At 36.4% G+C, this 133280-nt stretch overlaps 3 protein-coding genes across 10 annotated transcripts; all 3 read left to right on the plus strand.

Moving 5' to 3' along the window:
* Positions 1–6212: 6212 nt before the first annotated feature.
* On the plus strand, positions 6213–40782 carry atp6v0a1a (ATPase H+ transporting V0 subunit a1a). Of its 2 annotated transcripts, XM_067381806.1 has the most exons (22): positions 6213–6345; positions 9583–9739; positions 14151–14229; positions 14394–14491; positions 14935–15063; positions 17353–17435; positions 19855–19981; positions 20123–20205; positions 20932–21025; positions 26638–26850; positions 30094–30244; positions 30374–30513; positions 31676–31839; positions 32082–32172; positions 32270–32388; positions 32467–32683; positions 32781–32888; positions 33627–33734; positions 35937–35954; positions 36379–36496; positions 36838–37009; positions 39518–40782. In XM_067381806.1, exons 2-22 carry the CDS (start codon positions 9623–9625, stop codon positions 39609–39611), a joined length of 2523 nt encoding a protein of 840 aa, XP_067237907.1. In that variant the 5' UTR covers positions 6213–6345; positions 9583–9622; the 3' UTR covers positions 39612–40782. The 2 variants fall into 2 exon arrangements, with proteins under 2 accessions (XP_067237907.1, XP_067237909.1); XM_067381808.1 differs by lacking the exon at positions 35937–35954 and having other exon boundaries at positions 39518–40774.
* Positions 40783–41434: 652 nt separating this feature from the next.
* On the plus strand, positions 41435–62882 carry cavin1a (caveolae associated protein 1a). The gene is made up of 2 exons (XM_067381809.1): positions 41435–42475; positions 60436–62882. Exons 1-2 carry the CDS (start codon positions 41882–41884, stop codon positions 61180–61182), a joined length of 1341 nt encoding a protein of 446 aa, XP_067237910.1. The 5' UTR covers positions 41435–41881; the 3' UTR covers positions 61183–62882.
* An 8174-nt stretch (positions 62883–71056) lies between these two features.
* Positions 71057–107235, plus strand: stat3 (signal transducer and activator of transcription 3 (acute-phase response factor)). 7 transcript variants are annotated; one of them, XM_067381811.1, is made up of 24 exons: positions 71057–71272; positions 87973–88106; positions 92750–92993; positions 93313–93405; positions 94469–94550; positions 94660–94760; positions 94865–95016; positions 95096–95254; positions 95339–95431; positions 95512–95571; positions 95667–95696; positions 96015–96108; positions 97245–97292; positions 97398–97481; positions 98111–98209; positions 98304–98439; positions 99233–99285; positions 99405–99499; positions 99600–99739; positions 99865–100083; positions 100631–100673; positions 101568–101627; positions 104353–104453; positions 104818–107233. In XM_067381811.1, the coding sequence occupies exons 2-24, from the start codon at positions 87979–87981 to the stop codon at positions 104922–104924; spliced, it is 2421 nt and encodes an 806-aa protein (XP_067237912.1). In that variant the 5' UTR covers positions 71057–71272; positions 87973–87978; the 3' UTR covers positions 104925–107233. The 7 variants fall into 7 exon arrangements, with proteins under 7 accessions (XP_067237912.1, XP_067237913.1, XP_067237911.1 ...); XM_067381812.1 differs by lacking the exon at positions 71057–71272 and adding an exon at positions 84705–84799; XM_067381810.1 differs by lacking the exon at positions 71057–71272 and adding an exon at positions 86791–86863.
* Positions 107236–133280: the final 26045 nt, after the last annotated feature.

Genomic DNA, 133280 nt, shown 5'->3' on the forward strand with positions numbered 1-133280 from the left:
GTGCATGTGCCATCACGAGCCTCTAGAGGGAGCGTTTTCTCACAGAGGCATATGGGCATGCGCACTCTCTGCACTCGAAATAAAAAAAAGGAGCAGTCAGTTTATGAAATAGATTTAGAAAGCATTTAACAAAAGATTGGCATGGTAATAAATAATAATACTTTATAACTGTTCACGCTTTAACTCAAACACATAAGACTCACAAAGAAGGGTGTCAAGTGCTCCAGCATACTTTGTTTAAGGGATAGTTCACCAAAAATAACAATTCTGTCATTATTTAATCACCCTCAGGTTGTTCCAAACCTGTATAAATTTCTTTGTTCTGTTGAACGTAATGGAAGATATTTTGAAGAATGTGGGAAACTGAACAGTTCTGGGAATCCATTGACTTCCATTGTATTTTTTTTCCTACTATGGAAGTCAATGGTGCCCCAAAGCAGCCTGGTTACAAACGTTCTTCAAACTATCTTCCTTTGTGTTCAACAGAACAAAGAAATGTATACAGGTTTGGAAAAACCTGAGGGTGAGTAAATGACGACAGAATTTTCATTTTTGGGTGAACTATCCCTTTAAGAATGTACAGAAAATAAATAGTCTTGTTTACCTACATAATAAGGCCATTATATGCCATAAAAACAATACCTGCATGTTCAAACACATCAATATGTAGGCTAAAACAATAAGAATACCCACACATGCTGCAGATCTACAAACACTTAATAGAAGAGTAATTTCCACATAGCTCTTCCATATAAGCCCTCAAAGCCGGCAAACAGGAAAGTAATCCATATAGGTGAATGCCATTTTTTTTTATCTGCAACTTATTCATAGCCTGCCCTGAACTAACACATTTAGGCCTCAAGTGACTGTTGAGGAGGACCATGGCTACTATGAAATTATCTGTAGTGATATACTTGTAAGATGCCCTTTCATCATTTATCATTCAACTTTCTTTTTTTTTTCTGCTGATTGTGCTTGTTGCTCTTTTCTAAGCAGTTACAATTAATGAGGGTTTGGAAATTCAAAAAGGATACAAAAGCACCATTTAAGTATCCTAAAAAGAGTCCATACTACTTGTAAGCTGTATATTTATGTATATATGTGCTTTGGAAGAGAAAGAGACTGACATATAACCCTGATATAAACCAGAAACTGTTGAGACAGTGAGTTCTTGAATCATATTGGTTTTGTGAACCAGATAAACATATATACAGTATAATATAATATAATATAATATAATATAATATAATATTAAAAGAAGTTTAAAGAATGGATGGATATTACATTTTTTCTCCTTTTGTTCTATAAGCAAGAAAGAATATTGTATACAGTGAGGAAAATAAGTATTTGAACACCCTGCTATTTTGCAAGTTCTCCCACTTAGAAATCATGGAGGGGTCTGAAATTGTCATCGTAGGTGCATGTCCACTGTGAGAGACATAATCTAAAGAAAAAAATCCAGAAATCACAATGTATGATTTTTTAACTATTTATTTGTATGATACAGCTGCAAATAAGTATTTGAACACCTGAGAAAATCAATGTTAATATTTGGTACAGTAGCCTTTGTTTGCAATTACAGAGGTCAAACGTTTCCTGTAGTTTTTCACCAGGTTTGCACACACTGCAGGAGGGATTTTGGCCCACTCCTCCACACAGATCTTCTCTAGATCAGTCAGATTTCTGGCTTGTCGCTGAGAAACACAGAGTTTGAGCTCCCTCCAAAGATTCTCTATTGGGTTTAGGTCTGGAGACTGGCTAGGCCATGCCAGAACCTTGATATGCTTCTTACAGAGCCACTCCTTGGTTATCCTGGCTGTGTGCTTCGGGTCATTGTCATGTTGGAAGACCCAGCCTCGACCCATCTTCAATGCTCTAACTGAGGGAAGGAGGTTGTTCCCCAAAATCTCGCAATACATGGCCCCGGTCATCCTCTCCTTAATACAGTGCAGTCGCCCTGTCCCATGTGCAGAAAAACACCCCCAAAGCATGATGCTACCACCCCCATGCTTCACAGTAGGGATGGTGTTCTTGGGATGGTACTCATCATTCTTCTTCCTCCAAACACGTTTAGTGGAATTATGACCAAAAAGTTCTATTTTGGTCTCATCTGACCACATGACTTTCTCCCATGACTCCTCTGGATCATCCAAATGGTCATTGGCAAACTTAAGACGGGCCTGGACATGTGCTGGTTTAAGCAGGGGAACCTTCCGTGCCATGCATGATTTCAAACCATGACGTCTTAGTGTATTACCAACAGTAACCTTGGAAACGGTGGTCCCAGCTCTTTTCAGGTCATTGACCAGCTCCTCCCGTGTAGTTCTGGGCTGATTTCTCACCTTTCTTAGGATCATTGAGACCCCACGAGGTGAGATCTTACGTGGAGCCCCAGTCCGAGGGAGATTGACAGTCATGTTTAGCTTCTTCCATTTTCTAATGATTGCTCCAACAGTGGACCTTTTTTCACCAAGCTGCTTGGCAATTTCCCCGTAGCCCTTTCCAGCCTTGTGGAGGTGTACAATTTTGTCTCTAGTGTCTTTGGACAGCTCTTTGGTCTTGGCCATGTTAGTAGTTGGATTCTAACTGATTGTATGGGGTGGACAGGTGTCTTTATGCAGCTAACGACCTCAAACAGGTGCATCTAATTTAGGATAATAAATGGAGTGGAGGTGGACATTTTAAAGGCAGACTAACAGGTCTTTGAGGGTCGGGGGCCGTATTCACAAAACATTTTATCTTACCACTAAGAGTTCTCCTAAATAGCAGTAAAAGTTCTTAGCTAAGAGTTTTCTCTTAAAACCTATTCACAAAGCTGCTGAGACCAACTTTTACTAAGGAATCAACTGAAGTCTTAAGCTAAGAGTAAGGGCGGGGTTGACCTCGTTGCTATGGAGTATACACACAGTGATTGGCTGATGGGGAGGAGTCAGTGATTTAATCATAGAAATATTGTAAAATGAAGTGTCATATTCCTATATTAAAATAAAGGTTTTAAAATACAAATGTTGCACTATTCAAATAAATATGTTTTAATAAAAATGTATATATTCCAAAATATACATATATTACTCTATTCAATCATTTGTAAGTGTGAACTCATGAAAACCATTGCCCCAGGTAATCAGACAATATTTATTTATTTGTTAAAGATTTATTTTTGGCGTCTCATCATAGATTCAAATCTATAAATCAAAATATATTGCATTTATAAAGAAAAGGTTGAGCACCCAAGGCTCTATCGCTATTGCCTCAATGGTGTTCACTGTTCAGTGTTTTTCGGTGGATTAGGACTGTTTGTGATTTGGTCTTAGTGACTTAGGAGTCCTCTTGACTACTCCTAACATTTCACAGATTTAGGAGCTAGTTTTAGTGCTAAAATGCTTTGTGAAATTCTCTTAGAGCAAAAATTTAGGACTCCTAAAATTAGGACTGACACGCCCATTATTTTTAAGAGTTTCTCCTAAATTGGTAAGTTAGGAGCTACTTTTAGCCTTAAGATGTTTTGTGAATACGGCCCCAGAATTCTAGCTGATAGACAGGTGTTCAAATACTTATTTGCAGCTGTATCATACAAATAAATAGTTAAAAAATCATACATTGTGATTTCTGGATTTTTTTTTTTTAGATTATGTCTCTCACAGTGGACATGCACCTACGATGACAATTTCAGACCCCTCCATGATTTCTAAGTGTGAGAACTTGCAAAATAGCAGGGTGTTCAAATACTTATTTTCCTCACTGTAGGTTTGAAATGACATGAGAGTGAGTAAATTATGAAAGAATTTTATTTATTTACTGTTCTGGGCGAGTTACTCCTTTAATGATATGTCCAGGAAGAACAAGCCTTATTTATTTTCATTTAATATAATTTTTATTGTGAATTTGGCTAAATTGGGCCCCTTTTTCAAATTGAGATTTTATCACATTGAGTTAACCTTCTTTTAAATCTAAAACTTGCCTTAATAGCTTCCATAACCCATTTTTGCCTCAGGCCATATTATCGGGTTAAATGATTTGAACTCTCTGATTTGTGATTTGTTAGCTCACAGCACTTTGGAGTAGTCCCGTCAACCTTGTGACTCTAAATTTTCACACTGGTGCTAGTTTACCCATCCTCCTCTGTGTAGTTCTTCTCTCATTAAAGAGGCAGTGATAGATTCTACAGACAGTGACCTCTTGACATTAGAGCTCTCAAGATCAAGCCACTGTTTGAGAATCTCTGCTGTTGAAAAATTAATATTGGTCACTTTTAAATTAAAAAGGTAAAAAGGCTTCTATTTTGAAACTTCAACAGTTTTCTGGGTTTGTGAGGATATAAAGAATTCTATTCTATTCTATTCTATTCTATTCTATTCTATTCTATTCTATTCTATTCTATTCTATTCTATTCATTTGCTCAGTCATCAATGTAAAGGATTAGTTCACTTTAAAATTAAAATTTCCTGATAATTTACTCACCCCCATGTCATCCAAGATGTTCTTGTCTTTCTTTCTTCAGTCGAAAAGAAATGAAGGTTTTTGAGGAAAACATTCCAGGATTATTCTCCTTATAGTGGACTTCAATGGAGCCCAAACGGTTGAAGGTCAAAATTACAGTTTCAGTGCAGCTTCAAATCATTCTACACAATCCCAGACGAGAAATAAGGGTCTTATCTAGAGAAACTATCACCCGTTTACTATTTTTTTTTTAATTTTATACATTTTAACCATAAATGCTCATCTTGAACTAGCTCTCTTCTTCTTCTCCATTTGAATTCCAGCAGTGTAGACACTACTAAGTGTATTACTGCCCTCCACATGTCAAAGTTTGAACTAATTGTAATATACTTGCACTAGAATATTGTATATGACAATTTAGTTCAAACTTTGACCTGTGGAGGGCAGTAATACACTTAGTAGTGTCTACACTGCTGGAATTCAAATGGAGAAGAATAAGAGAGCTAGTTCAAGATGAGCATTTATGGTTAAAATGCATATCATTTTTTTTTTTTTTTTTTTTTGAAAATTAGTGATTGTTTCTCTTCCTCGTCTGGGATCGCATAGAACACTTTGAAGCTGCGCTGAAACTGTAATTTTGACCTTCGACCGTTTGGAGGCCATTGAAGTCCACTATATAGAGAATAATCCTGGAATGTTTTCATCAAAACCCTTAATTTCTTTTCGACTGAAGAAAGAAGGACATGAACATCTTGGATGACATGGGGGTGAGTAAATTATCAGAAAATTTTTATTTGAAAGTGAACTAATCCTTTAAGTCCTGGAATCATAAGCACACCATGTTGGTTTGTTTGGCCAGAGGAGTACTGGTCCTACATTTACACCACATTTAGTCATTTAGCAGATGCAGATGCAAATGAGAATAGTAGAAGCAATCAAATCAACAGTATGTAAGTGCTGTGTCAAGTCTAATCTTTTTCCATCTATTTGTGTATTAAAAAAAAAAAAATCCTTGCTACGAGCACTTTACTGATTTAAAGTGCTCCTAGCAAGGATTTTTTTTTTTTTTTTAAATACACAAATAGATGGAAAAAGAATAGAAATCGAAGAAAAGAAAGATAAATAAAAAATAAGTGCTACTATTACTGGGTCAAGTGTTGACGAAAAAGATATAGCAGTTTTTTGAAAATGACTAAGAACTGGTTTCTCCCACATTTTTTTCTTCTCCATCAGTTACCAATGGAGTTTGGGTATCTTGCCGCACTTGCTTGTTTGGGGACACATAATATTCAGCAATATTATTGATTTGACTGTATACAGACACTAATGGATGAGAAGTGAACTGAGCTAGACGATGACAACACTATTTTCCTCAGATCTGCTTTATTTAGTGACTAGTCCTGGAGGTTCAAAGGCCCAGAATATGGTCAATGATACTGAGACAGACACGGGAAGTGGTTTTACCTAGGTAACCACTGTCATACAAAAAGCAAACCACAGATACCAAAAGTGGAGTGAGGAACAGTAAAAATAGTGAGAGAAAAGACAACGATGAAAGTATAAAAAATGTTTAACCTTTGAGAAAGTCTTCACTGTAGCACTAAAATGAACAAAGGGATAATATATATAATTTACAATTCAACAGTGTTGCTGGGAAAGCTAATAATTATCGACATAAGAAGAAATATGCCAAGTAAAGCACTAGTTGACAAACAGACACCCTCCCATTTTCACCTTCACTGTTCTCGGAACCACCCTTCTCCTCTGTCCAGGTAACCTCGATCACGTGACCAGGACTGGGCTGTTCGTGACGTCATGTTCGCTGTGCCTCGTTCTGGTCAGCTGATGCTTACGACGCAGAGGATTCAGAGACTGCAGCACTTCAATTTCAATCGTTTAAACGCAGTAAGTTACATTGTTCTTACTAAAATAACTTTAAACTCATTTAGTAAGTATTTTGAAACGCCCAGTGACTTGTATTTAGGACAGAATAGCGTGTTTTCTTTCAGGTTTTTGTGATGCGTTGTTGAGTGTTTAAGTTCTCTGAGGTAACAACCTGTCGAGGAGGATCATTAGCATTAGCGCTTTAACTCTTTAATATCGCCGCTTAGGTTTTTTAATGTGTAATTTGGAACTTATTGGAGACCCCTGGCATCTTTCACAGCATAATACAGAAGTGAATAAAGTGCAACTTTGCCCCACTACTTGTTGACGCATAAGCTTGGGTTGACAGCTACACTAATGTCCTCTGTCAGGCTAGTTTATAAGCCGGTGTCTGTGTTTACCCCTTCTTACAGTTCAACGATAAAGAAGAAACGTTTCTGCATTGTGGAAGTCACTTCCGCTGGGTATTTTGTGTTGTACAAGTCTAAAAACAAGGGTAACATTACAGAGAAATCTGATAGCTTACCTTTTAGCAAAGCAGCTAATATACAGCTAATATAATCTCTATTTATAAATTTCATCATCTCTGTATGACATTCTGTTGTGTAGGGAAAACGGTAAAACCAATGTGAAAATAAATAAATAAATAAGTTTAAACATAATAAATAGCCAATATTAAGGTGAGACACCCCAGGTGAATAGGGTAAAAAAAAAAAAATTAACTTATAGATATTACCATACTACCACAGCTAATTGATTACATTAATAAAATTGCAAACATTTTTTGTATTACAAGTTTTCTAAAATGTAATGTTTAAATATGCAAATGACGTGTTATCTTATTAAATATGCGCTAATTTGCATACATTTATAGAACAAAAATCTGAATATCGGTCAGGTTCACAGTTCTCGTTTAATTTTTTTGACATATTAAATAAAAGGCTTTTACAGAGGAAATCTCTTTTTATCACTCCATAAATCAGAAAATACTATCAACAGCCAGAAAAAAAAATATTTTCACCATTATTTTAGGAATAAAATGTATAAAATCAGGCAAATTATATATCAACAAATCCCTCTGTAAAAACCTTCAGAATATAGATAGGAATAAAACTGTAAAGTTTGGTGTATGTAAGTTCTGCTGAAGTGGAGATTTCTGATTCAGAGCAGGAGAAAAAAACTAATTTTGAGAAAACGGCCTTTAAAGATATTTACTGTAATTGAAATCTATAGATGCAAATAGATGAAGTGCTATAAAATATACACTTAAAAGTGTATTTTGGATCTTTTCTTTCCACCAGTCTGAAAAAAAAAAAAAAACACTTTATGAAAAGCCAAAAAGTGCAAAATCTTAAAATTGACAGGTGCCTGAAAAAAACAGTGTTTTTGCCTGTAGTGTCCCCCCTTAAAAAAACAACAACAAAACATTGTATTTAAAATATATATAATACATCAAACAGAAAAAAAAAACGTTATATGTAACATAATAGACTTTTTAAGTCTTTGGGTGGGGGTTTCTTCATCGAGGATGATCATATTTGGGGGTCAGAGGCATCTCAAATATTAAACCCCTGTTGTTTGGTACAGTATATTGTGATGATATGAATCAACATTCAACTGAATTGAGCTGAATAATGATGCTATTATCTTTCCTGTTTATTACAGTGAAGCTTCTTTGAAACTGTATAAAGAGCTTTAAAAGTAAAGCTGACTTGACTTAAGTTGGACAACACTATACCTTCAACAGTGTTCATGGTTTGTGAGGCCATATTGACTTCTATTCTATTGCTCTGGCAGCTTTGATTCAGTCAGTCAGAGAGCAGTACAAGTTACTTAAATGAAACCTGATTAGACGCCCTCCCGCAGGTGTTCACATTATTAATATGCAGGCTCAATGTAGGATCTGTTTTTTAAAAGTCTGCTTTGGTCCACTGCACTGATACCTGATGATGCTGGTGCAGCTGTATGTCGTTGTACAGGAGAATGGAAAAAAAGAGAAGGATACACAGAGACAGCTGAAAGAGTATCTGCATCTCGATAATTCACCAAAGTGCTGCATTATTCAGCACGTGTGGAATTACCCATGAAACCAAGACTGCTTATGTACCATTTGGAGCACTTAAAAGCTGTAAAATGGACCTAACAACAGCATTACGTGGCTTTTTGTGCTCTATCGATTTTATTTGTACCTTAACATGCCACAAAATGCCTCTGTATTGGTAATGTTTAGTACAGAGAGTCACATGGCGCAGCTTAATCCTTAATCCGCTCCCTGTGAGTGGAGTCCATCGTACAATCGTTCTTAATGAATCTTTTACACAACGTGAGGGACTGCTTTGAAGAATGTGCTACAATTCACTCCATTGAGTGGGTCAGATGCATTGCCCTGAGAAGATAAGGATCTGCCCTAGGAGAGCACATTCCATGCAGTTGTAGCAGAAGGTCCAGTAAAGTAAAGTAAAGTTCATCAGGTTAGTCAGTGTAATCGCTGAATGCTCCTGTGTTTTCCCTCATTCCTCTGAGATCGCATGTGCTTATTCCCACAGCTGTTTCGAGCATCACATGCCACAAGAATGGTGCAGTATAACATTCCTCGGGTGTCCTCTAGGCATAAGATTGTGGAAGCTTTTTACTGGATTGTTTTATTGTTTCTGAGCAATCATTAGTTCAAGATGGTTTCTTGCATAGATGGAAATGGATGAAGCATTTGGTGTTATGAAATGAGGCAGAAGTTTTGCCTTTAAAGTATTTGGCACAATGAACAAAAATTGTGCTCATTGTGCCACATTCTGTTTTGATGCATAATGACGATGTATTATATTGATCTAATTTTTAATTAGTTTTTCAGTTGAAAGAACAGTTCTGTCCAATGACCATTGAATATCAAGGCCTTGAAAACAACATTCACATGATTAGGACTTTGTAAACCATCTGCCATATCCAATGAGGTTTAGCTCACAGTGACAGAGCATTTAGCTGTGGCAGCATCATCATCTCACAAGTCTGGAAGCGTCACAAAAGTTGCACAAAATGAGTAAAGACATTAAAATTGTTTGTGTTCAGTGGGCCAACTAAGATTAAACATGCTGATGTGCTGTTTTAAGGGCTTCCTTCCTCTTGGTCAAAGATTCTGCATTTGCACTGCGAATGTGGCTTTAGCTGTCAAATAGAAATATTCGCCATTCGTTTACATAAAACCTCTTTTCCTTTTTGTCTTTATATTATTATAATTGGTCATTTTTTCTCCTTCTCCCCTAGACATTCTCCCCTTAGTGCATTGAGTAGAGAGCAGTGCATTATGGGGGAGTTGTTCCGCAGTGAGGAGATGACCCTGGCCCAGCTCTTCCTTCAGTCTGAGTCCGCCTACTGCTGTGTCAGTGAGCTCGGGGAGATCGGCATGGTGCAGTTCAGAGACGTAAGTGCAGACCATTACATATTGATGTCCACTGGATAATTGTTCCTGGAACATTGCTGATTCATTGTCAAACAACAAAAGTGGGAAACGCTTCATTCATAGTAACATTGACATCATTGTCAGCAAATGTCAGCATTGTGTAACATGCCATTCAGTGGCTCAATGCTTCCAGGATGCCTGAACTAAGAAAAAGTTAGTTCAAATAATTTTTTTTTTCTGATTAGGTAATAATAACATAATGTTGTTCCCGACCACAATACAAATTACATTCAAAACAGTTCAATGAACAACTTAAACAGTAAAGATTTTATTGTACAAAAAAACGCAAACAAATTATAGGCTACTAGATGTTTTACACAAACTAAACCACTGATATTGGTTTATCGAGACAGAAGGTTAGCACTATTTTGCTGTTTTTAGTTGAAGTGAGCACGTGTCAAAACAGCGGTGCGGATCACACCGCAAGCACTCAGGATCATTTGTGGTAATGATATTTCGGCGCTATATCCTCTAGTAGTTTTATCTGAAGCCAAACGTGCTTCATTCAAGCCCTTTCGGCTCCATGTGCGTTCTCTCTTTCTCCTGACGCGCACCACATTAATAGTGCATGTCCACTGGCATGGAGCAGAGCGAGTGTTTTTAATTCATTTCAATGGAAGTTGAGCTTAATGCTCAAATACGACTGTGAAGCCCCCTTTGTCATTGTCCATTGCAATGTTTCAATGTAGACATTATCTGATACCAATTTGGTAGACATCGCCCAACCCTAGTAGTTATGGGAACTCAATTATAGGAACTAGCCACTATAGTGGTCCTCAGAGAACTACATTTTTTCTTAGGGCAATTTTCCTGGTTGCAATCATACCGCCAGTAGTTACGCAAGCCGGCCGACAACTTCGTCAGGATGAAGAACTCCATGATTAGAGCTGTGTTTTTGTTGTGTGTCATGGGTTTCATGATAACTAAGATGGAATTTAGATGTATGAGTTATGTGATTGAAAGAGCAAAAAGAAGGGCTAAGAGACAACAACTTCTACGACAACTTGCTGTGCTACATATCGAGCCTGAGAAAAGAAGGCAATGCCGCAGACAGAGGGGACGGGTAAATGTTATCTATTGCTGTTTTTCCATGTTCATGGAGTAAGTATATGTAAACTGTGTTTACACTGCTTTTTAATAATGGCAGGTGTCTGTGTTTCATATGGCTTACTTTCAGCCAATCAGCATACACTTACGTCACTGGTAGTTCCTATTGTGCTGAAGTAGGAGCTACTTCAGTCCCCCAAAAGGCGTTCCTATGACTAAAAGAGTTCCCAGCTCCTTTAAAGTTATAGGAACTATGAAAACGTTCCTCTGGTGCGAAAGCCCCTTTTATCTCCAATTGGGGAACTACGTTTTGTCAACTAATTGTTAGTTAAATAGGTATAGTCTAGTTAAGTCAGAATATTTCTTTACAGACTTTAAATGTTAGATTACTGCAATTGTAATTAATGAAGCTACTAAAGTTACTCGCTTGCATTGTTATCTTCATTAATAATAATGGGCACGATTAAATATTACTGAATGTTCTGCTGATAAAACAAGCATCTAAACTATGATATGCTTTCATCGCCTTTGTGTAGACAAGCTCAGTGTCCACAAGACAATGCTACCCATCTGCATTAGTGACACATGGTAAACATTGTCCTTTGAGAAAAGTTTTTGTTTTATTCAAAGATCCGGTTTTTGCGTTGTATTTGTTCTGTTTTAGCTAGACTCAACGAATTTGCATTGCTCATTTTGTTTAACAATTCTGGTTTATAAAAATGCTACTACCAGAAATGCTTCAGGACCAGACATGCATAGTGGCCTTTTAATTCCTTCCTTATTGTTAATGTCCCTGCAGCGCTGCAGACAGTGGGTGATTCTTATTTCTTATCTGTGCATCCTAGTTTCCTTTCCCTTACTTCCTTTCCTAGCGCTCGAGCATCACTTAAGTGTCATCATTGCACTTAACGGATCTGCCCTTATGTTGTTGAAGTTTGGTTATTTAAGAAATTCATAATAAGTAATAAAAGATGCCCAGTTGAAATATGTGAGATGTGTGGTTTATTTAAACTGCAAAGGTAAAGTCTACTTGGAGTAATGGATAATTTATTTAGACAATTATAAATTACAATTATTTATAGATGTGAAGAGGGAGGAGATTTTATGTGTGCATCAGTTTTTTTGACAAAAAAGACTTCTGTATAGGATACACCTGTGCATCCTCACTCATAGCTCCTCAGGAAGCTTCCGCACTCATCATTCCTCGCCTCCTCTTTCCTCGCCTCCTCTTGGCACAACTAGAGAATTGAGATGTCCTTCAACTTCACTTTGATCAGTTTCCAGGTCACAGGCTAGAGGACGGAGTGAGGAAATGTGGAGACATCATTATGAGTATTGGGAAGTTGAGGTTTTGGTATTGAAACCGTCATCAGCCAACGACATTCTGTTCTTGCATGGATGTTAAAAAAAGATTTCATTTTGCAGTATAACTAGTATGCCAACAGTTTTTGTTTATTCATATTTTTGGCTTATAGTTTTGAGTGACAGATGTCATATTTAATTTAGCCTGTTTTCTCTGTGACATTTTTTACTGTGTTGACAGACAGTATCCTGATAAGATAAATAACAAATACAATTCTTGAATAGGCATCATTTTATATTTGTTATCAGCAATCATTCTCTCTTTTTCTTTAGGGTAAATTTAAATGTGAGATTCTGGAAATGAGATCTAAATGTTGTGGGATTGGTTGATTTGGAAAGAAAATCATTCTAAGCGCAATATAGCAGGTGAACACAGAGTAAATTTTAAGCAGGAGCAGGTGTGTGTGGAATAGAACCTAGCAGGAGCGGGACAAAAAAAAAAAAGAGTCCCACGCAGACCTCTACTGAGAAGAACTCAGTGTGATTAGTAATTTTGAGCATTGCTTTACACTGCGAACTTGATTTTACTTAAATTGAACTATAAAAAAATTGCAGTAGAGTGTAGTGGTTCAACGGATCACAAAACTCACGGTTCGGATCATATTATGGTTTTTGAGTCACAGATCGGATCATTTTTCAGATCAGCAAGAAAAAAATATTAAATAATTAGGGGGAGGGTGTCAGTAAAAAATAAGAACAAATTCACTAATTACAAGCATGGATAATAATACAACGTAACATGTAAGGTCTTACTGTAGTGTTCAGGTACTAAAATGTAATAACTAGGTCAAAATGTAAAATAACATGATAGTGTATAAATTAAATATAGATTAATCTTTGTTAAAGCTGCTGTCCGCGATTTTTGGCCCTCTAGCGGTTAATAAACAGAACTGCACGCGTCTTGCGGAGGAACATTCTAGCCGGAGCTACTTTTCTCCATGTATGTCTATGGCGAGTCACGCAGTTACTGTGATACTCTGCGGCAAGTCCTACCAGTCCGGTCTGAAATAGTCAGAATATAAACAATTATTATAAGTGTACCATAATGATTTAGGATAAGACAAAAACACGGTTTGGAAAATGGATTCATGTTGTATATTCTCAGTACAAAATTTTTGTAAATTTTTAACACAAAGTTGCGGACTGCAGCTTTAAATATGTGTTTTGTTGTTTGATTAGCACTAATGATATAGACAGCAGCAGGTATTTATTTACTGCTGTCACTTTAAAAGAATACACTAATCCATGATACACATCAGATTTTCTCAACTGTTTACGTTCACTTAAGACACAGTCGACTGCGTTTTCTAGAATACTTGCTGAGATGGGTATTTTGATGATGTTGTGCGTATGTGTCCTTTCAAGTGCAAGGAGATGCGAAAGAAAAATCAATTTGTTGTTTGAAACCCGCCCCTCTGTGTGCGCGCGCGCTTTGGGTGTGTGTGGCTGTTCGCACAGATAACAGCGTGCAAGTACTTAATTGGTGAGACAAAACACGTGCAAATGATAACCTTTCATTCTCTGATGGTTAAACTTTGCATTTAATCCACAAATCACATGCGTGCCACCCTGGGGGGCTTTTTCCGTATGGATCATGGATCAACTACGATCTGTTAAACCCCTGGTAGAGGGTGAGACTAAGACCAAATGTAAATTGAATTGGGGAAGATTTAAATGGCAAACAGATACACAGATGTTATGACATAATCTAGGAAGTGATTGTGAAACAATGCTCATAGTGGCCTAAGAGTTCTTACTCATCCTTGAACCCTCGTCTAGTTATTTACAGTCAACACCATTGTCTTCATTTCATGTGGATTCATTTTTCCAATGTGAATAAGACTTCTTTGCCGTTTTTCCCTACACTCCTAACTGTGAACATGGCTTCCTTTATTGTTGTCTTTGAGAGAATGATAGTTGTGCATTAATAGGTCAATTACTTTTTCTCCCTTTTGAATTGCAGTTGAACCCAGATGTGAACGTTTTCCAGAGGAAGTTTGTGAATGAAGTCCGTCGCTGTGAGGAGATGGACCGCAAACTAAGTAAGTTATAGAGTCAGCATTGCTGACATAGTGGGCTAGAAATCATTGCTGACACAGCATCATGTGTTCTGATTAAATTCAGTGGAAAGAAGTTCAACATATTTTTTTTCTGGATCTGTTTTCTGTGCTGTGTCTCAGTTCTTTTCTTTTCTTTTCTTTTCAAGGATTTGTTGAGAAGGAAATCAAAAAGGCTAACATAACTGTGGTAGACACAGGGGAGAACCCAGAGGTCCCTTTTCCACGAGACATGATTGACTTGGAGGTACAAAAACCTCATGCACAACTCAAAATAGAAGAAGAAATAAGCAGAACCCATAATTAAAATTGCTCTGTTCCAAAACATAGCGAGCTACTTACAGAGGCAATGTTTTAAGGGGTGATTTGAAGGTTGTTTCAAATATTACATTTTAAAGTATATTACAATAGAACACAGTTACATTGTAATAATATTTCACTATATTTTGTACTGCAATTTAGATCAAATGAATGTAGCCTTGGCGAGGATAAGATAAAAAAGATTAAAAGTATGTGTACATTTACATGTGTGTGTATGTGTGTATATAATATACATTTTGATTATTTTGCCTCTATTTGTGCTTATTAAATTATTTGGTTTTGGAACAGTAGAGCTAATATGTGTGAATTTGACAGCTGTAAACAGTTTTGAGTGCAGCAAATAACATGTGTCCTTTTGACCTTTTGTAGGCCACTTTTGAAAAGCTGGAGAATGAGCTGAAGGAGATCAACACCAACCAAGAAGCCCTGAAGAAGAACTTCCTGGAGCTAACTGAGCTCAAGCACATCCTCAGACGAACACAGCAGTTCTTTGATGAGGTCTGCAATATCTCATCTCTTACAAAACATTTTGCCTGTAGAGTTTCCTGTGGTCTCAGAGGCATTTTACACGGTATGTGTCAGGCGGGGATCTTTGCTTGTGATCTTGCAGTCTCTCTTGTGCAGAGGCGTTTTCCACACACTCGAGAGGTGGTGTGAAACATGTCAGTGCAACCACAATTTCTGTTACTGCTTCAGCTCAAGCAAAACTATGCTGCAACTCAGTGTGGCGATTACTGTAATATTGTTTTCTGTGTTTCATGCAAGTAATGGCTAATAAAGCTATAAAATGCTGTCATAAACTTATCCGGTTGGTATTTGACCAAATGAAAGCTAAATACTACTTAATTAGTGATGAATAAAATCACCTCTGATGTGTCAATGGCATGCTACAGCTGTGAAGAGATGGCATTGCTAGCAGTTGGTTATAAGAAACTTTTTATGCTCAAGCTTGCAGTGGTGTTGTTGTCCTTGACAACTTTTGTCCTTGACCACTTCTTTGCCATTTAAAATTAACTGGGAACTTACTGTTCCCCTTTACCGTGTAAAATGGCCTTTACTCAGAAATGGTTGTATTTAAATACCAAACATGATCTGAATAATCAACACCATTCAGTAGTCAAATAAAGAAGCACAATTATACAAACAGAGGAACCAAAACATGTTTTTCCCTATGTCTGTGATCATGTTCACACTGACAAAGGCAGATGCATGTCTGACAGATTGAAAGGCCATTCTCTGAATTCCTGGCCACATCTCAGCCGCTGATGATGATGTCAAACTGCCCTTCCCAAGACCAGTTCTGCAAGGTGTTCGACTCCCTATTCACAAGTTTCTTGAAAATGTAAAAAAACAGCCTTTTGTGCCCATGATAAATAGCTCCTACCAGGGTGTTTCTTTTCTACCTTTCAGATATCTTTGATCATGCATTTCTGTGCTTCCTGAACACTGATCTGAACTTTAACATGTTATTGTGATAAATTTCTTTTACAAGTTGTAAAAGATCATTTGAGAGCACGTAGTTAAGTTGTCTTTTAATCATTCACTTTACTCTTACACAAACTTGGGTTCTCAGACTGGTGGTGGGTGGTGTGAGGATGGTGTGGCTAAGTGGTTAAACAAAAATAAATAAAAAATTCAAACCCTATAAGGACTAGTTCATGTGCTACCATCCCTGTGCCCTTGAGTTAGGCATGCCAAATCTAGTCATTGTATGTCACTTTGGATAAAAGATGTTGGCTGAATGAGTATTATTAAATAATAAGATTGGCTCTGAAATCTTTTTTTTTTTATTATTCCATTGAAAAATTAAGATGACATAAGGCCACAGAAATTTATTCTTTACAATATAAAAAAGTACTTTGCCTGTTAATGTAATTGCAGCATCTAACAATATTAAAGAGTTAGTTCACCCCAAAAAATATGAAATTTCTCTCATTAAGTACTCACCCTTATGTCATTCCAAACCCGTACGACCTTTGTTCATCTTCACAAATTATTGAAAACATTTTTGATGAAATCCGAGAGGTTTCTGAAGCACCCATCATTGCACCTTTCAAGGCCCAGAAAGGTAGTAAAGACATTGTGAAAACAGTCCACGCGACTACAGTGGTTGAATACATTATACACACAGTGCACAGCGTTTATGTGTTCTATGTCAGAATGCCGGCTCAGTATTGGTCGATGCTGTTCACATGAGCAGCACGACACATGCGTGTGATGCTGACGCAGGAGTCTGCCAATAATGAGCCGCCGTTTTGACATAGAACCCGGAAGCCTGCACTGCGTTCACTATGTCAACATCGTAGGAGACTGACATGGAAGAGAAGAAATTGTTTGTTGTTTTGTTTTTCTTTTTTTGCACACAAAAAGTATTCTCGTCACTTCATAACATTAAGGTTGAATCACTGTAGTTACGTTGACTATTTTAACAATGTCTTTACAAACCTTTTTGGACCTTGAATGTGGTAATTACATTGCTTTTTATGGGAAAAAACTCAGATTTCACCAAAAATATCTTAATTTGTGTTCTGAAGATAAATGAAGGTCTTACAGGTTGGGAACGACATGAGGGTGAGCAATTGATAATTTCATTTTTGGGTGAACTAACCCTTTAAGTTAACCACAACAGCTTGATACATCATAAATCGACCTTTGTATGAAAAGGGCCCTTAATTGGAAAACAATTTCCTGAAACAACACTAGAATGATAATTCTAGTGTTAATAAGAACATTTTTACAGGAAGAGATGAATAAATTAATAAATTGTTCTCTTTCTCTATTTGTTAGATGGAAGATCCTTCACTTTTGGAAGAGTCGTCAACTCTACTGGAGCCGAACGAGGTTGGACGCCCCGCTCCTCTGAGGCTTGGGTGAGTATGTCATTGGGTTTTGATCTGTGTCTAATTGAGCTATGTTAAATGAACAGCAGAAACATGGATGTTTGTTGTTCAAGATATTACAGTGATACTTAATATCTTATACTTAAGATACTTAAAGATGAGTTCACTGTAACTGCTTGAACTTTAGAAATTGTTTATATATGTGTGCATATGATTGGATGAAACATAAACGTTAATGGGGATTGCATAGTTTGTGATTTTTTTTTTTTCTTTCTGATTTGCCTACATAGTTTGTCTTTGCCATAGCTAATGAAGTCTTTTGAACGGCTTTACGTTTAAGGGTGTTTGGTAGGGCTGCACGATATATCGCATGAGATTCTCACGCGCATTTCGTCAGTAAAGTAACCGTTAAATCTCCATCACCTGCTTTCAAATGGAGCGGCATTTAATAGACAGAGCCGTAGTTCACTGAAAAGCCACGCAATATCGCGTTCATTATTGAAGGTGATTCATCTGCGATATGAACGCGATATTGCGTGGCTTTTCAGTGAACTACGGCTCTGTCTATTAAATGCCGCTCCATTTGAAAGCAGGTGATGGCGATTTAGCGGTAATCACGGAACCGGCTTTACTGACGAAATGCGCGTGACAATCTCATGCGATATATCGTGCAGCCCTAGTGTTTGGATAGTAAATGCATCAAATGTTTCAGTGGTAGTCATATGGTTGTATGGTTCTGGATTGAGCTGTAAAAATCATAGTACAATAGGGGAGGTTGCTTTTTTTAATGGGTTTATGCTAGTGAGATTGAAGTAATAAAGAGAGATTTAACACACATTCTTATGTAACTGCTGCCAGTGTCAGCGGGTTTGTCATTGATCTGTGATCATTGATGCTGGTATGTCTTTAATGCGTAACATGAAACATATTTGTTCCATTCAGAGCACTGAGTGAAAGGAAAGCACCACGAGGAGAGTTTAGAGTCACCATGAAGCGCAAGTTGCGATAGTCTTTTTTCCCCCATTATGATTGTATATCCAAGTGTAATGGCTTCTTGACAGCAAGAAATAATGTAGGTTGGGACTTGATTTTGTCCATGGGGAATTGATTGGATCGTTGTGGTTTGCTGTTGCTGTGATCTCAAGTGAGTAGAGGTGTGAATTTTCACTTGCCTCAAGATTGAATTTGATTTCTATTCAGAATTATAAAATGATCAAACGAATTATAAAACGATTCAATTATAGAATGATTCTCACTGCATCACAATGCATCTTTTCCCCCAGTTCTTTTATTTCTAATAATTACTATATTATTAATCACAATATAGTTCGAAGTCCTGAAGTATGGTTATGGTGTCCTGTCAAGAAGCTGCTATCATACCTCAGTCACACTTTAGCTGTTACTTTTGTTGTCTTTTGAGCATAGGATCTTCTATTTGCGCAGCATATACCTGACACGACTTCCAAGTTGCTCTTTGTAGAAATTAAGTTTTATTTACGACCGGGAGATCACTGGTTAAAACAAAACAAGTGAGTTTCAATGAATAGAAAGATACATTTAAGTCTTACAGTTGAGTAAAAATCAAGGTCGTCTTCACTGTGATTTGTTCTGGTGATTGGTTTGTAATAATTTAAGCTAATCATATAACTGGATTTTGACCTGAACATCCTTAGTCTGCACTTTCTGTACATTTAATATTGACATAAAATATTTCTGTCACAGAAATAATACTCAAATTGAATAATCAAATGTAAAAATAATCACTGCATAGTCTTTAGTGTTTTAATTACAAATAAATTGATTATAATTAAATCTACAAAATTTATTTGTCAAGAGTAGTGAGTGCCTCTTTTGTTTTGTTGATTGATTAACATTAATGATAGACAGCAACAGGTTTATTATATTAAGACCTAATACATGGATCTAATATAATGTTACACATCAGATTTTACCCAACTGTTTACATTCAATTAAGACATAACCGACTGTGTTTACGTGATTGCATACCAAGTCAGATATTTTGAAATACTTCTGTGTATATCTGACCATTCTAACGCAATGCCCCACTAAGGAGAACTAAATTGCATGCAGTTTGAGAGTCTGCTGTCTGTGGACACACTTCAGGTGTGTGTGACAGTGCGAGTAACACATTAAGAGATTTTTGCACTTAACTCTGTTTAAGTTTACATTTAATCTCTAGCTAAGATTTCATTCTAGGTTTAAAGTTACAGTATTATTAAATAAAACTTGATTTAATCCAGATTTAAGATTAATCATTATTGGTACAACCAATAATTTCATATCAACAAATTTGCAAAATAAGGATTAATATTAAAACCTTTTAAAGTACAGCAAAGTTTTTTTTATTTTTTTATTTCATTTTCATTATCCAGATGTCTGCTGTTGGAGGATACTGATATAATTCACTCACCTTTGACACTGTTTGTAGGTTTGTTGCTGGGGTGATAGGCAGAGAGAGGATTCCCACCTTTGAGAGGATGCTGTGGAGAGTTTGCCGTGGAAACGTCTTTCTGCGGCAGGCAGACATTGAGGAGCCACTTGAGGACCCCGCCACAGTAAGTTTGCCCTTGTGAGGGAGAAAAATAAATAGCTTTTAGGTAACTTTGCAAGCTAAAAATTTCATATAATCATTATGGATTATTAGTTAAGTAAACATATTTAATGGGAACTTCATCTTTTTTCCCCTTTTTTTTCAGGGAGACCATGTGCACAAGTCAGTTTTCATCATTTTCTTCCAGGGAGACCAGCTGAAGAACAGAGTCAAAAAGATTTGCGAAGGGTACGAGAGCATCACTGCCAATAAGAAGTTACAATACAGAGTGACCAAAATTAAAAAAAGTATTTACATGAGATTTTGAGGTTGTTCTTCATTTTTGCAGACTTGTTCCATACTCTACTCTTCAAAAGTTTGGGGTTGATGAAGGTTTTTTTTTTTTTTTTTGGAAAGTAGTCTCTTATTCTCACCAAGGCTGCATTTATTTAATTAAAAATACAGTAAAACAGTAATATTGTGAAATGTTATTACAATTTAAAATACAAGTTTTCTATTTTATTATATTTTAAAATGTAATTTAATCTTCTGATGGCAATGTTGAATTTTCAGCATCATTACTCCAGTCTTCAGTGTCACATGATCTTTTAAAAATCATTTTAATATGCTGATTTGATGCTCAAGAAACATTTATTATTATCTTATTCAGGGTTCTTTGATTTATTAGAAAGTTCAAAAGAACAACATATATTTAAAATAGAATTCTTTTGTAACATTATTTTTTATTGTACCTTTTGATAAAAAAAAAAAAAAATCTTAACTCCAAACTTTTAAATGGTATATGTACCTGACTAGTCATATAATCAAAATATTCCATGTTCATATATATTGCCTTATGTGTTACTTACTTGTATTATCTGTAGTCTTCACAATCACAATTAAGATCTAAAGCAGTCTTTTATTATGTGTAATAAATATAAATAAATTACTATAAATATAATATATTTATTTTAGGTTTCGGGCATCTCTATATCCCTGTCCTGAGACCCCACAAGAAAGGAAAGAAATGGCAGCTGGAGTCAACTCTCGAATTGATGATCTCCAGATGGTAAGACATGAGGACAGACAGACACACACACACATTCTCTAAAATAAAATAAGTGGATGTAGACAGTTATTTTTTTTTTCTAAAATTCATCTTTTTCTTGTATGAGGTGAAAGCTTGTTCAGGGTTCAGTCTTGATCCAGAGATTAATCTGGATTCCAGACCTGGTCTAGTGCTGTTAGGATTGTTGTCTCTGTTGCTTTGTTCACTCTGTCCACATTCTTATTTAGTTTTCAAGTCCTGCAGGACTGACTGTTTGCACTGTCGTTTTGCAAACGATGAAATTGGATCTGCTCGTTCAGGCAGTATTGTCAATACCTGGTGTATCTGTGTTGGTTGCTATGGTAATGATATAAGCACTAGCACAATGGCAATACCACTTATTTTCATTAGCAAAATCTATGACAAAAAATGTTCATCAATTAAGACAAGATGATAATGAGGCCATTAAATGATAACTGTGACTATATCAATATGTAATATTGTTGATAAAAAAGATGAGACTAAAATGTAGTTAAAAGAACAAAAACTTTTTTTTTTGTTGAAAAAAGAGGAGATAAAACATTTCGGACTGCTGTACAAGACTCTATTAGGCGAGCGTTCATGTTTGTGGTTGCCAGATATCAAGAGCTCAAATCCCCCAATCAGAGCTTTTCTGGTAAACGGATACGTGCCTGGCTTTAAGCAATCGGGCCACCATTCGCACGTGCTCTCTGCGGAGGAGCCATGATCCGAAAACACTGACATACAGTACTATACAAGTAAGCCAGAGTTCAGCGATCTTCATGTGAGATATTCTGCTTTAATTAAAGTGTTATTCAGTCAGTCTGTGATGAGTCTAGATGAGGTAAAATAAAGCATACATATGAATTGATATTCTGTTGATTTGTGTTTATTGGTGAAACTAATGAAATGTAAAAATAAATTTCCCAAATGATAACAATGTAATTAAAATTGAGCAAAATAATAATTTTTATAATTTTAGCTATTGTACAGTATGACAAAAATGTGTAAGTTTCCATACTATCTCTTATCTTTTTTGTGTTGAGTGGTATGGGAATGAACAGTTGCTAACCAGATCTTGGGCCTGATTAAAACGCATGGTTTTATGATTGTAGTGACATCAATAAATGTGTTATGTAATTAAGTAAAGCTTTATTTATATAGCACCTTTTAAAAAAGTGTTTACAAAGTACTTTACAGAATAGAAATACAAAAAGAAAACAAAACATACATACTCATATAGAAATAAGATAATACAGTGAATAGAATTAAGATAATAAAATTAAGTACAGACCAGATAATAGAAATAAGATAATAAAATACAACAAAATGAGTCAAGGAAAGGCCCTTGTGTTTTGAGATACTTTTCAAAAGTGCACAGTGAGTCGATGGCTTATACGTTGTCAGGAAGAGAGTTCCAAAGCTTGGGACTGAAATAACTAATGGCTGACTCACCAATTTTTAACTGTGTCTTAGACACAACCAACAAATTACTATTTGATGTTTAGAGTGAGGAGCTTTACAAATCAATTGTTTGATTGTACAAATCGATTGTTTTGAATCAGTGGTTCAGAGCGTGAAAGTCATGTGTTTTCAGTAAACGAGGCTACGTTACATCATAAGTGTTTTGAAACTTCAATGGTTCACCACTGGGGGGCGTGACTTTGGCAGTTTGATTCACGCTCCGAACCACTGATTCGAAAAAAGATTCGTAAAGCTTCGAAGCTTCATGAAGCAGTGTTTTGAAATCACTCATCATATTAGATATTGTTGAATAAAGTCGTTATTTTGTTTTTTTTGGTGCACAAAAAGTATTCTTTTCGCTTCATAACATTAAGGTTGAACCACTGTAGCCACATGAACTGTTTTAAATATGTTTTTAGTAGCTTTCTACGCAACATCAGTTACACTTTCTTCCTAAGTTGTATACGGAAGGCGGTCTGACAGAACCGAGATATTTTACTCTATAACTTGCATATACCTTTATAACTTATAGCTTCTATTTATTAATATAACTCTGATTGTGTTCATCAGAAAGAAGAAAGTCATATACACCTAGGATGGCTTGGGGTTATTTTCATTTTAAAGTGAAATAATCCTTTTAAGTCAGGGATTATAAAATGAGTGAGGAAAACATAGCGTAGCTGTTTAAAGAGGGATTCAAACATGTTTCCAGAGCCAATAAACTTATGAATGCATGTTAGTATTTAAGTGATATGATATGACTGAATATGATTTGACAGTACATCAGTTGATGTAATTTGCTTCATAAACTGCAGCTGAGTGTCATAATTGGATTACATGAGATGAGAGTGTGATCAGAAACCTAGTGATGTACTGGCACAGATTAGATTAGAGAAGGGCAGATTTTATTACAAGTAAAATAAATAATTAAACACTAAATTACAAGGAAATGTCAATATTTTATTTTTTATTACAAATTTCACCAAAATACAGCAGAATTCTACATTTATGCATTTGGCTGTGCTTTTATACATAGCAACTTAAATTATTGCGTTCTAGTTTTGTTCCCATGTCAATGACGTTATTTTGCAGTTTTTTTCCTTGTATATAAGTAACGGTTAGCGCAGATCACTTGAAAAGACAGCATGATTTTTGTTTTGGAGGCACAAAAATGTTAAGCATCCTAGATAAATTTTCCACAAGGGTCTTTAAAAGCGAGTCATTATGTTTTCAACTGTGCACATCAGCAAGAAACACATTATCTATTTGACAATTCAGTTTATGCTGTGTATTTTAATTAATGCATATTTATTTTAATTTTTTACTTGCTGGTTTGATCATTCTTTTTGCCTTCCCTAATATGCTATGGTGCCCCCTGGAGGTCTGTGTATAACTTTGAATAACATCTGAATTAGACTTTCAGTCTCAAAACTCTGCACAACTGTGTTTGTCTTTTTCTTTAATTTCCTCTTTTTTTTTTTTTTTATTCTCTATCCTGAGCTGAGATTAAATTAAGAGATTTACATAAATTCACAGATTAATTTGACTGAATTATCCACTGGCTGCATCAGCACACACTCTGTCGATCCATACGGCAGAGGGAATCTCCCTCAGTGAGTCATTAGGGGCTACTACTAGGTTTAATGGGGGACTGCTGGATGGTGTTACAGCTCTGGGTCTTTGAGGGAATCTCTCAAACCTCTGCCTTATTTGGGAAGGAAAACTTTGGGTGAGTGTGTCCTCGCACATTTACATAGTACCCATACCTTCCCTCCCACACAGATGCCCACACAGTTTGGACCTTCAGCACATGGCAGGGCAGTTTATCACCACCACTTGCTTCTCACGTTAGATTTTTTTTTCAGTATCTGCACAGAGGCACGTACGAGTTTGTAGCGTCATGTCATTTTTTAACACTCACTAAAAGCGATATACTACATTAAACAAAAAAATCTGAGTGCACTCAGTGGATTGTACTGTTGTTTAACAAAATACCGATTGTTTGGCATCTAACCTGATAGACAGCTATGTGAAGAAAGATTTTGGGTTAATCTTTAGGCTGAGCTACCCCTAAAACATGACAACATAGAAATCGATCAACAGAAATCTGATTTGACAATCAAATTGTCATCACATCACAACCGTTAAGGTGCCTTTCACAGCGGCTGTCTCATAGTGAGCGTTCCTGTCTATGCATACCCACATACTAAGGAAGTTTGTTCTTCATTTTCGCCACACTTATTTGCTGATTCGCTCTCATCCCACACCCTCTGAAAACCCACATATCCGTTTGCACTCTGAGTGTTCAAAAGAAATGAAGGAACACGTCCAAGCACAAGAGTGCTGACAGGGCTGGGACGGTGCGCACACTCGAGTTCCATGTCACTGACTCACTTCGAGCTATTAGCGGGCCTGTTTGTCCCTTAGGTGAGAGAGAAATGCTCACTATGCTTGTGTGTGTCTTTCTGTCAGGCATGAATGTTTAATGTCCCTGTGCTCTTCTCCCAGTTTTAGAGAGAATTGGGTATCCTTTAGTCTGATGCACATGTCTTGTTTGTGTTACTGTTTGAGCAAGACAGAAGGTCTTCTCGGCACATTATTGAGGATTACATAAATCCCACAGTGAGCGAGTTTGTCTTATTTGTCAGTGTGGGTGAGTCTCCGTATGTTTCCAGCGTGGGCGAGCATGTGGGTTATTCTAGTGTGGGCGAGTGTGTCTGATTTCAGAGTGGGTGACTGTGTATGTCCCACCCATGTGAGTGAGAATGCACATTTGGACGTTAATGTTGCCACTCTATCTGTCTAACATGCTGACCACATACTGGCGCACTTCCATGGCCACTCCTGAATGATTGAGAAATTCTGTTTACCTAAATAGAAGATACATCTAGGCTATGTTCAGACGACCAGTGTTTGGGATTCATAAACATCTTTACCAGCAGGTGTGTCTGTTCATACAACAACAAACAGCAAACAACAAACATAATGGCCGATGAAGAACTTTTCTCTTTAAGTAAGACACTTGAATTTAGTGAAGTATTCTTGGATCCTGCTAAAAGACAATACTTTTTTGACAACAATGAGGCTTTGGGGATGATAGATGTTGAATCTCGTATGGAAAAATTACAGCAATTAAGGAGTGCCTAAAACAGTATACAATACTGTTGCACTGTTTGAAAAATGCAATTTTAATGTGCGGATATTATTTTTCTTTTTTCATTTATTATTATGGACCTGAGCCCAATTGGGGTTTTGGATGTGCACACCTTTTCTTTTTCTTTTTTATACTTTGCACTTTAAAATAAATGTCTAAATGTCTGTTCAATAGTTTCTGTGTAACAGAAGGCACACTTTATTAATTGTGGTGCTTCTAATTAAGTGATAAAAAGCTGTTGCAAATGCTTTTTACGAAATACACGCTGATGTTTGCACCAATACAAGTGCAACACTTCACATTTTAGTAACAAATTAAATGTACTACCTTTTTTTCAGCATCTCACAATATTTGGTCAAGTGAGTTCCTGAACATGATGAATGATGGGACATGCTTAGCTTAAAATACTGCTCCAAAGTTGTATTAGAGATTGTGTGGATTTAGTGAGCATCGATGGCACTGAGCTCTAGCATTTTGAGACCTGGGTCCTGTGGTTATTTGGGACAGTCCCGGAATCATTACTGAACTGACTGCCTCACTGAACCCTGAATAATTTTCTCGTTATGTCTGATTCAAACTGAATGGAGAACAGTTACCGTGTGTACTTTGTCTGACTTAATATATATTCACAACCTATATATTCACAGAATTTATATTCACAAATTATTATTTATTTATTTTTTACAGGCAAGCTATTCAAACATTTATAGGATACTAAACATTGCTGTCTTGCAATCTCTCTTAAATACATCATAGTGTTTCCAGTAGGATTTTTTCAGACTTTGAGTGTTGGACCTCTGTCCCTCTAGGGTGGTCCGGGGGATTTAATTAATGGGATGCACTGCATCAGATGTCTGAAAGAGATTCAGGTTTCAACCACTGCTCTTTCAGCTCTAATTGTGATCAAATCCAGTGATCTCACATTGGACAGAGGTCCAGTGATCTCACATTTCCTGTTTTGACCCCTGCTCTTCCTCTGTGCTTTGTGTTCCAGGTGCTGAATCAGACAGAGGATCACAGGCAGCGTGTTTTACAGGCGGCTGCCAAAACTGTGCGAGTGTGGTTCATCAAGGTCCGGAAGATGAAAGCCATTTATCACACTCTGAACCTCTGCAACATCGATGTCACTCAGAAGTGTCTGATTGCTGAGATCTGGTGCCCTGTGTCAGATCTAGACTCCATTCAGTTTGCGCTCCGTCGGGGCACGGTGAGGACACACACTCACACATTGTTTGAAGTTTTTAGAAACATCCTGAGATCTTTAGCCAGAGGAGGTTGGCATCTTATTCTTCAGGCTGTTACCCTGTATAACTGAATCTAGCAAATCAAATCGCAACGTAACTTTCCCTCAATATAATTACATTTACTCTGTAATGAGCACATCACTGATTCAGGGGCCTGATAAATGAATTGAATTCCCTTTACAGTAAGACATTTAGTATAATTTTAGTATGATATCTGATCTCAAATCAGCATCATAATTGTTACAATTGACCTGTGTCATTGTTGTTTGAACTCTATACTATAATTATATATTATATACTATGAGGGCTCTGTAAGTAATATGAAAGACACATTTAGGCTAATTTGAGGAATAATATACAGTAGGCTTATTACTGTTGTAGTTTATGGATTTTTTTATAGACCCCATGATATGGCTTGATGGGTTATTGTTGACACATATCCTGTGAACATTGTCTTGGGACATATTGAAGCGATAGGCCCTTTTTTATTTAACAGTAGCCAGCAGCTCTCTGAGCCACCCTTTCACAGGAAGGAAATACTTAAAACATTACCAGATTCAGTATAGATTTTACTAGTATCAGCACAATAATCTGTTTCTAGCTTTTCTTTAAGCATATTATCGTATCAGCAAACTTCAATATCGATTTACCTTGAATGTATGTATTGATATATTAATATATAAACTAATTTCGATACTAATTTACCCTGTTTTGCACTTGTTATTAAGTAAAATAATCTGAGATACATGATTTATTTTGAGATTGTATGGGTTTGTTCTGTATGGGCAATGGGCATACAGTATTAATTTTATTTGTGCAGGTCTTAAAGTCTTATATTTGATTTTAAAAACTCTGCAGATACCCTGATGTACAGTAAGATGTATTAGACTGGAGCTGTATTTAGTACATTTAATATTGGTATGTTAAGATCACATATATTATCATCACACACGTGTTGTCTCTAAGGAGTAACATATTTGTTCTTGTCATCACATTCAATGACTCACACATTGTAAACATGACTTTAGCTTCTATTATCCCTGAACACAGACACATGCACACAGGGGACTGAGAGTTAGGACGGAATGCTCAGATGCTTTTACATTGAGTCATGAGACCCCTCAGATCAAAGTTTGAATTTTCCTGTGGTCAAGAGGAGCTGAAACCTGATCCTCCTCTTACAGTGCCACAAATGGACTCTGTCCATCACTTCTGCTCTGCTCTGGTGTAAAAATGGATAAAATGATGGATGCAAAAGAAAGAGATTGTTTATATATATATATATATATATATATATATATATATATATATATATATATATATATATATATATATATATATATATATATATATATATATATATATATATATAAGCACAATATGTAAGAACAGCGTTATATATTTTGTTGACTTGTTTACTTACATTATCCCAGATGTTTCCAAGAATGTTTAAATCCAGAGAAATAAGCAATTTTAACCGTGTCTGTGTGTCACCTATTAATAACATCATACCCGCGTTACCCTTGAAACACCAGAGACACTTTAATATATAATATGTTTTAATAGATGAGGGAACAACTGTTTGGATACATTTATAGACTGAAATCTAATCATTGTTATATACAGTAGCTCAACACATTTAGTCTTATTGTGTGAATAATATTGATCTAGCTTACTGCAATGTGCAACAAGTGTCTCATAGCAGCCACCTAGCGAACGCACAGAGTAACGTTATAACATCATTTTCAACACACTCAAATGTATCTAATATGATAAACAGCGCTGCGTTACCCCACATGCAGAAGCGGCGACTGTGGAATAATAAAAGGTTTGCTGCTCTCAAGATGTGTCGCTCCAGTGGCCTCATTCAGCTCCGACATCAGACTCTACTTGATACCACAGTAACATTAATAATCTCATCTATGAACATGATATCTGCCCGAGTCCCATCAGATTCTTCTCTACCGGCTGTGAGGTGAAGACGACATCTCCCTTGATTCCGCGCTCATTCTCGGCATCATCAAGCTACAACGTTTTTTTTTTTTTAATAAGCGACCTCCAGCGGTAAAAAATGACATTGTGCCTTTAATTGGAAAATACATCTTTTTCCTTAAGTTTAAATATGCGTTTAAAAAACTGTTTATATCATACATACAGTGCTTTCATTTCATATTTATTGAGTCAGAATGATTTTGTGTCAGCACTGTCGGAATATGAAATCTGAACTTCCACTAAACCTACATGAACCAAACTTGCTAATGATTTATGCTGATTTATTAAACAGTTTGTTTAAACAGGCAAAAAGCACTCGAATATGCATGGTACACATGACCTACAGTGAATTGGTTGGTCTCAGGATGATATAGTTTGTGTGCTGAACATCCCTAGAGTGATTGATTCTAGATTTTCATAGCTTACTCACAGCTGAAGGTGTGTGCAAGTTAAGGATGCCTCTGTGAGGTCGGGATTCTCACGCCTTACAGAAGGACTGTGAGGGCGGAGCGGGTGTAATGTCTGTAATCCCTGCAGTGAGAGGTTGTAGTGTAAGGGTCAGAGGTCATTGGAATGTTTACCTCGTAATAGTCACATCGTAAGAAGATTAACTGCTCATGCAAATTCACCTTCTGTTCTTCTGTGTCTGCCTCTGTCTTTTATGGGGTTAAAATAGGTTATACATAGTGGCAGCAACCTACAGATGGTTTCTTACAGCCAACAGAGGACCAATTTGTAAATCCATGCAAACCATTGTTTTGTAGCAAAAATGTAGCTGCCATCTGAACCTAAACTAGAAGTGTAATAGTGTTAAGTCCATGTTGGCAGTGTGTTGAAATGTGAGGGATTGTGCATGCGTGCTAGTTCAAAGCCTGTCCTTACACATGACATTCTTTCTCATGCCTTATTTAACTAGCAGCTATTAATATCAGCTGTCTTACACATTGCCTCCACACACACTTACATGCTGTAGACTTCACCTAATACTCAAGTTCAGTGCACGATATGCAGAATATTTTAAGCAAACGAGTGACACTGTTTCCACAGATAAATTTTAAATTTACATAAATACGATGTAGAGTTGCAAAGATGAGTGAAACATTTAAAAATGTGGTCATGCATACAACTTTACTCCACTGTTTACTGGGAAGCAAACTGGAGCATTTATTTTCATGCATGGCTGTTTGTGTTCAATTCCGCTCCATTTCATGCAGGAGAAAAGTGGATCCACTGTTCCCTCCATCCTGAACAGAATGCAGACCAAACAGACCCCACCCACCTACAACAAAACCAATAAGTTCACATCTGGCTTTCAGAACATCGTTGATGCCTACGGTATCGGCAACTACCGGGAGATCAACCCAGGTAACCCTGAACTCTAACCTTTAGTCACAGAATCCTCCACAGTGAATAAAATGTGCTTCAGATCAGCCTACAGATTTTCTGTAGGTCTCACAACATTGTTTACATCCATGTTTGTGCTCATGTGCTCAGCTCCATACACCATCATCACCTTCCCCTTCCTGTTTGCGGTCATGTTTGGCGATCTGGGTCACGGTGTACTCATGACATGTGCTGCACTTTATCTGGTACTGCGAGAGAGCCGATTAATTGCCCAGAAAAATGACAATGAGGTATCCATCCACCCATCCATCTATGCACCCGTCTCATTATTATTGTTTGTCCTTATTCAAATCAGATATTTTTCATGTCATATAGCCTTTATGTATATATAGATCCTGAATATAGAAAACATTGATCAAAATCGTGGTTAACTAGTGATTTTGTTAATTTAGCATGAAAATTAAAGCTTCGACTTGAAGAATAAAACAGACAGCTCTCATTATGGGTTATTTCACTGGCAAAGCTAAAGGTGAAAATTATTATAATGGGTTAGTGAGAAGATTGTTTCATTAATTACCCTCATGTCGTTCCACACCCGTAAGTCCTTCGTTCATCTTTGGAACACAAATTAAGATTTTTTGATGAAATCGAAGATGTTTTTGATCCCCCATAGAAAGCAACATAATTACTGTCATTCAAGGTTCAGAAAGGTAGTAAAGTCATTGTTAAAATAGTTCATGTAACTACAGTGATTCAATCTAAGCGATGAGAATGCTTTTTGAACAAACCATAAATAACGACAAAAGAGTTGCACTGTGTACAACATCAACTGCCTAGGAGAATGACAGAGAAGAGAAGAAATTGTTGAATAAAGTCATTATTTTTGTTTTGTTTTTGTGCACAAAAAGTATTCTTGTCGATTCATAGCATTAAGGTTTATTTTAATGATGTCTTTACTACCTTTCTGCACCTTGAATTACGTTGCTTTCTATGGGGGATCAGAAATATCTTAATTTATGTTCCGAAGATGAACAAAGGACAAACGGGTTTGGAACAACATGAGGGTGAGTAATTAATGACAGAATTGTATTTTTTGTGTGAACTAACCCTTTAAGTTAAAGGATGTTACGAGATTATTTTCTTATTTAATGAATAAAAAACATAGTCTGATAATTTACAGTTTAGGCCTAAATTGTGGCTATTAAATGGCTATAATTATTCAATTATAATATATATTTATAAATATAATTTAATTATTAATTTTATATATTATTAAATAATATAATACAGGTATCTCTATTCATATCAGCCATACTGGCCTTGATAGTACTTGGTAAATAATATGCCATTTTATATAACAAACATTATTTAAAATCTAGTTTCTTTTTGTTGATTATACATCCATTTGACAATTTGGACCATCACAAATCACAGTGTTCTTTCTCTCTCTAGATGTTTAGCATGATATTTGCTGGCCGTTACATTATTCTCCTGATGGGGATATTTTCAGTGTACACTGGGATTATCTACAACGACTGTTTCTCCAAATCTCTCAATGTCTTTGGCTCAGGCTGGAGTGTCAGACCCATGTTTGGACCAAAAGGAGACAACTGGACGTGAGTTGTTCATTCCATCCTTTGATTTACATAGAGTCAAACTTATCTCACTCAGCTGTTTTTTTTTTTTTTTGTTGTTTTTGTTTTGAGGCCATCAAAAACCTTATGTTTGTTTTAGTTCTCATAATCAGCCACTTGTTTGAGTGGGGAAGGGATCAGATTTGTCATTCAGATCAGATCTTCTTGCATAGCTATTCATTTATGACTATTTTTAACATGGAATTTTCCATCAACTCAATCAGGTTTGAGACACTGAAAGATAACCGGATATTACAGCTGAACCCTGCTGTGCCAAACGTGTTTATTGGGCCCTATCCAATTGGCATCGATCCAGTAAGCACCTAGTATCTAGCACCTAGTATAACTCTTCTGTAGCAAAGATAGTCTAAATTCAGTCCTTTAATATGTATTTTACTTTCTCCTCTCACAGATCTGGAACATTGCCACCAACAAGCTGACGTTTCTAAATTCCTTCAAGATGAAGATGTCAATAATTCTGGGAGTCATCCACATGACGTTTGGAGTGATTCTCAGTCTTTTCAATCACCTGTATGCACTTGTCCATTATTACTCTCAATAGATCTGTATTCATAATTTATGCTAATTTAAGTCTGTCTATGTGTGAAGGTACTTCAACAAACCTCTTAACATCTTCCTGGGTTTTATCCCTGAGATCGTCTTCATGATCAGTCTGTTTGGCTACCTGGTTCTGCTCATTTTTTACAAGTGGTTGGCATATGATGCCGCAACCTCAAAAGATGCCCCCAGTCTTCTAATAGCTTTTATCAACATGTGTCTCTTCAGCTACAACGATCCCACTAACAAACCATTATACACGGGACAGGTACACATACCGAGAGTTTGATTTCAGCAGTATATATGGCAAGTGAGACAACATGACATTTAAAACTGATGTTTTGTCTCTTTTTCTGTCTCTGTAGATGGTGGTTCAGTGTCTGCTAGTTGTTATAGCAATCTGCTGTGTACCATGTATGCTTATAGTAAAGACCCTAGTAATGCGCAGGCAATACCTCTGGAGAAAACACCTGGTAAGGACCTGTTTGAGACATACACACCACATTCAGGATTATTACATGCCCGTTTATGTGTTTTTATTTTGTAATTTCCGTATCCAGAATGAGACATATGTGGGATGTGGAGTGTTTAGATTCTAAACATGAAATATCATTGCTCCATCTCTAGGGAAGTTCTTCAAAATAATGTCCACACAGATGTTTCGTAAGCTTCATAAGTGTGATTTCCAGGCCTAAAACAATTTACTCCTGTGATGGCAAAGCTGAATTTTCAGCATCATTACTTCATTCTAATATGATGATTTCATGCTCAAGAAACATTTATTCTTATCAATACTGAAAACAGTTGTGCTGCTTAATATTTTTTTGTGGAAGATGTGATGCAGGTTTTTTTTTTTTTAGAATTATTTGATGAATATAAAGTTCAAAAGAACATTTATTTGAAATAGACATTTTTGTAAAGTGTCTTTACTGTGACTTTAGATCAATCATAGCTCAATAAAGTTTTTTTTTTCTGTAGTGTAATTTTTTTAAATTATGCTCAGTTCTAAAGTATTTCTTCAGCTAAAATGTCTCTTTGAGTGCGATCTCTATAAAATCTATCATAAACTACTGAATAACTCATGTAAATGTAATGAGAAAATCATGGAAATTCCTTGGTCAGCTAGCGTGGGAACCCTGATAACCTGAAAACCGATATGCTAGATTAATATATAATGGCTCAGCTATGACCTAGTGTGACTTTTGCCACAGGGAACGCAAAACTTTGGGGGAATCCGTGTGGGTAACGGCCCCACAGAGGATGAAGCTGAGATCATCCAACATGACCAGCTTTCCCAAAACTTAGAAGATGAGCCTGAGGTAAGGGAAAGATTCTCTTTTTTTATCTGTTTGTCTCTCACTCTCTTAACTAGGCTATAGAATAAAATAGAATTAATACTTTTGTCTTACTAATTAAATAGATTACCCATGCTTGTTTCCTTTTTGTTTTACCAAGATGCTTTGATGTAGCATTAGTTTGTGAAGTCTTAACAATAGTCTTTCTATAGCCAAAGAATGACATCTGTTCTGCCGACCCAAGAGCATATTTATGTGGGTAATGGTTTGGGTCTGGTTTTTCTGTTCTACACTCCATGTCTTTTGATCTTGAGAATAGCCTAACATTTTATTATGACAGTAATTAAAGTGAACTTCATTATAGTCTATGTGTAACTTGTTACCCACACGGTGACATGCTACACCAGGGTACCAAAAACTGTTGCAGTTGGCAGTGGGGTCAGCAGCCTGCAGTGGGCATTCCATTCTGTGACTCACTGGATCTGTGCTCTGCATACCAGTGCTGGTCTAAACTGGGTCAGCCCCTTTTAAAAGCACTATCTCTCCCCCCAACCACTTTATCCCAGGGCAACCAGTCTCAAAACACTAAACAAACTCCCACCCAACTAATTGGGCTTCTCTTCTCTGGAAATAAAATTGGATGCAGATAATAAACCATTTATACTGTTACCTGCTATATTTTAAAGGGTTAGTTCACCCAAAAATAATCACTCACCCTCATGTTGTTGCACACCCGTAAAACCTTCGTTCATCTTCGGAACACAAATTAAGATATTTTTGATGAAATCCAAGGTTTTTTAATCCCCCATAAAAAGCAAAGTAATTATTGTCATTCAAAGGTGCCAGAAAGCCATTTAAAGACATAATTAAAATAGCCAACATGACTGCCGTAGTTCAACCTTAATGTTATGAAGCAACGAGAGTGCGCAAAAAAAACAAAAATAATGACTTTATTTAACAATTTCTTCTCTTCCCTGTCAGTCTCATACGCAGTTGACTCAGTGAACGCAGTTCAGCGCCTCCAGGTTCTACGTCAGAATGGCGGCTCTGTTCATGTGAGAACCACAACACGTGTGTGATGCTGATACACGAGCCGGCCAATACTGAGCCGGGGCTCGGACATAAACATGGAAGCACTGCGTACGAGTCTGACAGGGCAGGGAAGAAATTGTTGAATAAAGTCATTATTTTTGTTTGTTTTTTGTGCACAAAAATTATTCTCGTCACTTCACAACATTAAGGTTGAACCACTGCAGTCACGTCGACTGCTTTAACTGCCTTTTATACCTTTCTGGACGTTGCTTTCTATGGGAAATAAAAAAACTTGGATTTCATCAAAAATATCTTAATTTGCGTTCCAAAGATGAACAAAGGTCTTACAGGTTTGGAACGACACAAGGGGGTGAGTAATTAATGACAGAAATTTCATTTTTGGGTGAACTAACTCTTTAAGGTTTGAGATGCAGTCATTTCAGTACATTAGTGCCAAATAATCTTCCTCTTTCTGCTCTAAACAGGCCTGTCAGTAAAACGCAGTCAGCCATTAATTCAATTTACTGGAACCTGAAGTCAGATCTCCAGGATTGTTTATCTCTCTCTCATTTTGGCGTATACAGTGACCCTACATAAGTATTTGGTTACTGAAGCCGTGCTTAAAAATATATGAATTTACAAAAACCAAGTGGTATCTGCAAACAAATGACGCTAGACCTTTTCTCGTAAATAGCTTAAATTTCTCAGCTATTTTGCAATTACTCACGGTATCAATATGATTTTAGTGGATGTATGAATTCAGTCCCCCTCTAATTCACAAAGGTGTCCTAGCAGTGGTTGTTCATCACATTATGTGCCAGTTTTGACAAACAAAAAATGTCCAGAAAAAAAAAAAACATCAACTTTTTTAAAACTCTATTTTATAATTCCAACTCTAACAGATCTTTTTCTGATATGTTATACTTGAAATGTGTTTCTTTAAAATAAATGCCATTTGTTTTGTTATTTCGAGGATTCATGCATTTGTAGGTGTGGCTTAAGTGTCTGAATACTTTTTGGGGCCACTGTAATTTGCTGTGACTGACAGTAAATGTGTTGGTCATTAGATCTTTGCGTTTTCTGTGAACTTAACAGTTTTTCCCTTCACTGTCTCTTCATCAGATTCTAACTCTGTCATTAACCCTATTTTAACCCTTTGTGTCTGTCTGTGCATGTCTCTGATTACATTTCAAGCAGTCAGAGGAAGAAGTGGTAAGAGCAGACAGCCTTCTCGACTCTGTGTAGATGTTTTCTATCATTTTTTACATTTGTGTGTGTGTGCGTGTGTATGTGCGCCATCACCCGTATAATCCTCTTGCTCTTCGGCTTGTGTGTATTCCTGCAGGCTTCAGTGTTGGTGGTCTCCTATAGTTGTTGTTTAGTTCTTTTCCAGTATTTTTTTTTTTTTTTTAGACATCCATTTTTCTTATTTTTAGCCGCCACCATTTCATGGGAACGATCTAGTGAGCCGATTCTGATTTATATCACACCAAATGATGCTGATTATCTAAAAGGCCTGTGATTCTGTTCTTATGCCCGTGAGATTCAGGGCTGCTAATCATGCTGTGATTGAGCTGAGTGTGGGATTTGATTCATGCATTTATCAGTCTGAACAGCTCTTTCTCTCTTTCTTTAGTTTAATTTTGCAGATGAAGCAGTGCATCAGGCCATTCACACAATAGAATACTGCTTAGGCTGCATCTCAAACACTGCCTCTTATCTACGACTTTGGGCGTTGAGTCTGGCCCATGCCCGTAAGTAATGCGCACACACATGCACACTTGCACATTTATTGTATCGAATACAAACCTGAAAACTGGTCATATCTGGGCCTGGGAAATAAATGGAAATAAATTTCTGCAGTTAATATAAGATTTTTTGGTTATGCTCAGCTCTACTTTATAGACTTTGGTAATGTAAGCCCCTGTAAAAGAAGTAAAATCCTTCCTCCAATCATGAATTCATTCATAAAATTCCATTCCAACAAGTAATCCATGAATGGGAACCCTGTACAAATATAATGACATGCTTTTCGTCTCAATATAAGTAATTGTTTACAAGGTGTTTCTTAAAATGTCTCTTTTTTTTCTTACAGAGCTCTCTGAGGTCTTGTGGTCAATGGTGATGCACATGGGCCTTGCTTCTAGGAATTTTGGTGGATTCTTTGCTCTGTCAATTATCTTTGCCTTCTTTGCTACACTGACAGTATTTATTCTGTTGATCATGGAAGGACTGTCTGCCTTCCTTCATGCTCTTAGATTGCACTGGTAAGTACACACACACACTATGCTTGCCTTTATAAATTGCAGTTAAACAGTTTAACCCTCTGGAGTCTGAGGCTGATTTGGGGCCTGGAGAAGTTTTGACATGCTCTGACATTTGTGCTTTTTTCAGTTGTTCATAAACATATAAATAACAAAAGTGCCATTACACTATATTCAGCACAAAATAGGGTACCATAATATGTGAGGAACATGTATGTACATGTTTGCGTTTTTGAAAGAATAGCGTTTATGCGTGGTTATTGAAAAAACAAAAAGCTTAAGTTACTGAAATAAGGCCAAAAAAATAATATTAAATCTGTGTACACAAGACTTCTGGGTATTGGAGATTATTGACTAGAGTTTTTTCTTCAAAATGATGTAAAAATTATCCTTCCTACTCCTTCATATAAAACAATAGAGAGATTTAAATTTTCTAAAACATCTTTGGTCAAGAAACACAGTATGTGTGGAGGCGTGAATAATCATGAATAATGGATGATTCTCACCTGAGAAGACAAAAGAATCGCATAAAGAGCTCTAATGAGCTGCATAATTAATGAGGCCTTTCAGTCAGGTAGGCTGTGAAAAAACCCTCTGTTGATCGTGTCTCAAATCTCATCATGGTGTAAATCAAACATACAGAAAAAACAGCAATACTGTGAAATATTATTACAATTTAAAATAATGGAATTCTATTATATTCTTTAAAATATAATGTATTTCTGTGATGCAAAGTGTCTGAACAATTATGTTACCTCTGTGGCATTTCATATAGGCTTTTAGCTTAAAAGCATGCACATTTGGAGAAATATTGATGGAATCTCATATGTTTGTTAATTTTCTATACAGAAGAGTATATTTATTCAGGATTTATTGTCATTACTGTGAGCGCTGGATAATGTGTTTTCAATTCATACTTGCAGCCGGAGGGCGCTCTGTACAACTTTAGTCCACAAATGCCTGAGCACTAAAGAAGAATAGGCAATCCAGGAACTAACCTAACTAACAGAGGACAGAGATTGTTAACTATGGCTATTCAAAACACTTTTCAAGACAATAAATACACGATTGAGACGATGAATGCATGCATTGCCTCAGAATTTGCCTCTGAATAGCGCTCCCTCCATGGGCGTGGCCGCATTAGCGGATAATGAGCTGAATCACGGATTTCTGACATGGCTCTCTTTTCATACAGATTACATTAACACAGAATGTTTGTTTTCGATTTGATTTACACGATTTAAAACCTGACATTTCAATGTTTTTTTAGACATAAGTCTAATTTCTTTGCAATTAGTATTCGCTAAGTTACAGTTCATTTTCTGAGAACTATCAGATTGGACTTTGTTCAGAGGGAGACGAGAGATCACGCATCATGTTAGTTTTCTTTATTTTACAAAAAGCACAACATTTTGTTTTTACTCTGAGTGTACACAAAAGAAGATATTCCACAGATTAAAATGGTGTATAACTCTTAATTGTATGTGCAACATTAACGGAGTATTTTGAGTCTCTTTCACACTGGTAAGAAAAAAAAGCGCAGTGGTATCGCCGGCGATACCTCAGACCTCAGAGTGTTAAAGAGCTGATTGCCCCTTATCAATGGCTACATACAGTCTGCAGAAAAAAAAAAATAGATTCTTTTAAGTTATAAAGCAGCAGTTTGTAACTTTTGGAGTTCTAGTGGTTAATAAACAAAACAGCATGCGTCTTGCGGAAGGACATTATAGCCAGAGCTACTTCTCTCCGTTTATGTCTATGGCCCTGTCCCAAATGGTACACTTCATGTGCACTTTCTGTCTTGTGGACTTACAATGGCCGCTGCGTGCGCGTGTCCATTAAGACCATGAGACCGTAGGGTGTCCCATTCATCATTTTAGCTTTCAGAAGGGTGTTCGTGAACACCGCCTTTAAGTCCGCAATGCGCCCTTGATGCACATTTCTGCTGAGCCCACAAGTCTGCGAGCTACACAGAGAACATCTACCTGGCAGTCAAAGCGGCATTATGCCACAAAAGTGCAGACGGAAGATCGTGAGGGTTTTGGGTGCCATTTGGGACAGGGCCTATGACAAGTCACACAGGCACTGGCCTACTCTGCAGCGTTACGACGCAAGCCAGTCTAAAAGAGTCCGAATATAAATACATATTATAGGTGCACCGTAGTGATTCAGGATACGGTTTGGAAAATGGATTCATGATGTACTCACTCAGTATTTAAATTTTTTAAATTCTGAACACAAAAAAGTTATGCACCTTTAATCTTATTCTGTACACACAAATTGTAGTTATTTGCATGTGTGGGAATGGCATTCTACAATCAAATTCACTCCCTGACAAGTTGCCAAACAAAAAGTCCATGTTTTAAAACCAAACTGAATAAGTACTCTCTTTTGGACAGTGACAGCTCAATTTAAATATGGTGCTAGAGATAACCACCATTTAATTTTGTTTTATTTCCTTTACTTCAGAACAGCAAATCACTGACTTTGTTTCCTACTTCATTTATGCAGGGTGGAGTTTCAGAATAAATTCTACACTGGACAAGGCTTCAAGTTCATGCCTTTCACTTTTGACGGCATTCTGGAGGGCAAGTCTGAAGACTAAACCGCACCCACATTCTCTCCTTTCCCAACTGCCACACCTCTAAACTACAGGAGCCAATCAGATTACGTGTGAGATTTTATGATTTGTGTGAACACTGTGACTTTGTAAGGCTCTAAATTTCTCAGGTGTTCTACATCAGGACATTAATGGAATAATTTCAAGAAAGTAAACTAAAAGTAATTAGTATAAGCTGAGCTGAAAATAATCTGAGCTAGAACTGCATAACATATTCGCAATGTTTCATAACTCTTACTTGATATGTAATAATACAAACTTAAGTGGTGTTACCATACAGCACACAGGAGAATGAACAGCTTGTTTTTTTGTCATAAAAGCCTCATAAATTTGTACATACTCTTTAATAAAGGCACAATATCTTTACGGATTCCCATACCATTATAGTACAGGTGGAGATTTTGTCTATTTCTGATATTTTTTCCCAGTATCTTAAATTATTAGAGTTTGTTTTTTATGTATCTTTTATCCTTTTGTTGAACACCTTTATAAAATAGTTCTCATGCAAAGGGACCTCATTTCAAATGCAGCAAAGCAAGCTTCATTTTATGCCATTTTACAAGCTTCTGTCATGCAGATGATGATTTCCTCATCAAGCATATCAGAATAATAGTTGCAGATAATCCTCCTGATTTAATGTAGATCTTTTCATTCCTTTGCAAACACAAGTAAAGAGTAGTTATATTTTAGTTGGCCTTGAACTGTTTCTGTTTTCTTTTTGTTTTTTGCTGTTGTCTTTGGACAATTAAAGGCAAATACACATCTAAGCTATGTTAACCTTATGAATCTATTTGCTGCAGTGCCCAGTTCCAGGTTTTTTTGATTGTTGTTTATAAGTGAATTTACAACATGCATATGCAATGGCTCTTGAAGAAAACGTGTTTGCTTGCTACAGTAGATGTCAGATGCAGTAATTTTAGTCTTGGAGGAATTAACTATACCAAGTAAAAGCAGCCAGTGAAGCTGAGTGATTGTGTCTGTTTAGTTTGTTAATAAAGAAGGACTGGATATGAGCTCATAATTTTGTTTTTCCTTATTTGTATGTGATGATAAATGTTGATAAATCATGTCTAAAAGTATAGTAAAATAAATATAATGATCTTTCTTAATATATGGCATGATTATATAACACCTAAAATATTAATTTTTAAAAATTGCTCATTGCTGCGCTCTGATATTTGACCAGTGTTGTTTTGTCTGTTTTGTTTTTTTCTCTGCAAACAAAAATACTTAAAAAAAAATAAAACCTACAGTATCAAGCTTTATGTGTGAGTGGAGCAACAGCAGTTTCCCCTCTCCCTTCTTAAATCATTCTGTAATCACTCCCACTTACTACAGAGGGAAATCCCATTCCAGGTGATGCTGGAGTGAAAAGCAAACGTCAAACTTTAAAAAAAAAAAAAAACAGCCTGTCGCTCCAGTCAAAATCACACAGCTCTGCTTCTGCTCCACAGAGCGAAACAAACAAAAACGTCTCACTGCTGTTGGACTAAATATCAACACTCTTGGGACACAAAGTTTAAAACGTAGTTGTTCTACAAGTACAAGTATGTCCTATCTACCTCATTTATTGTAATTCCTATGGTGTTTCTAATAACACGTGTCTTTGATCGTAAATTTCAGGATCAGGTTTACGCTTTAATGACTCATAAATCGATTTGAGCTGTTTGTCTCATACCCTTGCGTAAGTGAGTGAGTCGGTGGGTGGGTATGTGTCTGTGTGTTCCTTGCCAGGCTCAAGGGAGGGTGGAGACTCCCCTTAAAGGGTCAGCATGGGTGTGACCTTACAGTAAGTGATCTTGGTAGGGGGCTGGACTGAAGAGGGAAAGGGAAGACCTGACGGGCGGGCTTCACAGGGAGCTGTGGTCACACACACCTTGGAGAGAGAGTCTTCTTCCACCGACTGGCTGACGTCCCAGAGTAGACTTGAGGGGAAAGAGGCAGGGAGGAAAAGTTTGAGGAAATAAAGCAAACCTAGAGAGTAGTACGTAGTGGTAGTAGGTAGTACAGGTGTAAGACTTGTCAAAAGACTGGTTCAAGTAGTCAAGGAAAGTTGCCGAAGGTTGTCGCCTGCAAGTTGGAGTCATTACGCTCTGATCGTTGGGTGTCTACTGTCATTCAAGTCTTTTTATAGTGCTTTATTTTTACCCTAGGACTGCATTCTTGCAGACCGGGCCACGTGTGTGCGTGCTTCTGCTCTCTGTCTGCAAGTAAGCCTGTGTGTGTATTCATCAGAGTGTACTTGAAACCAAGCCATGGCCGACACAGACTTCAAACTGGAGCGCGCCGTCTTTGCCGAAGTCTCTGATGATGACGACGAGGAGGTCGCCTTGGTGCCGTCTTCCACCAAACCTGCCATGACAACCAAGGTGTTCAAATCAAGACGAGGCGATGATGATGATGATGATGATGATGATGATGATGATGATGATGATGGCGACCCATCGAAGGAGGTGGACCTGGTGTTGGGGCCAGGACTCGATGGAGGTGGCAGTAGTGACCCTGGGAGGTCTGAGGCCCAGGCTACCGGCATGAAGGTCCTGGCACTCCTAGACAAAATCATAGGTGTGGTGGACCAGATCCAACACACTCAAACAGGTCTCGAGGCTAAGCAGGAGACCATGGAGAAGAACATGAGCAGCATCCAGACGGAGCTGGCTAAGCTGGCGAAGAGTCACGTTGGAACGGCTGGGACAGTCAACAAGCTCCTGGACAAAGTTCGGAAGGTGAACGTCAATGTGAAGAGTGTGCGCACGGACCTGGAGAAGCAAGCAGGACAGATAAAAAAACTAGAGAACAATGAACATGAGCTCCTCAAAAGGAAGAACTTCAAAGTGCTCATCTTCCAGGTGAGTAATGAGTGCATGACAGAGCGTACGATTGCAAAGTCTTTGATATCCAGACATGGCATTCCATCTCCTTTGTTGTCCTAACTAATAGCTACTAATTAGTCTTTTAGCACATAATTCCTTCCAAAATGACTTAAAGGAAACCTTTGAGCAACCTGGAGTAATTTACTTGCTCAACTGCATGAATCACTTCTTGCAGGGTTTGAACTTTAAGTATTTTTGTTACCATTCTCAACTCTAACCAAGGAACTACACCACCTTCTGATTTTGGAACTGGAACTAATTCTGGTTGGTTATGCATGCTTGATCTGTGGTCTTTTCCTTACCATTCTAGTATAGGTAATCCAGTTTTTTGTTTTGTTTTAGAACAGCTGTGGAAAACTGCAAGCTGTATGTGGCCAGATCGGATTTTTTTTTTTAATTTTCATTGTTTGACTGCAGTCATTTTTGCTAGCATTTGCACTTTGTTTTGTCATAGTAAAAAAAAACAAATGGCAGTGCCCAAGACCACCATATGTTCCTTAATCTATATCTTGACTTTAAATTGTTACCTTTGAGTTAGCTTTTTATAATACAACTAAACAGTGAAATTTGCTGTTTTAGCATGTTCATATTGTTTTACTAGGGTCTGCTGCATGAGCATGTATTTGCAATCCTCCTTCCCAGGTCTCTTTTGGAGTACACATGGATTCCTCTGCAGGGCTTGGCCTTGAATTCCCCACTCAGTATCATAAAGTGTCAGTTCACTCCTATGTGAACCTTCAAAGGTTCCTGACTCACCTCACAGCAACCTCTGAACAATAACAAATAACTGTTTTTATTTTAATATTTATTAAAATGTAATTTATTCCTGTGATGCAAAGCTGAATTTTCAGCATCATTACTCCAGTCCTCAGTAACATGATCCTTCAGAAATCATTCTAATATAATGATTTGCTGCTCAAGAAACATTTCTTTCATTTATTTGAAATATTTTTTTGTAACTGTAAAAGTTTTGATTAATTTAATGCAGCATTCATTTCTTCTTGAGTCTTACTGACCCCAAATTTTTGATGTTTATAATAATTAGTGTGTTTATTCACAAATATGATGCTTAAAATAGACAGCAATGCTTTCCAAATGATGCACTGGACTCTTTCACAGATGTCTTAGCAACGTACATGTGCCTTCTGGGAAATGAGGTAATTGTACACTGCCTGCACAAAGAGAAGGCCTATACTTTTTACTTAATGTGTCTCTCTCTCTCTGTGGTGTGTGAGATGGTTGGCTTTGGCAGATAGTTGGCAGGTGTTTGAGGGTATAGAATGAAGACATTAAGATGTCTTCTGCATAATTACTGTGTACCCGTCAATAGAATTATAATCCTCCTGTGATTTTAAAATGGATTAGTTGATTTCTGCAGATTCAAGTATGCTTTCAAATCTGGAGATTCAAGTATTATCATACATCCCAGTCACTATATGGTTTATTGGTCTGCTCACACTATTTATCATAACTGAACTTAATGTACTTCAATAGAATATGAAGGAGTTTTACATGAACATCTCTAAGTTTAGTTTAGTCAGGATGGGAATAGGAAGAACTGTTTCGCATCATGTTTTAGCTACTGATTCACTAAAGGAATTATACAAATCAGGTATCTGCACAATTTTCATTTTTTTTATTGGAAAGTTGTAAATAACAAAAATATAATTATGCATGTTTTTGTTTTTGCATTAGGGTTTTGTACATTTAATTTACAATGACAGGAGGTGTGTTTAAGCTGAAAAGAATGGCCATGTCATAATTTAAATTATGGAACTGCTATTTTGTGACATCTAGGCAAGGTTTCACAGACAGGGCTTAGATTAAAGGGTTAGTTCACCCAAAAATGAAAATTCTGTCATTAATTACTCACCCTCATGTCGTTCCACACCCGTAAGACCTTCATTAATCTCTGGAACGCAAATTAAGATATTTTAGTTGAAATCCGATGGCTCCGTGAGGCCTGCATAGGGAGCAATGACATTTCCTCTCTCAAGATCCATTAATGTACTAAAAACATATTTAAATCAGTTCATGTGAGTACAGTGGTTCATTATTAATATTATAAAGCGACGAGAATATTTTTGGTGCGCCAAAAAAACAAAATAACTTATTTAGTGATGGCCGATTTCAAAACACTGCTTCAGGAAGCATCAGAGCATAATGAATCAGTGTGTCGAATCAGCGTTTCAAATCAGCGGTTTGGAGCGCCAAAGTCACGTGATATCAGCAGTTTGACACACAATCCGAATCATGATTCGACATTATGATTGGACACACTGATTCATTATGCTCAGAATCTTCCTGAAGTATTCCTAAAAATATTCTTGTCGCTTTATAAATAAAAACGTTTGGATTTATGACTAGTGGACTAGTGCATTTCTATAATTTTATTATAGTTCAAATCATCCTGCGGGCCGGATTGGACACCTTTGTGGGCCGTATGTTTGACACCCCTGCTTTAAAGCCTGCCTTGTCTATGAAACCGGAGGATAGTGTTTGGTTAAACTAAATTGTGGAACTAAGGTTCTTGAAGTAATTAGTAAATAAGGTTAGCAAATGTTTATGTGCTGAAATATTTTGTGCAAATGTCCCAAAGCTGCAAACAGTATTTAGTTACCTTGAAAATAACACCAGACGCTTCATAGAGACACTTTCTTTAGTGTTTTACTAAAGTGCTGGATCAGTGTGTAGGGTGTAGCATGTTGCTGCTTTGTGGATCGCAGGTGTGAAGAGAGTCAAGTGAGCTTGTTGGAGTCGTATTAAGTGTGTTTAGAGCGTGCTGGATCGCAGTATGGACGAGGCTCACTCTGAGACCCCCACCCCCCTTGAAACTTTCCCTTACATTCTAATTATAGTGCAGAATGCGGTAATGTCTGCAAGGATACCATAATGACACTACCGTCAGTCGAGAGAGAAAGAGAATCTTTCAGTTTTAGAAGTTCCGCTGGACATTTGCAACTAGCTTTGTCAGAGATCCGACGAGAAGTCATTTGTTAATGTAGAAAAAATATATTCTAAGTAAAATAGATTTAAAAAACATTTAATATATTATGTTTTACAGCATTAAAGGTGCAGTATGTAATAATTATGTTCGCTAGAGGTCGCTAGAGGCCTATTCGAAACAAAGGCGTAGTTTGATAACGGCAAGTTTGAGCGCGGAATCTTGGAACATGTGGTCTCCATCTCAACGGACGGTGCAAAAGAATAGGGATAGGACTCTGGAAGAAATCATGTTCATGGATGCGATTATTAACATTAGTGTAGTATGACGCAGAGCAGGAGCGAGTGTTGTGGGAGCTGAACGAGGCCGCTGGAGCGATTGTGCAACACACGCCTCACGAGCAGAGGACTTTTATTAGCCTATGCCACAGTCGGCGGCGTTGCTTATGCTTTTCACAACCGACTCCTCACACATTCCGTTTTGAGCTTGTCCACTTTTGACCACTTCTAAAGGTAGTCGAAAATGCATTCGACTAGACAGTCATGTGGTTGAATGTGTTCAAATAGCCGCAAAAGTCTGCCTACTCAACGTCTACCAACCTAACGCATAGACATTATGGGAAGTGGGCTAGCCAGATGGGATTTAAACTTTGTCGGCTGAAGACCCAAGTTTGGTTTGAAGACAAAAAGAACGGACCAAGCACAATGTTCTCGAATCTCACCATTACTGATTTCTAACACACACTCATCGCATTCAGCATGGTCTTGTGACTGTCATGGCAGAAACGAAAGCTGCTGCTTTCCATGGTCAAAGATCACGTGATCCCAGATCAAAAGATCTGAGAAAAAATCATTTATCCGCCCATAGACCCTTCCCTCGAAGAAATCGGGACAGAAGTGGTTGAAAATGGACAAAAGAGATGGATTAAAATACCAAGTGTAAACGAGTATGTGTCTCCCTCACCCACCAAAACGCATCCTAATACCAGGTAAAACAGGCAATAGTCACGGGCAATCCACACACAATGGAAAAGAAACCATGACGACAGAAAGCGGAATCCTTTTTGTTTTCTTTATTTTACAAAAGCACAATGTTTTGTTTTTATTGTAGGCGTACACAAATAAAAATAGACCTACATCGAATGATGTCTTACTCTTATCTGTATAACCCATAAATTTAGCATTTTAAGTTGTTTGTGCTGTTATAATGAGATAAAATCATTTTGCTGTGTGTCGTGAAAGTCTCACTATTACTTAGTTCTGGCATGAATCTCTAGATGGCGCAGACTGATAGGTTCTTAACTCATTTGATAGCGGTCAAATCATTATCTTCCTTGCACAGCTGATTGGTTGCTGTTGCATGAGCTGTGGCTCAACATTCAGACAAATACTGGTAGTGTTGCAGTGTGCAGCCACTTTAAGTTACCTCCACCTTCCCCAGCTCCACCTGTATAGATCTGCTACGGAGGTTCATTCATGTATGTTTCATGTGCTGCAGCAGCATGTAATAAATATAATTTTGTTTAATGACTCTTTGAAATCCACAGAAGTCATTTTGTGCCCGTAAATATGTTATTATGCCTTTCAGTCAGTGATCTGACCTTATTGCATTTAAACAGAAGCGTCTCATGTTAATGTAACATGCCGGATGAGGTTCAGTGTGTTCCAGCACTTTGCTGTTGTTTACTCTACACCAGCGTTACTGCATTTAGCCTCACTAACGAGTCATTTCCTTCCAGCGCTGCTCTGAGAGGCTGGAGGGGGAAAACATTGGTGATGTAAATGGTCTTTAATGTTTTTAATGCAGATGGAACTGAAAGATGGAAGATGACAAGAGTGAATGAGGTCATTTATTGGTATATTTGCAAAGTGTTCTGTTGGCTTGTGCACCTATTTCCCTATTTCCATTTCTCCAGGCAGATGATAATGAGGATCATTATGGTCTGTTAGGGATAATCAGAGATTTACCAGAGGGATCGCATACATAGAACACTTTCTGTGTTTCTTTCCAAACTCAGAAATATACATTAGCTGAAAAACATATGCACTGCAGATGTATTCATTTGTATATAGAGTAAATGTAAATATGCAAATATTGTAATTGAATGCAGGCATGCATGATTAGATATGAATATTTGTTTACCAGTAGGCAAATGTGCCCTTGTAAACAGTGGGGTCCAAATGTCTGAAACCACATGTGAAACTGAAAATGCGTGTGTTGTATTTTCCTAAATGAATATCAACAATTAAAATTTTATTATCAGTATAACAACTGACATTGAATTTGTAAATCCAATAGAATTTAGTATGCACTGAAACTGCATGAACTCCACAAGTGTTAAACCTGATGATCATTAATGTAACATTTATTTAATTTTTAATTTATGTATCAATATTTACACTTATTTAATTTATATTATTAATATCATGGATTTTATAAATATATTATTAGTTTTACTACAATTACATTATTTCTAGGGTTAAAAATGATTTTCACTGTGATAACAGACTTTTAAATGCACATTTCACACATTTCAAATTAATACTTAAAATTAATAATTGAGGAAATGTTGGTTTCTTACTGTCGCTAGATTGACCAATGCTGCATAGTAAAATGCAACGGCTATTTTCAAATTGGTTTGAATAATGTGTTGTGCGTAACTTACGCTGTTATTTTCATTAACATGCAGTGACAATGGCGGATGTACAAAGTTCAATATTATGTTTTTTTTTTTATATAAAATTAATACTTTGGATACATTGAATTAATCAAACATGGCAGTAAAGATTTAATATAATCTTACTAAATGTTTCTGGTTCATATAAATGCTGTTGTTTTGAGCCATCAAAGAGTCATGAAAACAATTATTGCAGTTTCCACAAAGATATTAAGCAGCACAACTGTTTTCAATATTGATAATGATAAGAAATGTTTTTAGAATGATTTCTGAAGGATCATGTGACACTGAAGACTGGAATAATGATGTAATTTCACAACATTACTGTTTTGACTATATTTTTTTTATAAAAAAATGCAGCCTTTGGTAAAACTTTCAAAAACATTAAAAATCCAAGATGTCTTCAAACCAATACGCCCATATAGGTAATTTGTCACTTCCCTGAAATATGACCCATAGAAGCGTTTACTAAAGTTGCGCCCCTATCGACAACAGGACACTTTCATTTTAATGCATTATATCCATTTATCTGCATCATATTTCAGGTTTCGTGTAGCTCAATTGGTAGATCATTACAATATACAACAATATGCAATCATGCGATCGTGGGTTCAATCCCAGGAAACTCATAAAGTGTATATGCACTATAAATCACTGAGGGTAGGTTAAGGGTTGGGGTAGGTGTAGTCGTTAATAAAAAAAAAAAAAAAAGAAGAGTTTTGCTAAATGGACATAGGACAAATGGTGGGTAAGTGACCGTGTAAAAAGTCCACACATTACATTTAAATGAACACGCATTTCGATTGGTAACAACGGTCATACATCATTTCATGGCGACAGATCTAACCCTACATTGTCATTATTTTTACGCCAGATAGAGGGCGCATGACTTTAATCAAAGACTATAGAATAACACAAGACGTGTCACTCGTATTGTTTTGAATGGGAGAAAGTGTAACGCACAATATGGCGGAATAAGTCCCGCCTTCAAAATAAGAGCCAATCGCAGACTGGTAAAGTCATCACGTCACTGCAGCGGCCGTTAGAATCACCGGTTTCAATAGAAACACTCAGAAATGAGGCACAAGAGATTCGCATTTAGGTCTGTGCATGCGCATTAGCTTGATCCAGCCTGAAAAATATATATATATATATATAATTTTTTTTTTGTCATGATTCGAGCGTTTGGGAAAAAAAAAATTATGAGACAGTTGTTGTCAGATTTCATTGGTGATTTCAAATATGAAATTTAATCGAAAGCTTGGCAAACAGCTTTAGAGAATTTGATGTTTCCCCATTCAAAGAGATAGGAGCTGCATGGATGCCCAGGATGCCCGAGAGGCGTTTCAAAGATGGCCGCGAGTGAAATGACTTGTCTTAAAGGGACTTTGCTTTAATACGTGAATATAAGTCGTAATAAGGTGCTTGAAAAAACAACCTTTAGGGTCGTTTTTTGGAGGATAGTCTACTGACCCCAAACTTTTGAACAGTGTGTGTGTGTGTGTTTAATTGCTCATGAAGTCTCAGTTTCAGTCTTCTCTGATGGAATGTCCACTCAAGCTGCAGGTTACACTACTGGCATTTATCAGATATCTAATCACAGACCCCCGAGGTCTACATAAATTACCCCTGTAAAATTGGACTCCTGTAGGTGACAGGCCAGTGTGTGTGTGTGTGTGTGGTTCAGGTATACCAGACTTTATGGGGACAAAATGTCCACACAAAGATGACAATATCCGAATCCTTGTAATTGTGGGGTCATTTTTGGTCCCTCAAGTCAAATTTATTTATATAGCGCTTTTACAATTGGTAATTGTTTCAAAGCAGCTTTACATATTAGAAGCACAGAAAAAAGGGAAGTGGTTAAAAATAAACTGTACAAACAAGCGTGGTAATATGTAACATATACAAGATGGTGCTACATTAAGCCAATGTCGGCTGACTTCCAGGGGTGGAAAAAACCCCCTAGGAGAAAAACCCAGCGTGCTAGCACTGGGAAAAAAGTCCTAGGAGGGAAAAAACCCCTTGGAAGATATTTATAATATATGTAAATGTATATGGAGATCAAAATCTGAATTATACATTTTTATTATAGAGATTAAAAATAGATTATATATAAATATATGTAAGCGGATACGGGGATTAAAAATCTGAATTATAGATGCAGCCAGAATTGGATCTTTAGGCCCATTGTCTCCTGGGCTACGTTGTAGTCAGGTCCAGACACAGGTTCTCCATCTGATCTGGATACGATCATTGAAAAATGTTAATGTATTGATAATGTGTTATGTGTATGCAAGAGCAAAGAGATGTGTTTTTAGTCTAGATTTAAACTGACAGAGTGTGTCTGCTTCCCGAACAATGCTAGGAAGATTGTTCCAGAGTTTAGGTGCTAAATAGGAAAAGGATCTGCCGCCTTCAGTTGATTTTGATATTCTGGGTATTATCAACTGGCCTAAATTCTGAGATCGCAATAAACGTGAAGGACTATAATGCATTAAGAGCTCACTTAGGTACTGGGGAGCTAAACCATTTAGAGCTTTATAAGTAAGTAGCAAGATTTTAAAATCTATACGATGTTTAATAGGGAGCCAATGTAATGTTGACAGAACTGGGCTAATATGGTCATACTTTCTGGTTCTAGTAAGAACTCTAGCTGCCGCATTTTGAACCAACTGTAGTTTGTTTAAAAGCCGAGCAGAACAACCACCCAGTAGAGCGTTACAATAATCTAGTCTTGAGGTCATGAATGCATGAACCAACTGTTCCGCATTTGTCATTGAGAGCATATGTCGTAATTTAGATATATTTTTTAGATGGAAGAAGGCGGTTTTACAGATACTAGAAACATGACTTTCAAATGAAAGATTGGTATCAAAGAGCACACCCAGGTTTCTAACTGAGGTCGAAGGTTTAATGGAGCACCCGTCAAGTGTTAGAGAGTATTCAAGGTTTTTTCGTGAGGAAGTTTTTGGTCCAAAGATTAGGATATCAGTTTTTTCTGAATTTAATAATAAGAAATTTCTTGTCATCCAGTTTTTAATGTCAGCTATGCATTCTGTTAGTTTTGTGAATTTGTAGCTTTCGTCAGGGCGCAAGGAAATATAGAGCTGAGTATCGTCAGCGTAGCAGTGAAAACTAACACCATGCTTCCTAATTATCTCTCCTAAGGGCAGCATGTACAGAGTGAAAAGCAACGGTCCTAATACTGAGCCTTGTAGTACCCCATATTTAACCTGTGATCGATACGACATCTCTTCATTAACTACCACAGACTGATAACGGTCAGATAAGTATGATTTGAACCATGCCAAAGCAATTCCACTAATGCCAATATAGTTTTCAAGTCTTTTTAAAAGAATGTTATGATCGATAGTGTCAAAAGCAGCACTGAGATCTAATAACACTAATAGAGAAATACAGCCACGATCGGATGATAGGAGTAGATCGTTTGTAACTCTAACGAGAGCAGTCTCAGTACTATGGTATGGTCTAAATCCTGACTGGAAATCCTCACAGATTCCATTTCTTTCTAAAAAGGAGCACAGTTGTGTTGAAATTGCCTTTTCTAGTATCTTTGACAGAAAAGGTAGATTCGAGATTGGCCTGTAATTTACTAAATCTCTCGGATCTAGTTGAGGTTTTTTAATAAGAGGTTTGATAATAGCCTGCTTAAAGGTTTTTGGCACGTGTCCTAGTGTTAAAGATGAATTAATTATATCAAGAAGTGGACCTACGACCTCTGGAAGCATTTCTTTCAGTAGTTTAGTCGGCATTGGGTCTAACATACATGTCGTTGATTTTGATGATTTGATACGTTTAGATAATTCTTCCTCTCCTATAGCGGCGAATGATTCTAGTTTTACCTCAGGGACACTACAGTGCACTGTCTGAAGCGAAACTGTAGACGGTTGCATGTTTATAATTTTCTCTCTAATATTATCAATCTTGCAAGTAAAGAAGTTCATAAAGTCATTACTGCTGTGCTCTATGGAAACGTCAGCAGTTGAATCTCTGTTTCTAGTTAATTTAGCCACTGTGTCAAATAAATACCTAGGATTATGTTTGTTTTCTATTAAGAGATTTGAAAAATAAGTAGATCTAGCATTTAGCATCTAGGTCCCTGTGAGGAAAACATCTGTACAGTTTTTTTTTTCACACATTAATATTTCCTGTGGTATAAAATTGACAAAAAAGTGGGCATTTTAATTGATTTATTCAAAATTTACATTATTCTAAGAAATTTTGGAAGTCAGTACCAGAATATTTGAAATTACAGACAACTCCATGAAGTTGTTTTTAGTTTATTGGGTGAAAATACGTCCACTGACCTCTTGGTCATCTCAGTAGCAGTAGCTCATGTTAAGCCATTTTCATTGCATTAAAATGTTATTTCCTGTTGCAGCTGTGCACCTGTGGTGAACATGCATGTCAAAACGTACTATTTTTGGGACACACATCATCTGAATGCCATTAGCTTCCTTGTGCACACAGACAGGGATATTGTAACAGTGTGTTATTTCTTAAGCTCATTTCCACACCATTACATTTTCTTTTTTTTTTTTTTTAAATTTAGCCTAATCTTAATTTAGACATACTAATACGTCATAATTATGACATAAAAAATTCAAAATGATGACTTTCCATATGTCATAATTTAGAATTTGTATGTAATAGTTATGATTTTTAAGCCAGAATTTAGCTTTTTATGTCATAATAATTGATTTACAAAAGCATGATTTTATATGGTAGGCTTGCATGCATTTCTATTGTAGTCTGGTAAGAAAATGCTAAGTGCTAAGAGGTGTTGTTGGAGGTGTTGGTTGGGTAGTGGTTTGCTAGGCAGAAGATGATCAGGTGTGGCTGTGACTTATAGGGGTTTGCTGGTCTCTGCTCTATTTTTGTGCTGAATTCAGGGTATCATATGTACCCAGACAGCAGTGTGTGTTCAGTGTGAGCGCGTGTGTGTAGGCAGACTGCGTATTGCGTGTTAGTCCAGGCCAGAATGTGATGTTTGATGAATGGGCTGAGGATAAATGAGGCATGAGTTTCCACCCGTGTGTGTGTGTGTGTGTGTGTGTGTGTGTGTGTGTGTGTGTGTGTGTGTGTGTGTGTGTGTGTGTGTGTGTGTGTGTGTGTGTGTGTGTGTGTGCGTGTGTGTGCGTGTGTGTGTGTGCGTGTGTGTGTGTTTGTGTTTGTTAAGTGTCAGAAGAGGTGGAAACTGGTCACTTTTATTTTTTTAACATGTTAGATAATATGTCAAATATGACATAAGGGAAATGACACATGCATGTGTGTCACATCGATAGTGTATTACAGGTGTTTTCTCCCAGGTTCTGGAATTACTACATACTTCCATATCACTTGCATGGGCCAGGCTGCAGATGAGTATTGAGCAACACTTGATACGGTTGCACCAGAGCCACAGCAATGCAAATCTAAAATCTGAAGATAAGTTTCACCTTCAGTTATAATAAATCTGGATTAGGAATCATTCTACCCCAATTATAATGAATGGTGTCCATTTCAGTTCAACTTCTCTCACTCCCTAAGATACAGTTCAATTTCAACTCTTGCATAAACAAAAGCATGTTTGGCTTGTTAAGAGCATCATGGTGGCAGTGTAAATGTTTTTTTTGGAGCAGTGTAAAAGTCTTCACTGTCACTGTTGATCATATTTAATGTGTGTGTGGGCATATATGTATTATGATATGTACAAACAGGCTGGTAAAGGAAGTTATTGGGTGAAAAGCCTTTACCCCTTTGGCATTATGAAGCTGTCAGATGCAGAAGCATGCAAACAGCGTCTGGCTCCTGTTTCAATCGCAGTAGTTTAATTTAGCCTTGAGCCAATGAGAGACAGAACCCACAGTGTGTTGCAGTGCCTGATGGATTCATTTGATGCTGTCTTGGCCCCTAAAGTGCAGGTGGTGTCCTGACTGACATAACGCAGATCTTGTCTCTTATGCAAGAGAGAGATTGTGTTTTTTTAATGCCTGTCATGATGAAACCCATACTAAACTCATGATTAAAGTTGTTTCACGCTCTCAGTAGGAGTTCTCCTGTACAGCTGCTGTTCTGAATCCAACAGAACTCAACAGCTGCTCAGTGTCTCAACCTTAACATGCCTTTCAACATCACACACACACACACACACACAGCTGTCACAACCCATCATCGGCTGATTTTGTTTTGCTGGATATGTCATGCAAACTACTGCACCAACTGTTTTTGCTGTTGTCTTGGTAACGGTTGTCATGGTGCATTGGTCCACAGATAGCTGGTAATCTGTGTAATTGTTTGCCTCTTTTAGGGGGTTAGGATAGGGATCCTTCTATATATACAGAGTGGGCTGACGGTCTTTTTAGCACAGAGCTTTTGAGCAGGAGTTTCAGGGTATTATACAGCAGCAGACACACTGGCAGCAGTCTTAATGTGCTGTTTATGGTTGCTTTATTTGTACTGCACATAATTGCAACGTTGGGCCAATTGTCCAATGTTTAATCTGGATCAGAATGATCTGGATTTGGAAATCCTATGTTTTTCGATCCAGGATCAGGTAATCCATCTTACTTTTGTGCCGTTGTGCCATTTCAATGCATTCTCTCAGAAAAGCTTTACATAGTGTTCACCTGAGAAACTTTGCATTCGCTCACAAATAACTTTTGACTGGTTCATCTCTTTTGAATTAAATATTATATTTTTGTTTGTACTATTTTTTGATATTTGATATTTACAGCTGTTTTACAGCTGTTTGGGGATTATTTAATGGTGACAATATATATATATATATTTGTGTGTGTGTGTAATAATTTAAATAATAATTAATCAAAACAAAATAAAAATATGTGTGTATATGTTACATGATAAAAATGTTGTATTTTTTTCGACCAGTTTTAAAGTTTTATTAAATTTTTGCTCCTGAAATCCACCCTTTTTCTGGGATCAGTATAATCTTTTTTTTTTTTTTTTTTTTTTTTTGGATCAAAGCTATCCCAATCTTACTAAAAACATTTGAACAACACAAACTGATTGTTTGATCCAGATCAAAACTAAGATTGGATTTTGTGATCTAATCTGATTTTAGAATCCTTTTTTTCCTCCTTTTGAACAACCCATTTTCAAGATTTGATCCAATCTGATAGCCGAAATTTGATCAGATTACTTATGAAAATCTGGCCCTGGGTCCAAAATGATCTTTTTGGTTGCTAATGGTGAATGAATTGAGGAAATGGCCACAAATATCTCTTACCAGCCATGAAACCGCATTTTGCATTATCTATTTAACCTTTATTGGAGTGTCTATTTACACTATAAGTGCAAATAGCGTCCCTTGTTGGTAAATGCTATTTACACTAGCTTCACCCACCAATGTCTGGTTGGGCCACTTTTTAACGTCTTCGAATCCACCTTTTGCCAAGCTCACTGTTCTCCATTTTCCCATCACATATCGCATCATAAAATGCTTTTTTTTTTATTTTTATTATTATTAAAAAACATTAAAAAATGTTCTAAAAGTTAGAAATTAATTGCGAACAAGTGTTTATTTGGTAGGATTAGGGGAAGGTATTTAGGGAGGGTATTTATTCTCCCAATAAGGGAGAATCATTTACACTCTATGATATTATTGCATCTTGTTGATGTACAAAAATACTGAGGTGCAAATAGTATCTGCCAATATAATGTATAGGTAGCATCTAATTACTATTTACTCTTATTGCAAAGAACTGATACTTTTACATGGTGTACATACAATGTATCGCTATTTTCACCTAGTGCAGCATATCGCTAAGAAAATGCTGCTATTTGCACTTAGTGTAAATAGCATCTATGGCTAAGAAACTATGCTATTTTCATTTAGTGTAAATAGCATCTATCACTATTTGCAAATAGTCGCTGCCTTATTATTTATTATTGTCCTTATGGCCTTGCATTGTAGTGGAAAATAGTGCAGTTACTCCCGTTTTTATATCCGAGAAATAAATATGATTTTGCTGCTCACATGTTGTTTTAGTTGCTTAATGAAAAAGGTACTCCACATGTGTAGTTCTGGAAAGTTACTCCCACTAAGGAAAAGGTTACATATAAACCACATATTAAGTTAACAGCCAATTGGCAAACATTTTATTTACACACCAAAGCCAAATTTAACTTTTATTTGGCGCTTGGTAAGTGTTCATTTTAGCTTTATACCCACAGACTCCACTCTAGGCATCTGACTTGCTAAAATGTATATATTTAAAATATATATTTAAAATAATTAAAAATTGTTATTTTTTACAAGAATCTGTCTAAAAGTGTAATTTACTGTGCACATTAGTGTCGTTTTGGACCCTTTTAGCAGTAGCATTTGACTTGTGGCTTTGGTATATATTTCAGTAATATGCGGTATGCACTTTCATATTTCTTTTTGATCATGTTATGATTTCAGTTATTTTGACAATGGTTTGCTGAATTTAAAGGTGCCTGCCTAGCCAAGAGAGATTATGTAGATGCTGCATTTGGCTCTGCCATCTTGGAATGGTAGATACGTTTGAAAAGAAATCGACTGAGAAGATGACTGTGTGCTGAATGTAAATCTTTGTACATGAAACAGTTCATCAGATAATCTAATCTAAGCAATGTCAGTATTGTTTTTGTTGAGAACTTCGTTGGCAGCCCTGCAATTGTCAGTAAGGGGCCATTTACACAACACTATTTTTCAACAAAAAACAGTTTTGGCTGTTCATTTGCACCACAACGGCATTTTGGGGGCCTGAAAATGCAATCTTTTAAAAATGGGTTTCAAAGTGCAAGTTTTTAAAAACAATAGGCCAACCATTATTGTTTCATTGTAAACAATAAAAATGCAAGTTTATGAAAACGGCGACATCATGCACATGCATGATGATATGTGTTCAGTCTATTGGTGTGTAGTGTTTCTTTACAAAGTGACATCGCCAACTACTGGCCTGGCAGCAGAATACAGCATTTGTAGCCAATATTGTGATCCATGTGAATGGGCATCATTTTGACAACATGGCTCATGTAAATTTACTTTACAATTTACTTTAATGTTTATGAGTGGATCTTGACTATTCTAATACGGTGCAGACGTATGACAGTAATGAGGAACATCTTCTAATGTCCCGTCTTAATAATAAGATCTGTGATTCAAAAATATGATGTAATAATCTATGTGGTATTCCTTTAAAAACCTGAATCTGAATTGCTTGCCAAAACACATTACTGGAACTTGCTGAGGTCCAGCAAATTTTTATGGGAAAAAAATCTTTCCAGTAATGTGATTTCCTACCTAGTGTTTCCATATATTCTCACTTGTTCTCTGTGTGTTTGCACTGAGCTCTCTCTGTTGGCTTTGGCTGTTTGGATTGAGTGTTTGCGGTGTTCAGGCATTGTGTAACACCTCAGACATCTCTGGTCCTCTATATACTGGCTTGTGCTGTAGGTTTAGGCTGTTTATTGAACCGGGGTTCACATAAGGACAAACTTTTTGGATAGAAAAAAGAAAAAGAAAAAACAGAAATGGTTTGTTTTGACATTGCAAATGACCGTAAGACAAACAGTAGCTGCTAAACTCAGATGAAGGCGTCACCAAAGTCAGCCAAGGCATAAAGTAAAGCTCTCATCTAAGATTGTGCAGTTCCTCTGGGATGTTTATTAGGTGTCTCTCACACAGCACAATATCTGCAGATCTTCAGTCCAGCTCTTGTCTCTGAGCTGCTTGCGAGCCAGTCAGTGGATACGTTTGCTATGGTGACAGCATCAGTATTAACTTGTTAGGACACAGGAGGGAATAGTGATGGTTAAGGAGAGTATGAATGAGCACTGTTCAGGGAATGAGGCAGATGGAATGAAAAGAGAAGAAAGGTCGGACTAAAATAAGCACACACACATCTTCAGCCTTCACAACCAGATAAGGAAACAAGGACTTCTACTAGCACTCTGAATTCAGTCCAGACTAAAAAAGTCTAGCAATTTTGTTTATTTTATAAACCGCATAGTGCAAAAAGCCTGTGAATTAAAAGCACAAGCAGACATTTCAGCACGTTGCTTTCTTCAGTCCTTTTCTTTGCAGATTAACAATTAGGGATAATCAGCTGGAATTAAATAGCAAGAGTAGAACTCATGGCAGTACACATGTATTGCAAAGAATATTACAGATATACAACTACAGCAAATAAAGAATGCAAACTATACAAACATTACAAAGAACCCCATTAATAAAAATACAAATGGAATGTTCTAATTCTACATACAAGTATAATGATAAAACAACAACAACAACAAAAAGCAGGAAAGTTCCAATTCTTTATTTATTTCAGGTCAATTCTGCTTTTGACCACCAGAGGGTGTGTTGTACTTTTAAATACTGCCATTATGTGTGTGTGTGTGTTTGCATATTTTTAGGGGTAGAACACATTCAGTTCACTGTGTTGTGCAATGCTAACGCCAAATGTTTGTTTACCAACATTCTTTAAAATATCTTCTTTTGTGTTCAACAGAAGAAAGAAACTCATACAGGATTGGAACAACTTGAGGCTGAATATGTGAATATGTATGGATGTACTCTCCCTTTAAAGGGTTAGTTCACCCAAAATGAAAATAATGTCATTAATTACTCACCCTCATGTCGTTCCAGACCTTTAAGACTTTCATTCATCTTCGGAACACAAATTAAGATATTTTTGATGAAATCCGATGACTCAGTGAGGCCATTATTAAGAGCAAAGACACCGAACCTCTCAAGATCTAGAAAAGATACTAAAAACATATTTTTAAAAAATCATGTGACTACAGTGGTTCTACCTATTATAAAGTGATGAGAATACTTTTTGTGTGGCAAAAAAAAAACAAAACAAAACAAAAAAACTTTTCAACAATATCTCATGATGGCCGATTTCAAAACACTGCTTCTGAGCTTTACGAATCTATTGTTTCGGATCAGTGATTCGGATCTCCTATCAAATGGCTGAAATCACGTGACTTTGGCGCTCCGAACAACTGATTTGATTCATAAAGCTCTGAAGCAGTGTTTTGAAGGTCTTACAGGTGTAGAAAGACATGAGGGTGAGTAATTAATGAACTAACCCTTTAAACTCATGTAGGCCTAATAGTAGTTAAACAGCATTGGTTCACCTGAAGCAAAGTCTTCTGATAGACTGAAAAAATGAAAAGTACTGATTCGGTCTCAAAATATTTAAAAACATGTTGTTTTGTTTCAAATAGAACTATGTATGAATTATGTTTATATTATTATTTTAGACATTGTTCAAAATATATATGTATAGGCCTATATATATATATATATATATATATATATATATATATATATATATATATATATATATATATATATATATAAAATATGAAACTAAATTGAAACCAAACAAACTTTGTAATATGTTTGCTTTAAAAAAAAAATTCTTAGTTTACATGTAAACCACCACATTTACAGTGCCCTCTAGAGGGAGTGCTGCACTCGTCGTCTATGGATTCAGTATCATTTCAGTTATGGCCCAGTGTTAAAATTAATCTCATTGACATTTTCTCATCCTTGTTGCATAGAAATCAGTTCATTATTTTACTATAAAGCTCCTCCACCCGTGTAATCATGATGATTATCTATCCCAGCGCTTAAACCAGTCATAGCATGTCCTGAATTCCAAATGTCAGTCTGTCTGCATGAGGCAAACAAGGACTGAATGACTCAATGTGAACATTTTAAGGACAGGCTTAGGGGTAACAAAGTAGAGTGATTATAAGTCTTGAGACGAATGAAGTCCAACTGGTTATGAAGCCAGAATACAATTATTAAGCTGTTGATTAGTTTCTCACAAGGAATTCAGTGTTCAAAGTTAAGTCAGAGTATAGGGATTATGTGCAGTCCAGCCACTTTATTGCAAAATATACCTCAGCAGGATACATGGATATAAAATACTGATTTGGGTTAAAATTGTTTCATAAAATAATACAAACCCAAATCACAGGCATACAAGGTAATAAAGGCCTAAAACTTTCGCTATGAATAAATAGTCCAAAGCAGTCGATTTTTTGCCATTGTTTAAAATGGTCACAAAACCCCTGAGTATTATGGAAAGGAGCAAAGTCTGCTGAGTACACTGTAATGAAACAGAAACATTTGCACATACTTACTTTTACACATCAGTACTTTTAGTAATACTGAAAGTGAAAATGAACAGTTCTCTGGTTCCCTTATAAAATGGTGATATTTATGAAACTTTAATACCAACTGCTTAGATTCAGATCTAGAAGTTATCTTAGTTCCTTAATTTTTCTCACCTGTTCCCTCAGGACAAAGTGAAACCTGTGAAGGTCTCTAAGAAGCCAGTGGCTGCAGGAGAAGAAGGAGAGCAGGTGCTGAGTGAAGGAGGCGAGGAAGAACACGGCTCTGAAGAGGAAGTGGAGGTTGAGGAGATCATTGAGGAATCTCGTGCTGAGCGCATCAAGCGCAGCGGCCTCCAGAAGGTGGACGAGCTGAAGAAAGCCTTCAGCAAGGAGCAGATGGAGAAGACCAGACAGAAAACCAAGGAGAACCTGGAAAAAACCCGACAGAGAACGAAAGAGAACCTGGAGAAGACACGTCTGAGAACCCGAGAGAACCTTGAGAAGACCAAGAAGAGCCTGAGCAAGAAGATGGATAAGCTGGGAACAAAGATGACCCCTAACACCCAGCGCCGCGAAAAGATCCGTAGCTCCAGAGAGAAGATGAAAAAGTCACTCACACCCGACCACACTGTCTACGCCCGCTCCAAATCGACCACCTACCGTGTACCGCCCTTCACCTTCCACGTCAAGAAGGTCCGTGGGGGTGAGATTGAACCCACACCAGAGCCAGAGGAAGAGGAGGAGCAGGTGGAGCAGGATGAGGAGCTCCAGGAAGGGCTTGCGATACAGGAAGGAGGCCTAGTGTCAAAGGTGGAGGAAGGTGAACTGGTCAGTATTGACAGCCAAGAGATGGAGGCCTTGCTAGAGGCAGCTGATCACTCACGGCTGGCGTTCCAGGAGACGGTGAGGCCAAGGGAGAAGGCTGGCCAGTAAGTTCAGTATGTTAAGTCCTGGAAAAAGCTCAACACGGAGAAAAAAGAAAGTGTGGAGTTATGGAGATAAATCAGGATGTAGGGAACTGAGATGTGCTTGATGGCAGATTAAAGAGCAAATGAATGTGGAGTCGCCTGGACCTATGGCTGAACATTTGGTTTGCTTTATTTCTTGTTATCTACTCAACCCAAAGGTTGCTTTTTTATTATTATTATTGTTTCCTTCAATTGTCAGTTTTTAAAATTGACTAATGGTCACTTTTTATTGTGTGAAGATACTAAAAAAGATAAAAGAATTTTTAATTTGATTACTAAGACTTAATGTACATTTAAAATCGATGTTAAAACAAATGAATGTTATAGTATTGGAAGTGAGGAGGTTTGTGCTCCGGAAGAATATTTTCATAAACACTCTCATGGCATTTAGATCCTATTTGAAGACATATGTTGTTAACTTATTAATTTGTTATCAAGGCTACCCGGTTGCAGCCAATACTATATGTTTATATTGAAGTGCCCATATTAAATGAACACCCTGTGTTCTTTGCACTATCATGTGATGTGATGGCTGCTGATTTCAACAGTATAATTTAATAGCAAGCCCTATGCGTCTTGCTGAATGTCTGGCCTTTGATTTAATGCCATGAATGAACTGTTGGAAGCAGTGGAAAGTGAAATCTTTGAGGTGCTAGAGAGTATGTTGTTAGATGGAAATATTGTTTTGAGGGGAAGTGAATGATAAAATAATGTCTAATTATTTTGAAAATATAAAAAAACAAAATAATTTAAAAAAAGGAAAGAAAAGAAAGTAGCCTACTGCAAATACCTACTGTCTTTTGAAATGGAAGATTTTAACAATGGTGAGATTTTTTTGTGGTCTAGTCACTGACGTGAATGTGATCCAAATGTTTCAAACGCTTCACTCTCTGATTCAGACTTGATGTAAAAGACACTGTTTTGACGTCTAGCGATGGCATAATTTAACCTTTGATCTTTAATCTAAATAAGTAAATATCAATAGAAGCTCTTAGAAACCTGTAAAATATCAGTCTCCGAAAAGTTTGCTTCTCATAACTCATCTTTATTCATTCTGAGGTGAATTCATTTGACTGTGTTTACCCTATTTGTACATATACACTTTAAAATGCGCAAAGCAAGACTTGTCTTTCATATACAGGTGCACACATAAATACAGTATTAGATAAACAGGGGCTTATTCTGTGGAAAAGGTTATTGATAGGGGTAGACTACTGATATGATCTATTTAAGTCACTGTGTAATTCAGCTCACTGAAATATATCAGATTTCTATCCTGTTTGAACATTCAGCTCAGTCACTGATCTTTCATTGTACTTTAAGAATTCATGTCAGATAATCAACCTACGTTATCGCATAAGTAGTCTAATTTTTTACAACCAATACACTGAAAGCACGCATTTTGTATCATGCTATTTATGATCTTACGTTATGATAATACAGTGTTCATGGCACACATGGGCAATAGTTTTAGGTGTGATGGTCTGAATGAAGCTACTTATTGGCTCTACTGTTGTCCTCGTGAGATTTGTGGCTGTATAAATGGATTGGGTGTAGGCTGCTTTTAATAAACAAATAAAAGTGTCCATCTGTGTGCTGTGAGACCTGAGGCTTGATTATTGGTGAATAAACCTACTACAATGTAAACAAACTGTCTTTCTTTTTCTTTTCTTTTTTAAAGATACTTTCTCTCCTTTACATTCTCTGTATCCACCAAGCTATTTACAGTTATCAGAGAGAGAGTGCAGAAGCTGCACATTGTAGATCAGTGGCGCCTGTGTTATTGCTCTGGTGAGCGGTGATGAAAAGCTGCATTGTGGTGAGGCAGACACAGGCCACTGACTGATAGTACAATATAGTCACTGCACACACAGCAATATCAAGCTGTACCAGCAAGGAATCTACAGTGCCATTAGGACATTGCCTTTCAAATACAGTGTTAGTGCTTCGAAAAAGACATGAAAATATGTATGCGCAAATATAGCAGAAGCCAAACTAAAGGACTATTCACACTGCACCGACAATCACTCAGAGACCAACGCAAACAGTCACCAGATTATAGCACGTCACTTCTCAGACATTCAGAATGTTCAATTGGTGAAGACAAGCTCCGACAGATGGCAACAGAGGGGCAACACACTGATCCAACAAAACCCGACAAAGTGTCTGACGTTGTCTGTTGGTGCGGTGTGAATTGGCCTTAAAAGAGAGAGTAATGTGCATATTAATGTATGCAGGTCAAATTTTCCTGACCTTTCAAGATACATGTATCTTGTATTCTAATGTAAATCAATCTTTATAACAGTGTAGCAGACTACTTACATAAATTGCATATAAATATCAGCTGTCACTCTATGTCTCCTGATAGTATGTCTTAGTAAGATGATTTTTAAATGCTTAGTTTTATGATCAAATCTCCGTAGTTTTAATGGTGGGGCAAAACATACACTGATGAGACATGGCATTATGACCATCTTCCTAATATTTTGTTGGTTCCACTTTTGCTGTCAAAACAGCCCTGACCCGTTGAGGCTTAGACTCCTCTAGACCCCTGAAGGTGCTGTGGTATCTGCACCGAGATGTTAGCAGCAGATCCTTTAAGTCCTGTAAGATGCGAGGTGGAGCCTCCATGGATCGGACTTGTTTGTTCAGCACATCCCATGGATTCTCGATTGGATTGAGATCTGGGGAATTTGGAGGCCAAGCCAACACCTCAAACTCATTGTTGTGCTCCTCAAACCATTCCTGAACCATTTTTGCTTTGCAACACGGCGCATTATCCTGTTGAAAGAGGCCACCAGGGAATACAATTTCCATGAAAGTGTGTACATGGTCTGCAACAATGCTTAAGGTGGTACGTGTCAAAGTAACCTCCACATGGATGGCAGGACCCAAGGTTTCCCAGCAGAACATTGCCCAAAGCATCACACTGCCTCCACCGGCTTGCCTTCTTCCCATAGTGCATCCTGGTGCCATGTGTTTCCCAGGTAAGTGACACACACACACACCTGGCCATCCACGTGATGTAAAAAAAAAGGTGATTCATCAGACCAGGCCACCTTCTTCCATTGCTCCGTGGTCCAGTTCTGATGCTCACGTGGTGTTTTTGGCGGTGGACAGGAGTCAGCCTGGGCACCCTGACTGGTCTCAGCTATGCAGCCCCAAACGCAACAAACTGTAATTCACTGTGTATTCTGACACCTTTTTATCAGAACCAGCAACTTCTTGAGCAATTTGAGCTACAGGAGCTCGTCTGTTTCACTTCCCATGTGCATCATTGAACCTTGGCCACCCATGACCCTGTCGCCGGTTCACCACTGTTCATTCCTTGGACCACTTTTGATAGAGACTGACCACTGTGACCGGGAACACCCCACAAGAGCTCCAGTTTTGGAGATGCTCTGACCCAGTCATCTAGCCATCACTATTTGGCCCTTGTAAAACTCACTCAAATCTTTACGCTTGCCCATTTCTCCTGCTTCTAACACATCAACTTGAGGACAAAATGTTCACTTGCTGCCTATATAATTAGAATATCGTGAAAAAGTTCATTTTTGTAAATTATTTTAAAAAATGAAACTTTCATTCCCTAAATGTAAAGTAAAACATTTCAAACGTTTTTTTTTTTTTAATTTGTTGATTAGAGCGTACAGCTCATGAAAGTCCAAAATCCAGTATCTCAAAATATTAGAATATTTACATTTGAGTTTCATTAAATGACCATCCCTACAGTATAAATTCCGGGTATCTCTTGTTCTTTGAAACCACACTAATGGGGAAGACTGCTGACTTGGCAATGGTCCAGGAGACAATCATTGACACCCTCCACAAAGAGAGTAAGTCACAGATGGTCATTACTGAATGTGGTGGCTGTTTACAGAGTGATGTATCAAAGCATATTAAATGCAAAGTTGACTAGAAGGAAGAAAGGGATGGTCAACAGGGATGACCACAAGCTTGAGAATACTGTCAAGTAAAGCCGATTCAAACACTTGGGAGAGCTTCACAATGAGTCAAATGAAGTCAGAGTCAGAGCATCAAGAGTCACCACACTCAGACATCTTCAGGAAAAGAACTACCAAGCCACTTCTGAAACAGAAACAACATCAGAAGCATCTTTCCTGGGCTAAGAAGAAAAAGAACTGGACAGTGAACAGTGGTCGAAAGTCCTCTTTTCAGATAAAAGTAAATTTTGCATTTCATGTTGAAATCATGGTCCCAGAGTCTAAAGGAAGAGTGGAGAGGCACAGAATCCAAGCTGCTTGTGGGAATTTTCTGAAGTTAGTAATGATTTGGGGGGCCGTGATGTCTGCTGGTGTTGGTCCATTGTGTTTTATCAAGTGCAAAGTCAATGCAGCCATCTTCCAGGGGATTTTGGAGCACTTTATGCTTCCATCTGCTGACAAGCTTTATGGAGATGCTGATTTCCTTTTCCAGCAGGACTTTAGCACCTGCACACAGTGCAAAAACCACTTCCAAGTGGTTTACTGACCATGATATTACTGTGCTTTATAGGCCAGCCAACATGCCTGACCGCTGAATCTATGGGATATTTTCAAGAGAAAGATGAGAAACAGTCGATCTAACAATATACCGATGATCTGAAGGCTCAATAGTGCCTCAGCAGTGGCACAGGCTGATCACTTCCATGCCACACTTCACTGATGCTGTAAGTCATTTGCTGTAATATGTGCTGCCGACCAAGTATTGAGTGAACAAATGAACATACTTTAAAAAACTTGAACTTTTCTTGAACTTATATTTTGAGATACTGGATTTTTCATGATATTCTAATTATATGACCAGCACCTGTAATCTATTATTCACTTCACCTGTCAGCGCTCATAATGTTATGCCTGATCGGTGTATAATGCAATGCAGTACAGTAATGATTGAGAGATGTACAAATGAACATTCCTCAAAAGCCTGTATCATATTTGATACTCACAATAAACAAAAAAAAATCTAAAAATGATGTATGGATAATCAAACAAACCTATGTTGCTTCCCGTCCCGTAAAATGTTTATCTTAAAATATTACTAACAATATAATAGCAATTCTTAGGTTTACATTATAAAAATCAGATTTCACAGCAAAGATGTACAATGACCTGAAGGTGGAGAGTTTTAGATTTATACTAAAAGGCCTTTTTCTTGCATTGTGGTTTCTCAGCCTTTTTCCTCAGTTTTGATCATGCTGATAATTTAGAAGCCTTAGAAATGTGCATATCAAATATGATACAGTACGCTAAAGTGTTAAAATAGTAAAATCAACAGACAATAATCCACCCTGAATACAGCTGGACACTGCAGTTAATTTGATTTAATCATTGTATGATTTGACCCTTTAAAATGGAACTTTGAAAAAAATAACAACTCAAAACATGAAACTTTTCAGATGTTTCGCGAGGTCAGTTATATAATTTATATATAATATAATTTAGACCAGAGATTAAATAAGTTTATAAGTGAATCCATAGTTAAACTCAAAGGTTTTAAAAGCATCCAAATACATTCTTATGAATGTAATGAAGTACTACACTAAAGTAAAAGCTTGCTTTCAGAAGTTAGATGTGCCAGTTTGGACAGGGATACTGCATAATGCATTACAATATAGGATGCTTTTTTTAGATGTTGCTACACAGGCTGATCTCTTTCTGTGCTGTCTTTCTCAGGCTGTTCTCTCTGTCTCTTCTCTGCCCTTGGTGGTGTCGTGTTGGTTGTAGAGGGAATACATTAAATAATCAATGAGAGGAATCCGATTAAGGAGAGTGCTTTTCCAAAAGGCGGGGCAGAAGACAAAAAGAAAGAAGCAGAGGGAGAGATATATCATATATATATATATATATATATATATATATATATATATATATATATATATATATATATATATATATATATATATATATATGATCACTGATCACTGAAATAGATAATCGGAGATATATCAGATATATTGTTAATTGTAAAAAAAGTAAATGTCAATGACGTACAGTATGAGATGCAGTATGGATTGGTCCATGCACCACACAATCATATGGCCTGTACATACACCACTGCACATCTGTGTTTTTCATCAGAGACTCAGGGGAACAGATGGTTGTGTGTTTGCAGAAAGCAGCAGGAAGAACAAACTGGAACCCGAGCTGATGTTTATCTGGATTTTCTCTTTATAAGATGTATGTGTGAACTTCCTACCAGGATAAACGTGGAGACAAAAATAGGTGAGGTTTGTAGTGACAGGGAGGACTTTGTGCAAGTTTTTTCTCTCGTATGAATAAATACAATTATTGAATATGTGGGAAGTGCATATTTTGTGTTGTGTGACATTCCGAATTACTTCAGATATCCATATTAAATGCAGCCAAACGTGTTACATCATTCATATTTTGTTTCTGAATACTCAATTTGTTTATGTGAGCATTCAGGCCTATTTTCATCTTTGACTCTAAAATGACTCTAATGCACTACATATATCATTATGTATAAAATATGCATGAGAAAATGTAATCAGAATAGAAGTGCAGGTAAATAAACAGATGAAGGGTGAGACGTGACTTACATGAGAATACTTCAAATGCGGCAGTGACACACAGATGTCTGTGCTGACTAACAAGATATGACAGTGATTCCATGATTACGTGTTCATTATTTCCTTGTTCTGTATTCCTCTTCCATCATCATTGTCATCACATAACATAACATAATTTTGCATTTTCTAAATAAAGTTTGAGGAAGTGCAATGAAAATTCTGTCATTATTTAGTGAAAGAGTGACATTTTCCACATTATTCACTGTAAAACATTTTCAGCTGGTTAAACTTGGAAATGAATGTTCACCTGCTGACTTAAAAAAGTGAGTTAATGCAACTAAACATACGTTAACTCAACTTGAACTCAACTCACAAATAATCAAGACAGTGGTTACTTTAAGTTAAAAATTTTACTTTCATTTCTAAGTTTAACCAGCTGAAAATCTTTTACATATTCTTAACCCAAGTGAGATTTTCACATGAGAGCAAACAGACACTAAAGTACATGTATGGTGCATATGAGACCTTTATTTCGGTATTAATACAAAGCATGTGATGTGTAATTTCCAGAATCATTTCTCGACACAGCATCAGATATGAATGTGTTTTTTGTCAGCGCCAGTTTCAGCACTGAGAGACCAGTAGTGAAGGAAAAAAACTAGAGCCTTTTGGACTTGGACCAGAACTACTGGACTGTAGAAAACATCCTCTGAAGTTTCCTTAGAAGCTACTGTAAGTATGACCTGGTAACAGCAGGGGCCTGTTTAATGAACTGTTTCAAGTGCATATCCAGTAATGATATAAACAGAGTGGATCATCCAAAGGTTATTTTGAACCAAACAAGGACAAGGTTCAGTCAAAATGAGTGGGAAAAACAGATCAACCTGAATTTGATATAAACACATCAGAGTTGCTCAGTCATGATGTCAATTAACCCAGAAAGTTAATTTGGCATGGGTTTCCTTTAAGAGTTTCAGAGGGTTTTCTAAAATAGTTTGCGATTTCTGAGTAAGATAGGACTGTGGTTAAAATTACTTGAAGAGACTTTTGTTTGTTCTACAATAGCTATAAATTACAGACAGTATGACACATGAATTTTCAGATGATTGTGCTAAAATATTAAACTAAATAAACTTAAAATAAAAATAATTGTCATATATATATGACGCACACAGGGGTAAAAAGTACCCCATGTGTACAATGAAATATACTGCTGGATCTTTAATGTTGTGGGCCTATTTTTCTGCTGAAGGTCCTGGACATCTTGTTCAGATACATGGTATCATGGATTCTATCAAATACTAACAGATAAAAATCAAAACCTGACTGTACCTGTTAGAAGTCATATAATGGGCTGTGATTGGATCTTCCATCAGGACAATGATCCAAAACAAACATCAAAACCAACACAAAAATGGGTCACTGAACACAAAACCAAGCTTCTGCGCTGGCCATCCCAGTCCCCTGACCTGAACCCTGAAGAGAATGACTGGAGTGAACTGAAGAGAAGAAGCACCAACATGGAGCTGGAATCTGAAGGATCTGGAGAGATTCTGTATGAAGGAATGATCTCTTGTCAGGTGTTCTCCAAACTCATCAGGCTTTATAGGTGAAGACTCAGAGCTGTTATCTTGGCAAAAGGAGGTTGCAAAAGGTTTTGAATAAAAGGGTATGATTAATTGTTAACAGTGTGTATTAGGGAAAAAACATTTCTCTCATAATGAGATTTTCCCTCCGTTTAAAATTATTATTCTCAAATGAAAGGTTGGATTTTTGTAGATTTTTTAAATAAAAGATCAAAAGTATTAACAATGCAAATTTATTTTCACAGCCTTCTTTGGTCATATTTACCAAGGGTATGAATCATTTTGAGCATGACTGTATATATATAGTCAAACCAAAATTTATTCAGACACCTTAAACATTTCATTCATTAATACAGTTTATTCACTTTAGTTTAAAAAAAAAATGGTAATAAAATATGACAAGATCTCAGAGTTAAAATGTGTCAGAAATCTTAATTATGTCAGATAACATTTAAGCAGAACATGGTCAGGTCAAAGTGTCTGAATAATTTTTGGTTCCAAATTTGTATCAATTTTACTGGTAGTCCACTGTATGAAGATTTTTTTGGGTATAATATATCACAGTTTACTTTATTTTGCTTTCCTCACTTACATAAATGAACTATAGTGTCTGGAACCACTAGTAAAAATATATCAAAAATATAAAAAATATCTGAATAATTTTTTGACTGTATATATATATATATATATATATATATATATATATATATATATATATATATATATATATATATATATATATATATATGAAATTTTCTTCTATAATTAGCATTTTTATCAAGCTCATGTTTGCCATTAAGCTCTTTTTCATTGCCATTAAAGTGAAATAACTGAACATAAACATACAAACTTGATAAAAATGCTAATTTCAGAAGAAAATTTCAGATGGCACTTAGAGGCTTTTGCATCTGAAGTCTTCATGTGTGTATGTGTATGTGTGTGTGTGTGTGTGTGTGTGTGTGTGTGTGTATATATATATATATATATATATATATATATATATATATATATATATATATATATATATATATATATATATATATATATATATATATATATATATATATATATATATATATATATATATATATATATATATATATATATATATATATATATATATATATATATATATATATATATATATATATATATATAAAGGTAATACTATTCCAGGTTTTACAAACTGAACATATATTTATCCTTCAAATAGTCCAGTCAAGAACCTTTATTGATTTGTTAGCTTATATTTTGCCCTTTTTTAAAGTTATGTTTCAAACAGGACTATCCGTTATTTCGTAAGTCTCACTTTTCTGTAAAATAATGTTAAAATCCACTTTGAGTTAATATTAATGTAGTTCCTCTCTGAGATTTGTGCTCACACTTAAACATACACAGTGTTATTTAAGAAAGGGGGGTTTGATGAGGGCAAACGTCACGACAGGACACTTTTCACATCCACTGAATTAAAAGTTGCGATGACGTAGACACTGCCAGTAATTCAGATGACTTCCAGCCGCGCTGTTCCAGAAACTCGCTCTCCCCCCGCCGCGCCGCGTCTCACAGCCGCGCGTTACGAGGGAGGACAGAAGCGGAACAGCCTGCCGAGCCAGGGCAATAAACACAGGCGGTCTCGAGCGCGCTGGCTCTATGACCCGCCCCATCTGCGTCATTCGAGCTCAGTGATTGGTCAAAATCCTGATCTCGTTCACGAGAGCGTCAAAGACCTGTCAATCAAAGAGAAACTGGAAATGTGCAGCCTGTTTTCGCATAGACCACTTTAGCTTGCGTGTTTGTAGTGACGGAAAAGTTGAAAATATCTTTTTTAAAATAGCGTACAATCTCTTAAACGGTAGTTATTAGAGTCAGTAACGTGTTGACTGCGCTTATTTCGGCGGGGGACATTTTCTCAGACACCTTGAGCGACACATAGAGGGGTAAGTTGTCCAGCCACGTCGCTTTTCAAGGCAGTGAAGTACCGCACTTTGACGCTATTCTGTGGATGTTTCTCTGTACTGTACATCAGTTTCTGTGTCATATTGTGCTCTGCAGTGCTGCTGTAGCTCAAGCCGTGCTGGTGTGTATCGATCACAGTCTTAACCGCTATATTCTGAGGACGAGATGCGCTCGTGACGGAAATAATGTAACATTGTTTCATATGAGCCGTTACATGAAGCTGGAAGAAATAGTGTTACTGTGACAAGACGAGTGGTTACATTGATAACTAAGTTTCACAAACATGTGCCACGCACGTAAACAAAACAAAGAAACATAGTTTTCCGTTTGCTTGAATGCATGTTTTGTAACCTGATGTCAGAGGGATTTTTTCAGCTGCTTTGCTGCACATCTTCGTTTCCTCATAAATGCAGATTCTTGCTTATGCCATGGTGCGATAATAGATGTGTCGTTTCTTGTCAGTTTAGCCCACTCCCCTTCATCTCTTCTTCTCACAGTCAGTCAATAAAGCCTTTTTTTGTCGACATTTGCAATGCTAAACAGCACCAAATAGACAATGCTGAAATTAAATTGGACGAGGTGAATTTAAGAAACACACGTGAATGTGAGAAAGGGACAAGTGTAAAATAAACAGGCCTTGATACTCAGAGCCAGAATCTCAGTGCTTTACTGGCATGATTGCCATCATTTACACAGTATTGCGAAACTGTACTTAAATTTCTGAATTATTATAATAAATAGGGTGACATAAATAAATAAATACATATATATAGGCTATTAAACGAAAGTGAAAATAAAAGAAAAGAGACGAGGTTAAAAATTTACTAAAAAAGCCCATTATAAATAATTATATTATTATTAATAATAATAATAATAGAGTAGCCTAGCCTAGAAAACGTCTCGCGATTTCACTTCTCATTATTGTTGCAGTCAGAGGATTAGGCCCAATAAAACAGCTTTTTATCCTGTTCTGGCAGCTTTCGTGCTTTAGGCTTTCTATCTATCAGTTGCATAGGTTTTAAGGTTAGCATTTTTTCACACGCGCTTTCTCCAGGGGGATTCCCCACCTCTGCGCCTTGACGTCAGCTCTTCCAGTATATGGCCGAGGGAATCCTCATGTGGGATTGAGAGCGGCGGCGTCTTTTGCTTCTAGTCGGCCACCGCATTTTCGCTTCAGTTCTTCTTGTCGTTTTGCTTTTACACGCCATATGAGAACAGTTTCAAAAACGTGCAGTCTGCACGATGCTCCCGAACGATAAACACATTAGAAATGGGAGATTAGGAGATCCGCCCTTTGCATATGCACTTAAAGGAATAGTTCACACAAAAATCCTGTTATCAAACCTGCGTGAATTTCTTTCTTCTCCTGAACACAAAAGCAGATATTTTGAAGAATGGTCGTAACCAACAATTTCTGGTCCCCTTTGACTTCCATAGTATTTTTTTTCCCCATACTATGGAAAATCCCATACATTCTTCAAAACATCTTTTTTTGTGTGTTCAGCAGAAGAAATTCATACAGGTTTGGAACAACTTGAGGGTGAGTAAATGATGACAGGATTTTCATTTTTGGGTGAACTATCCCTTTAAGTAAATTTATGAGGTGCATTTCCCATGTGTGGTGCACACTTGATGATGACTGCTTTCCCTGTACTATCTGGGGAAAAAAAAGAAAAAGAAATAAAAGTAAAATGTGTACCAAATTTTATAGTTCTTAAACACATTCTTAAAGGTGTTACTGTCTGAAAACATGATGGTATCACATGTTACCGCATCACTTCTTTTCTGCAAGGGAAGGAGTTTAATGATATATGTTTAAGACATGATTGCAATAATTAGTACTCCATACCTTCATCCTATGTTTCTTTAGTCATGTGCAGCTTCCTCTTTTGTTTTCCTGTTTAAAAAGTTCAATACCAGGAAGCACTTTACACTGTAAAAAATGACCGTAATCATCTTGTAATTTACAGTAAAAAAAAAACAGACATTGACATTCCCAGAACTGTTTGTGTGACGCCTCACATTTGGTGTTTTTTTTTTCATTGAAATAACTATATGTCTCTTATTAGTTATGTACGTTAGGGTCTTATGTTACATATTGCATTATTTTAGAGTTAAATCATGTGTATTATTGTGATGTTGTTTTGTGTTTGTATGCAGCACCTTCTATATGTTAGTGCTTAATGCAACAAATTGTGATGAAGAGCTTTGATTCACCATGTGGCTTTCTTTTTTTCTCTTTCTGTTTTTAAGGTGTTTGTCAGCATTATAAAGTAAAAAAAAAAAAAAAAAACTATTGTAAAATATAAGTTATATTAGGGCTGGGCGATATGGCTGAAAACTGTATCACGATATCAGTGTTTCATATCGGTCGATATCGATAATTATTGATATTTTTTATGACCCATTTAAAATAAGGACCAGGAGAAAAATATATTACATTTAAACATTTTTATTTTAAACTTAACCTTCCTCTGATCATAATCCCCTCAGTTATAAAGACAGAAATGTCAGCAACCATGGAAAACTCAAATAATTAAAATGTAAACCTAAGTCTAAAGTCACAATGAACACTTTTCCTCTTTTATTTACAATTTCCTCGCTCGCTGCGGCACTCATTTTCTGCTTATCAGTCGCCGGTTACTGAAGAGGAATCTAGCACGAGACAACGATATGGCGCAACCAAAAATGATACTGTTACGTGATTGGCTGTTAGCGTGTCACTCCCTACGTTGCTAGGTTACCATAGAACGAGTGCCTTTGTTAATTCAACCAAACTTGCTTCGCAACCTCTGTTTTCTTCCGATGAAGAATAAAAAATATCGAACGTTTTATCGAACACATTTTTTATTGATATCGATCTCGCGATACATATCGTTATCGTTTTATCGCCCAGCCCTAAGTTATATTCAGAGTTAATGTCATTCATACAGCTGATGAAACACACAGGTGTTTTTAACTGTAAATTTAAGGCCTATATGTTATATTTCTGTAATAATAACCCCTAGATTATCATCTGCATGTGAATGTACACGTCTGTATCAGTTTAAATAAGTCAAACCAATTAGATGATAATATCTCCCTTGCTATATCAGTCTCTTCTCACTTCAGAGAATGCACTTCAGAGAAGGGCGTAGAGTTTGTTCTTCCAGGGACTCAGACCGCAAAATTAGACAACTTATATGCACATGTTGTTTTTTATCTGGGTGACCCTAATGACTCAAACCATTATCACTGAGTGAATAGATGTAATGATGGTGATGATATGAACGTTTTGTTGGTAGTGGAACATCATATTATTCAGTTATACTATTTTGGGGGAAAAATAGCTTTATCTAAATAGATATGTAGGGTGAATTGAAGTTGATTGGGACACTTTTTCCAATTCATCTCAATGGCAAAAAGTGTCCTAATCAGCCTGAATTCACCCTACCCTACTGTTTTCCATTGATTCCTCCTTTGCAGCTGTTTCTGTAGGTTTCTTATTTACACCCACATACCAAGAAAAAAAAAAAAAGTTCTGGATCTGCTCTTTGCCATAGTGCTTCCAGCATCTGTGTTGTTTGATCATGCTGTTTGTATCAGGGTGATATGTGGATGTGCCATCTCTGAGTATTAGCATAACATATCCTCCATGCATCATGAAATTCCTAGTTAGTTTTCCAGTTGGTTAAAACAAAAGAGAAACTTAATTTTATTGGCATCACATTTGTTGTCACATTAGCAACAATCAGCATGACAGATATTTCAAACTTACACTGGGGAAACTGCGGTTGAAGACAAGCCTTCACAGTTGAAAATATGTGGGTGGGGAAGTTATTGATTTATACCTGTTATTGTTGGAACCATTGAGAGGTCTCACAGCAGTTATTTGTTGAACCTTTGAAGCCAATTCCATCAAGAAGGAAATAGTCCTTAAGAAAATGATTTGCTTTAATAACCCTCCAGATTGACTCCCTATTATCACTGCAAAAGTGTTCAATAATTGGGGTGTAATCAAAACTTTTTAATGCAGGAAAATTACTGAGTGTAAATGTGCGGGTGTCTCTTAATGTGACGGATGTTTTCCTGGTCCGTGGATTAGCATGTGGGTGTTATTGAGTTTATCTAAGCTGTGCTGAAGGGAGTTAAAGGTCAGTGGGATCAGATCTTATTTGCATAGAAATAAGTTATTAGCCTTAGAAATTTCAACCATTCAACCATGAATATCGCAATATTATGTTCGGCGATACTGCATCGATTCTAGGGGTGCAAGAAAATATCGATACACATGAATATCGCGATATTATGTTTAGCGATACTGTATCGATTCTCAAAAACACTGTATCGATATTTATTTACATCCAAGATTCGTGGCTTTATGTTCGGTTTAAACCATAGACTGCATAAAACCCCACCGCTAGATGTCAGTGTTATCTGAGCTGAAGTGTGGACTCAATTTGGCTTCAACTATAAAGAAACCACTAAGGAGATCGACAGTAGTCTATTGTTTGCAAAATAGGCCATGTTAAAATCCAAAACTCGGGAAACGCATTGAATCTGAGAGCTCGCTTAACATCCCGATGTCATCCGCGCTTCTGAGAAGCGTTTTGATAGAATATGTAATATGTGCTGGACCTTTTCCTCTCAGTAACAAAATAAACACAACAAAAATGACATTGGTGGCAGCAGAAAGAAAGCATCTGATCATAGCGATGTGGATATGTTTGCTCCAACTCTGTTCAGCTGTTTTAAAGCAAGCAGCTTTACAGTATTAAATATAAAACAAACAGACAATCAGTCATGAAATGGCTCAACAATTTCTGTTGTTAAAAGATTAGAAATTAAAAACTGCTATATTGTGAACCTTTAAAACATATACACATGAAGAATCCTGCAGTCACTTTACTATTTTCCTTTAGATTGCACAAAATAATAATAGTAGGGATGCTCATTTCGGTTAACTTTCTCGACCGACAACCGACGCTCGTTATCCGATTATTAACCGTTAACTGATAAGATTAAAATGTTGTATAGCGTATATGATGATAATATGACATATATATGACATTAAATAAAAAAATACAATTGACGAGTGTCTGTGTCTTCCACGGGTTTATTTTAACATGCAAACAGCAGCATAGAACAGATAAACAACAGAACCTGGATTCACATTATCAAATTCGCACCTGCATAATTTAAATAAAAAGGCATAAAATAAATAGGCCTACACTAAATATTTTTCACTTAAATGTTTAACAAATTAAGATGACAAAAAAAAACACGGTGAATCGATTGAAGCTTTGAACAACCGGTATTTTAGACATTTTTTCCGTCAAATAAAAATAGCAGGCCTACCTCAAGGATTGTTATTTGTTATGACCACGGACGGTGTACGGTGTCCATTAACTACAAATCCTCATGAAAACTTCAGTCAAGCCAGCTCGCGCGTCAATCTGAGAGACCAGCCTCTTACCTTAAAGTGTCAAATTTCTTGGTTTCTGAATTGACGGTTTTGCTTGATTGACAAACGCTAACGTTCGGCCACGATTTATATACCATCGTCCTGTCCTAAAACGTTAGCACGCTGTGATCGATTGCTTGGAGATCGCGTGTTTCTCTGTTCGAGAGCGCATTTCCTCTTCTTCACATCTGCGACAAAACAGTTGATTATTTATGAAGGAAAGCTCACAGAAACGTGAAAATGGTCTCATTTGAAAGAAAATGTCCTAAGCTAAAAGATGATATATTGTGACTGATTGAAGCAGCCCTTATCAAAAGTGCGGGGGGGTCGATTTCTGTCTTTTCAAAAGTGCGGGGTCGTCTTGACCCCCCTGTCCCCCGTGCCTATCGAAATGGTCAGTACTTCTTTTCGCTCGCTTCATTTTGCTTGTTGCTTAGCGAAATATGTCTGGCACGTGTGAAACGCCCCGCGAGTTAACAAATAAGCATATATGTAACTATATATAGCATATTTTTCTTTAACCATGCAGCAAAAAAAAAAAAAACAAACAAACAAACAAACAAAACAAAAAAAAACGTTTAACTGATAGTATTAATCGGTTAAAATTATTACTTTCGGTTAACGGTTAAACGGTCAATGTGAGCATCCCTAAGTAATAGTAATATAATAAAGTTGTTTGTCAGGTTTTATGCATATGGTGATGTTCTTTATGACATTTTTTTCTAAAATTAGATCCTCTTTCTAAAAAAAACAACAAGGAATATCGCAATAAATATCGCCTTTCTTACAGTATCGCAATATGTCACAATATATCGTATCGTAACCCCTGTATCGTGATACGTATTGTCAGATTCTTGGCAATACACAGCCCTGGTAAGCATGTAATTCTGGTCAGCATGTTCAGCTGCCCTCACTAAATATACACAGTGAGTATATACTGATGATTTTTACAGTAGTGCAGGTATATACAGTTCTGGAAAAAAATAAGAGACCACTCCAAGTTCAGAAATCAATGTTAAGTGGTCTCTTAATTTTTTCCAAAGCTGTATATATATATTGAAATTTTGCAATGAAAACTTACTGCAGACAAGATCTTTGAGAGAGAGATCTTTGACAGTTTCTCAGTCTAGTTTCCTCCTACTCTATTTTTGTTCTTTTAGCTGGATCTAAATTACATTTTTTGTGATGTTTAAGACCAGTCAGATATCTTTTTTTCTTTTCTTCTTTTTTTTTGTGTGCAAACTCCTGATTTAAAGTGGCTCATAGGTCAGTGTTAAAATGGCTTCCTGCACAAGGAAGGCATTTCAGGTAAGAAGGCCATTATCATTTTGACTTGATGTAAGATGAAAGTCAGAATATGACATGCTTTTGCCACCTCAAAAGCATATGATACATCTGGCATACTTTCCTTTCATTGTGATCATCATATTGTATAGACTCCATGTTTCACTTGACACAAGTATGGAGTTTTGCATGCTTATGTGAAAGCCCTGTTAGTTTCATTGAAATGCAGGCAGCAGCTGTCAGCTGTTCCTGATATTATTTATGTCCTGAACTTGCTTTTCACCAGACAGCCTGGAGACCTTGATTTTCTCCTGCTTAACAGACTCAAAGGTTATGTTCATACTGCAGCAGATAAACTTATTTTTAAACCTGATACAGATGGTCAAGTCAGTCAGACACAGGTCACATATTGAATATTGAAATAGGACTGATTAGATGTCAGATTCCATCAGCTGTCTTACAGACTAACTAAAATGATTCAGTTTGGTTTGTTACTAATTGGTTATTTATTTTGAGTTAAGTTGGACCATATTTCAACTAGGCCAAATGACAGTCCACAGAATTGCAGATTTTGCCATTTCATACTGCATTCATTTTTCAGATTAGTTACATACCATGTGCAATTGTTATGAACCAGGAACTTTTGATTTATTTTTTTTTTTTTAAGATTTCCTTATTACTTTTGTTTATGATTTCATACTTTCACATGTCTTTCATAATGTTTATGATCTTGGGATCAGGATGAAATGCATTCCAACTTGACCAGAAAGCATGATTTTGTGTCCAACAAGTGATAAACAACAACCAGACAACTTTGTATTAAAGTTGGTTAAAGGGCTCAACAGTAAGGATTGTCAGAATGATAAAGGATGACAGTGTTTTGGGCCAGTTGACAGAACAATCACTTTCATTGATCTGGTACAACCTTTTTTTATGCCTCGCAAACATAAACTGTTTGGTTTTCTGTGATGTATTCTACAGTGCTGTTGCAAATTCTGCTGATTTGTGACCAAGATAATGTTATCTGGCTAACATAGACGGTTTTTGTCAAAACTGCAAAAATGACTTGATAGTGATAGTTTTGAAAGCATCAGTAATGTGTTAAACTACAAAAAAAGAAGTAATATTTTGTATCATATATCATTGTTTTCCAGCAAAAATATTTTTTTATGGATTTATGTATGGATTACATTACAGCTGTATTGTTTTACAGCTTTACAATTTTTTTTTTTTTTGCAAAGAAAAATATTCCAGTGAACAAAATAAATTTGTAAAGAAAAATGTAATATTTAATGAAAAATATAAATATATCTAGCAAATATAAATTACATTGCTAAAAATAAACATTGATCTTTTTTTCTGTTGGGGCCATTGAAAATGTTGGCAGGCAACATTAAAATGAAATGCAATAAAGTTAATGCAGGACAGCAGCTTTTTTATAGATGTCGCATAGTTCCAGCTTCAGTAGATTTCATGACTTTGCTAAAATGTTGTGTGTTGAAACCTGGTGCTACATAGGGTGCTAATGAGGAAGACTTTTCATTAAATTTTGTCATCAGCCTTGTTTTGAACTATTTAGTTACTTCTTGAAGTTACTTCTAGAGAGGAATAATGTAGATACTAGACAAAGATTTGGATGCAGGCATATGCTTACTATGCAATGGTCTACTCCCGGTAGATTTATAGAAGTATACTGTACGGCACTTTGGATAAATTTACATTGTCCTGTCTGATGGAAATAGGGGTTCTGTAGTGGAATAATGAGTGTTAGTAAATTGTATGTTTTGAATATGTTCCTGTGCTGTGTTACGGTAAGTTGTGGGAATTTATCGGAATAACAAAGAATCAGTGTCATGCAGTGGAAACACAGGAAATGGCTGTGCATCTCTTCATAGGTACCCCATAAGATTGAAAGAGTGTGTTGTAGGAGGCAGGTAGGAGGTGAGAGACATTGTTAAAGATAGAGAACGACAGATCAAAACACAGCTCGCTCCTTCCTCAACCTTCATGGAAATGGAAAGTTCAAACGTCAGTTCAAAGCCAGGTCTGGGTTTTTTTAATATTTCAATATTGGCCTCATCTGTGAGTGTCATATCCATTGAGCTCCAAAATGCTACTGTACTATAAACAAGTGGCTAATTCATTTAGTAGAGAATACTGCAGTGGTTCCTTGGACAAAAACCCAATAGGATTTTTTTAGTTGGCTTTTGGATAATTGCAGAAAATAAGCTCTGATTCTTGCATGTTTTGTTCCTCATGATATTCTTCTTAAATGAACACAACTTTTATATATTTTGAAGCCTAATTAAAAAGCTAAGCGTAGGCTATAAACAAACTAAACCACAATCGTATGACTGGTTTCACACTCACTTAATTCTGTCGAACCCTGGTTCACATCTTACATCATCACAAAAGTGCACGGTGCATGATAGAAAACAGAATGCTGGTCAATATATTGTCTGTGTTTTTTATTAATTTGGTGCCATTATGCAGTTGCGTCTACTGTATGTGCGTCACATGAAGGTAGCATTCTGCTGCTTGCAAACGGACTCTTTTGAGGAGACAACTGATTGCGAGCCATTCGTTTGCCGCTAGTGATTGCACTCACTATCCGCAATTACACTGCACACTCATTCTTGCTTGTATCCGAGGTAAATCACCACTGTCATCCCTAAAATGTTTTCCTTACTAATGACGTCTTCGTCGCCTAAAATGTATGATTATTTTACTTCCTGAAAAAGTGCGCACCAGATTCGAAGTTGCTTTCACATTCACGTGAAAAATGCCTGGACTCAGACCGACTCATACAAGTAGTCTCGGGTTCAGTGCCCGGGTCCGCATGACTGCTTGCACATAACCAATTTTTTCATGCGAAACATGCCCTGTTTCAAACTAAACTAAGCACCCTTAATGTCCCCAGCAACCTCGATAGTCCCATTTAGCCTCTTGTTTGCTATCACCTTTTTCAAGAAAAGAAAAAGCTTTGAAATTGTGAAATGGTGACTTCAAGCCAAACTATTATTTTCAATAAAACATCAACACCTTTGTTAATTCTTAATCTCAATAATTCTTAAAGGGGTAGTTCACCCAAAAATGTAAATTATCCCATGATTTACTCACCCCCAAGCCATCCTAGGTGTAAGACTATCTTCCTTCAGATGAACACAATCGGAATTATATTTAAAATATCCTTGCTCCTCAAAGCTTTATAATGGCTGTGAATGGGGGGGCCACATTTTGAAGCAAAAATAAAATGCATGCATCCATCCATCATAAATACACTGCATTCCAAATTATTATGCAATTGACATATCAGTAAGATTTCAGTACAATAAACATTCAGATTTTAGTTTTTCTAAGAAAATGTTTGTTTGTTTATTTATCCATGTCTTTTTAGATAACTGGTATCAATCTTAGACAAAATAATTTGCCAGATCTATGGAAACCCTACTTAGAGGTTGTTCCACATTATTAAAGGGATAGTTCACCCAAAAATGAAAATTTGATGTTTATCTGCTTATCCCCAGGGCATCCAAGATGTAGGTGACTTTTTTTTCTTCAGTCGAACACAAATTATGATTTTTAACTGCAACCGTTGCCGTCTGTCAGTCAAATAATAGCAGTGATTGGGAACTTGAACAATAAGAGTCGAAAAAACTTCCATAGACAAATCCAAATTAAACCCTGCGGCTCATGACGGCACATTGATGTCCTAAGACACAAAACGATCGGTTTGTGCGAGAAACCAAACAGTATTTATATCATTTTTAACCTCTAATACACCTCTATGTCCAACTTTGTTCAGCTTCCGGTTAGTGAGGTCTGATCGCGCTCTGACAACGGAAGTTGATGTTATAGATGAAGTTCCCATCTACTGCTATTATTTGACTGACAGACTGCAGCGGTTGCAGTTAAAAATCATAATTTGCGTTCGACTGAAGAAAAAAAGTCACCTACATATTGGATGCACTGGGGGTAAGCAGATAAACATCAAATTTTCATTTTTGGGTGAACTATCCCTTTAAGCAAGTCACAATTCTCATGCAATATGGAGAGGAAGAAAGATCTTTCTGAAGATGAAAAGCATGAAATGGTGCAATGTTGTGCAAAAGGCATGAAAACAACTAATATTGTGTGAAACTGAATGGAGATTACTGAATTATCATAAGATTTGTGAGTGATTAAGAGCACAGCAGAACTCAGTCAGATAAAGGTTTATTAATGAAAGTTCCTATCAAAAAAAATATTGTATTAAAAGCGCAGCTATAAAAAAAGCCAGTGTTGAGCAGCAAACAGGTATTTGAAGCTGCTGATGTCTCTGGAGTCTCAAGATGCTCTCCATTCAGGCTGGCAGTTATGCGTAAAGATGCATTTTAGACACCACTAACCAAACCTCACAAAGAGAAACATTTACATACCAGTTATCTAAAAAGACATGGATAAATAAACAAACAAACATTTTCTTAGAAAAACTAAAATCTGAATGTTTATTGTACAGAAATCTTACTGATTTGTCTCTTGCATAATAATTTGGAACGCAGTGTATAATCCGTATGGCTCCAGAGGGTTAATAAAGGCCTTTTTGAAGCGATAAGTTTTTGTAAGAAAAAAATTCATATTTAAAACATTAACTAGCTTCCGGCGGTCGACATACTGCGCAAGTCGACTTGCGCCAAAAGAGTAACCCCTGAAGCGATGTATGACGCAGGATGTAGGAGTAGCGTAAGCGTAGGCGTCTCTCATGGTTCAAACAAATAGGACTGTGCAACAAACTTAAGCTCCTCTTTTCTTATATCAAAATCCTCCGACATTTCTATTTAAAAATGATCATTTTATAATTCTAATTTGTGACCGGTGTTTTGTTTTGCTCTATCCTCTGCGCCTCCATGTTCGTCATTGTGTCTGGTCAGACGGTCGTCTATCGGAGGTTAGTTATTATAGTTAATAAAGTTTTTAATATTGTTCTTACAAAAACCCATCTCTTCACTTCAGAAGGCCTTTATTAACCCACTGTAGCTGTATGGATTACTTTTATTATGGATGGATGCATTTTTTGGCATCAAAATGTGCCCCCCCCCCATTCACAAGCATTACAAAGCTTTGAGGAGCAAGGATATTTTGTAAATGTCTCAGATTTTGTTCGTCTGAAAGAAGATAGTCATATACACCTAGGATGGCTTGAGGGTAAGTAAATCATGGGGTAATTTAAATTTTTGGGTAAACCCTTTAACTGGTTAGTAATAAGTGAAACTGGTAATGCTGTTTTTGTACTTGTTTAATCCTCTGCTGATATCTTCAGAGATTTAACGTCTTTTATCTTCAGATGATTTCATCTAATGTAGAGTTCACGTTGTGTGATTTTCAAAGTCGTCAGATCACTGTTCTTTTCAAGCTGCACAACTATCTGGGGTAGCAATCAGTTGCTGCTGTGTGCACATTGCACGAGGATCGGCGAAAGGGGGGATTACACACTGCATGACTTTACAATAGGAAGAATCGCCGACAACTCTGTCTGGTCTGCAAACTACGTTTCACGACCAAACACACGCGGGAAGTGATAAGGAAATAAGTCAAGGTCATCCATGAGACTGGAATTGTTGTCAGCTCTGATGAAATATCAAATAGACATGGGTGCTCCTGCCAAACTTCGACTAAACTTTCCTCCATTTCTTGAGTCCAGATAGACAGAGAAGGAGCCTTTTTTTGAACCGTAGCCATGCTTGCTGATATTCTGGTCTATAACTCCTCCCCAAACTTCCCGCTGCTGTTTATCTTGCTCTCTCATTGGCTGTAGGTCATCGCCGATGTAATTTTCCAGATACAATATTCTATTTTCTCCCAACTGTTTATGTTCACCTAAGACATAAATGAATGGGTTTATGTGAATTCTCATGAAGCTCGGCATTTTGACATGTATTTTTTGGTATACAGTATTTGGCTGTTCAGGCGCGCACATGAAGCTCAAGGTTCACTTTGCTTTGTCCATATTCTGCTCCATCTCAGAGGGTTTCGCTTTTGTGCTTTTAACAACTCTTTTTAATATCAAGCACGTCCCATTTTACAAAATGTTACATGAGTTTACCGATTTGCACTTTAAATTTGTGATTTTAAGGAGGAGCAAAAGTGCTGTATGGAAAGGAACAGAATGGGGCACAATAATCACTTTATCTCATATCATATTTTCATAATAGTTGGAAGCTAAAATCAACATCAAAACTCAATTTCGATTAATCGTACAGCCCTACAAAATACTCACGAAATTTGCAAGTGTAGCCAAAGTTGCCAGTGAGGTCGACCAGGAAGTTGTTTGACATAACAGGAAGTTATTTTCTATAGATATGAAAATTAATTTTAATACATTTCTACACCTCTAGACTCCAGGCTATTGATCTCCCTGGGTGAACTTGAAGTGTGGTTTTGGGTTGTTTGCATACACTATTTTATGGTAACTCATTTGAGAGCTGGAATATAAACTTCCTCCAGACTTTACCCGAAATCCCTCCCTTCTCTGAGCCTATTGTTCTCCATCAGCTCTCCACTGGGGCTGCTGGATTCTTCTGACAGTTTTTACAACCTCAAACACTTGCTGATCTTAAGCTCACTATGACTCATCTTCTGTGTTTGTGACATTTTCTCTTTGCACTTTGAGCCACAAACGCAGCCAACATCATTTAAGCTCACACTAGCTCTGAGAAAAGCATCTAGTTACTCAGCACTTCAAGGAAGGAAGGCTAACCAAAATTGAGCCCCAGGGTATTGTTTTGAGCCTCTCCTAGGTTATGTAAGTAACCAGCAGACATTTAGGTTGCAGTGTGAGAGCTGATACAGGAACTAAGAGCATTGTGAATGTGAGTTGATCTAAAGTCATCCGACTGCTGTTTGTTTCTCAGGAGATGATTTTGGTCATCATCACTAATATTCCTGGGAATATTTAATCTTATTATTGTGAGTATTGTCTAGCTGTAACTGAAAACTGATGCCAGGTGGTGGGAGAACACCAAATCTTCCCTCAGGGAGCACATAGATAATAAGCTTTGTGGTTTCCTCCTCTACTGTTAAAGTTCTTGGCAATATGATCCAAGATGATATGTATCATCTAAAATGCAGTGTTCCTGAAAAACGTATGCCTTTTGTGATGAACCATGAGTTATGTAAATTGTGCAACAGGAACATCCTTTCCTGTTTGTATGCTCAATTTCGGTTTTAAAACCGATTAGGAGCATTTGGATTTATATTGGTTGTTTCTTCTGAATTTTTTTTTTTTTTCTTTACACTTGCTCTGCTACAAAAAAGTGATAATTCTTTTAACAAAACATACTTTTTATTATATATAATTTATATATTATAGATATATATAAATATTTATATATATATAAATATTTTAGTATTTTTTAATAAAGGTTTTTTTATTAAAAAGAAAAATGCAACAAGTTGAATATTATACAGTAATAATGTACCTTCATAAATTAATAAACATACTTTTGCTGGAAAATGGTGGCATAAATTACAAAACATTAATAGTAATAAATAATATTAATACATTTTATTTATAGCGTGCCTCTTTCAAAACTGTAACTTTAAAAGCCATTTTTGAAATTTTGACAAAACCAACCCCTTTGGTTAACCAGCTAGATAAAATAATGTGGGTGAAAAATCAACAGATTTTGCAATAACAGTGTAGAATACAACACCGGAAACCAAATGTTTCTTTACGATGCATAAAAATGAATGTACAGTATGAAAGAATGCTAATTTTTCAGTGGCAACTCAGAACTGACCCAAAAGGACAAGTGACAGTCCTGTCAACTGGCCCTACACACCCCCATCTTCATTGTTGAGTCCTATACCAATATCCATGGCATAGCATTGATGTCATATGATGTTCTTGAACTAAAATCCAGAGTCCAGACCAAGATTTCTGGTTTTGCCTTTTGTCTTACAAGTGTGTACTTAATGGGGTGGCATCACGTTGTTAATTGGTCTGAGAATTGGTCTGCTGTATTGGTGTTACTAGCTGTGTTTACATGAACCCTAATAATTCGATTGTAATCAGGCTAGAAGCACAAAAAAAAAAAAAGTCACATGTAACCACCTCAGTCATAATGCATTGGTCAAATCAGATTAAAATTTAATTCAGATTGTTATCTGTTCGATAAGACAAACACTTGTTCGAACTGAAAACTGAAACTGGAAAGTTCATGTGCAATGACCTAGAAATGGCGTAATGACATAGTATGCACAGTATGTCGTTATTGTTGGATAAAGTGTCATAAATGACTGCACATGTCTAAAAATCAATTCAAATTTGACAAATAAACATGCACATCAACTCAATCTCTGTATTTAGCAGTCATGTAAACACTGCGTTCAGATTCATCAACCGGTATGAATTCATTCCAGGTGAAACACAAGGTGTTCATGATGTGAAGAGAGTTTTAACTAGAATAACAGCGTTTGTGGAAAAAAAAACCTACTCTACCTTTAACTTTATGGTTTAATTATTGTACATGGATAGTAAAATGACCTTATAATGGTGAAAAATCCAACAGGCAACTTAGAGAAGCATAAAGTAGTCTATCCAGCCAAAATAAACTATTTATAACGGACTATATTGTAAATACAGTGGATTATTTGACCATTATTAAGTAGTCTGCACAAGTATTATATACTTTCCAAGACGGCAGTGCTTTCAACGTATCAGGCATTCCTATCTATGGATCCAAGTCCAACCTTCCATCTCATACTCTTTTAGTTTCACCTGTGCATATTCACTTCCTCATTGCGCACACTGCGCACACAGGTAGATATGGCGAGCGAACTTGCAGTTCGTTTTGTGGATAACAATGTAAGTTTGCTTTATTTTAGTTCTGTTTTAGACTTATTTACCCTTTTTTTTGGTTATAAGGTTATCTGATGAAAAATTGTTAATAGTCTCTTTAGTAATTTATATTAAACATACTCTGAAAAGAATGAGTTTGGTTATGTTCTATAAATTATAAATAAATTGTTTACATTTAAAAATTAGATTAAGATTTATTTTAATATTTATTGTTTTTATATACTTTATGTACATTTTACATTAATATATATATATATATATATATATATATATATATATATATATATATATATATATATATATATATATATATATATATATATATATATATATATATATATATATATATATAATATATATATAATGTTTGGCCAATTTACAACTCAGTATTTGGATGAGTTTAGTCAAAAGAGAAGTGAAATAAAGAAAAGCAGTCAAGTTTCGTGCATGAGGTCTTTTTTAAATACAGACTTGAGGATGCATTTCCCTTTTCTTGTGTCCTTTTTCTTTCTGTCCTTCTTCAGTGTACAAACCTGAGAGATTGTGTGTAGAGAAAACATGTTGTGTGCCAACGCTGGTCTTTTTTAGTCTGTTTGTCAGCACAAACCTCTGAGTGGGTGTGGATGTGGTAAACTCTGAGTGTGTGTTCCACAGCATATTGAGGTAATGTAAAGAGAAACGGTGTCCACGGGCTTTTGAGGTTTTCCTCTTTGAACGGATGCTCTTGCTGCTTTACGATCAACAGCCACTGATTTCTGTGGCCTTGACACGCTGGTAACAAGCACTTCCTTGACTTCTCTGATGTTTTTCTGTTTTGTTGATAAAACTGGGTTGCTAGTAAAGACCAGACAGTATTACCTACTAGGTATTCCTTTTGCGAATTTAACTGCATATAGAAGCAATATTCAGTATTGTAGACCTTGATATGTGCTATTTATGTCTGTTTTCAACAGCCGTTGAGGTGCTTCCACTCTTTGAGTTTGCCTTTGTTTTGAACTGTTTATGAGGAAGGAACAAGGAAGAAAAAAAAATCTTGACAAGCTGAACGGACCTGTTTTGTTTGTCTGTCTTGTGTCAAATGATTTCTCAGTTCCTTCTCTCTTTCTGTCCTGCAGGTCAACATGGCCCAGTGGAATCAGTTACAGCAGTTAGAGACGCGGTATCTGGAGCAGCTGTATCACTTGTACAGTGACAGTTTCCCCATGGAGCTGCGGCAGTTCCTGGCCCCATGGATCGAGAGCCAGGACTGGTGAGTTGCCAGCAGTAGACAGGATATGACATAAGAGATAAGAACCTTGGCATTCTGGTTGTCTGCTTTTTTTAAGCCACAAGATTTAACATTTGTTTGGATTATTTTTTGGTATTTTGCGATTTTGTGATGAAACTTTGCGACGGATCTTTTTTTCCATGTTGTGACATACAAGCAAGTGTTACGGATTATCAGAAAAATAAGTAGCACGGGGGACTTGGTTGTATGCATCAATTGTTGATTGGTTTTTGAGATGCGGCCGATACACTCAAAAATAAATGCAAGCTTCCAGTCAGTTGTGGAGGTGTGGGGTTTAAGCAGACTAAAAGATTGAAGAAGTTCAGCATTCGTCCCCAGATCGAGATAAGATATTTAAAAAATCGAACGTATGCATGGATGAATCATTCAAAATATGATCTATAACATGCATTTACAAAACAGATGGAGTGAATATTCTTTTCATGCCAAATTTTAAGAGTGCTATTTTGAAAGAGTCCATTCCTGCTGATTGCTTCTCGCAGAATGATTTTAAAACCAGCAGACTTTGTGATAACGAGAAGAGAGTTTAATTACTTGGTCACTTTCCTAAATATTGTGTTTGGAAGTCCACTTTGTGGGAATAATAATTTTGGAATCTCTTTAAGGTTTGCCGTTCCCATGTCCTGACATAACATCACATGAAAAACTAAGTTGAACTACATTGTATTAGGTTGGGGAGACCCCGAATAGTCGACGATTTGAATCTTCGATAGGAGGAGCCTGATTCGACTACCAATCTCACAATCGAATCGTAGCAGAGGTGTTATGAGACGAGATATGGGCGCGCTCAATATCTGATTTTACAGACATACCGGTTCTTTCCCAATAGGTTAATATACAGCCTATTATGTTAATTCTGTAAATAAAAATGTGAAAAGAAAGAAGCTTTTAATAAATATTTTTAATGTGCGTGAATAAGTCCAACCTGTGACCGATTTAAGTTTCACTTCCATGATCCGTGACCGGCAGATGAGCATCTTTGAGGCAGGGATTAAATCTTCAACAATGCCTAGGATAAAGTGTACAATTGGATGCACTTTGAAATGGTAAAAGATGATCAAAAAAACGTATGATGCAAGTTGTGCCAACAGCTCATTTCCTAGAACTCAACAACGACAAACACTGCGGCACTTCTGCCGGCCAACGAGCTGACTATGGGCTGCTGTTTTTAAAGCAAATGCCCCCCCCCCAAACTATCAGTCGCATATAGACAATCTGATTCGAATCGGATTCGACTATGTAAATCCGTAGTCGAGGACACCCCTAGTATTGGGCATTCAAAATGTAATGGTTTACTGATTAGATTGAGCAGAGTTTCCATTGAGGGGGTTCTGCCAGTCTTTGATCTTATTACTGTTGAGAGTCAAACTATGTGTGAATGTTAACATAAGTTTAGTTCCTGTGACCTGGACCTCAAACCATTTTTGGGGTTTAGGTCTATATTCGGGGGTAACTTCCTGCATTCTTACTTTGATCTAAGGATGTCCCCCTTGAGTATTGTGTCAAAATCTTTAAGGAAAGCCCATTGAATGCCTATACAATACAGTGTATAGCTCTCTTAGTTAGACTTGATGACTGCAAGGCCAAACAGCATGTTCTCAATAAAGAATCTTGCTGAAGATACACTCGAGCCTCCTGGTTTCCTACAACTTCCTTATTCTTAGAATGTCAGTCATCTGTGGTGATGTCACGCCTCTGCCCGTAAATTGATCCTGGAAAGTCTTCTGTGAACAATAACACGAACCAGTGCCATTTTTGTTATCTCAGTTTTTTTCTCTCTCACTGCATCAGTGTGAATGGCTTCTTTATGATTGTGTTGTGGACTATAAAATGTCACTCTGAAATGACTCATGTCCGGTTTCATCTAATTAGTCTCTGTATCACAGCATGAATCTTTAAAAGGAGATGCAAATATTGTCAAGAAAATTAAATTGTGTTAATATATTATTTAATTTAGTTATTAACTAGTGAAGTATTCCCAGGCCCCTTTCAATACCTCTAAACATTACACTTAGAGAACCTTTGAGTTGTGGTATATTAAAGGGATAGTTTACCCCAAAATGAAAATCCTATCATCATTTACTTGTTCCAAATCTGTATGAATTTCTTTCCTCTGCTGAACAAAAAAGAAGATATTTTGATGAGAATGGGTAACCAAACAGTTGTTTGCACCCATTAGTATGGAAAAAATTTCTATGGAAGTCATTGGCGCCCATCAACTGTTTGGTTACTTACGTTCTTCAAAATATCTTCTTTTGTGTTCACCAGAAGCAAGTAATTCATACAGGTTTGGAACAACTTGAGGATGAGTAAATGATGACAAAATAATTTAGTTTTTGGGTGAAGTATTCCTTTAAGTGTTAGTTGATATCATTTTGAAGCTGAGATATCTCTTTAAAGTCGCCTTAAATTCAAAATGGACAATCCTTTCTTTCTTTCTTTTTTTTTTTATGGATTATTGTTATTTTTTAAGTCATGTGCCCTCGTAATCTTTCAACTTCTCCTCCCTCTTGCAGTGACATCTCTTGTCTTCTCTGATGATGTGTTTACTGGCGCGGGGGCGGGTCAACCTGTCACTCACATGAGATAGCCGCAATACGACAATGACTCAGTCAATTCCCAGTGGACAAAATCAAGTCCCCCCCCTACATATTTTTTTTTTCTTGCTCGAGAAACCGTTTCACTTGAATAAACATCACAATAGGAAAGACACGAAGATCGCACCTTGGTAAATGGTGCATATCTTTCCTATTACTTTTTGTTAATTTCATGACTTACTAATTGATAATGTAATGTTGCAGGCTCGTAATTTTATTTGCGGTTTATATAGTGAAATGATGTACAGCACGAGCCTTCACGTTTGTGGGTGCAAATGAAGAGCACAGTAAACCATCTGACAGGACAGGAAAGTTTGTTTTTCTGAAGTAAGAGACTTTTATTTTGTAACAAGTTGTGAAAATGTCAAAATAATGACACTGACATATAGCCTTACAACATTTCATTTGAGTCAACAGCATTCATCCACATCTTTTAAAATAAAAGCCTCGCATCAGAAAAACTTTTAGAATTACATTGTTGTTGTTGTTGACGACCCACTCATAAAGGTCCTGCAACCCACTTTTGGGTCGTAATCCATCAGTTGAGAAACACTTCTTTTAATAGATCAATAATGTTGTCTCTTTCCCTTTTCTTTTGAATTTTTCTAAACGGAATACTGCTATTTTTTTGTGGAAAATTTTAGTGCTTTTGGTTGGAAAGTCCAAAGTCATTGTCCTTCACATGGCCATCTCATGCACTCAGTTTCTTTAGTTAGTGTTATCAAAGTAAACACACAACAATGCAAACAGCCCTCGGCATGTTGGATTGTCATTACTGGCATTACTGTCATAGAACTTTCTGAATGGATCATTTGTTTGAGCGCACAAAGGGACAAATGTCAGTAGTATAATGAAGTCAGTAATTTATTGATAAAAGCACATTATAGCTTCAGGTCAAAGACTGGTGGTGCTTGTTGTGCTTGTAAACCAACCATTGTTTATGTAGATAAACAGTCCTCAACCCTTATGTGATCTCATTTAATTTGCAGTTGTCAAAGGAGTTGTTCAGAGAAGCTAAAATAAGAGAGACACATATATGGCTGGGTGGTATGACGGTAGAGAACAAATAGATTTTGATGTATCGTTTATACCAGAGTATATAGAAACGCATGGAAAAGACCATGTTTATGTTATTTATGCATGAGTAATGAAATATAAACCTTTTTTTTTTTTTTGCACTGATTCCAACTTTATTTATTTGTAATGAATAATCTTAACTGTTTTAGTTTGTGCACATCAAGAGGAAAAAATTAAGTAAAGCAACATGCAAAAATAAATGAATGAATAAATAAAATAAAAATGACCACATATATTTAATATACAATCAGTTTTCATCACATTTCCAGCAAATAACTACATCACAACATATATCAATAGTTTGATATAAAATATTAGTCATATTGCTTACCTTAGGCACATAATTAGATATTATGCTGGCATATGTGTATAATGTTAAATCTGCTAAAGTGACTGAACTAGCCAATTGACATTATACATCTAAAATTTCAGTCTGCTCTGCAAAAGTATTGCTTTTTTTGGTTGTTGGATATTATCCTGATTTTTTTTTTTTAATTCCTTGCTAATGCATAATAAATAGAGCGATGACTTGTTTCTTTCGCTGCTGGATGAGGTCAGCAATTTGGAATTTTTGCTGAATAACAGCAGAAGAAGTGAGATCATGTGTCTGATGATGACAATGAGCAACACCGCCACTTACCAGCACAAGACTATATAGTACTTTCAAAATACTCACTATTTGTCAGTTTTTTCACTTTGACTACTTTTTTTTTTTTTAGCATTTAGACAAATACATAGGTCTGAATAAAGCTTTGGTTATCATAGGGGTTGGAATGATATATAAATATACTGTACATTTTAAACCCGTTTTGTATTTATTTCCTGGAACAAACCGTACTAGATAATGTTGCTAATTATCAAGTGCATGAATGGAATGGAGGAAGCTGTGCATTACCTATCACATGAGCCATTTGTTTCTGTCCGCCACAGGGCATATGCAGCCAACAAAGAATCTCATGCAACGCTCGTGTTCCATAACCTGCTGGGTGAGATTGATCAGCAGTACAGCCGCTTCCTGCAGGAGAACAACGTCCTGTACCAACACAACCTGCGGCGCATCAAACAGCACCTGCAGAGCAAGTATCTGGAGAAGCCCATGGAGATCGCCCGCATCGTGGCCCGCTGCCTGTGGGAAGAGCAACGTCTGCTGCAGACGGCCACCACTGTGCAGCAGGTAGACACACACACTTTTAAACATGCACAGACACATGGTGTATTTACTCATGGGTGAGATTTCACATTTGTTCTGCTTCTATGGTAAATGAATTTCAAACAAAACAGAGTGAAAAATAGTCCATCTGGATTTCATTTATGAATAAATTCATAATTAAAAAAATACACATAGAATCCATATATTTTATTGACCAGAACAGTTTTCAGGTCCTTTCTAGTTAAACACCCAGTAATAGTATACATTAAGTGCTTGGAAATGAATTCTGATTTGTAAGGACATATTGAGATTTCTGTTTCTCCCATTTCTTTCTCTTCCGCAGGATGGCCAGGTTGCCCATCCCACGGGTACTGTGGTGACAGAAAAACAGCAGATACTGGAACACAACCTGCAGGACATCAGGAAGAGAGTACAGGTTGGTACATAAAATCACACTTTAACTAAAAATCATTGGTGTGTTTTGTTCACAATTGGAGTTACACATACAGTACGTCCCATTATCATCTCTCCAAAAGGTGCTGTTTTGAAGACACAAATCTTTTGTCTAACAGTGTTTAGTTTGACATGTATAAGTAATAATTTTGCAAAGGGCTCTTCAAACAAACCTTCAAATATGTTGATCCCCTTGCAAGGGAAAATAACAAGGCATATAAATATTTTTATGTATAAATACTGATTTATATTTTCGTCACACTTTATTTTAAGTTGACGTAGTTGCATTGTACTTAAATGAGTACTGAGTAATGTTAAATAACTACATGTACTTACTATAGAGTTAGGGTTAACGTTTGGATTATGGTTAGTTACTTGTAATTATGCATAATTTACTGTTATTACTATAGTAAGTACATGTAGTAACGTGTAACTACATCACCTTAAAATAAAGTGTTACCATATTTTATGTTTATTTTCTATTAAGTTGATTAATGTATTTTTTGTTTACCATCAGAGTACTGTTAAATGTATAAACTTGAAAAGATACAACTAGGATTGTCAATAGAATAAAATTATTATGATTTAATCTCACTGATTTCCAACCAATCTTTAGAAAGCATAATGAAAAGTGATGATTTTAAAATTCAGTGCATTTTTATTTATTTATTATTATCATTATTATTGGTTACACTTTATTTTAAAGTGCCGTTGTTACAGTGTAATTACTCAAAGAAGTACAGAGTACTATTAGTTAACTACATGTAATTACTATAGAGTTACAGTTAGGGTTAGGGTTTGGTTTAGGGTGGATTACTTGTAATTATGCATAATTTACTTTTATTAGTAACATGTAACTATGGCACTGTAAAATAAAGTGTTACCTTATTATTATTTACAAACCCTTTAGCACCCCCTTGTTGCCCCAGTTTGAAAGGCACTTATTTAACATTTTGCCCTGAGCACAAAATGAGGGTCTCGTATTTTGTCCCTTATGGGGTACAACCTCTCACTCATTCAGATGCCTTACTCCTTCTTCTATACAGGACATGGAGCAGAAGATGAAGATGTTGGAAAATCTGCAAGATGACTTTGACTTCAACTACAAAACTCTTAAGAGTGCTGGAGGTATGATGAGTACATGTTGCTGTCTTTTTTTTTCTTTTCTTTTCTTTTTTTTTTCTCCAAAATCTCTTAACTAGCCTTAATCACTGATACAATTTTTGTCACTATGTAGAGTTGTCCCAGGACCTGAATGGAAACAGCCAGGCAGCAGCCACCAGGCAGAAGATGTCTCAGCTGGAGCAGATGCTGAGTGCTCTGGATCAGCTGAGGAGGGTGAGATACAGTAAATCCTTATCCTGAATTGCTGCAATCTTGAAAACAAATCTTTTTTTCACAACATTTACAAATGTGTCAAAAGTTTGCTCTCTGTTTTGCAGCAAATAGTGACTGAGATGGCAGGGCTGCTGTCTGCCATGGACTTTGTGCAGAAGAATCTGACAGATGAAGAACTGGCCGACTGGAAGAGGAGACAGCAGATCGCTTGCATCGGAGGACCACCCAACATCTGCCTGGACCGCTTAGAGACATGGTACGCATTCCATTCACAAACAAACCCGCTTTTGAATCCTACCTTTTTGGATTCCTTCTTCTCAATCTCTGTCTTTCAGGATCACCTCTTTGGCTGAGTCACAGTTGCAGATAAGACAGCAGATCAAGAAACTGGAGGAGCTTCAACAAAAGGTCTCGTACAAAGGAGATCCAATTATTCAGCACCGCCCAGCTCTGGAGGAGAAAATCGTTGACCTGTTCCGCAACCTTATGAAGAGGTTTGAAATCACACACTCACATGTTAGACTTTAAAACGAATGAAACAGGAACTGATCGATGATGGTGTGCTTGTCTGATTGCAGTGCATTTGTTGTCGAGAGGCAGCCTTGTATGCCCATGCACCCTGACCGACCCCTTGTCATCAAAACAGGAGTTCAGTTCACCACCAAAGTCAGGTGGGTAAACGCAGAGATGAGTCATAAAGGAATGACGTCAAAACACAAATTGTGAATTTTTTCCCCCTCCTCTCTTTCAGGTTGCTTGTGAAATTCCCAGAGTTGAATTACCAGCTGAAAATCAAAGTTTGTATTGACAAGTACGTCCCACTTCCTGTCTCTGACATCAGAACGAAATTACTCTGAGTTGTATTTTGACAGGCCAATTTTAATTTTTTCCTCCTATGTTCTGCAGGGAGTCAGGTGACGTGGCAGCCATTAGAGGGTGAGTTCTGAGGTTAAAAAAAGATGCCATTTTGACCATTGTCACATGGTTATTTGTATTTATAGACCAATTTATATTGGCCTTTTTTTTTTTTTGCCATTATTCATGAATAATTCATGTATTATTATTATTATTATTATTATTATTGTTTTAAGTAGAGATGTTTTAAATAAACAGTTGTATAAAATAAATATTTTCTAGATCTTTCATTTCTATCAAGTTATACAGTACAGTTACAGGGAAATTGAAATTAAGTATCTCTCTTGCTTGTACCTGTAAGTTGTTGCTTTACAGAGTCCTTTGTTTCTTTTCCACCAGTTCACGCAAGTTCAACATCCTTGGCACCAACACTAAGGTGATGAACATGGAGGAATCCAACAATGGCAGCCTGTCAGCAGAGTTCAAACATCTGGTAAGCAATACACTAATCTTTTATTTATTTATTTATTTATTTATTTATGTATTTATTTTATTATGCTCTCTGGATTTGTGTATTCCTTCAACTGTGGACACTGTTGGCCCTCTGAACCAAAGTTAAAACACAAACACACTTGCATGCATGGGCGTAGGTTTAGGGGGGGACGCTAGGTACTAGTCCCTATCAATATTTTGAGATGACAAATTTGTCCCCACCAATATTTAGCAAGCTCCTTTGAACTGCTATTTGGATCTTTGCACTGCTATTTGGATTGATTCTAATGGCCAGGACGACGACAGTACAAGAAACGCCGTAATTTGATTGGCGGCAGGGTATCTAACAGGCTACACGCGCGGACCGGGACTACTTTTGTGCTTGCACTAGCAGCGATCGGGTGGTGTGCGCGCGCGCGCGCGCATGTTGACGACGCCGACAGTAAGTTACCAGGGCTGTCTCTCTGCCACATACAAAGGCCAGAGTAAAAACATTTTAATATTCCGTTTTTTTTGCCCCTTTTTGTACTTTGTAGATGCCACCCAAGAAGAAGAAAGGGTACATAAGAAGCTTTTTCATAAAGCAGAGTCAGAGTTTCATAAAGCAAGTAGGCAAAATAACTAGCTAGCCACACAAATAAACTAGCAGTAGTGACTGACCAGGCTTTCAAATGCAGATTCTACTGTGGAAAATAGTATTAACTGGTGATAGTATGTGTTACCCAGGAGGGTCGGTTGGTCCCCACCAAAGCTGAGACCAAACCTACGCCCATGCTTGCATGTACTTATTAGTGTACTGACAATGTCTAGCATGAAATATCTTTCATCTCAAGCTCTACGCTGTTATTTTATGCTTAGTAAATAAGTACAATTACTTTTGAAACAACTTTATAAGAGGCAAAATTGATTGTTGACTGTGAGACCATCAAGAAAAAAAAATATTTTCACACTCAATAAATGGTTTATTTCACTCTTTCTTTAGATAGTTGTAGTTAAAATTATTTTCTTTCAACTCCCAGGACATACAGTGCCTCAACAAAATTCCTTAGTTTAAAATATAATATATTGAATATGCCATACAAGCCTCAAGGAGACTCAATCAGCTATTGACTATATGTTTGAAATGCTGTCTTTCAGACCCTACGAGAGCAGAGATGTGGCAACGGAGGCCGAACCAACAGTGATGTAAGGCTTTGTATAATTAGCATTATGTCACAGTTTTTCATTTTATTTAGGGCTTTTATTGAAGAAGTCATTGTAAACACCTAACTTTTGCCCTCTGAACTACAGGCATCTCTGATAGTGACTGAAGAACTTCACCTGATCACATTCGAGACAGAGGTCTACCACCAAGGACTAAAGATCGACCTTGAGGTAAACACTCCTGGCAGCAGCGGCACTGGATTAATTCATCTAAAAATGACTCTATCATTTTTATCAAGAATTTAGAGTAAAACAAAATGTCAACCATGTCTAATCGTGACATGATTCCTGTCACCAAGATGCTGTCCTGTTGAGCTGTGTATCAAATTATAGATGAGAAGATTATTAAACCCTCATTACCAATTAAGTCCATCACACTGCTACTGGTGATTGGTTCAGTGTATTGAAAGCCACTAAGGTCATTGTAATAGGCTGTCACCATGGTACCAGCAGTAGGAGGATATGAATATGTAACCAGGCAGCGTGTCCTTGGATAATCTTTAACTTATTAAACCCATAACCACACACAGCACTGCATAGATGCCTATTATGAGCTGACATGAGTACATGCAAAATCATTCCTTTTCTGAGGATGGACACAACAGGGTCACATAAAATACCAACACACACACAGCAGGTTAATTAAACGAGATGATTAAGCCGTTGCGCTCTGGTTGCTTAATAATTATTCATCCTCAGGTCTCTATTTGTGCTAATCAGATTTCTACCAGAGCATGCTGTTCAAAAATAGCAGGGTTTGCTATTCTAAATTATAAATAAATGTCTTTATCTCTGTCCAGACACACTCTCTTCCAGTGGTGGTCATCTCTAATATCTGTCAAATGCCAAATGCATGGGCGTCCATCCTGTGGTACAACATGCTGACCAACCATCCAAAGGTTTGAAATGGATCCACATACTTACTGTTAGCACAAAAGCTTATACGGTATATGTTACTAAGTATTCTCCTCTCTTTTTTTTTTTTTTTGGCAGAATGTGAACTTCTTCACCAAACCTCCAGTGGGAACATGGGATCAGGTGGCTGAAGTGCTCAGCTGGCAATTTTCATCCACAACCAAAAGAGGACTTACCATTGAGCAGCTCACCACACTTGCAGAGAAACTTTTGGGTATGTATGTGTGTTATTTAATATATAGTTTAATATATAGATTAAAATTATTTTTTATTTAAACCTGGAAAATAAACAATAAATAAATAAGTTTGAGGATTTTAACAAAAAGAAAAGAGAGAGAGAAACTTTGTGACACAAAATATATAAACTTTTCTCTAAAATTGTTATGCTTATAATATAATTTGTAATTTGGAAAAATTATTGATCACAGTGTTAAATTGGTGAAATTTGCATCTGAACATACACTGCAGTTCAAAAGTTTGGGGTTGGCAAGATTTGTTAATGTTTTTGAAAGAAGTTTCTTATGCACAACAAGGCTGCATTTATTTGATCAAACATACAGTAAAATAGAAATATTGTGAAATATTATTAAAATTTAAAATAAATGTTTTCTATTTTAATATATTTTATATATTGTAATGTATTCCTGTGATGTCAAAGCTGTATTTTCAGCATCATTACTCCAGTCTTCGGTGTCACATGATCCTTCAGAAATCAATCTAATATGATGATTTAGAAACATTCAGAAACCTTATTATCAATGTTGAAAACAGTTGTGCTGCTTCATATTTTTGTGTAAATGTGCATTTTCATTCAAATTAACATACAAATATATAAAATGTTTATATAAATATATATAAAACATCAATTAATGCTGTTAATTAAAATGAAAATCTATCTATATATATATATATATATATATATAATAGGTGCATTCAATATATTATAATATTAAAGTTAACAATGTTTGTGCATCTCTGTTTAATTGTGCATTTCTGATTTTGTGTAGGTCCGTGTGTAAACTACTCCGGTTGCCAAATCACATGGGCCAAGTTCTGCAAAGTATGTTTCTGAAAGAACATTTTGTTCCCTGTCCTGTATTAATGTTAGTGCAAATCAGAACAGTTGATCCAGTTTGTATCAGTTTCTGTAAAAATTGTTGTTCTGTTTGTGGTTTGCAGGAGAACATGGCAGGAAAAGGTTTCTCATTCTGGGTATGGCTAGACAACATTATTGACCTAGTGAAGAAATACATTTTGGCTCTATGGAATGAAGGGTGAGAAGTCCTGCTGCACTTGTGTGCATCCATGCAGTATTTATAGTTCATTACATCAATCACTGCTTGGGTGGTTACATCAAGCTCTTGTGTGTGTCAGGTATATTATGGGCTTCATCAGTAAAGAAAGAGAGAGGGCAATCCTGAGCCCAAAGCCTCCTGGGACATTCCTGCTGCGCTTCAGTGAAAGCAGCAAAGAGGGAGGAATTACCTTCACCTGGGTTGAGAAGGACATCAATGGTAAATGCATTTCCATGTACATGATATTGTGTGTAAAAATAAAGTTTTATAGTTTTATTTATAAATTGTATTTTTGTGTCATGAATATGTGAAGCATTTGTGTTCCTGTATGTATGTATGTGCAGGCAAGACCCAGATCCAGTCAGTTGAACCGTACACTAAGCAGCAGCTCAACAGCATGTCTTTTGCTGAGATCATCATGGGCTACAAGATCATGGATGCCACCAACATCCTCGTCTCGCCGCTGGTCTACCTCTACCCCGATATCCCCAAAGAGGAGGCGTTTGGCAAGTACTGCCGCCCCGAGGCCCAGCCTGACACTGAATTCCCTGACCCTGGATGTGGTGAGTGTCCTTTGCAGGAATAGAATTCATTCCGGCTTAGAATAACATCTATCTGTTGCTTGGCAAAGTGTGTCTCATTTCATTCTCATCTATTTTGGAGACTATTTTTGTATTGGAAGTGCACTGAAAGGGTGTGGTTTACCAGAAACGTTCTCCTTCTGAGAAAATTGTCTAAGAATGCAAAAAAGGTTTTTCCTGCTAAGTATTTTTGTCTTGTTTCCAGTCCAGATATCCAAAACAAAATCCTAAATCAAGAAGCAATGGCTAGATTTTTTTTTTTTCTTTCATTTTCCTTATCTAGTAAATGCTTCTTGATTTAAGAATTTTTAGATATTTGGACTGGAAACGAGACAAAAATTACCAAGTAAGAAAAGCATTTTTTTGCAGTGCAAAAGCATGATTTTAATCTTTGGTTAAGTTGATCCCACATTTTTATGGTAGTGTACGATTTTTTTGTAAAGAAATTAATACTTTTATTCAGAATCATCACAAATAAATCATATTCACTCTCCTTGTTTAATAACACAGCGATTTGTTTTTCTTTCAGTAATTCAGCCCTACCTGAAGACCAAGTTCATCTGTGTCACCCCGTAAGTAGCTTTCCTTTCTTCCTTAGTATGTGTGTGAATGATTGATCTTGCTTTAGTCTCTGTTTTCTCTCTCTGTCCTCTTGTAAACTTTGAAATCTCTGGTGACTCTTCAGGCAGGAGCACATGCAAAGTACTCCTCTCAGTTTTCTTTACAACATGGATCAGGGATGTAGCCACTACTGAATCTTCCAAGGACCCTTCACACCATCCTTTAAACCACAATCATGCACAAGAAGACAGAAAGAGACAGAAACCATGCTTTAAAAAGCACACGATCAACACAACACCTAATTAAAGGAGGTTCAGGCTTACTTTTGTCATTTAAGCACCACATAACTTGAGGTGAACTGTTGTGTAAACACTTTGTGATTCATAACTTAGTTTTTAAATTTAATACATTTAAAAAAGAAAAAAGTAAAACCTAATTTATAAAATAAATTTTCACTGTTAACATGACATAATTTGACGCTATTTAACATAATATGCATTCCTGAACCATAGTTTGAACCATTCCTTGTTTTCAGTGCAGATTATTCCAAAAAATGTTTGTCTTTTTGTTATCTTTCATATATTTATATTTATAAGACTTTCCAAATATAACTTGCTCTGCCTCTGAAACAACACCAGATTTTTGAATGTCTTTTCATGTTGACTTAATCATGAGAATAATGGTTAATGAATGTGGTATATAAACTGTAACACATCAAACTGTACGTGACATATTAGGTAACATGCTTGGCTACAAGAAAAACATTTGGATGGAATAAAAGCTGCTTCAAACTTACTTGAATCACAAATGCTTTCTGTCTTTGTAGAGGGGTTGGATTTACTGGAGGTCATGTATGTACGCGTGTGTGTGTGTTAGGCAGGCTATAAACTGACCTCTCTCCATAGGTGTCCTTCTGTCTTCATGGACTTCCCGGACAGTGAGCTGCTTGGGAACGGCTTCCCTGGGTAGGCACTAGGGAGCTGCTCTATATGTGTGAATGAGACGTGAACGTTTGTGGTCAAACACACTCCTGTAGTTGTCTGCTAACGTAGATCATTCCTTTTAACATCTCTAGTGCTTGACCAAGGGTTTCTGTTTACTCACTTCATCCCTTTTTAACAAGAGGTCTGGATGTCACTGGAGCTTTTGTAAAAGATAAAAGGCTGGAACTGCTGTTGTTCATGTGTCTGAATCTGTTTTATGTAGGTGAACTAGTTCTTCTGTGGACAAGGGAATATTTTCACACCTTATGTTACCTTCTTTCTCCTGTTCATTTCTTTTCCCCATTTCCAGTTTTCTCTTTTTTTCCCCCTTAGAGAGGAGAGTGTTGTGTTTTATGTGATGTATACATGATTTGGTCCCTCAGTATGATAAACAATGTGGAGTAAGTTTTTCTGATGAAAACTGACTCTTATTACGGCCCTGTTAAGGGTGAGGAAGCAGTGTCCTGAGAAATATGATGTTGAAAACACTATTTCAACCCAAAATATTGGTAATAGTAACAGCGAGGCTGTTGATATACGTTGAGAACTGTCTCCCAGGCATTGCCCAACATGGATGTGGCAAGATAAGTGGAGAGAGAAGACAAGAATACTAAGCAACAACCACACAAATAACCTCACTAGATGTAGCACATCCACTCATAACTGTTGTCACTGTTTATACACATATCACACTGTGTTTTTTAACCTATAATACCTGTGGCTCTGTTGCCACAAGACCATCTGGAGATATGCAGTTTTATCATATTATTCAACATTAATTATATAGTTTGTGATTTATGTTTTGCTTGGTTCACTGCTACTTCTGAATGGCTGTCAGTGGAGAAAGACTTTTTGCAGATGGTGTAGTTGTGACATCTACTAACAGACGCTAACTGGACCATGCTAACCAAGCCTCAGCATCAGCAAGAGTATTTTCTGTCTGATGGGTGACAGCCGTTTTACCAAATTCACATTTTGAATAAATGAAGTGTAAAATGTAGAGACGTTCTTTCCTCCTGTGGTAATAAATGCCCACATCACCCAGCGTTTGCTCGAGATGCTGTAAGATAGTCAGGGTTTTTGGTGATCCGTGAAGAAAAACAAGTTTTTGGCTTAAACTTTTATTGGCAATCTTATCAAAGTGCTCTTTTGTCTTGGACAGTGAGTTCTCCAGATGTTACAGGCATGATAGAGTGTTTTAGGATAAACACTTATAAAGTCTAATAATGGCTACAATGGTTTAACGCTTATACTCTTTCTCATACTTGCAACATGAGCAGAACGTAGCTCTTTTTTTATATAATGTGTGCCTAATGTTTCTTTTAAGAGTGAAGATATTGTTCTTGGGCAGCCTGCAACTCGAAGGCAGTTGAAGCCAAAACATTCGATGTGATATTTTACCTTCTAATGTTTTGAATTACACTGCTTAAACCAAAATTAAAGCAAAAAAAATTATTTTATTATCGCTTTTGTTTGATATCTTAACATCTAGATAGCAAATAAATACATACATCAAGTATAGATAACATGAAATCAACAAAGCCTGGTTTAATTTACTATCAACCTGACATACTAATCAACTAAATGTCTTGATTAATCTGCAAATACTACAGTTTGACACATTTGTATCATCTAATTAGTTTGATTTATCATTTTGACCATTTACCCACAAATAAGAACATTTTTCGGATCAGACTTCTGCACCTCTGCTAGTGTTTTTAGTACTGACTTCAGGTTCAGAGGTTTTGTGCTTGTTCTCTTGTCTCAACACAAGTAATAAATAGTGTAGAAATACAGATTTACCACAACAAACTGCCCATATGAGCTGTTTGGAGTGTTAACAAATAGGCATGGGTGAACTTTGCCCTCTGGTAAATCATTCCCCAGGTCAAGACTTAATTCTTCAATGGGTAGCCAAGCAAAACACCATAGACGAGGTCAGATTTTAAGTAGGCAATACAGTATGTCAGTATTCAGTTAATTCAGCCAACTATATAAAACAAAAAAGCATAAAGCATGTTCCTCTATCAATGGCCATACTAAAGTAGCCATGTATTCTCACAAATATTTTTTTTGTATATATAACATATGAATGGCAAAAATATACTGTTAGTACAGTAGCTTTATATAGAGTGTTCAATCACAGCATGTACGGCTCAGGTGATTGACAAGGAAATTAAACTGGACGAGCAACAACTACAACTCCAGATTCACATTACATCACTGCATGTCAACTATGTAGTAATTATACATTTTCAGTACTGAAATATACATTTTCAGTGTTGAATCCACTGCTCTAACATCTGACTAAGTTTAGTTCACCCCAAAATGAAAATTTCATCATTTGCTCACCCTTATGTGGTTCCAAACCCTTGGCAACACTGGAGGCTTCCATTGGATGGACAAAAAGACACTGAGACATTTCTTAAATAATTTTTCACAGTATTAAAAAAAGTTATTCAGGTTTGGAATGACGTTTTATTTTTGGGTGAACTCCCTTTAAGTTACCCATTATGCAAGTGATGCTCATGTGTATGACTTTGAGTGTGGGTATGTGTGTGTTTTGGTAAGCCTTGTGTTTATGATACATGTGAAAATTCAGCAACTCATGATGTGGTGAATGAACTTTCAGCTCTTTCTAAATCATGTCGTCTATATGTGATGGTAGAAGTAATGATCGCTTGTGTGTCATGTCTTTCTTTTGCAGGACTAACTCCGGCAACACAAGTGATTTGTTCCCAATGTCCCCTCGTACACTCGACTCTCTCATGCACAATGAAGCTGCGGAGGCCAATCCGGGACCTCTCGGTGAGTCACGTGAATAATTTCAACAGCTTTCTCAATATGTGCTGCGTTGATGCTGTGTCGTAATTACCATAATTTCGAGATGACAACACGTAATGTCCTCAGGCAGGGAATTAGGCCTTTTAAAGGCAACACTATTAACGCATAAATGAATCTGCAGTGGTCACATGGTACAAGTAGGATCTTTCAGAAAATTCCCAGCTTATGAGTCTACAAGGATGTGAACGCTTTTTACAAGTTAAAATTTTGTAATTACGACATGGCTTGAATGCACCTATGCATACAGTATGAAGAAGTCTTCATTTTTCAGACACTTTAGGCTCTCATAACACCTTTTGTTTAACAGTGTTTCCGTTCCCCCCCCCAGAATCCCTCACTCTGGATATGGAGTTGAGCTCCGATCATCCCTCACCCATGAGAGAAGGGTTTGCAGCCACAACAGTCTCAGATATGGACACCTGCCGAAATGCTTAGTTTTCCAACATGTTTGTTTTTTTAGTTATTTACATAGGGAAAAGTAATTGTCATGTACATAATGTGCTTAGGTGCTAGAGCCTTTTCTCCGAGCCAATTATTTTCTTTTCAGTTTTAGCTTTTTAGTTGTCTTTTCATCCTCATATCGACATTGATAATACTGAATTGAACCTATTCTTTTTTTAAATGGTTAAGATGCAAGCTTTTTTCACCTTTATTACAAAAGCATGAGGTATTCAAGACCATTAGCACAGGAGTTTTTAGCTTCCTTGATCTTTGTCAGAGAAGTGTGAATATAAAGTTTTTTTTTTTTTAATGTTTAATTGCAGACATTTGGCCATGACTGTATAGTATCATTTTTTTTTTTTAGGAATAGGAAGAGCCTTTCACTTGTTTTGCAGTGAGCGTCCTCTGGTGTTTGCAAACATGAAACATTTAAGCTGTTAGCATAGTCTTTATGTTGATCTTTTGAAATGAGTGTGAAGGGGGAGTAACATTTCGGTAGTATTGATAAGCAGTACTTGCCCAAACTCGGCATGCTCTTGTACCGTGAGTTAACATTTATGTTCAAATGAGAAGTTGTAAAGCAAGTTTGTGCATGCAGGTCTATAATGTCCCTTTTAGCTTCTGTTTTATATGAATATACTGTATTTTAACGTTGCTGAAAACTATTTTACTCTTTTATTGGATGTCTTCGGAAAGTGAATGGAAGAAGATAAATATAAATATAAATTACGCAGATGAGCAAATGTGATATTTCCACCATATTACAGTGTCCTTTATATGTTTATTGCGCTTAGATAGCAAGCAAATCTTGCACAGAGCCAGCAGGACTATTGTAACAATATGTAGAGAGACACATTCATACATGCACATATATACAGATATTTATAATTTTATTCAATTCACTGATCTGTTGTGTCGTCATGTAAGGTAGTGCTTCAAACAGAAATATGATGGAAAATTATGTTTCTTCATTGTGTAACTAATTTTTAAATGTCTGTCAGTCTGATATGGTTTCCCACTCTGTGTATCTGTCCTTCCACTCTCACTTGATAGTGTGTATACTATTATATATACACTGCACTATGTATATTCTCTTTATTGTACAATGAATTCTTGATGAAAGAAACGGTTATCAGCTCTTTGTGTCTTTGATACGGTTCTTCAGTTATCTGGGATAGACACTACTGCTCAAAAGTTTGGGATCTGTACAATTGTTTTTTTTTTTTTTAAAGAAATTAATACTTTTATTCAGCAAGTGTGCATTAAATTGATCAAAAGATTTATAGTGTTACAAAAGATTTCTATACAATGAACCCTGAAAAAATACATCACCGTTTCCACAAAAATCAGCAACTGTTTTTTAGCATTGATAATAATTCATAAGCATCAAATCAGCATATTAGAATGATTTCTGAAGGATCATGTGACACTGAAGACTGATGCTAAAAATACAGTTGTGCCATCACAGGAATAAATTACACTTTAAAACATTAAATAAAATTCAAATAATGTAATAATATTTCACAATATTTCAGTTTGAACTGTATTTTTGATCAAACAAATGCAGTCTTGGTGAGACTTCTCTCAAAAACTTTTAAAAATCATATCGACGCTAAACTTTTGAACAGTAGTGCATGTCACCATACTGCATAGGTTCAGCTACCACAACATCTGACCACATATTTGAATGTGAAAATAAAACCGAGAGCCTGAACTAATAATAAAGATGACAAGAACTACAGTTGGGGAAATCGGGACTGGCATTTACAAGGTAATAAATGTCCCCATATAGTTGCTCTGTAGGGGCATTTCATCTCAGACCTATAGTGGAACAAAATTAATTGATTATGTTTCAGTGGCTATTTAAAGGTCATTCTTCCTAAATGCATCTTATCCGGCTTTACGCAAATGGTAATTACTGAGTGTTTATCTCTCTCTCTGTCTAGCTGTCATTACGCCAGCCATTCTGCTCTAAAGGTTACAAAGAGATAGACGCAGAGAGAGAGAGACCCAGCATTGGACGATGGGCATTGACCTTTCGTCAAGGTTCTTTGATTAGACGTCCAGCTGTTTGTTAGGTTTGCAGTAATGATGTTTATGCTTTCAAATGTTTGCACTTGTTTGGAGACCGGTGACTCAGGAGGACTCGGTTTAATTTGTGTTCTCTGTAAGAGGCAAAAACAGAATTTTTACTTGCATTTTTTTTCTTTGTTCCAACTCCATAATAACAGCATTATGGTCATTGTAGTTCAAGCATAAGTCATTGCTGACATGCTGATTCTGTAATGTAATAAAAAAAAATCTGTCTCCATAACCTCTTTGAAAGCAACAAAAAACATGAATCTGCTTTCTACACATAAATGTTCTCTCAGCTTATACAAAAGATGTGCCATTAATAACAATCTTCACTCTGTTGTTTTTAAAGGTCTTGATTCTGTTCTATTCTGATTGTTTGATTATAAAGCAATGAGAATTATTTAAATAGCAAGTTCATGAGCCCCTGCTTTTTAATTAGTGGAGGTGTAAATTCATGCACATGCTTAATATCAAGATTGAAAGAGATTGCTGCATTTGAGAATTTCAAACAATGGAAAACAGATGCAAAGTATACTCCTTTATATATAAATATGGCTCGTATTAATATACACTCTGGACCGAGACTAAATCTGTGCCTTCTGATTCTATGGATCCCCCACCCTCCGCTATGTCCCTGTGCGAGAGAATATGCTGAATCTGTGTTTTCATCTTGCCAGGATGGAGTTCTGCCAGTGTAGGTTGAGCTGTGCAGGGAAACTGTTTGAGCCCTTTGCTCTTATTATTTTTCTTGCAAAAAGAGAAAACACTGCAGCTGATATTTGTATTATTAAACTCAAATACTGGCGTGTTTGCTATTTGATTCTCTTTACCTTGAAATGTAATTTAAAGTGTAACTATATGCCATGTGCTTATCTGTAGTATGTCAACTCACTGTGACAAGAATAATCAAAGTTTAATCAACCGGTGAATGTAGTTCTATAGTTTAACCAGCAGGGGGCAATAATGACCTACTGAATGCGACTGCATTGAACACTCATTTAATTAGCGTGTGCTCGGGAGCTAATGCAACTGCGATTTTAATTAAAGCTCATAAAGAATGACCCTGCCAATAGAATAGGCGGGAATGACAATGAAAGGGTGAAACCTTTTATGCTCATTTTTGTATTTGTAATATAAGCTTTTGAGTTCTTCCAAAGTACTACTACCAGTAATAAACCTATTTTATTCAGATATCATGCCCTTCATCATCTCGCCTAACCCGTAAACATGCTTTGACTAGTCGATTTTCTGGCATCTCGAAAACAAAGTGCCTTTTGATCACAGCTTGCGCCCATTTGCTGCGAGCGTGTCCAACCTGGATCCGTTTTTCACGCTCGTCTCACATGTCGACTAGGACATATTTTTCTCCGTCTCCGAAGGATAGGAGAAATAGGGGTCGCTATAAGTGGATCTCATTCAAGATCTGGCCGTTTCCCAGAGCCGCACTCTCCTGAGCCGGGTAAAAGTGCTGAGCTCGCAGCTGAAGCCAGTTTGTTTAGTGGCAAACGCCTACGTACTATAAGTAAACAACATAGCCTATACAACACCACTGGATTTACCTCTTGCCATTATTGTAGTATATATAAGTAGGCACACCCACAGAACATCCAAGTTTTTAAAACGCGCTACTGAGGGAGTGAAACTCACATTAGGCTATATACAGCAAAAACTGTAGCTGATTTAAAGGATTCACTTTCAAATGAAAATTAGCCCAAGCTTTACTCACCCTCAAGCTATCCGAGGTGTATATGACTTTGTTCTCTCTGATGAACACAATCTGAGAAATATTAATATCCTGAGCTTTGTGAATGGGATCAACGAGTATGAGCTGAAGGACGTGCTTCCATCCATCATAAACATACTCCACACGGCTCCGGGGGGTTAATAAAGACCTGTGAAGTGATACGTTTGTGTAAAAAATATCCATATTTTACGAGTTATGAAGTAAAATATCACAACAGAGCACAATTTCCCATTATAAATAGAGGTTTTCTATGACCGATCTGGCGGAAGATAGATATTTTACTTCATAACTTGTTATATATGGATATTCTTTTAAACAAATGCATCGCTTCGCTTCAGAAGGACTTTATTAACCCCCCGGAGCCGTGTGGAGTACATTTATGATGGATGGATGTGAAGTATCTTCAGCTCATACTCGTTGGTATCGCTTACTGCCATTATAAAGCTCGGATGCGTCAGAATATTTATTAATATTTCTCAGATTGTGTTCATCAGAAAGAAGAAAGTCATATACATCTAGGATGGCTTGATGGGTGAGTAAAGCTTGGGCTAACTTTCATTCAAGTGAACATCCTTTAAGCAGAGAATTATAAGAAATTTGCGCATTCAGTAAATAGCCTAAATGTCCATGTTTCTATTACTTTTAAGATTTGATGGCTTTCCAAGTCTTATCAGAGCACAATTTCCCCTTATAAATAGAGGTTTTCTATGACCGTGGGAGCCCACATCAATACAGAACAACTGTACTCATAATGCGCGCTTCTGCAGCTCAAAGTAAACAGTTTTTTTTCCCGCGTTATATCCCTCAGCCCAAGACAAGACAGCTCGACTCAAGTCACACGTAACCGCTCATGCCCAATCAGCTGTGCTCGCGCTCCGCTAACCGCCTTTACATTTGACAGCCCCACCCCCGTCCCGCAGCGCTCATATATAAGACCTTTTGCACATCTAAAATAATAATTTGCCTATCAGTGTTCGCACTGGCTTTTTACACGACTATAGCGAACGACTTCATATTCACCTTACTTACATTTCCTAACAAACGACTCTCTAACCAGAGAAATAACACCGGAAGCGGCGGTTAGAAGTGAGAAAGAGTAGTTGCTGGGAAGTCCGACTCAATTCCGCGAATCGATTCTTTCGAACGGTTCGTTTAAAAGAACAGGTTCAGAGCACAATGATTCTTTGCGTCTTGACGTAATCGCTGCACCATCACGCGGTCCTTGATCATGCCCCAGGCATATTACGTGCTAAAACGTTCCAGGACAAGCTATGTTGTTTACCTCAGCTGAGTTTTATAAAGGGGGTTCAGTGAAATTTCATCTGTCCCAGTTCAGTTTGTTGCAGACTTGAAAACGAAAGTAATTTAGAACTAAATATAATTTTCAGTTACATAAAACAATAACGCTAACATCTTTTAGCAATTAAGTTATAATATATATATATTATATATATATATATATATATTAAAATGTGTTGATTAAAAATGTCAAATTTTAAATTGTAAACATTTCTATATTAGGCTACGTTTTTACGTTTTCGGTCCCAATGCTCTTGCTATGAGCTCACTCATCTTATTACGAATCGGACATGTCCGAAAGAGACAGTCCGGTGATTTGTTGACACGAGAACCGCTCGGACCCATTCAGTCCGATTCATTAAATAATCGTTTAGAGAGATTTTGTGAAATGATTCAGCCGATTCAGCGATTCGACTCAAACGAACGATTCGTTCACGAATGTTACATTGCCAAAGAGAGCAAGAGCGAGCGAGCGAGTGAGTGAGAGAGAGAGAGAGTGAGAGAGAGAGAGATAGAGAGAGGAGGGGTAGAAGCACATGAAAAACTGCGTAACCCACTGCTGGCTGAGATAGACGGGGCAGAAAGGTTGCCTTTCTGGGTCGTATAGGCGCTATCTGGAGCTTTGCTGTACTTTTATGCGAAACGACAGCGGATTTAGAAGACCTGCCGTGGTAAGTGAAATGCATTTGTGCGCATTTAGTGCGTCTTAAATGTTGTTTGTCGATTTGAAATGGTGTTGTTTTAACAGCATATTTGTTTACAAACAAATGTCCACGGCTGTTCCTGTTGAGGCTTCACTAGGCTGCACTTTTCACGCTGAATTAAAGCTGTTTACATTGCTCTTATTGACTCCGAAATATGTGACATGTCTGTTAGAATCTAATTTAAAAGGTTCCTGTTTAGTTCAGACAGTGCGTGTTTGGCACCGGTGTTTCGCAAGCCCCAAGCTCTTGCACCCTGTTTTTTTTTATTATTTTTTTATCGGATCAACAGGCAGAGAGTCCAGCCCCCCTCCAGCACGCCTGTCAAGTCTGGACAGTCCAGCTCACATTTCCAGCTCCATTCCAGTCCAGCGAATGCAGCTCCATAATTCTGCTCGTTCCACCAGTTCGCGTTTAAAGTGAATTCGGACATGTATTAAGCACGCAGTGGAAAACAAGCGCACGCTCCGGGCCAAAGTTTTCATCAGGCTGTTGAATTTACCGTTATGAGGACAAAACTTGAGCGCCAGTGCGGAGCTGTCACTTCTTTTGGGCTCGTGGTTGAAGCGGGTTTCAGTGGCTGAAAGTTAATTATGTTACGAAGAGTTAATGATTGAAACACTGAGACAGTTCTGTCGCCATGCATGATGCATTGAGGTTGTGACTGGAGATTTAAATAAAGCAGGGGTGTGTTATTAAAGTCATGCATCATGCCGAACTGTAAACTGTCCTTTCGTTTTAAAGTGTCACATTCATTTGGCAATGCGACAGGCCAGTCGATTACGAGAAAGGCGCATTCAGATGAGCTTTAACCGTTATGTGAGGGCCACTGGGTATTTTTTGATTGCACTTTGTTAACATGTGAGTTTATTAGTTCCTGATAGTTGCAGTTGCCCTTGTGTGAAAGTTGAAGCCATGCTCTCTGTTTTCCCCTTTGATATTATCTTCCACAGCAGATTCTTTTATCTCCCATCATGCAATTTGTTTAGCTTCCGTTCAGCAGTCGAAAAGTGTGCGTGCGTGCGCTTTTGTACATTCACATGTAGCCTACACATATGCGTTGAATGTATTGTTTTAATTGACACATTGCGTTTTAATATTTGATTTCATGTATCTGTTAGCTTTATTGTATATTAGAGCATTATGAACCTTTGATATATTTTGGACAGTTTATTTTGGTGAATGTGAGGCAGGATTATTGAGAACTAAATCTTAAAGTCAAGATTGTAAGCTTAATTTAAGAGCATGTTGACCAGAGAAATCAACCATATATATATATATATATATATATATATATATATATATATATATATATATATATATATATATATATAATGTAGGCTATCCATGCACATCATTAAAATATAATGTGCCCATGTTATTTTTAATCAAAATAACTTCCCATCCCCAGGGACGGATTATAACTTGAAAAGGCCCCTGAGCCAATTATCTTCAAGGACCCTTCTCCCCAACAGAACCCCCATTTTTTCAGTTCATTCCTTTAACTGTAATAGAGAGTAGAAGTTATTGATCATGAATATTCCAACTCACTATATTCTTACTCTGAGGTGTCAAATCCACCCAAAGTTTCAAAAGAACAAATTATTATAACTTCCCATCTTCCTAAGATTGAAGTTAGAATACATGCATGGAAGAAAGGAAGATAGAAAGAAAGATGGAGACGCTGTGCCCACCACCCCAATTTTTTTTTCTTCTTCTGCCTTTATTAACTATTCTAAATGACCCAGCAAAAAAGGGCTAGAGAGATCTATAAAGTATGTTTCTGATTTTAAATATTAGCTGTCAAAAATTAACCCTTTACTCTAATACAGTTGGTTGAATGACTGTAAAAGATCCACCTTCAAATATAATCAATTACATTAATTAATCAATTAACCAGAGTGTATATTTGACATTACAGATTTTCTTTTTTTTATACTGGTTTAATCTAATTTTAGTGGCTAAGACGTTCGAAACGACCGCGTGACTAGTGACGTAGAAATGCTCATATCAAATTGGTTTGCTAATTAATGCTGGACAATGGATGCAGTGTTTCCCACAGGATTTTGTGGCTGGACCTCAGTCCCTCTAGGGAGACCCGGCGGCGGCAAGAATATTTTTGTACATTTTAAAGTTAAATGCATCAATCTGGTGCACTTTGGCAGATCAAAATTTAGAGCTCAAACTCACATTCATTGTCCAAATGGAACACTAAAAAGTCTTTGCATTGATTTGTACCTGGATTTTAAACCTCTTTTTGTTTGTTATATAGAAAATAATACTAACAATAATGTTGTTATTGTTGTTGTTATTATCCAGATAAGACAGTAATATGTATTGTAAATGTGTAAAATAAATGTAAATGAAAAACGAATATTTAATAATAAGTATATTATTTTACTTTACAGTAAAGAAAAAAACAACACTTTTGCCTTTATTTCTGCACTTGCAAGAGATAAACACACACAAAAAAAAACATTTATTTTGGCTGAAAGCTGCAGTTTCTGTGAAAACAGTTTACAAAAGCATCATAAAAAAGTTCACAAATCTAGTGAAATGCCTTTAAATTATGCAAATGTGAAAATAAAGCATAACTGGTGCCCACTGTGTTCCCAAATGCACGCTAAACTCGTAGCACATGCAGAGATGGCGTTTACTGTGAACCGAGCTGCTCTGAAAACACTGGATCACAAGCTGATCGTGAGAGGAAACTGCATGATTTTGTATGCAATTTAAAACAGGACTGGATAGTAGATCTATAAGAAGTTTGGTTGCATTAATTTAGGTCGTGTAGTAACAATACCACAATCAGCAGGGAGCCCTCATAGCCCAAGAGCCTTTTAAGAGGCTATTGGACCCATATATTCAAGCTTAATCAAACACTTGTTTTCATTATTGATGAGTTCTCTGTAGATCACTACAATGAGAATCTAGAAGGAGATTATCTTGAAAACTTTGGAAAAGGAATATTTATGGCACTCAGACAGTTATGTTCTATGCAGTTGAGTTGATAGAAAAACATTTCTAGAACATTATTTGTTCTTCAAATACTCCTCTTTAAAAGAAAAAAGTATCAGCTGTATGCAAAGTGACCCAAATTTGTTTTTAACCTCTGAAAATATGTACAATTTTCCAGTTTACTCATGAAGCCACATTACGATCTCCATATCTCTGGGATTGAACCATCGAGGGCCTTTAAAATGAAGATACCAAAAGGAAAGTTAGTTAAGAACTAGAATCTAAAAGGATATTAAGATATCTTCTTGAGTTACAGGCATGCAAACTTGATTTTTGAACTGTCACTGTTAGCATATATCCATTAGATATTAATCATTATATGAAGTTCGGGAGGGACTAAAAGGGAAGATATTTGATGCATGATTTCCCATTCCTGTGTGTATATTAATAAATGAGAAGAGATACGGCATGTCTGCCAAGTCACATTTTGTTGCAATAAATCACTCCCTACTGGAAAAAGATAATACATTACCGATCGTGTCACGTTTGGTAAAAATTTCACTAGTGCTTCAAAGTTTGTGTTTGCACTTCAAGCTGGAGAAATATGGTTCTTGATGAGCACTTAAGAGCCGCTTAAGTTGAGTGTTTATGTACTTGTCCAGTGCAGTCATTCATTGATCTTGCGTTGTACTAGCTGTACTTTAAGATGTGTTTTCAGTTGGCAGTAATTTAGCAAAGGAGGTGATTACTTAAGACCACACAAGCTTTAAACAGCTGGCATTTCATGACAACATAGAGTAAACAAACAAATTAGTGGGCAGACATACAAATTGGTGGGTGTTTGCAACAAAATAAAACTGTATATGGTTAAGGCTGAACCATTTGGTTTCTTGTCAAATGTATTATGTACTTGACACTTGTACTTAACTTGATTGTTTCTAACTGCTAATTGTCAACACTTACATTTACATACTGTATAATTATCTCTATCGTGCTAGAAATGACCTTTAATGTTTGTTTTGCTCTTTGTCCACTTGTAAAAAAAACGAGACTGATCTCTTTCTCTCTCTCTCTTAACTTAGTTTGGTCAAGTTTGGTCACTTTTGTGTTCCCACCACTGTAAGTGAATGTGAAATGCATGTTTGGCAAAACTGATTAGGCCAACCACGCCTGTGAGAAATCAGGAATGTAGAGGATCTGCAGTGGGATTAGAAGTGGAACTCTGGTGAACCCCAGGTCTGTTGAAATATTATATTTCATAAATAATTGAACTGGAGGTGCATTTGAACATTTATCCCTGTTGGCACACAGTGCGTTTGTTTAGCTGGACTGTACAACCTAGTTTGACCTGTGTTGCCAAAGTTTGTGCGGTTGATGCCCTCTTGTCAGAGTCGACACATGACTTTTGAGAGAGCTGACTGCCATTTGACGAGATTGCTGTACAGGGAATACGTTCAACGTGCTGACCAACACTCTGTGTACTTAAAGAAAAGTAAGATAGAAAGGCAGAGGGAGGTGAGAGAAGGTGTGTAACTGAAGTAGAGGGCAGAGTTGTGCTTTTTTTTGGTTACACATATATTTGTGCTTTTTCTTGGAAATATTTTCTTTAACGATCACCTGGAAATGTGAGAGCGAATCAAATTTCTGCAGCAAGATCAGCACATTTGTCTTGTTTAATGGTTAGCATCTTTTTAAACCAACATCTTATGTACTTATGTTGTGATACATGAAATTTAAGCATATTGTATTGGTGATGAAATTCATAAAAGTAGCCATATGCTTCATTACAGCTTTTCCAAAAAAAAAAAAAAAAGCCTTACATTTACATTTAGAAGCACATCCAAATGAGTGAAAGGACGTTAGATTCCCTTGATACAAGGCCAACTAGTCCTGGCCTGAACCTATTCTGTATTCCAGCTTTTGGGATGACAGTTGTTGTGAAGCTTTGTGCCTGTTGATTGTCTGTTGTGGGATTTACAAATACCAGAATCAAATGATGTATGAAAGACTCTTATGTGCTGGTTCATTTTAGTGAAGCATACAGCTTAAATCAGTGTAGATAATGACATCCAGTTAAAGATACACATCATATGTTTTGTCAGTAGTATTTTTGAGGCATTAATGTGTAAAAAACACTACCATTAAAAAGTCTCACCAAGGATGCATTTATTTGATGAAAAAACAGTTATATTGTGAAAAATTATTACATTTTATTGAATATATTTTACAGTGTGTAATTTATTCCTGTGATCAAAGCTGAATTTTCAGCATCATTACTCCAGTATTCAGTGTCACGTGATCCTTCAGAAATCATTCTGATACACTGATTTGCTGCTCAAGAAACATTTCATATGGTATTACTCTTATTATAACAATGTGATTGTCAAACCCAAATATTTTTTTTCTGTATTCTTTAATGAATAGGAAGTTCAAAATCATTTATTTGAAATAAAAATATTTTGTAGCATTATAAATGCATTTACTGTCACTTTTGATCAATTTATTGCTCCTTGCTGAAGTATTAATTTCTTTAAAAAAAAAAAAAAAATCTTACTGACCCCAAACTTTTGAACAATAATGTGTGTTACCACATTTTTGCAGGTCTAGTATTGTTGTTTAGTAATTAGTTTTGGTACACCTTTTAAATGAGTTGTTTTAAAAGTAACACTTTACAATAAATTTCATTAGTTAAGCATTAGTTAATTTATTAACTAACATAAACTAACTATGAGCAATACATTTGTTACTGTATTGCTAATCTTTGTTAACATTAGTTAATAAAAATACAACTGTTCATGTTAGTTACAGTGCATTATCTAATGTTAAATAATACAGCTCTTGATTTTAATAATGTATTAGTAAGTTATGAAATTAACATTAACAAAGATTAATTAATGCTGTATAAGTGCAGTTCATTATTAGTTCATGTTAACTAAGGAAGGTAACTAATGAACCTTATTGTAAAGTGTTACCATGTTATCATGTGACAATGGAATTGCATTTTCCCCCTTAATATTTATTCCTTGTAAATGCTAAAAGAATTGTTAATGGAACCTGTTAAGGAATTAGAACCAGAATTGTATGTGTGGTGTTAATTTGATATTTAATTTCTAATAATTCAAGTAGTCTTTTCAAAGTCCTTTTTGAGAAGACTTTCCACTAGATATCTGATCATGGCCGAGAGTATTTGCTTTCATTCAGACATTGCCGTCAGTAAGAGCAAGGCACCAATTTTGGGTGATGAGATCTGGCTCACAGTCCGAATTCCACTCCATCACAAAGGTGTTTATTTGGGGGGCGTTATGAATGGCAGTCAAGTTTTTCACACCAAACTCACTTAATCTTTTCTTTATAGACCTTGCTTTGTGCACAGGGACATTGTCGTGCAGAACAGAAAAGGGTCGTCCACAAAGATGGAAGCGAGTCATTGTATCCTGTAGCACTGAGGTTCATAGGGCCTTGCCAAACCTATTATTTAGATGTTTGTACCCACATCCTTTTGGCCATGTGGTGTGTATATGCATGTTCGCAGAGCACTTTGTGTGGCATTTCAGACACTTCATGAATCAAACGTCAGAGTTTGAGGAAATGAAAGTAAGGGAAATTTAGTGAGTGATGGAATGATTTCCTCAATCCTTGTTCATTCAGAAACTAGTGCTGACATGGTTTTGTGCAGTTTTAGAACAGCTTTACAAGATACTTTGTGTTGTATGGGAAATTAATTCCAAGGGTATCGACTAGACTGTAAGCTCTTGAAATCTCAACTGAGAACAGCCAAACAGAATATTTACAATTGAGCAACATCAAACCATTGCAAGATTGTGTTCTACTTTTTAGTTTCCTCTAAATCTATATTTAACCAACTCTTTTATGCACTTTCGCTTTCTGTTTGTGCTCTCTTTGCTGGTGTCTTCCTCCTCCTTTACTTACTTTACACATAATCTGTTTGTTTTGGGTTTCTCACGATCTGCTAAGTGAGCTTGACTGCCATCCACCCATCCAGCGCTCATGTCGCTCTTTGCCGGGCTTGGGTAGACAGAAAGATAACAGCATCAGATGGGGAAGAGATAAACTGCTGTGTATGCTTATTGATGCCTGTTAGCAGTCACTCCCAATTTACTGGTGTTTATTTAAAAAAAAAAAGTCTGTAATCTTTATTTGTAATGCTCATGCCTCTGGAGTCGCCCCTACCCATCGCATCTCTCATCAATTCAGCGACCTATCAGAAGTAGCCATAGCATATGGTGAAAAAGCAGTTAGTTAAAGTCAGAAAATGTGGTTATGTTCAGTGGTAGCTACGTACTATAATGAAGTGGTGGTTACCTACAAATTTCAGAAACTGCAACCTAATTTTAGGTTGATATGAGCAGAACCGCAGATGACGACAAGTTGTGTGTCACGTCGTTGTACTTTTGATAAAAATCCTTGTGAAGAATCGCTGCTTTGCACGTTTACAATTTTAAAAATAAAGGTTCCAAAAGGGGGTGATACCATATAAGAAACATTTTTGGTTCCCCAGAGAACATCTCAGTAAACAGTTCTTAATAAAACTTTTTTTTCTTAGTGGGAAGAACTTTTAAAATATCTAAAGAACTTTTTCCACAATAAAGAGCCTTTTGTGGAATGGAAATATTCCATGGATGTTAAAAGTTCTTCATGGAACCATTGATGCCAATGAAGAGCATTTATTTTTAAGAGTGTATGTTGTTATTATGTAAACTATTTTCATTGTGTAGTCAGAGAGCAAGACAATCACCTGTTAAATGTATTTTAGAACAAAAGAAAAACTAGCTATACTGAGTTTCAGGCTAATATCTAAGAGGTTGAAAGCAACAGATTTTGTCTATAATGCAAAAAAAGCTAAAGGAAAAGCACATTTTTAAGATGCAATGCAAGTCTTGATATTTAGCCTACTATTCAAGCCATTCCTGTCTGCTTTTAAATGTACAGGATAATTTGAGAGTCTCCTGTTGTTAAAAACATCCCCACGGTGTTTGATGACTGATGTATTTTTATTAATGACTTGGTTCTGGCCACTGCTTAAATGTCCTCTGATTCATATTTTTGCATTATATTTTGTTTTGTTTTTAAACTCTTGCTGTTTACTTACGCACACAGGCAATTCATACCTAAATATAGACACAATTGAATTCAATAATTACCTGCCATTTTTCCTGTGTTCAAGTGGTTCACCTGAAAATTTGGAGGTTTAGGTTTTATTTTTTGCATTTATATTTGCCTTAAAGGTGCTCTAAGCGATCCTGGGTGGAGTAACTTCCTGTTGACGTTCTTAGTGTTGTCAAACAAAACAGAGGCTAGCTAGACCCTCCCTTCTCCTCCCCCTCCCCTCTGTGTTTCCTGAAACACTCATGAACGCGCATTTAAAATCATTCTTGTCAGTTATTGGCTGGAGCATGTTTATTATGATTCGTGGTCCAGGCTGCATCAGTTTGTTTTTATTGCCGTTTTCGGAGCTTGTGGCGATTACAGAGAGCGCGTTTTTTTACAGTGTGTTCAGGGGACAGGCAGCTAGCGGATAGTGATGAGATGTTTGCTGTATGTGACAAAAAATGTTTTGGCCTAAAAACGCGTGACATCACTTACAGCACCGTTAAGACAATTCATTATAGACCACCAACATGCTCATGAATGTTTTATTTTCTCTTCTAATAAACAATAGTAACAGAAAGTACTTTAAATGTAGGGTAGGTAATTTTCGGAGAGGCTAGCAGTAGCAAGCTAGCTTTAAAACCCTGAGATCCCACCCTCCCTTCAGAGCATCTCCAAAGCCACACCTCCTTCAAAACACATGATCGCACACAGCAGAGTCTGCAAAGTGGCACAAGAGATAGCATTAAATTACCTCATGTTTTAAAGCATAAAACATTAATATTAATGAACGTAAACAACTTAAACAATGTAAGCTAAAGTAAACAAAGCTCTTACTTGTACCACCTGACTGCTGCAGATTCATTTTGCCGTTGATAGTGTTGACACAGAAACTGAGGACAGCTCCGGGTAGAACGTTACGGGTTGCCATCACAAAATTATGTTTACAACATGACATGAACACAGCAAAATCTTGTTGTTTTGTTTCTGGAGGAAGTGTAAAAGGCAGCTACTTTTTGTTTTTAGTGCTCGGTGGCTGCGCGTCTACAACTCATGTAACCTCGCACAACCTTACGGAAAGTGCTGATAGCGTATGATGTCTTCATGAGCAGGGTGCACAGAGGTATGGAAATTAGGGCTGCTCCCTAATAGTTGACTAATCGTTAGTTGACTAGAAGAGGCTTAGTCAACCAAAATTTTTATTAGTCGCTAAATCGCAGAAAAAAAACCTTGTGGTGAAGTCACAGAGTCTTTGAGGGACAGATCATTAACGGCGGGTCCTTGTGGTAATTACAGTATATCGGGCGTCTATCATGAAACTTTTTTGGTCCTGAGACTTCCATAGAAGAAATATGTACATTTATAGACCACTTCTATTATTGATTTCTATCAGGATGTGAATAGAGTTTCAACTAGTATAACAAAAAGTGTTTAAAAAAATATACATATGCTGAAATGTAGGATGTAGATTGAAAAGTTTGGGGTTGGTAAGATTTTTTTTTTAATGTTTTTGAAAGAAGCCTAAGACACATTTATTTGATCATTTATTTGACTATAAAAAATGTTATGTATTTTAAAATGTAATTTATTCCTGTGATGTAAATCTGAATTTTCAGCATCATTACTCCAGTCTTCAGTGTCACATGATCCTTCAGAAATCAATCTAATATGATGATTTGCTGCTCAAGAAACATTTCGTATTTTTATCAGTCAGTTGTGCTGCTTAATATTTTTGTGGAAACTGTGATATTTTTTTCAGCATTCTTTGATAAACAGAAACAGCATTTATTTGAAATAGAAATCTTTTGTAACATTATAAATGTCTTTACTGTCACTTTTGATCTAATGCATTCTTGATGCTGAATAAAAGTACTGACCCCAAACATCTGAACGGCTGTGTTTGTAAGAGAATATATATATATAAATGTGTTGATTCTATATGGATTCATATTACACACTAATTTTGCACACTCATTATATTCACAATAAAATTCAATCTTTAATACTCATTAAATCATTATACTATGCTTGTTGCATATTGTTAAATCTTCCACTGAAAATGCTTTTTTGACATTCGTTCACCCTTAAAGAGCTAGTCCAGAGGACAATTGACATTACTAAGGCAGAATTTAAGTACAGATGACTAAAGAGCAGGATACCTTTTGGGAGCTTCCCATAGGAACAAGCAATTGATTGACTGAATGACCAGCCTGAATCAGTGAAGTGAAAGTTTTGACTGACACGACTGTTGGGATGTGGACTGAGTGTATCTAGGTGACTGGATTTAAATGTGGCCTGGATATTTATATGAATATGAACTCAGTACATGTAGAGATATAGATGTGTATTTCTATGGCTGACTGTATAGAACTTGTAGAATTATGGTTGAATATTTCCTAACAATGAATATTGCTCATTCTGTACTTGTATCTATATTTTATGCCTCCATTTCCATGTCATGGTTGTGAAATGAGCATTTTTTGGAATGGTTTGTGAGACGGTGGTGACCGGGGGAGGGGCGACTGATGTCTAAGTTCAGGGCAGAGTCCTGATTAGCTTATCTGACTATCAGTTCATAGAGCGGTCAGTTTAACTAAACTGCAGATGACCTAATGCAGAATATCTAATGCAATCTGTCTGCCTGTCTGTCTGTCTGTATGCACACTTTTATCTGCTCATTTTGTTTCCGCCGCTGTATGCATCAGTGTGCATGTGGCCAACTTTTTATATCTGTTCCAGTTGACTTGAATGAGTAAATCTCTACTGACTGCTCACTGTCCACCACTGCTCACTGCTGTGTCTGTTCGCCTCTCTCTCTCTCATTCTCTCTCTCTTTCTGTTTTCTCCCTGAGAATAAATCACTGATAGAGAGGCTGGCCATAAAGCTTGTGTGAGAGCAGAGAGGGCAGTGTTTCTGTCCTGCTTAAGCCTATTACAGGCTTACCAATCCAAGCAGTGCCCCTTAAGCACATAGAGAACGTAAGACAGAGAGAGACAGATGTTTAGTTATTCATCTGAGAGTATAAAAAAGGTAAAAACACTCCATTAAGCTGACAGCTCAGAGCTCAGCATAATTATCAGATATAAACAACACTATATAATATGTTATATTTTAATATTATATGTTTGTGTGATGGAAAGACTGAAAGTTGTTATTAACAATAAACGAAAACATAAAAATCATTCAGACATAAAAGAATCATGTAGACAAACTATTTATTCAGCGTTTTGTGAACTGGATCAAGAATACAAGCACAAAAGATTTGTTCATGAACTAGATATTTTACTTCATAACTTGTTAAATATGGATATTTTTTTTACTCAAATGCATCGCTTCACTTCTGAAGGACTGTATTAACCCCCGGAGCTGTGTGGAGTATGATTATGATGGATGGATTTGGATGGATGCACTTTCTTCAGCTCATACTCGTTGGTCCCGTTCACTGCCATTATAAAGCTTGAACACGTAAGGATATTTATTAATATAACTCCAATTGTGTTCATTAGAAAGAAGAAAGTCATACATACCTTGAGGGTGAGTAAAGCAGTAAAGAGTAAAGTTTTAATTTTAAAGGCACCCTAGAACTTTTTTTTAAAAGATGTAATATAAGTCTAAGGTGTCCCCTGAATGTGTCTGTGAAGTTTCAGCTCAAAATACCACATAGATTTTTTTTAATTCATTTTTTTAACTGCCTATTTCAGGGCATCATTAGAAATGAGTCGATTCAGGGTACGCGGCCCCTTTAAATCTCGTGCTCCATGCCCCAAGATCTCGCGCTTGCCTTAAACAACATAAAAAAAGTTCAAACAGCTAATATAACCCTCAAAATGGATCTTTACAAAGTGTTCGTCGTGCAGCATGTCTAATCGCGTAAGTATAGTGTTTATTTTGATGTTTACATTGATTCTGAATGAGTTTGATAGTGCTCTGTGGCTAAAGCTAACATTACACACTGTTGGAGAGATTTATAAAGAATGAAGATGTGTTTATGAATTATACAGACTGCAAGTGTTTAAAAATGAAAATAGCGGCGTCTCTTGTCTCCGTGAATACAGTAAGAAACGATGGTAACTTTAACCACATTTAACAGTACATTAGCAACATGCTAATGAAACATTTAGAAAGACAAATCAGAGGTTCTTCAGAGGTCTTTTAAACAAATGAGATTTATATAAGAAGGAGGAAACAATGGAGTTTGAGACTCACTGTATGTCATTTCCATGTACTGAACTCTTGTTATTTAACTATGCCAAGGTAAATTAATTTTTGAATCAAGGGCACCTTTAAAGCAAACTAATCCTTTAATGGTACTCTTTTTTTTCTTCTCATTTTGGAGTTAACAGCCCCAGTCCTCATCCATTATATTGAAAAGAGTGACTTAATATATATTGTATTTTTACATAAGCAACTTTATGTTCCTCAGTGAGATCTGACACTGATTTTGGGCATTTCAGTTCATGCCAAATGTGTTGAATGGAGTAATTAGGGTTGCTGAAATAACAGAAGGGGTGATCTTGGTACTGGTGCTGTATTCCTGTACCGTGCATGGTATTGACAGGATTCTCCTGGGTAACTTAAAAGAAAGGCATGATAATACCAAAGTATATTTTTGTAAAAAAAAAAAAAAATGCATATCATCATTGAAGAATAAGAGGTGAGGACAGTGAGCTTTTGAGAGAAGTGTTGATGTTCCATTCACTAACCTTGTATACGTACTACATATTTTTTCACAAAATTTTATTGTAAACATTTCTCACATTTACCTTAATTTAAAATTAAATTTAATATAAAATTTAATACATTTTTGGATCCATCAAGATTAGAACATATCAACATTTTTCTGTGTGTATGAATCCAGCTGAAATTTTACATGTAATTACATCTGAGTCAGACATCTAATTAAGGTCATGGTGTTTGCCGTTTGGACTGAGGGGATTGTGGAAGGCCTTCAGGAGATTAACTTACCGCAAGACAATCTTACAACAGCTCTGAGGATAATAATGAAAGCGGTACATGATCCATAAGCTTTTGTGATTAGCGCTAGCTGTCCAGACGTGTTGCTGGTCTTCCAATCTGCCAGCAGACATCAGCAGGCTGTTATGCAGATTGATTGTAATGCCCATGTGACAAGATCTTTTCCTCTTCTAATGATCTCATCACTCCTCTCTTTTGTTCTTCTGTGTCCTGTTAGATGTTAAACGGTCTAAGCCTCTGTGGATATTAAAGTTGAATGGTTATGAATGGCTAGTACAGAGATTCTTGCACGATGCAGTGTAAAACACGTATGATGCAACCAGCCACAGTCTTGACAGAATTACCTCATAGCTTTTTTAACGCCCAACTTACAGAGATTAAAAATGTTTTGTCGTTAGAGTGTGTGCTCAGGGACCAGGAAAAAGTTTTATTAAGTAGATATAATCTTTTTTGAAGATGTTTAAAATGCATTTAATATCCAGACATGACTTTTTAAAGCTTACATACTTAATTTGTAGTCACATTCCTAGGATAGCTTGGCTCCGCTAATGCTAGTAGCCCTAGCTGGTGCATTCACTTCAAATCAAACAGGCCTATTTATCAAATGTACAGTATGCACCATAAATCAGGTATGCCGTGGAAAAATTAGAAATCACAAAGTTATGCTACAAAGGTGCGCTACAAGCGAATGTCGAACTGTGCGGAGTGCCATTTGCTGCTCCGTTTGGATTGGATGCTATTATTGTAGAACTACAGCAACACCAGAAGCACATGATGTTTTGAAATGCATCAACTTTCCTTTGACTATATGTATGCACGTGGTCCGCTTAAAGGCTCTTTTAGTCCTCTTACCCCAAGCTCATAAAATGCATTTTGTTTAATCCCCCTCTACATATTTTTTCCCCTCCCTTTCTCTCTCTCTCTGTCTCTTTCGTTATCTCTCTCTCTTTTGGCTTGCTGTAAACAGGTCAACACTAGAGCTCAGTCCTGTGCAGCCCATCAATACTTTGTTGGTACTGGTGACTGTGCAGCTCAGCCAATCAGCTCTCTCGCACTGACTGACAGATTCTGATTGGCTGGAAGACAGAACAAACTGGTTTGAGAGGTGGTCTCGGTGCTCTCTTATTTAGATTAAAAGTGTGAATTAAAAATTAATGTTAAGGCATGAGAAGGAGTAGAACGAGTGCCTGCAGCATCAAACATCAATGATTTATCACAGTAAAGTATCTCATGTCTTACTGCAAGTCATGCAAGAGCAGAATTGAAGCTGTTTACCAGCATTGAGGAATGATTTGGACACACAGAACATACATGAGAATTTTGTGGAGGAATGACAGCAGGTCCAATTTTGTGTGTGTGTATAAGAGTTTGAGAGTATATATATGATTGCACCTGATCCTATAGATACATTTTAAAATGGGCTACAACCACTGTGTAACTTTGCATAATACATAGCATATCACCCACCGATTAAAAATGTAATGCTCTCTAAGTCTTGGCACAGTCTGGGGAGGTGGGGAGGGTGGGGAACTGAGATGATCTCATTTTTCTTGCTTGTGTCAGTGTGTGTCGGTTAATTTAAGTGCATTTTGAAAATGTTTAAATGGAAATAATACTAACTACCTTTTAAATGTTTGGAGTCTGCAATATATATATATATATATATATATATATATATATATATATATATATAAAAGCAAAACTGTGTAATAATCATAAATAAACAAACAAACAAACAAATATATATATATATACTGTATATATATATATATATATATATATATATATATATATATATATATAAAAGCAAAACTGTGTAATAATCATAAATAAACAAACAAACAAACAAATATATATACTGTATATATATATATATATATATATATATATATATATATATATATATATATATATATATATATATATATATATATATAAAATGTATGTTTGTTTGTTTATTTATGATTATTACACAGTTTTGCTTTTACTTTATTTACTGGAAAACAAGATATTTTAACAAAATATTGATTAAAAAAATGGTCAATTAGCAGTGCAGAATCTGACCAGACATCAACGGTGTTACACGAGGACACTTTGCTGTTTGTTTGCTCTGATAGTTTTCACTCTGTTGTCCCTATCCTCAGTTCTGATTACAGCTCTTTACAGCTGACCTTGTGCTTTCAGAAGCACTGTAGAGTGGAGTCCATCTGTACTTGTTTTTTGTGTGATGACTTGTATTATTTACGCCCTAGTAAAGGAGTGAAGGTGTTTATGTGTCATTAGGGTGACAGTGAATAGGAATATGAATAGGAATGTCAAAAATTCAATATACATTTGTTAGGTAAATGATTTTCTTGTGTGGTCTTGTGTTTGTGTGTGTGTGTGTGTGTGTTTGGTACTCAAAATTGTATGTTGTACACAGATACACATAAAACAGAGGTCTGGCTACTTGTCAGTGGCCTTTATTGTATGCTTTAGTGAACCATATGTGCCATGCTATTGATTAATTCCTTGGACGTCATAGCAACTAGTCTTGCTGTTTACACTATAACAGTGGAGAGCCGTTAAGAGAAGTGAAGTTGTGCCACAGTATACACTTCCTCAGCACTTTCTCCAACTGCAGCACACAAACATATAATGCTGGACAGACTGTTAATTCTCACTAAGGCTAATGCTAGCCTTTCCTGAGTGTTGGGAGCATTAGCTTAGATTACCTGGCTACATGAATTGTTGGCTAAGCTAATGCTTTAGAAGCTAATCATGTGACTGATGTAAACGTTGATTCACCTGCCTTTGTTGTCACAATAGTCTCACTTTGTTTGCTCAGTTGAATTAACCTCTGCTCTTTAACATCATCACTCCAAGATTTTACGAATAAACTATTTATATTTTATATATTTAAAATGCATATATATATATATATATAAATTCTATTTCTATTAATATATATATATATATATATATATATATATATATATATATATATATATATATATATATATATATATATATAATTCTATTTCTATTAATATATATATATATATATATATATATATATATATATAAATTCTATTTCTATTAATATATATATATATATATATATATATATATATATATATATATTATATATTTGTTTAATATTTATCTGAACATAGACTGTATATTAAAAATATTTTAAATATCTTTAAATTATATATATATATATATATATATATATATATATATATATATATATATATATATATATATATATATATATATATATGTGTACAAAAATATATAATTTCATTTTAAAATTCAGACACTAAATCCTTATAATTTACATTTTTAGCAAAACCCTGTTAGATTTCCCTTTTGTAGTTGACCATCAGACTGTTGGCAGTATTTTAGAGTGCTGTTCCATTGATGGACACATTTCCACAGGATTAGTCCTAATCTGCTCTGGGTGTGTTGACACGAAGGTGGTTTGATCTAATGCTGGTGCCGTTTGTTACTTATTTGACACAGTGACTGGCATTACTGAAACATTCAAAAAGGATAAGCAGAAATGAAACCACCTCTGTACTTAAAGTATGTAACAGTAAAACCTGTTGGGACCCAATAATCTGGTGTGTGTGTGTGTGTGTGTGTGTGTGTGTGTGTGTGTGTGTGTGTGTGTGTGTGTGTGTGTGTGTGTGTGTGTTTGTGTGCGTGAGAAGAAGATATATGATCCGGTGACGATGCAAGACAGTGTAGGTAACTGAGAATCAGCAGCTATTTGACCCCTGGCACATCACAAACTGTTAAAGGTTAAAGTTCATGGTCGAAAATGCCTGTATGTTTATCTGAAGCAGAGGGAAGAGAATGAAGGAAACCATAAAGAAAAATACTGGTCAATACTTTCCTGCTTTTAGTCCGTAGTGTGTTTTTCCTGCCTTTCGGGGGGGTTTTTTGCCCTCACTCTAGGGCACCGTTAATGACTTAATACAGAATCAAATCAAATTGAATCTCATTGTGAATCGTCTCAAATCGAATTGTTCTGAATTTGCAATGAAAAGTATCTTTAAGTTTCATACACTGTAAATTCTAACAAGTTCAGTTTACTTAAAAAAAGTTTGGAAACCGATTGTCTTATTTTGCAACACAAACTTAAAGGGAAAACTGAAGTTAAGTTAACAATCTTAAAAGTGAAAGAAATCTAACGCTTCCCAAGTAAATTATGTAATACAAGTTAGTTTAATGTCAATTCTAGTTAACATACTCTAGAATATTTACTAATCTTACTTAAGATTTAATAGTAAGATTACACAAGAAATTCCATTTAACTAACAGTGTTATATTGTTTTCTGCAAACATCTTAAATACTGTTATTCTCAACATATCTTTAATCTGCCATTTTATACTATGTAGACTTAAAAAACTATGTGCAATCGGTTTCCACATTTTCTTCAAGTAAAGTGAAAGAAGAATAGTATGTTGTACTGACAAAAGCTTTGTTAGTATAGTTCACTTACACGAAAGTACTACTAACTAAAAGAAGAACTGTATTTACTTTGAATAAAATTTTATTGTCACCATTGTTGTGGTTTGCATGCTGAATGTTGAGATCTGTGTATGGCTCAAGTGGTCAGCTGTAAGCTACTGTTACAGATACTCAATTAAAAGTTTAACAAGATGTTGATAACAGTTTTAGCACAAACATTTTAATTCATTACTACTAAATACGAAAATTAAACATCTAACTAAACAACATTCAGTTAGAAATCAGATCATCTCTTAAAAATGAACTTTTTTATTACTTCTTGTCCTTTGAAACTACAAACAATGTTTTCTTGATGCATGGCTGCATCAAAATGGAAAGAATTATAAAATCTTTAACAAAGTTCCAAGTGCCCAACCAAAGGGAACATGAATCACCATCATGGTAAGTAAAAAAAAAAAACTTTTTAGGAAAATCAAACTAATTGATCTTAACTTGGGTTTTCTGAGTAAACGAGCCATTAATAGACAGCAAGAATAGCTTTTACTTTTATTTCACCGAAGTAGATCCACTCTGCAAACATAACGTTGAATCCTCAGTCCGTGTGATTCTGCACTGTGTGGAGGGATGTCTTGGCATGTCTTGAAATTTTTTTGTAATTTTACTCAAATTGCATTAGTTATGGGAACCACCTGTTCTAAAATTTCAGCAACAATTACAAATTTGTAGTAAAGTCAACATTTTGGTTAAAATCAAGTAAACATACTAGTTTTTTTATAGTAAGGAATACTATTTGAATTTACAGTGTAGCTCTCTTTATTCTGTTGCATTTATTTGTGCTGTTGTTTGTAATTTGTTTATTTGTTCTTACTTTATTTACTTTTTACTTTACTTTTTTATGAAAATAAAACTTTGTGTTGAAGAAAAGTACATTTTTTATTTGTATATGCAGTTAATTATAGAAAATCTGAATTGGCAAAAATCGGCATTGGCAGAGCACACTAACAAAAAAAGAGGTAATTTGGCATTTGCCAAGAAATTTGCAGTCGGTGCATCTCTAATTAAAAGAGTGTTATCCCACTTCCTGACTTCACCAGTTGTGTGGGTGCATAGAAGATACAGGGTGTGCTCCATTCAGAAGTGTTCATTCCTATGCAGTGTTCATTCTGAGGGCTTCATGCTCCACAGTGGGAGCTTCAGGGGTCAGAAATAACAGGCATTCAGAACGCAAGGCAAAGGAGCCGCTGTTATTGTTGCACAAAGGCTGATGCTAATGAACACTGGTTGTAGGCTATTTATTTTGAAATCTTTATACATTATTTGGATTCACTGAATATTTTTTTAAATGCAACCCAAAAAGAAATGCTTTAAAACTTTCAGACTGCATATACAGTAGGTTTGGGACAAAATGATGATTGGAACGACACTAAAGCAATGTCCTTAAGAAAATTAACCATGGTTTTATTATAGTAAAAGTATAGTAATTTTTTGGGCAGATTGATTACCATTTCTTGGTTAATGTAGCAAAACCATGGTTAATTTGTGGTTACCATGGTTTAATTTTCGTAAGGGTACTATGTACAGTAAAAAGATGGAGATCAGCGTGCATTGTGCGTTTGTAATTACTGTACGTTTGTGTGTGTGTGTTTTTAATGCCCACATGTTGTGTGTTTGAAAACAGGCAGTATTTAGATGGATTCTAAATGAATACAGATTAAGCTGTCTGTGAAAGTGCTGTCTATAGATTCACTTGTACTCAGTCAAACCTGAAGAACCAGTACTGCATGTGTGGGGCTTACAATAATATGGGTATGTTTATTTTTTATGTATGTGTGCTTGATATTCTGTGTGATATATATTTTTATTGATTTCACACCAGATTAAATTCTGAAGGGATGCTCATATTATGCTGCTGTGAAACTCGTCTAGAGCTGTCAGATAAACCTGAATAACCAGTGCTGACTGTTTTTATCTTTGTATAAGTGCTTACAAGTTTGTGTGCATGCATGTGTTTGAAAACAAGCTACTGTTTTGTTCTAATTCTTTTTTGTTGGACTTTTTTAAATACCTGAGTTTTACTGATTTCACTCTGTTGAATGAGCACAAATTATTCCTTGTCAGAATGTTATTAAGTTTTCACTCTTAATATTGTAATCAGAATAACCTGTGCTACTATAATGATCACAACATTTGCTCCTGAGAGACTTAATTACATATTAAAGTATAATGTTAAAGGGATAGTTCACCCAAAAATGAAAATTATTCCATGATTTACTCACCCTCAAGCCACTCTAGGTGACTATCTTCTTTCACACGAACAGAATCGAAGATATATATCATTTAGTACTGCAAGGTTTATAATAGTTGTGAATGGGGGCCCAAATTCGAAGATAAATAAAAAAATGCATCCATCCATAAAAAAATGAATCCATATGACTCCAGGGTAGTAATAAAGGCCTTCTGAAGTGAATCGATGCGCTTGTGTAAAACAAGTATCCTTGTTTAAAACTTTAAAGTAAAATAATGTGCTTCCGACACGACAGCCATACGCATTTGACGTACGTCATATACACCTAGGATAGCTTGAGGGTGAGTAAGTCATGGGATAGTTTTCATTTTTGGGTGAACCATCCCTTTAAATTTGTGTGATTTCAATAGTTTTATTTAGCACTATAATAATAATGTGTTAACATGCCTAAATGTAAAGCTCAGTTTGATAATGACTCTTGTGCACAACTGATTTGAATATTTTCGTAGAAATTTCCACCTCAGATGATAAAAATGAACCTACAATCTCAGTTTAATGTGCAAAGTGATATATCTATAAAGATATATCTATATCTATATCTATAAATAAGAGGAATGTAAGCACAATGGCTCTGTGGTGTTTGCTTGAGGCCAATGACATGAGTTTGGGGTAGAACAACATATTTGACAAAACAATGACAGATGGGAGGACTTACTTTAAATAATTTCTTATTTTTCTAATGTTTGGTGCTGTTAGTGAAGCAAAATTACATTTTTTAATAGACTAAAATAGGATTGTAGTATCAAACACCAGTGCAAGTTACAACAAGACATTATCAACATCGGGACGACAGACAGAAACTAAAGGATCTGTTGAGTTCAGCTATTCAAGGCCTGACAGATCACTTTCACTTCAGAAATCTTTAGACACATCTGTATTACTGAATACTGAAACTCCACTTTTCAGTTATTAATGAAAAGTAAGATTTTTTTCCATTACCTTTTATTTTTTAATTAACAATACAGAGATTGAGTATGTAGTCCAGCTCATCTATGAGATGCCACAATAGATGAATATTGCAATATTGAAATCATATTGAAATCATGTTCACTATTTAACAAGATACAACATACTATATATATATATATATATATATATATATATATATATATATATATATATATATATATATATATATATATATATATATATATATATATATGGAAATGTAGTAGGTTTACAGACCAGTGTTCAGATCTGACTGTATAAGTTTGGGGTAAAAAGACTAAACTCAAAACTAAAGCAAGTTATGAGAAATTATTTATTTATTTAATGTGAGCTCTCTCCACTCTCTCAAGACAAATGAGGTGCAGAGAGCATAAAATACAGTGCATTTATTGGTAATAGACTGAGAGTCTGTTGACCTCTGCATAGGATTACACTTGAGTTGCCGTCTGTTCAGGGCTCCCAGGCAAGAGACACGACAGCATTGTTCATTAGTCTTAATTAGGTCTTCTTCTGTTAGCTCTGCCTCCTCTCTGGCACTTCAACCTCACGGGTCCTTGTTACCACACGCATTGGTGTGCGAGAGAGAGCAAAGACTTAAAGGATAATCTGGAAGGTCCTTATTGGCCTATTTGTATAAGCATGTAATGTTTGACAGGATTTGAATCCTATGGGCCCTTGTTACTATCATGTCCTCTGGGCCCTTTTTCAGTGCACCTGAAAGTCACCTAAAGGTCAGTGTACTTGCTTGTGTGTGTGTGTGTGTGTTTCCAGGTAATGTCTCCAGTTCACTGTTGATACATAAACTGATCTACTGGTCACAGTTGGAAGAATATTTGCAAATATATTCACATTATTTTGGGCTACTTTAGTGCTTAATCCTATTATGGTTTTTATGCAGACAGTAATAGGTCAAAATACAGTCGTTAAAATTCATCAAAATGTTTTAGCTGTCAAATGTCGGTATATTGAATCACTGCTGACTTGAACAGTTTCATTATGTCTCAGAAGTTCAGCCAGTTTCTGTGAAACAGTGTGACATCTATTAGAGTTTGAAGCATCATTTTTATCACTAACAGTGCTGACTTGGCCCTCAATGTCTTTCTTCAATTGCAGTAGGCCTACTGATAACAATTAGGATATTTGTGGCTTTAAAGCAATATTTAGTAGGCTAAATATGACTTTTTTGCTGAGGTCATGCAAACATATCCACATCACTATGATTATATTTCTTAACTGCTGTTTTCTCATTGCTGGTATTTTTGTAGTATGTTTATTTTGTTATTGAGAGCAGCACATATTTACATATTCATCTAAACGGCACTCTCAACAGGGATGTCGGAATGTCTGTTAACAGTATAAGTGCCGCAAAGGTATTTCAAACTTCTTTTCATCCATAAGCAAAAAAACGAAAAAGGACTTCGCTGTTAGTATATCACAAAATGAGTCTTTGCTAACTAATTTTCTCCACACTCCCTTTCAATTTCTTCTTCGTCATTCTTAACTTTGATGTTTGCTGTGCATTTATGCTATGTATAAGGTTTGCAACTTCATTAAAACAATATCTGAACTCCATAATCTTAGACCTATTGCTTATTTCACATGAACCAGCATATCACAAAGAACACTCTAGATTGAGCGTGCAGCCCTGAGCGGACCGAGCGAGCGGAGCACTGCAGTATCTCCAGTATTCTCCGCTCCAGAGGAAATATTACTTCTACGCTTACATGCTCTGGTACAGTTATGACGTTATGAATTGATCACAATAAGGTCTAA

The sequence above is a fragment of the Chanodichthys erythropterus genome, chromosome 3, assembly GCF_024489055.1.
Source record: "Chanodichthys erythropterus isolate Z2021 chromosome 3, ASM2448905v1, whole genome shotgun sequence".
NCBI lineage: Eukaryota > Metazoa > Chordata > Actinopteri > Cypriniformes > Xenocyprididae > Chanodichthys > Chanodichthys erythropterus.

What these genes read in the sequence shown, in the direction of transcription:
- cavin1a (XM_067381809.1), top strand. Translation starts at nt 41,882, where the DNA reads ATGGCCGACACAGACTTCAAACTGGAGCGCGCCGTCTTTGCCGAAGTC. An exon ending in TCAAAGTGCTCATCTTCCAG is followed by an intron (nt 42,476 to 60,435) that starts GTGAGTAATGAG and finishes CTGTTCCCTCAG; the next exon opens with GACAAAGTGAAACCTGTGAA.
- atp6v0a1a (XM_067381806.1), top strand. Translation starts at nt 9,623, where the DNA reads ATGGGGGAGTTGTTCCGCAGTGAGGAGATGACCCTGGCCCAGCTCTTC. An exon ending in GAATTGATGATCTCCAGATG is followed by an intron (nt 21,026 to 26,637) that starts GTAAGACATGAG and finishes TTTGTGTTCCAG; the next exon opens with GTGCTGAATCAGACAGAGGA. An exon ending in ATCCAATTGGCATCGATCCA is followed by an intron (nt 32,173 to 32,269) that starts GTAAGCACCTAG and finishes CTCCTCTCACAG; the next exon opens with ATCTGGAACATTGCCACCAA.
- stat3 (XM_067381810.1), top strand. Translation starts at nt 86,825, where the DNA reads ATGGCGAGCGAACTTGCAGTTCGTTTTGTGGATAACAAT. An exon ending in ATCAAAGTTTGTATTGACAA is followed by an intron (nt 95,572 to 95,666) that starts GTACGTCCCACT and finishes TATGTTCTGCAG; the next exon opens with GGAGTCAGGTGACGTGGCAG. An exon ending in GACTAAAGATCGACCTTGAG is followed by an intron (nt 97,482 to 98,110) that starts GTAAACACTCCT and finishes ATCTCTGTCCAG; the next exon opens with ACACACTCTCTTCCAGTGGT.